The sequence below is a fragment of the Chrysemys picta genome, chromosome 1 (genome assembly GCF_011386835.1).
Source record: "Chrysemys picta bellii isolate R12L10 chromosome 1, ASM1138683v2, whole genome shotgun sequence".
Taxonomy (NCBI): domain Eukaryota; kingdom Metazoa; phylum Chordata; order Testudines; family Emydidae; genus Chrysemys; species Chrysemys picta.
In genome coordinates, this window is record NC_088791.1 from 232,527,008 (window position 1) to 232,648,932 (window position 121,925).

At 42.7% G+C, this 121,925-nt stretch overlaps 4 protein-coding genes across 12 annotated transcripts in view; 1 reads left to right on the forward strand and 3 right to left on the reverse strand.

Annotated features, from left to right (window-relative positions):
* Positions 1 to 36, forward strand: part of GTPBP6 (GTP binding protein 6 (putative)) — a 14,886-nt gene extending 14,850 nt beyond the window's left edge. For both annotated transcript variants that reach the window (XM_005283363.4, XM_065580811.1), the window contains exon 10: positions 1 to 36. This exon is cut by the window's left edge and continues 540 nt beyond it. The gene's annotated coding sequence lies outside the window, so the exon portion shown is untranslated.
* A 2,404-nt stretch (positions 37 to 2,440) lies between these two features.
* Positions 2,441 to 30,771, reverse strand: PLCXD1 (phosphatidylinositol specific phospholipase C X domain containing 1). Of its 5 annotated transcripts, XM_042840850.2 has the most exons (9): positions 30,634 to 30,771; positions 28,093 to 28,172; positions 27,663 to 27,801; positions 25,403 to 25,545; positions 21,108 to 21,244; positions 18,350 to 18,478; positions 17,166 to 17,321; positions 8,903 to 9,086; positions 2,441 to 3,178 (listed from the first exon to the last, which is right to left on the reverse strand). In XM_042840850.2, the coding sequence occupies exons 4-9, from the start codon at positions 25,512 to 25,514 to the stop codon at positions 2,883 to 2,885; spliced, it is 1,014 nt and encodes a 337-aa protein (XP_042696784.2). In that variant the 5' UTR covers positions 25,515 to 25,545; positions 27,663 to 27,801; positions 28,093 to 28,172; positions 30,634 to 30,771; the 3' UTR covers positions 2,441 to 2,882. The 5 variants fall into 5 exon arrangements, with proteins under 5 accessions (XP_042696784.2, XP_023960216.2, XP_023960218.2 ...); XM_024104448.3 differs by lacking the exon at positions 27,663 to 27,801; XM_024104450.3 differs by lacking the exon at positions 30,634 to 30,771 and having other exon boundaries at positions 28,093 to 28,219.
* Positions 30,772 to 53,047: 22,276 nt separating this feature from the next.
* On the reverse strand, positions 53,048 to 92,053 carry LOC101941338 (regucalcin-like). Its single transcript, XM_005283276.4, has 9 exons — positions 91,921 to 92,053; positions 76,931 to 77,256; positions 76,282 to 76,332; positions 67,222 to 67,387; positions 65,222 to 65,404; positions 63,846 to 64,061; positions 62,005 to 62,136; positions 55,855 to 56,009; positions 53,048 to 53,743 (listed from the first exon to the last, which is right to left on the reverse strand). Exons 4-9 carry the CDS (start codon positions 67,382 to 67,384, stop codon positions 53,693 to 53,695), a joined length of 900 nt encoding a protein of 299 aa, XP_005283333.2. The 5' UTR covers positions 67,385 to 67,387; positions 76,282 to 76,332; positions 76,931 to 77,256; positions 91,921 to 92,053; the 3' UTR covers positions 53,048 to 53,692.
* A 5,681-nt stretch (positions 92,054 to 97,734) lies between these two features.
* Positions 97,735 to 120,896, reverse strand: LOC101941613 (regucalcin). Of its 4 annotated transcripts, none has more exons than XM_065580813.1 (8): positions 120,528 to 120,732; positions 118,572 to 118,786; positions 116,205 to 116,370; positions 109,620 to 109,802; positions 108,278 to 108,493; positions 106,500 to 106,631; positions 99,373 to 99,527; positions 97,735 to 98,074 (listed from the first exon to the last, which is right to left on the reverse strand). In XM_065580813.1, the coding sequence occupies exons 3-8, from the start codon at positions 116,365 to 116,367 to the stop codon at positions 98,024 to 98,026; spliced, it is 900 nt and encodes a 299-aa protein (XP_065436885.1). In that variant the 5' UTR covers positions 116,368 to 116,370; positions 118,572 to 118,786; positions 120,528 to 120,732; the 3' UTR covers positions 97,735 to 98,023. The 4 variants fall into 4 exon arrangements, with proteins under 4 accessions (XP_065436885.1, XP_023960220.1, XP_008165632.1 ...); XM_024104452.3 differs by having other exon boundaries at positions 118,572 to 118,657; positions 120,528 to 120,668; XM_008167410.4 differs by lacking the exon at positions 118,572 to 118,786 and having other exon boundaries at positions 120,528 to 120,896.
* Positions 120,897 to 121,925: the final 1,029 nt, after the last annotated feature.

Here is a 121,925-nt window from a genome sequence, read left to right on the forward strand (position 1 = left end):
AACAGGTTTAAGAATAAATATTGTTTATTACTCCTGGTCCTGACCACTTTTATTTCATGATTGGAAATTATAAACTATAGAGGGAAAAGAGAGATTGCTGGCCACCACACAGTTCTTAAACATCTTATAAATAATAGAGGTTGCTGTGTTCATTAAGCATTTTGCTTACTAAAAGGTTAGTACAAACGATTTAGTTAATTATGAGGGTAAAAAGTGCATGTTTCTGTAGAGTTTTAAGCAAGGAAATAGAAAAAACAAACTTTTCTACAACACAAATCTCCAAACAAAATAAGGAACTACTACCTATCCTTCAATACTGTGTTTTTAAAAATTATAGAAGATGTTAAGGGTGAAGTTAAATCTTTCCTGCTTAAGAATTGATATCGCAGTGTGGGCCAGAGCTATTGACAGAACTCATCTGACTGTAAAAATCAATAGGGATTTCTGCGTCAGACCTGATGGCACAATATGTTGTAGGCCTATTATGAGCTAACCACAGGATTCCAGTACAAGGAAGCCAAGGAAATTATATCTCAAATTTAAACTTAGAAGAATGTAATATTTACAAAAAAGGAGAGGAAAAAAAGACTATGAATGAATAGGAAACAGAAAATGTAGCAACACTAGAGAGAACTGTGAGGCAAATAACTCTGTGTGTATCATAGAAGTGAATAAAAGTTTGTTTACTGGGTAAGATAATACTGTGCAGAAAAACATCTAAATACATGTAATACAGCATTTTATGCAAATGACACACTGAAAAAATCTATATACACTTTTATAAATCCAACAAAATACCTCACTGCTATATACTAACAGTAAACAGAGAGAACATGGATAAGAAATGCCATGACAGACTGGCAGAATTGTTTTTAAGCAATGTTGGGGTTTCCATTGACACACCACCCAAAAATCAGTGTGAAGTTTCACAAAGAGGCAATTTCTTTGCCATTTATTTCTGGAACTCAAATATGATTTGGGGTCAAATAACATTTGAGTTCAGTCTCGTCTCTAGTGGATGTTTGTTCATCTTAACCCACCACTGGTATAAAAAGTGTGTTGCTCATCTAAAGAATGAGGTATACTGACAGAGCTGCACAATAAAGCTTATGCTACACAATGAAGTTTATACAACACCTGCCTCCTCTCTTCATGGCTCTTGCCAATGATTGGTCCTCACTTTCATGATCAATAAAAATGCACCTACTTTATCCAAAAACTAAAACAGAAAAATAGTATTAACAATCAGTGCATGGCATAAAACCCATGATTTGCAATGTAGAAGTAACTCCAGCTATCCGGTATCTGCTTTAGTTGCTATTTTGTTAAGTAAGAGGGGGAAAAGTCTGTTTTCAGTTATATAAATATTAATCTAGAGCATAATTTAGGCTGGAAATTGGAAGATTTCTGACCATTAAAGGAGTGAGGTTCTTGAACAGTCTTCAGCTGGGGTAGTGGGGGAAACAACTAGTTTTAAAATGGAGCATGATATGTTTATGAAAGGGTTGCCTACAATAGTAGGGGACTGGACTTGATGACCCAGGTGGTCACGTCCAGTCCTATGAACTTGGAACTCTATTAAAGATACTCTAGATTTACATCAGTGTAAATTAAAGTAGCCTTTAGTCCATAGCATATTCTAGTTTAATTGAAGTGTGAAAAACATTTAAAAAAATCTTGCTTGTCTTTTACTGGGCATTACATAACAGCCCCTTCATTGAAGACATTTCAAGCTCAATGGGCAAAAATCTACTCAGAGGGCCCAGTTGTGCTACCTTGAAGTCAGGATTGGCTTGACTATAAAATGGGGGCAATATCAGGCCTTCGGAATATGTAGTAAACAGTAGTATGTTAGCATAGAGACTGCTGATGAACATTGTAATAATAAACTTACCAGGGTGTAAGACAGACACTAAAGGATCAGTTCAGTACCCTCTTGGGTACAGTATTGCCATTTCCCTCCAAGATGCCAAAATGCCCACCAGATGACCAACTTGACATATTCCAGAATAATGCCAAGATTCTTTAAGAACACTGTCAGTTTTGATAAATTTACTTACAGGCATAGTAATAATGCTTTAGATTATCAAAACAATGTATTCTAAAAATCTAATTTTCTGTTTGCTAATTATGTTGTGTACTTTTAACATTTCACTCACCTTGACCCATGAAAACAAACTACACCTCTACGCTGTCCTCGGAAGCCAAAAAATCGTATCGCGTTATAGGTGAAACCGCATTATATTGAACTTGCTTTGATCCACTGGAGTGCGCAGCCCTGCCCCCCCCCCCCCCGGAGCACTGCTTTACCGCATTATATCCAAATTCGTGTTATATCGGGTCGTGTTATATCGAGGTAGAGGTGTAATCAGTTTCACTGGTGCACATACTGAGATGTTTAGGTTGCAAATGCGCGCACACACACACACACAAACAAATATTTAAATCCATAACTAACATTTTTTTATTGAAATAACGAAACTATTTGCATTAAGAATATATTTAAAGAAAAAAATCAACAGTAAACAAATTTATTTTCTCTGTTTTGCGAAAGATGAGTAAGGTTCTTAGGATATTCTCTAACACCAGTTACTGCAATATTTATGCTCTTCCCAGCTAAATTACACCTACGTGGCAAGGGCTCTAGCGAACTTAAGGAGAAGCCTTCTTGCTCTTCTCCCTCCCCTAGTTATAGGCAGTTTTGCTTGCCATAAGCATTGTGTGTTTTAAAGTCTGATTTTGGTACAAAAGTGTCAACTAATGAATCTTCACAACATACCTGGGAGGAAGAAACATCATTTATGTACACATATGATGTATCTGAACCAGGAAAATTGCCTTTCCTGTGAGAGATGATCAAAAGCTACTCAATCATACCAAGGTTATGAAGCTGAAAGTCTTGAAACATCCTTTAATTCAGTCTCATTACCATAGTAATGTAATGGAGGGATGATTTTTTTGTTAAGTTCTATCACATCATTCACAAAATCATGATTTCCTATGAAGTCTCCAGCAATGATGTTGATACATTCCCTCTTTGGTCCTGGATACTGTTGCTTTATCCAGAGTTTCAAGAATGGAAGGCTAGAAAGGGCCATTTTCTTCAAGGATCCAAATGGATGTTCCAGAATGTACTCTAAGTTTTCAGTAAGGTTAATCCCTGCAACAAAGAAACAGTCTGAAAAAAAAAAAAGAAACATTAAATTGGTATCTGTCATTACTGAGCATTGACTCAGCCCTACATCTAGTGCAGGGGTCGGCAACGTTTGGCATGCAGCTCACCAGGGTAAGCACCCTAGCGGCCGGGCCAGTTTATTTACCTGCTGACGCGGAAGGTTCGGCCGATCGCGGCCCCTACTGGCCGCGGTTCGCCGTCCCGGGCCAATGGAGGCGGCGGGAAGCGGCGCGGGCGGGGGATGTGCTGGCTGCGGCTTCTCGCTGCCCCCATTGGCCCGGGACGGCGAACTGCGGCCAGTGGGGGCCGCGATCGGCTGAACCCGCCACGTCAGCAAGTAAATAAACTGGCCCGGCCCGCTAGGGTGCTTACCCTGGCGAGCCGCGTGCCAAACGTTGCCGACCCCTGATCTAGTGTTTTTTTCTTGAATAATTAGCAGAGGAGCTTCCTCCAGAAAATTAGGTACCTTTCCAGTAACTGGAGTTGTCTCAACAGCTCACTTCCTCTTAGAGTTGTAAGCTATGCTATGTAGATATGGAGCAATTAAAACCAGTGAACCTAACTCAGGGCCACATGCTTCAATATATAGTCACTTAATTTACTCATCCTGTAAGAAAATATTCCCTGCTTGCTAATCTCCGTCAGTCGAGGAGAATTTTCATTATGGTGAAAGCCTGGTCTACACTGGGTGGGGGGGAATCGATCTAAGTTACGCAACTTCAGCTACGTGACTAACATTGCTGAAGTCGATGTACTTAGATCAACTTACCGGGGTGTTTTCACCACGGTGAGTCGACTGCTGCCGCTCCCCTGTCAACTCTGTCTGCACCTCTCGCTGAGCTGGAATACAGGAGTCGATGGGAGAGCGCTCGGGGGTTGATTTATCACATCTAGACTAGATGCGATAAATTGACCCCTGCTGGATCGATCGCTGCCCGCCGATCCAGTGGGTAGTGAAGACATACCCTAGGTCATTTAACAGTAACTGGAGTTCCGTATATAGATATAGGGCCATATTGTGCCTTGATTTGGCAATTTCTTTTTATGAACAGTATTGCACAATATCTGTGGCAAGATCCAGTCATAAGTTTCCCCATAAGCGTTGCCTCAACTTCTACAGGCTAACAAGCAATGGCTTCATTGAGGAGTCCCCTCTAAATATCAGTTGTCTAATATGGCCCATTGTTCCCCCCCAGTCATCACTCACCATCCCTGCATCTCTATTCGAGGAAGAAAATGAAGGGCTGACATGCCTCCTTTTACAGCTGTATCAGTACTGAGGGTGTACAAATTGAGGCATATAACAAGGGTTAACTGTTCTTTAATGGTTAATTGTCCCCATAATATATGGCATAATGCCCAACTCTAAAGGAAAGGTATCCATTTGGAGGCAATTTCCATGAAAGTAGTACATCACTAACAGGGAGGAGAAGCAGATTGATGCAGAAGGTGGGTTGAGGCTTTTAAACCCCATTAATTACATGAAATGCAAAAAGTGAGAAAAGAAAGAATGTGGAAGGCAGTAGGGAGAGGGAAAGAGGGGCAGGTATACAATGGCTCTCTCTCTCCCTTTTACCCCCCTCACAATGCTTTAGATACATCTTAATTTGTAGAGATCAATTGGATAGATAAAACACATTGGGGGAGGGGAGGGATAGCTCAGTGGTTTGAGCATTGGCCTGCTAAACCCAGAGTTGTGAGTTCAATCCTTGAGGAGGCCACTTAGGGATCGGGGGCAAAATCAGTATTTGGTTCTGCTAGTGAAGGCAGGGGGCTGAACTCAATGACCTTTCAAGGTCCCTTCCAGTTCTAGGAGATAGGATATCTCTATTATTTTTTTTTTTATTTAATTTACGTTTCTTGAGGCGGTAGCACTCCTGTGACACACCAAAGCATAAAGTCAAGCTGTAAAGCTTTCACTTTCACAATTCTTCCATCATTGTATGTTAATCACTCATTTATGCTACTCTCACTAATATCAAAGAAAGAGTGTTTAAGCTTCAATATATATTTACTTAATTTACTCACTGCTACACTTACTAACATGAAAGGCCTCTTTCTTTTTGTTAGTGGTAATGCACTGGCTTGCACACACATGTGTGCATCACTGCCTGCTATTTGAAAAATGTTAGACCTGCTGAAGTGCTTACAGGTTTCACTTAACTGTCTGAGTTAGTGGTGCTGGTGCAGGCTTGTGGGTTTGCAGTGAGAAGTGATCAGGAGTTTCAGTGTCACAGGGATGTGGTTAGCTGATGACTATCATGTTTACATGGGGTAACCATGGACAATTACAAAGTGAAATCAACTTCTGAGGGCTAGTTTTGGATGTGAGCTGTGTCTGAGAAAAGATAGTTTACTTTATAATGGATTTCAAAACTCAGTGAAAACCCCTCCTGTCTTTTAATATCAGTCACCCATGTTTCTGTTTTTTCCCTGCCTTAGTTTCCTTCCCAGAATTCAGATTCATGTCACAACTTTAAGCAAATAGCTGATACGTAAAAAAGAAGCAGAGAGCTGATCCATTTTTGGAAACATCATGTGGGAAGATGAACTTCACACTGATCTAACCAGCCACGTAGGATCACACCCATTCAGTATCCTGGACATTTAAAGCAAGGTAACAGCTACTGCATACAGTGTAACAAGTAGGACATTAAGGCCCAGATTTATAACGGGACTTAGGCACTGTGATTCTGGGCTCAGCAACACTCACTTTTAGGCACCTAGAAAATATCAATGGGATCCACAAAGCCTGAGTTATGCACCTAGGGTCCCAATACAATGCATTGGGAGAAATAGGCACCTTACAATGTGATCCAAAAAGCCAGCATGCTACGCAGGGAGCCACCTAAGTGGAGATGCTGATGAAAGGGGTGTGACCTAAGCACCCTCGCGCTGACAGAGATTGGTCCCTCCCTGTAGCCTGGATTTCAGTTTCTCTCTGGTAGCCATCCATGAATGGGAATCCCTCTTGTGGAGCCAGGGGGGCTAGGTGTCTACATTGTTTCTGATGAGACTGAGTTAGGCATGTCCCTCTCTCCACACAGAAGAAGGGGCATCGTCTAACTTCTAGCCTAGTGGTTAGGGTACTCACCTGAGATGTGGGCGACCCAGGTTAAATTCCTCTTCTACGTGCAGGGGCAAAAGAATTTGAACAAGGGCATCCCAAACCTCAGGAGAGGGCTCTAATCACTGAGCTATGGGATTATTCTGATGTGGGGCTCCCTCAGTCTCTCTTGGTGAAGCTGTTCCACTGTGAATAAAGAACGAAAGTGTGATTTCATCTCTGGCCCAATGACTGTTCAGAACCCCACTCCCCATCCCCTATTTAGAACAGTCATTGGGCCAGAGAGAGAGAGACTGGTGGTTAGGGCACCCACCTGGGTGATGGGAGACCCAGGGTTCAATCCCCCTGCTCCTGTCACTCTCACTTTACCCACAGTGGAACAGCTTCAACAGGAGAGATTAAGGGCACCCTTCTTCAGAATATCCCATAGCCCAGTGGTTAGAGCTCCCTGCTGAGACATAGGATTTGAACAGAGGTCTCCTTTCTCCCCCTCTGGCAGAGATGGGGAAATTAAACCTGGGTCTCCCACATCCCAGCTGAGTGTTCTGACCACTGGGTTAAAAGTTATAAGATGCACACCACCACCACTAGCCAGATTTTAAGTGGGACCTGATCCAGTAGGCAGCCTCAGAGCATGCCTGCCAGATCAGGCCTCATATGCAAGATAAGCATCCAGATGCCTAGAGAGAGGCAGCAGGACACATGACCAGAGGCTGAAGTTAAGGCGCCTACAAGGTTCAGCAGGAGTTTTGTGGATCACCATGGAGCCTACAACTGGGACTTAGGCACTTAAGTATCTTTGTGGATCAGGCCCAAATGCATATGTTGGCACTAAGTAGTTTGGGGTTTCTACTCATTTCTTGTTCCTGGGTGTGTTCTTAGTTCCTGTAAGCAGTACCAGGTTTACCATGGTGCCAGGCCCCAAGTCAGAAGCAGCCCCGGACAGCCTGATCCCCTGGACGGCTGAGCCAGCCAGGAAAGCTGCCCCCGCTCCTGCTCCACCCCGACCCCGCCTCTTCTCACCCCTGCTCCGCCCCCACTCCAACCCTCCCCTGAGCTATGCATCCTGGGGGACTGCTGCAGGGGACAGGCCCACCCTGCACTCACCCGGCGACGGGAAGTGGAGCAACCCGGCCCCAGCCCGCTCCGCTCCGCCAGCTCCCAGCCACACCGCCGGTGAGTGCTGGGGAGCAGTTCCCTCCTTCCCCAAAGTCCAGGAGCCAGGGGAGCAGAGCGGAATGGGCTGGGGCTGGTCACTCCACTTTCCGCTGCCCCATGAGTGCAAGGTCAGTCCTGCCCTGCAATCACCGGGCGGCAGGAAGTGGAGCGACCCTGCCCCAACCTGTTCCGCTCCTCCAGTTCGTGCTGGGGGGCAGTTCCCCCCTTCCCCCCAAGCCTGGGGAGGAGATGGAGCGGTGGGGAAGGGGCATGGAATGGGAAAGAGAAGGGGATGGGGGAAGCGGGGGCAGGGGGGAAGCTGAAGCCCAGCATGTGGCGTCTCCTTGGCAGAAGCTGGGGCTCCCCTGTTAAGCAGGCCCATTGAACCCTCACCCTGACAAGCCCCATCTCCCCTGCATCTGTACCACCACAATGAGCCCCCCCAGACACCCTCCCCACTGAGCCCCAACCACCTGCACCTGGACCCCCACCCAAATGAACCTCACCTTCCCTGCACCTAGACCGCCCCCTGCTGAGCCCCAAACACCTTCACCTGGATCCCCTGCAGAGTCCCATTGCCCCTGCACCTGGAGCCCCCCAATGAGCTTCTGTGCATCCAGATCTCCCACTGAGCCACCTGCACCCAGATTGCCCCACAGAGAACTCTCATACCCCCACCTGGATCCCCCCACGCTAAGTCCCTCTGTACGTGGATCCTGCTGCCGGGCTGAGCCTGCTCACCCACACCTGGTGCACCTGGCACAGGGGGGCAGGGCCCCAGGGTGTTTCTGGGGCAGGCCTGGCCCTTGCACTGTGTCAGGGTCGAGTGCAGCCTCACTGCTGAGTCCCTGTCCCAGGGTGGGGTGGGGGGAGGCTGCAGGGTAAACGCCCATCTCCATGCAATCAGTGGCCTGTGCTCCCCACTGCCATGTTGGAGCCTCCACATTTATTTATTGACAAACAAAATTTCCAGAATTTTAAAATATTGTGCACAGAATTTTTAATTTTTTGGTGCACAATTCCCTCAGGAATATGGGGTGCTGTGCAGCTGTGATGGTGGGATTCTGAGGAAGGTGGTGGGCAGGTCTATGGGCGGGGAGCAGCAGGGGAGGTCTCTGGGAGGGGTGGGAGCTGGGCATAGAGATCTGTGGTGGAGGTCTCTGGGCGAGGGGGCACTGAGCATAAGGGTGAGACACTGTGCAGGGGGGCGGTGTGGTGTGGGCCCGCCCTCAAGGGGAAGGGGCATGCTGGCAGCACAGGGCTGGGCAGGCCAGTGTGTGTCTGGCAGCTGCAGGTTTGTAAACAGTGCCCTCCTGCTGGGCTGCACAGAGCGGGGCTGCTCCCGCCGTGCTGTGCCTCATTGCCCCCAGCCCACCCTTCGCTCTGGAGACTGACCATCCTGCCCCCCTGCATTTTGTCCCATGGGGGCCCACAAATATGTTTGGCACCAGGCCCACAAAAAGTTAATCCGGCCCTGCCTGTAAGTGAGATGTGGTAGGTACCTGGGCGCCCATTCTTTTTCATAGATTCCAGATACTGGATAAGATCTTGGGTTGCAGTCTTGTTTCCCCACCAATATGGAATTGCAGGCCATAGTTCACGGTGCTTCATTACTTCATTCACATCCTCATAGGAGATGATAACCTGGTACCCATATGTCCACATGTTCCGTAGCGTTGGAACCACCTGAAAGGAATGACAGTTCTACTGTTAAAATTGACAGGAGCTGAATGACTAGCTCCTGGGCAACTCTAAAAAAATCAAATGCTAAGACATGAACTTGCTCTAAAATGAAATAGATGCAGGCTCAATTCAGACAATGCTGCTAAACCTGCCAACAAAAAGGGCTGGCACCAGGTGAATTAGAAACTGCTTTGGGCTGAGAGAGCTCTGTGATGTAATAATAACTCGAGATCCTTGGGGAATCAGGAAGTCTCCATCTCTTTGGCAGTTCTATTTAGGGCACACATTACACGTTCTCCTTCCTCCTCTCTAACAGGAAACCAACCACAGTTCCCCTAATGCCTTCCACAAACACACACCAGCTCTAGACAAGGGTGCTAGTAGTACTGCAAGAGTGGGGGGGTAGGGTTGGCAAGCAACGAAAACATCTCCCTCCCAGAGCCTTCAAGGAAGCACCCCCTCGCCAGACTGACTCTCCTGGACCTGTCAAGGGAGAACCCTAGTCACCAGCCTGACCCTCTTCTTCCCCTCTCTCACAGTCCCCATCATCCCGATCTCCAGTGCCTATGAGTCGGAACCAGTTCACCTATCCTTAAGAACAAGATGATTTGCGGGATGCTTCAGGCGAGAAGGGATGTAATTTGAAACCTAAAAGTCACATTTACTTAGAGATCGTTTCAGTGTATTGGCCCTCTCTCTGATAGACTAGATGTGATCCATCCATGTTCTTTAAGTAACGTTTACCTAATTTCTTATTCCCAAAGGCTATTTAGCCTGTGTCCGTTTCATGGCTCTACTGCACATGCACCTCAGACTGCTATGCTAAGAACCCTGAATGCTTAGAGAGTGTCATTCTTCTACCCTCGCCCTGATTTGCCAGTGTTTGCAACTTAATCCATTCCTGCTCTTCCCTGAAGCAACTTCAGTGTGGTGGGGCAGATGGGCAGAGCAAGGAAAACACCTTCCTATCTCCATACTTCTCTCCCCAGCTCTCCACAAAGAAAGGGAATACCTCCCCGCTGCCCCGTCATTGAAATGGGAAGGGGGAGAGAATCCATTTGGGGGGGGAGAGGGGGACTAAAGAAATGTGTAATTTTAAAGCAGGTGGAGATCAAACGCCGCACCTGCTATAATTACCTTGGTCACTCATCCCAATCCTGGCACCACAGTCCAGATTTTTGAAGTCTTACTCTCCAGTAGAACTAAAAGGAGTTTTATACCATTTTACCAGAACTAAGGGCTGGCAACATGTCAGGTTCAACAGCATAAGTGGTAGAAGCAAGAATCCGGCACTGAAAGCTACAGCATGGTATGATAGCCCCTTCACGATCTTAGTCCCTTTATTATTTTGTATCAAAAATTCCTTTTGTGGTGAGGGCAGTTTAATTCATCCCATTCTGGCTGACCATTCTGAATACAAGTAATCTATTCCATTACCGTCTCTAATATTGGTTCTGTTAATCCAGACATTATGTCAAAGAGTGCTGTGAGGAAACAATAAAACAGTGTCACTCACGTCTTCAGTTGAGGCCTTGAATATTCAGGATCATCTAATTTCCCCCAGAATTGTTCTATTTTAACTCTGCTGCACAAACCTCTTTGAAATGGATGGTTTCTTGGATGGATACCATACTACATATGGTAACTTCAAAGACTTAATTCAAATAGTAAACAGAGTCATCATTGGCCTATAGCCCTCCAGTCTCCAGAGAAATCTGACTGTTCATGTGCCTCTTTGAAATGTTAATTGTTTAACTGCTCAAAGCTCTTGTACCTTGTAGCTGGCTTAAAAAAACCTTGAAAATTGTAACTCTTAGAATTTAATCATTAAATAATCTCTGATTATTAAATCAAGCCCTTTCTGGAGGGCTGGTGGGTTCAGCCTAAGTTCAATAGAGAAAGTCATTACCACCTGCTGGCTGTTGTGTGAAGTCAGTAGGTGGTCCCAGTCCAGTCCCTAGTGGAGAAGCCCACATCACAAAAAGCACTAGCACTAATTAATGCCTTGTTGGCAGTTGTAGCAGAGAGGTCCAGGATCAAAAAGACAGACCAGACTACTGTCTCATTCCCTAACTACTGTCCCTCTGGAACACAGCTGACATACATTGGAGGAGCAGTGTGAGGAAGCCTGTACTGGTGCTGCTACCATTATGTATCAATTCTATCAGAGAACTTTAGGGCCAGAGTTGTCAGGAGAGCACTAGCACCAAAAGTACACTAAAAAAACCACCTCCACAGACATTCCCAGTACTACCTTAGAAGTGCATTTAACATCATCACTCTGACTAGGCACGCTAGGGGAGTGAATTATTTTGAATGCCATCAGTGGAATCTGGTGTGAATCAATCTATCAGGTGCCAATATAATTCACAGGTGCAATTACAAAGTTCACCTAATTACCAAACATCTTATGTACCCTTTACTGGACTGCAGAACAAGAGATTTTACATGGGGCCATTTTAGGCATGAAGGGAGGGGAGAGGAAAAGAAGTATATATTTTTAAATCTGTATTTATATACTATATGGCCTTGTCCACATTAGCAAACTTTTAGCCATAGCAAAATGCAGCTCTGCTAATGGTAGCAATGGTGGAGAATTATAGGTATAATGTTTGCTAGTATAGATGCAGTCTATTTTCCATTTTGCAAAAAATTCTAGTGAACTGAACTAGGAGGAAACCACAAAAGAGTCCGCCAGAAATTTATCTAACCTACAGAAAGTAACAGAGAATGATATACTCTTTATAGTGTTTCTAAGCCATCCTATCAAATGTAAGGGTATGTCTACACTGCCCATGTTACAGCGCGGCCGCAGCAGCACCGTGACGTGGGCAGTGTAGTCACGTTTTATCACCAGCTCTCCCGGTGATAAAAAATAACCACCCCAAACAAGGGGTGGTAGCTTTATCGCCAAGAGCGTGGCTCCCGGTGATAAAGCGCTGTCTATACTGGCGCTTTTCAGCGCTAAAACTTTTGGCGCTCAGGGGGGTGTTTTTTCACACCCCTGAACGACTAAAGTTTTAGCACTGAAAGTGGCAGAGTATACACAGCCTTACAAGATTTCTGTGCCTGCTATGAAATCTAATAGTGTCTTAAAAATTAAAAATGTTAAATTCTATTAGGGTTTTAAATTAATATCTAGACAAGAATCCCATTTAATTTCTGTGGCCCAGATTGTGAGCGCCTTCCTCATGGTGGTAAGTAGTTACTCATACAAATAATCCCATTGCCTTCAATGGAATTGTAACAGATATTGCAACCCCATGCAATATCTATGTGTGATTGTATTTTACACCATGGGGGAGGGTTACCACAGCTCCTCTAGGAACTAAAAGCAGCAGGGGGTGATTACCCTGAGGATTGTAAACAACTCTAGAGAAGCACCACCCCAAGGAGTGTTTGCATATGCTGGTTTAAAATGAGTTTTCCCGAGACTCAAATAAAGAAAGGGCTTTTGGTATAAAATGCTCAGCTTGAACTGACACAGGTCACACAGGGCCTTCATTTTTATTCAGCAACCAGATAGAGCCCTCTGTCCACTGGGAGCCCCAACCCTTGTGCAAGGTGTGACGTTATTCATATAATCTGGGACCATATAGATCATTGTTGCAACCATGGTCCTGTAGTGGTACCAAATCGTGTATAAAGGGGGTCAAATGAGGTGTCTAAGACAAGGTTATGGTTTGCTGGTTATGATTATGCTGTCTATATGTGTGTATCAATTTTGTAGTTGAAGTTATGAATATTGGCTCTATACTGTCTGTATTTCAAACTTATGCTATGCTTCTGGGTGACATCCCGGACAAGTTGGTGTTAGCTCTGCCTAGCATGCTTGATGGCCCATTAAGGACCATCAGCTATACAATGGACCCATTGAGAGAAGGCAAATACACCTGGCAACTCAGCAAAGTATGCAGGGACTGGCCCATGTGACTCCAGACTCCATTTTGCTGTAATTTTCCACAGTAAGGACAAAGAGTTGTTCTTACACCTGGAAAAGACTATAAAGGGCCGATGCCTCATCTCCATCTTGTCTTCAATCCTGCTTCATACCTCTGGAGGGACTTTGCTACAAACTGAAGCTCTGAACAAAGGACTGAGGACCCATCCCAGCTGGAGATGTATTCCAGAGACTTGATTTTGAACCTGCAGTTTATTTCATCACTGCTACAAGCCTGAACCAAGAACTTTGCCATTACTGTATGTAATTGATTCGAATTAAACAATTCTAGCTCTCATCTATAGCTTTTTCCATTTATGAATAAACCTTTCGATTTTAGATTCTAAAGGATTGGCAACAGCGTGATTTGTGGATAAAATCTGATTTGTATATTGACCTGGGTCTGGGGCTTGGTCCTATGGGATCAGGAGAACCTTTTTTCTTTTACTGGGGTATTGGTTTTCATAACCATTTGTCCCCATAACGAGTGGCACTGGTGGTGATACTGGGAAACTGGAGTGTCTAAGGGAATTGCTTGTGTGACTTATGGTTAGCCAGTGGGGTGAGACCAAAGTCCTCTTAGTCTGGCTGGTTTGGTTTGCCTTAGAGGTGGAAAAACCCCAGCCTTGGGCTGTAACTGCCCTGTTTAAGCAATTTGTCCTGAATTGGCACTCTCAGTTGGGTCCCGCCAGAACCAGCATCGTTACACCAGGGTGGGAAACACTTTGGCTTACCAGGGCCCTGTAAGACTGATGGATGGTGATCTCTGATAAGCTTTTAGCATGCATGCAGGAACTGTATGTTCTCTCTGTAGTGCTTTTAGCTCAAGAATAAATGTATTTTGCTTTCAGAGTGGTAGCCGTGGTAGCCACAAGTACTCCTTGTATTATGCTTTGTGAAGGCTGGTTGATACTGGTATGTACTGATATAGCTAGGGCAGCAGTTCTCAACGCGCAGCCCGTGGGTCGCATACAGCCCAACTAGCACACAGCTGAGGCCCACCTGTGTGCTAGAGGCCGCAGGGGTCTGGAGCTACTGGGACTGCCCTGCCCTGCACGGCGAGGTCCGGAGCCAGCCGGCGCAGCAGGGTCCGGAGCCGCTGAGGCTGTACTGCCCTGCCTTGCCCTACCCTGCCTCGCACTGCAGGGTCCAGAGCTGACCCGTCCCAGGCGGCGGAGTCCGGGGCCACCAGGGCTGACCTGTCCCAGGCGGTGTGGTCCAGGGCTGCCAGAGCTCTGCTGCCTTGCCGCACGGTGGCATCTGGGGCTGCCCTGCCACCCAGCCCTGCAGTGGGGTCCACTCCTGGCCCCACTCTGCAGAGGGGGCTCTGGGCAGGAACTGGGCATAGGGGTCTTGGGGGGGGGAGGGGTGCACAGTGGTTCTCAACCTGTGGCCCAGGTATCATGTAGTGGGCCACATATGTGGCCCACAATGATAAGTAGGTTGAGAACCACTGAGCTAGGATGACCACCTTTTTAAAAGGCGGAAGTGGGACACAACGGTCCCTTCTGGCCCAGGGAAACCTATGAGCAAGGAGGAGGCTGAGAATGCCCCCAGCTCGCAGGGTCTCTAAACGTTCCCAGGCTCTGAGTACTTCGCCCTCCGGGGGGAACCCAAGGGCCAGGAGGGCAGAGCCAGGCTCTCCCAGGGAGCAGGTGAGGATCTCCATGGAGATCAGGGCCGGCTCCCTGCATTGGCACAGTGCCACCGGGTCGCCGCGCCCAGCCAGCTGTCTGCTCCTTGCTCCGCCGCAGGCTCCCACTGACCGTCCTGGGCGGCACCCCTCGCTGCGGGGGCAGGTTTGTTATGGAGGCCTCACTCCCTGCCCTGCCCCGCTCAGCTGACTCTCGTGACACCGGACACCGCTTTTTGGCATCCCCAAATCTTGGCGCCCTAAGCAGCCGCCTAGTTGGCCTAGTGGTTACACCGGCCCTGACAGCAGCCATTACTCTCCAGCCCAGCATGTGGCAGAACCTGCCACCCCTTGGGAGTTAAATGATCTCCTCTCATCTGATTCTCATTCTCCACCCTTCCTGATCTCTATGCTGCTTTTCATGCTGTCAACTATGACATCCGTCCCAACTTCCTGGGACTGACTGCTGGAGTCTCAGAGAACAGGCCACCTTGGTTTTGTTCCCATCTATCAGAGTCCTCTTTTTTTTGCCGCATGCAGCAGAGCGAGAGGCTGGTCTGCTGGATAGGGAGCTAGCCCTGAGGGACCTGTGATCTACTCCCCCGCCCACCATGGACTTCCTGTCTGACCTCAGGCCGGTGTTGTACAGACAGAATTTCAAAACCTTTTAGGGACCCAAAGATGCAGCTTGGCATCTAGTGGGGTTTACAAAGTATCAAACCTTCGAGGCACTTTTGAAAATCCCACTAGGTGACTAAATACCTTTGAAAATCTGGCCTCTGGTCTGTGTGTGCCTCATGGCCCCATCTGTACAATGGGGATAACAGCACTGCTCTACCTCACGGAGGGGCTGTGAGGAGAAATAGTTTAGACCTTGTGAGGCACTCAGATACTACGGTGACGGGACCACATAAGTACCACAGGTAGAGTGGGAACCTCTCTATATCACTGCTAGCCCTTCCCTTGGTTTTGGCCCCTTCTTTTCACCTATGCCCCCAAATCTCCCCCTTGGCTCAGAGGGCTTGGCTGTATTTTTTCTGAGTCCCCTATGTTTTCTCTAAAACCACACACACTCACACATACTCACACACACTCCTGTTTTACAGGCTAGACTTCCAGATACTTAATTTAATCACCAGCCCTTTCTTATCTTAATCACCCTGCCTCTGTTTGTAAACAAAATACTGACTCCCTGCCCCAGGGACACCTCTCCTCCATAGAACTTACATTTCACACTGCTGTGCTGTAGTTAAGAGCTCCACCTAGGAGCTCCCACACCTTCTGTATGAAACTCGCCCCCCTCTGCTGCCCTCAAATGGTGCCCCTGATCTGAGCATGCTTACCAGATGGAGCCCTGGATTGTGGATCGCCTGGGGTTTAGGCAGGAGACAGGCATCCGGACACCTGGCATGTGCACTGCAGCCCCATGCCCACAGGCAGAAACAGTGCCATGGGAATTTTTGCAGAGGAAATGTAGGTGTGGAGTGAGACTTGAATTAAGGCACCTATTGGGTTAGATTGGACCTGAGTGGGAGCTTTGTAGATCACACTGGATCCTAAATCTGGGACTTAAGCTCCTAAATCTGGGGGTTAGGTGCCTGAGTACTTTTGTGGATCTGGGCCCAAGTGACTTGCCACACAGGAAATCTGTAGCTCAGCAAGAAATTGAACCCAGGTCTCCCAAGCCTCCAGACTATCCTAAACCTGTCGCTAATTCTTGCCTCAGTTTCCCCTTCTTGGGCTTTTCAGTAACTGTCCCCCCCAGCTCTCATTCAAGTCAAATAAACACCCCTTCTTGGGTTCTGGTTTATTAAGACAGCACATTTAAATGTCAAATTAAATCAAAACAAGTCTTTCCCCAACTCTGTAGTTTCTTCAGCGCCTTGCTGGACTCAACAGTATTTCCCCACAAACCCAGGTCCTGCTGCCCAGCATATCCTCAAAAGCCTCTTCCACTTAAGGCTTCTATCCTCACGCCAGGTAGTTCCAGTCAAGTCTTTCCATCTAGATGATATGGAAAGGCCCTTCCCAGTCCTCTCTGGCCATGTGTCAGGAGCTTCCCCACCGTTTCTCTTTTCAGTTACCCTTGTGTCAAGGCTGCAAGCCACAGCGCTCTCTCAGCTTGCCCTTCAACTCTCGGCTTCTTTAGAGTATTCCCCTGGTCTTCCCCTCTCTGACAGAGCAGGCTCATTCTTATAGGAAGCCCTGCTTCTGGGATACCATCATGTGATGCCTGGTCACCTGACCCAATCACAAGCCCAAGTCCAAACCCATTACTTGGGATTGGATGACACAGCACAGATGGAGTTGAGTCAGTTCCCTTAGAGGGCCACTCCACACTATGACATCACTTATGTGATAACACTCTAATAACTGACTCACACTTATGTTGTTTATAATAGAACAGGTGCGTGTTTCTATAGCTTTAAAGAACATAATGATAACGTAAAGCATATAACAAATCAAAGAACTACTGTATCGTTCTAAAAGAAATTATGTCTGCACTTACATCTTTTGGACACAGTTTAGAATGAAAAATCATTTTTATGCAGGAGATAAGATGATGATGAAGTTCCTTGGTCAATCCATCAAAATTCCTGCAGGCAAGGATAACGACCTCCTGAGGATGGGCCTGCAACCACTTTAAAATTTCCCACAGAATATCCTACAAAAGTAAAGTCAAATCAACTTAGAAAAGCCTGTCTGATGGTAAGGGAGAATTAAATAAATCATAAACTAATGATTTATGATAGGCCAGACCCTCATCTGGTGCAAATCAGCATAGCTTTATCATGAATGACAATATGGGACATTCTGCAAGAAGTTTCATAGTGGCTGGAAAGCCATCCTTTGGATTTTAATTCAGTGGAGCTATGCTGATTTCAACACCTGTGGCTCTCCACCTTATATACCAATGCATATAAGGTATATAGTGGCTTTGCATCTTCAGTGTCTTTCATCCGAGGATCTCAAAGGTGGAAAGTAGAATCCCCATTTTTCTGGACTAGTTCAAGGTCAAAGAGTGAGTCAGTGGTAAAACCAGGGATAGAACCCAGGTCTCCTGACTCCGATGGTCTTGACAAGCCTTTATTATCCCATTAGTTGCTGACACTTACATCTCATTGAAGTCATATGCAACTAACAGCATGGCCAGGTCCTATGCATGCCAGTACAGGAATACCCCAATCAACATGTGACATTTTAAGACCAAAAGACTGAGTCATGATCTTTTCATTAAATACATTTTCCTTGAAAAATATTGTACCTGTATTAAATCCCATCTTATTTTTCTGTCACTTATTCCTCAAAGCAGTCACTTTGTGCCCACATCACAGAATGATGGGCTGGCGCAAGATGAGATACTGGGACCATCACAAAACACACCCTGGAAAACGGCAATCATTTGTTTGCAGAGAACAGTGGAAGAGAATTCCAACTCACAGGTGGCTGCATGGAGGTTAAGCCTCATTGACAACTGTAGAAATTAATTTCAGTTCCGACAATCAACATTGCAGTATATTTAATTCCTTATTTTGAAGTTCCCAAGTTACTGAAGAAAGAATAACCTGTTCAGAAAATCTTAGGGTCAGTGTTCCCCCCCAAAGCAGTTCTTACTCAGAAATAGTTGTTGGTTCTTTTAAAAAAAAATTAAGCAGCACTCCTTCCTGAATGCTCCAGATTTAAGAACAGTACCTCTACTACAGCCGTTGTGTATACCATGTGCACAAAGTACAAATTCACAGAAGAGTCATTAGGCTTGTGAGCAATCCTAAAATCCAAATATCTAATCCCGGCATCCAGTTGTTCTGACACATTTAGTACCTGAATGGTTAAAAACAACAAAAGAATCCTAAATTTTTTCAAGGGACATGTGTTCCTTTATTTTAAGAAATCTAAAGAAACTTATAAAATTGTCCAGTCTTATTTATCATATTTTTAGGATTACCAAATCTATTACATCTTTCACCTCAAAAATGATGCTGAAAGATTTGTGTGTGGTGCTGACAGTTTGCTCTGAAGTTACAGAAACATCTGACATGAAGGGTTTTTATTTCCTTATGAAGTGGACACTAAACACAGATTAGTTTAAGATCTTTTAAAAAGGACTTTAAATTGTCTACATAATAAAAGCTTAGGAGCCAACCCAAGTTCAACCCCTACACATGAGCAGTTCTGATTCATACTGAGTTCTGAGTTCAATAATACTCCTATTGAAGTCATCTGGACTGCTGGTATGAGAAAAGGTTGCAGGATCAGCAACTTAAAATGTCTGCATTCATTTTCCTCAGATCAAAGACTTTACAGAGATTTTCTTTAGGGAGCTCCCTGATCGTGTTCCCACAACAGAAATAATAATCCCATGGATACTGGATTTTTATTTTATGTATTTATTTATAATATTAAAGTCTTTAAGAAGGCTGAATCAGTTTCTGAATCCCTACAAACGGAGACCTCATCTACTCTTTCCCATAGCCTTGTTCTAATTACTCTGCTAGGACAGTTGGTGAATGTGGCTTTCTGGGGTGAAAGGCCTAAAAAAACACATATATTTTGATCTAGATCAGGGATTGGCGTGGGCCGAGGGATCTGCTGGCCACCACTTCCCGCAGCCCCCATTGGCCTGGAACAGCGAACCGCAGTCAGTGGGAGCTGCAATCAGCCGAACCTGCGGACACTGCAGGTACACAAACCGTCCAGGTCCGCCAGCGGATTTCCCTGACGGGCTGCGTGCCAAAGGTTGCCGATCCCTGATCTAGATAGAGGCCTTACTTATAATAAAAGTTGTACCTATCTAACTAAGCAGTCATGGGATAAGACGGAAGGTCTTCTCATGGATCAGTAAATGGTAAAAAGGCAGAAAACAAAGGCTAGGAATACATGGGTCATTTTTCAGAACAGAGAGATGTAAATAGTGGTGTCCTGCAGGGGTCTGTGCTGGGACCAGTGCTATTCAACATATTCCTAAATGATCTTGAAAAACAGGTAAACAGGGAGGTGGCAAAATTTGAAGACGGTACAAAATTATTCAAGATAGTTAAGTCCAGAGCGGACTGCAAAGAGTTACAAAGGGATCTCACAAAACTCGGTGACTGGGCAATAAAATGGCAGTTGAAATTCAATGTTGATTAATGCAAAGTAACGTACATTGGAAAACATAATCCCAACTATACAACATAATGGGGCCTAAATTAGCTGTTCCCTCTCAAGAAAGAGATCTTGGAGTCATTGTGGATAGTTCTCTGAAAACATCTGCCCAATGTGCAGCCCCAGTCAAAAAGCTAACAGAATATTAGGAACCATTAGAAAAGGGATAGCTAACAAGACAGAAAATATCATAATGCCACTCTATAAATCCCTTGTATGCCCACACCTTGAATACTGCATGCAATTCTGGTTGTCCCATCTCAAAAAAGATATATTAAAATTGGAAAAGGTACAGAGAAGGGCAACAAAATTGGTTAGGGGTGTGGAACAGCTTGCATATGAGGAGAGATTGAAAAGACTGGGACTATTCAGCTTGGAAAAGAGACAAGAGGGAATATGATATAAGTCTATAAAATTATAACTGGTGTAGAGAAAGTGAATAAGGAAGTGTTATTTACTCCTTCACATAATGCAAGAACCAGGAGTTACACGATGAAATTAATAAGCAGCAGGTTTAAAACAAACAAAAGGAAGTACTTCTTCACACAACATACAGTCAACCTGTGGAACTCATTGCCAGGGGATGTTGTGAAAAGTATAACTGGGTTCAAAAAAGAATTAGATAAATTCATGGAGGATAGATCCATCAGTGGCTATTAGTCAAGACTGTCAGAACCTGTGGACCCCAGTGCTAGGGGATGTTGTGAAGGCCAAAACTATAACGTGGTTCTAAAAAGAACTAGATAAGTTCCTGGAGGATAAGTCTATCAATAGCTATTAGGCAAGATGGTCAGGGATGCAACCATATGCTCTGATTGCCAGAAGCTGTGATTGGATTACAGGGATTGATCACTTGGTGATTGCCTGTTCTATTCATTCCTTCTGAAGCACCTGGCATTGGCCACTGTTGGAAGATAAGATACTGGGCTAGATGGGCCATTGTTCTGACACAGTATGGTCATTCTTACATTCTTAACTAATTCAGATTAAAAAGCAGTATGTGGGGGTTTTTAGTTAACAGTGTCCCTTTAACTATTGTCTGTATTTAGGAATCCTCTATCCCTAAAATATCAGCCTCTCCCACCAAAAATATCTTCCCCATAAACAGAAACTTGGTACATACACCATCTTTTTGTCTTACTTCTCTACCTATGATATTTAGAATTTGCCCAAAAATGTTATTCACATATCTAGGCACCAATGTATTCCTTAATTGAATTGAAAAAAGTATGAACATTCAATACTATGTAACAAACTTCAAACAAGACAATTAATTCAAGTTTGAGAACGTTAGATAATTGGTTACCTGTGTTATAGACCACTTCATAATAATAGGATGTATGATGCAGGGCATACATTTATCTATCACCTGCAACAGCTTTGATTCATTGACACTTATAGCAGAGTTTTTATCCAAACAGTAAGTCATAGTGTCATGGCTCCCTGTAGAATAAAAACAAAGGTTAAGTTTATTTCAATCATTTGTTAGTACCTCAAATAAGATTTTCCTTTGTATTACACAATAGAAAACAATATCACTTATGCACACCTAACCTTCTAATTCCCAACCTACCCCCAAAACATAAGTGTGTATTGGCAAAAGACATATGTCTTCACTGCAAAACAGATGTGTTTTTACACCAAGATAGCTAATTTGAGATCACTATCTCAATGTACAATCCTAATGGAGAAAAGGCACTGTCATTTTTGTCTTGAAGTAGCTAGTCAAGGCAAACCCTATTACCAAAATAGTTAAATCGGTGCAACTCCTAGTGTGGACTTAGTCATGCGGTGTTAGTACAAGTTCAGAGATTTCAAGGCCAGAAGGGACCATTGTGATCATCTAGTCTGATCCCCTGTCTAACACAGGCCATCGAATTTCCCTAAAATAATTCCTAGAGCAGATCTTTTAGAAAAACATCCCATCCTGATTTAAAAATTGTCAATGATGTAGAATCCAATAACACCCTGGGTAAAATGTTCCAATGGTGAATGACTCTCACAGTTAAAAATTTATGCCTTATTTCCAGTCTGAGTTTGTCTAGCTTCAACTTCCAGCCAATGGACTGTATTATACCTTTTTCTGCTCCATTGAAGAGCCCATTATTAAATATTTATTCCCCATGTAGATACTTATGGACTGTAATCAAGTCACCCCTTAACCTTCTTACACCATCACTGGCAAACCAGCATCAATACAAAATATACTGAAATGTCTTCACTGACCATGAAGTATAACCACCTCTCTGGTAAAAAGTTGCAATTCTTAAACTGTTGTGTAATGTTGCTGAGTGCAGTTAATGGCATCAGTGAAGCATACTATATCCAAATGAAATGTAGAAGGACTGTATTGCCAACTCTCATCATGAGTCTCATGATATTTGATGTTTTTCTTAAAGTTTCAGCTCCTGGAGTTCCGTGATTATTTGAGAATTTTAACTTTTGTTTACAAAAAAAAATGTTTAGCCATCATGGTCATGAAGAAAAACTTGAAAAATGTGACCCTTAAAGCTCAAAAACCGAAAGGCTAATAAAAATATCCCAATTTTATTATTTTGTAAATCTCATGATTTGGGGGCCTGATTCATGATTTTTAAATGCTGGGGACTGGCAATACTGGGAGAATGTGTCAAGGTTACAAGGCTAGCTGAACCTGTCCCCCTTAATGGTCTCTGTGAGAGCAGCCCTTCAGGAGCCTGGCTTTATGCGTTTACCTCTCTTGGGGTGGAATTCCACCATTCTTCCAGTCTTATTGAGCTCTGGGATATAGCACCCTGTATATCAGTGTTGCTTTCCCAGAAAGTCTGAGTGGGTTCGTCACCTGCTCAGATGAACTTTCAGCATGCAGTGCCATGCAGTGATCAGACAGCTTTTTTAAAACCAATGTATTGTTTATTTTAACAGTGGGAACAAAAGATTTAAAGAAAAGGGATTTGAAAACAAACAGACTACAGCATGTCTATCTTACTTAATGGCTGTCCATCCCCAAGGGTAACCTAGGCAGGGTATCGTGTGGCTCAGACACCCCCAGCAGGATATCGTGTGACTCAGTCTGGTTCTCCCAAACAACTTCCCTCTTCTCAAAAGACAGAGAGCATGCTTTTTAAACTTGCCACAATTCTTTTGAGCTCCTGTGTTCATAGGCCTTTTCCTGTCTTGCCTCAAACCAGTTTTGTAGGTTAGCTGGAGAGGAGGCAAAATCTTCAAAGCTAATAGCTCTGGCATTGTCCCGTAACAGCCCACCAGTGTTTGCTGAGAGGCAGCTAGTCTTGAGTCTTTCTTTGCCTTCCTGCATATTTTTTCAAACTATTGCCTGTTGGGCTAAGCCAATATAGTGATATAAAATACATCCTAATAAGGGAAGCAGTGTGGCCTAGTGGATAGATCACTGTACTGGGACTCAGGAAAGCTGGATTCTATTCCCAGCTCCGCCACTGGCCTGCTGGGTGAGTTTGAGCAAGTCATCTCACCTGCCTCAGTTTCTCCATCTGTAAAACGGGGATGATACTGCCCTCCTTTGAAATCTACTGAAAAGTGTTATATAATAGCTACTTATTATTACTGGAACAAACTAATAAATTAAAGAGTAATAAGTCACCAGGACCAGGTGGTATTCACCCAAGAGTTCTGAAGGAATTAAAATATGAAATTGCAGAACTACTAACTGTGGTGTGTAACCTATCACTTAAATCAGCTTCAGATGACTGGAGGATAGTTAATGTGACACCAATTTTTAAAAAAGTCTACAGAGGCAATCCCGGCAATTACAGGCCAGTAAGCCTAACTTCAGTGCAAGGCAAATTGGTTGAAACTATAAAAAAGAAAAGAATTATCAGACACTTAGATGAACACAATATATTGGGGAAGAGTCAACATGGCTTTTGTAAAGGGAAATCATGCTTCACCAATCTACTAGAATTCTTTGAGGGGGTCAAGAAACATGTGGATAAGGGTAATCCAATGGATATAGTGCATTTGGACTTAGAATCATAGAACCATCAGGGTTAGAAGGGACTGCAATGGTCATCTAGTCTAACCACCGCCAAGATGCAGGATTTGTTGTGTCCAAGACCATCCAGCCTCCTTTTGAAAGCCTCCTGTGAAGGAGCTTCCACAATCTACTTAGGCAGTCTGTTCCATTGTCCTACTGTTCTTACAGTTAGGAAGTTTTTCCTGAGATTTAATCTAAATCTGCTATGCTGTAGTTTGAACCCCTTGCCTCTTGTCCTGCCCTTTGTGGATCTGTACTGGCACAAGTGCTGCTCAACAAATTCATAAATTATCTGGAAAAAGGGATGAGGTTGCAAGTTGTAGATTATACAAACTACTCAAGATAGTTAAGTCCAAAGCAGACTGCAAAGATCAAAGGGATCTAACAAAACTGGGTGACTGGGCAATAAAATGGCAGATGAAATTAAATATTGATAAATGCAAAGTAATGTATACTGGAAAACATAATCCCAACTATACATACAAAATGATGGGTTCTAAATTAATTGTTCCCACTCAAAAAAGATCTTGGAGTCATCGTGAATAGTTCTTTGAAAACATCTCCTCAATGTGCAGTGGCAGTAAAAAAAGCTTAAGAAAGGGATAGATAATAGTGAAATAGGGATAGAAAATATCATAATGCTACTGTATAAATCCATCATACACCCACACCTTGAATACTGTGTGCAGTTCTGGTCTTCCCATCTCAAAAAAGAGATTAGAATTGGAAAAAATACAGAAAAGGGCAACAAAAATGATTAGGGATCTGGAACAGCTTCCATATGAGGAGAGATTAAAAAGACTGGGACTATTCAGCTTGGAAAAGAGGCGACTAAGAGGGGATATGATAAAGATCTATAAAATCATGAATGGTATGGAGAAAGTGAATAAGGAAGTATTATTTACTCCTTCACATAATACAAGAACCAGGGGTCACCCAATGAAATTAATAGGCAGCAGGTGTAAAACAAACTAAAGGAAGTACTTCTTCACACAACATACAGTCAACCTGTGGAACTCATTGTCAGGGGATGTTGTGAAAAGTATAACTGTGTTCAAAAAAGAGTTAGATAAATTCATGGAGGATAGGTCCATCAGTAGCTATTAGTCAGGACTGTCAGTGATGCAATCCCATGTCCTGGCTGCCAGAGGCTGGGCCTGGACAACCGGGGATGGATCACTTGATGATTGCCTGTTCTGTTTATTCCTTTTGAAGCCTCTGCCATTGGCCACTGTCAGAAGACACGATACTGGGCTAGCTGGACCATTGGTCTGACCCAGTATGGCCATTCTTACGTAATCAGACTAATAAATCTGTCCCAGAGAGTAATCCCTCCCACTGTAATTCACCAGCACAGCAGGACTACCTTGGTGACTCTTACAAAAAGAGTCGTGCAATTATTTATAATCATAAGTGATCAGGATCTTGGTTTACATCTGATCCAACAGATAGCACCTTCAGTTACTCCCACTCAATCTATTTAGACTATTAGCTCCTTGGAAAATAAATAGTATTTTCTTCTATCACACAAGCGCTGACCACTCTATTGGTACTCCAAAGAAATGTTTTTACAACAAGATCAGTATCTAGAGGAGAAAGTTAATATTTACCTGGAAGGGATAAGTAATGGAGAGGAACATCCCAGAGATTTTCTGGCAGCTGTGACATCCAATCACCATTTTCATAGCACAGATGAATGGACCTTTTCGAAGTGGCTTCCATTAGTTGCAACAGTGTGTTCTCACAGGATGTTCTGAAAAGAGTTGAAGTATTTTGTACATTATAAATAGTTTGAGTGATCCGTGCTCCTATTGTATAACTTACATTTGGTCTGCCTGATGAGCTGCAGTCCTAGGGCCTGATGTCAAGCACACTGAAGTCAGTGGAGAGGCTCTCATTAACTTCAGTGAGCTTTGGTTGAGACCCCATACTCTGGAAAAGGAGCCAATTTACTATTAAGCTGGAGGAGGTGTCTTAATGGTCTCTAAAGTTTAAGTTTGGCATCGTTATCCCCGTGGAACCACATGTTCATAACCCAGCAGGGTCACCTCAGTCTTTCCTTCTGAGGTAAATAATCTAAGCACCATGCAACTTACTGTGTGTGGCCTTTCAGGCAAGGGCACGGGCTTGATATGCTAATTAAAGATCCCACTGCACTATCCCTAGTCACATTTCTTTCCCCTTCACTATTGTTCTGTACATCAGTCAGCTGGTCCCCTCTTCTCCCAGCGTACCTGCATTTCAGTGGTGCTGTGTGTACTGTATATTGAACAAAGTTGCTATGTAAGCTTAAAATAATATTTTTAAATGCTAACCATTTGCAAGAAATTGGATAGTCTCCCTTTCCCTTTCTATACAGCCAGTGGAAGCTCCTAGGTGTGCAGCACTTCTGAATATCAGGCCACTTATGTAGATACCGAAATAATGATTATGGGGCCTAACTTTAGGCACCCGCTTTTGAAAATCTTTGTTTTGGACTCCATACCACTTTTCATAAGGGTTTCTTGGGCTAGTTTTTTCCACACACAAGTCACCCCACAGAGTTGGAGTACAGCCTCTGAACTTGAGGCCATTCTCCAAATGAACCTTATTAGCTAGGTTAACTAATGAAATATGACTGTGCAATTTACATTCAAGATCTTTAGGATGATGCTGTAACATCACCACTCAGTGTTCCTCCCTGACACATGGCTAAAACGCCAAGGGGCAGCTCCTCAGCTGGGGGAAATTGTCAGAGTTCCATTGAAGTTAACAGAGCTATGACAATTTACATGAGCTAAGAATCTAACCCTTGTGTGGCAATGACTCTCCCTACTGCCAAGGAGGACTTGATGCAGCTCTCTCTCAAGCCTGTGAAAGTCAGGCTTGTGATGGAAACTGAGATTTAGCTGCTATAAATAATGCAATGAAATTTTGATTCTAAAAATAACTACAAATATTGATTATATGTTTTCTCTCTTCCCCCCTTCCTCTGTTGCTTGTCTTCTTAGACCACGATCCTGCATTCCTGCATAAGGGTCTAGCAGTACAGAGTCCCACTGAAGTCAGGGGTACTTTGCACAGGTGCAGGAGTTTGTCAGCCCATGAGCAACACATGGCAGAATCAGGGCCCTCCTCCGTTGTAGGAACTTTGAGGCAGAGATTATGTCTTCCTGTAGATTTTAAGGCCAGAAGGGACATTATAATCTAGTCTGCCCTCCTATATAACACAGACCATAGAATCCAACCCAGTAATTTCTGCATTGAGCCCATATGCTCTGTTTGAGCTAGAGCAGGGGTGGCCAACCTGAGCTTGAGAAGGAGCCAGAATTTACCAATGTACATTGCCAAAGAGCCACAGTAATATTCAGCAGTTCCCCCACCAGCTTCCCTACCCTGCTCACCGTGCCTCCCACCCACCAGCAGCCCCACCGATCAGCGCCTCCCGCCTCGCCTCCCGCCTCTCCCTGCGCCTCCTGATCAGCTGTTTCGTGATGTCCAGGAGGCTGGGGGGGGGGGGGCGAGGGCATGGCAGGCTCAGGGGAGGGGGCAGGAAGCATGTCTTTTAAAAAGAGATCCAGTCTTGCTTAAAGACTGGAAAGCCATGGAGAATCCATCACACCACTAGATAAGTTGTTCCAATGGTTAGTTACCCTCACTGATAAAAAATGTCTTATTTCTAGTCTGACAGTAGACAAGCTAGGTGTGGACAGTGCCAAACAATTTGTGGATGTTACCATAATAAAAATAATAAATATTAAACCCAGTGACTAGGTAGTATACAATTGCATAGACATAATGGACAGTTTCATTAATATTTTAATATCTGTATTAAACATCTGTAATAGGCATGATACATTTCCAAAAACATAATAAATAATACAAACTTACCAAAATATAATACAGAGTATTATAATTTTAGCTCGTTGCCTTCTAAATTCAATAGGCCAAAAAAGAGGGTGTGGCAAATCACTGGTGTGGGGTAGTTTATGTTGGAAGTATATATTGTATGTTTCGACCTGTGAAATTCCTGATGAAACAATGAAAGTGAGTTCACCATTCCTCTTAGGAACAAACTAATACTGCAGTGATTGGGGAAAATATGTTTACATAAACTAAGTGAACTGCCACTTAAGAATAAATTGTCTCTGGAACACGCAAGCAAAAGCATCCACATCTAGAAACAGTCTAAATAATTCAGAATCCAACTCACAGATTGCTTTTAAAAGAAGTATATATTCAAATAATTCCAGGTCTTTGATTTAGTTACACTATACTTTTGTTCTCAAGGGGGGGAAGGGATTATTTTAGTTTTACTTACTCTTATGAAATCATTTGGTTTTCATTTCAGCTGTTCATTTCTTCAAAAAGATTTCCGCTTTTCTAGCAGCTAGTCTTCCCCTGTGAAAAGACTGAACTGAATCTCAGAGACTACAGCAGGAAATAAATGCAAACAAGCACAGCACGTTACCTGCTATGGGATTGGTCAAAGTCTGCAGCACACTCTCAGATCAAGTGACACCCAGCTTTATGAGAGGAGGAAGAACAAAAGTTCCTCAGATTCGTGGAGCTGTCTAACATGTAAGAATGAGACACTGTATTGCTTCATGATTAATGTACATGCAAGGAATAGGGAAAGGAAGTCTAGCAGCACACAAAGTAATAATATTTAACAAACTTTTTGCAGCATTTTTACATTTTTACATCTTTACATTTTTAAGATGTAAGGATGAAAAGGACTGTATAAGAGCTAAACTATATTACTTTTTCTATTCATTATTATCACCTTTATCTTCTAACAGCATTTCCATTCTCCATTTCAAGGAGAAGAACTAGATGACCTAGTATTTCTTTTCCCATTTCCAACTTCTACAGTTTCTACATTTAGGATGTAGGTTACCATCATTTATCCAGGTATTTTACAGACATAGAAAGTGAAGGTCCCATGCTCTAAGAGCTTACTATCTAAGTAGACAACCTATATACAGATAGTGGGTGAATGGCATGTACTGACAACTAGTTTGATTCACCAGTAAAATTTAGCAACCACCATGCTAGTTACAAATTTGTTTCTCACCATTCCTAGAGACACTGCAATATCAGCTGCATGCAATGGAGTGAATACATTAGCAAGCTCCCCTGTCAGGGTTCCATCCCCACTCTGAACTTTAGGGTACAGATATGCAGACCCGCAAGAAAGATCCCCTAAGCTTATTTCTACCAGCTTAGGTTAAAAGGTATGCTGCCACCACCAGGCGAGTTAAACAAACATTTAGGGAGAGCCACTTGGAGCTCTGCCTTTCCCCAAATATCTCCCAAGCCCCTACCCACCTTTCCCGGGCAGGCTTGAGAATAATCCCCGCAAGCCCCTACACCCCTTTTCCTGGGAAGGCTTGATAATAATATCCTAACCAATTGGTTACAAAGTGATTAAAGACCCAACCCTTGGGTCTTTGGACAATGGAAAAATCAGTCAGGTTCTTAAAAGAAGGATTTATTAAAAAGAAAAGGTAAATATCAACTCTGTACATTCAGGATGGACAATAACTTTACAGGGTAATCAGATTTAAAGAGCCCAGAGGAACCCCCTCTAGCCTTAGGTTCAAAGTTACAGCAAACAGAGATAAACCCTCTAGCAAAGGAACATTCACAAGTTGAAAAAACAAAAAGAAACTAACACGCCTTGCCTGGCTGTTACTTACAAGTTGAAATATGAGAGACTTGTTCAGAAAGATTTGAAGAACATGGGTTGATATCCGGTCCCTCTTAGTCCCAAGAGCGAACAACACCAAAACAAAACAAAACAAAACAAAAGCCTTCCCCCCCAAGATTTGAAAGTATCTTGTCCCCTTATTTGTCCTTTAGGTCAGATGTCAGCCAGGTTACCTGAGCTCCTTAACCCTTTACAGGTAAAAGGATTTTGGTGCCTTCGGCCAGAAGGAATTTTCTAGTATTGTACACAGGAGGGTTGTTACCCTTCCCTTTATAGTTATGACATCCCCTATTCAAAAAATACATTTAATGTCTAGTCCCCAGATGAAGGAGGTGGTCTTAAGGAGTTATTTAGAGCTTTTGTTATTGTAATTTAGAAGCATATTTCTAAAAGTGCCTCTACTTCACTGTTATAATACAATGAAATTTATTTTTATATAGCTTCCTTTATACAGAGCATTATAAAATGCTCCAGAGACATAGTACTTTTCTAAAGCTGGATAAGGAGACTATCAGCCAGAGGTGAAAGTAGGCCAGTATGGGCCAGTACAGTGGAAGTGGCCGCCAGTACTGGCCCATACGCAGCCAATGTTAAAGCGCTACCACAGCAGCGCTTTAACATTATTGCCCCTTTTGCCCCCCTCCCCGGGCCACCGACAGAACCCCAGGGGGGGAGGAGCGGGGCATGAGCCAGGCAGCATTGATGGGCTGGCTGGGGGAGGCTGACCCTCCCAGCCCCGCCTCTTCTGCCGAGGCCCCGCCCCTTCCAGGGTCCCAGAGCCAGGCCCCCATACCAGTAAGTACTTAATGTTACTATCAGCGGCAGAAAGTGGAAATTAGAAGGGTTGGGGTAGAGTTAAAAAAATAAATGTTTAAAAGCAGTAAAGATACAAGTTACTGTGTGTCACAGTTCTTGGGTTGCTGACGGGCACCTCCTGCTGTCTGAGGCTGCAAAACCCGTAGCCCCCCCCACCCTCAGCCCCCAATCTGCATAAACAGGAGTCTCTGTGATGCAAAATTGAGGCAAACAGTCTAACTGCATTTGAAGGGGATGGGGCTCCTGGCTCCCACTCTCCAAGTCCTTTCAGTACAATCCAAGATACCCCAGGAAGGGGTAGAGGATAGTGGTACCGACTGCTTAACAGCTCACCTGAGGCTTGCTGAACCTATCCGGCCTGTCCAGAATATCAGCATCTGTTGTCTGCTTGTAGATACAGGGAAGATCAGTGGGTGAGCTTCTCGAGGGCAGTTTCTGTGAAGCCTTCCAGGAGCCCCTCTTAGGAGCTGCTGTCTGCTTTCTCCCAGAGCTGCCCAACAACTGTCTGGAACAACCGGCTTTTAAACTGTTATTCCACCCCTGACATGATTGACAGGGCTAGAGAGGCAGGGTCAACCTTGCCCACAGTAGCCCTTTAACCAAATTTGTCACTAGTGGGGGGCTTTATACACCATGTCACAGTATGACAGAAAGCAGATGAACCCAACAATGGGGAGGGTAGTGCAGGGTTCATCGAGCACAAAAGCAAATGGGAATTTTTTTAAAATAAGATTTGAAACTCAGAAATCACTAGGGGAAGAGGAGACAGATGGCAAAGGAGGAGGTGAATGTATAGTGAGCAGAGAGATATGAAGTCAGCAATACAGGGTGAAGTAGAGTCCATGGAGAGTTTTAAAAATCAGGAAGAAAAAGTTAAATTTGATTCAGAGACTTCATAGAAAGGCGAGGTGAAAGGAGAGGCAAGGAGAGCCAAATAACTCTCTTCTCACCCATCCTCCAGGATGGGTGAGAAGAGAGTTATTTGGCTCTCAGACACAACTGTGATGAGTGCATTAAAATAGACAGCTAGGTTCCTGCATGCTAGAGCAAATCTGGCTACAGCTGTCTGGACACTTTCAAATTTAAGAAGTAAAGGGCATGAATTCTCCTCTCTGGAGTGACACTGGTGATGTCAATGAAGATACTCCTATTTAAATTGCTATGAGTGAGATCACAAACTGGCCCTAAGGATTTAGAACAACCATAAAAGAAGGAATAACAGGAAACTAATCAGCAAGTGATTAAGCAATGACAAAGTATTTCAACAGAGCAAGGGTCTGGTATGAATTCTGGTAATATTGCAGAGATCATGATGAGCAGATTTACAGATGAGGAAGCTGTGGGAGGAAAAAAGTCCAGATTCCTGGCTTTGGTTCCAAAAAGTGTCTGAGTTAAAGTGATTAATAGTGGAATTAGAAATACTGGACAAAAAGGAACTCAGGAGGAGTTGGTGACTTTTTGAAGCATTCAATAACAGGAAGTTATGGAGCTGACAAACAAGACAGGGAACTATAAGGGGATCAAAGAGTGCGTTGATGGACACAGAGAGATGCTTCATGTCTGTGTATCTGAGTGAAACGTTTCTATTTTGTTAATTATGTAGGCATCCATCACGGCTCCATAGTTAAAGCTGATTTGAGTTTTGCACTTAGAACAGGGATTCAACCATTTGATTGTGCGTGAAGAATACACTTTATTTTCCTCCCCATTGCACCACTTACTCTTTGAATTATGAATGTATTTTTCTGAAATTTTACATGTAAATCTGTCTGAGTTAAAAGTAATTTAAAAGGGTCCGTTAATAAATTATGCTGCTGTGTGAGACCTTTTTTTGTCCTGAATGGTCTTGTCTCAGACACTGTCAAGCTAAGCGAAAAGTGGCAAAGAAGCAACTCTTTAATAGATGTGGTGCAATGGGTAGGTTTTTTAAAGAAATGTTTAGGATTGATGGTCCTTTTTCCATGCTATAAGGCAAGGTCGCTCAAACTTCATTGCATCACGAGCCCCTTTTGCCAACGATTATTACTACCCAACTCCAGGAAGGAGGAGACCCCAAAGACCGAGCCCCTCCACCCCAGGCAGGGGGACCAAAGCTGAAGCCCGAGCCCCACCCCCTCTTGGGCGGGGGACCAAAGCTGAAGCTTAATGGCTTCATCCCTGCGCAGGTGGAGACTGTAACCTGAGCCCCACTGCCCAAGGCTGAAGCCGTCAGACTTTGGCTACAGTCCTGGGCAGCGGAGCTCAGACTTTTGACTTCATCCCCAGGCCCAAGCAAGTCTAAAGCCAGCCCTGGCGACCCCATTAAAAAAGGGTCATGACCCACTTTGGGGTCCCAACCCACAGTTTGAGAACCGCTGCTATAAGGTATGGAAATGCAATATTAAAAAATCCAAACAGTCTTTAACTGTGAATTTCCGGGTTTTGCAGTGCTTGTGTTAGGCATATGTAATACGCTGTACCTCAGAGAACCACCCTGGAACCCCCATATTTACCACTGGCATATAAGTATGACATGTTTTGTACAAAGTATGCCTTGTGAGGTATCTTTTTAGAAGTCTTGATCTGTTGAACATTAATATCCTGTTGGATTGTCTGTGCTGTCCTTGTATGTGCAGTTATGACATTTTGCAGTGTGTGTTACTGAAATATGTTTGGAGTGTGGAGACTCCCACAGCCAACCTTTTAATTGCAACAAAGGACCAGCCAGACACGCTGATGGCCCATTAAAGGGAATCCACTCTCAAAACAACAGCCATCCCAGAAACTTCTCAGAAAGAGCATGTATACAATGGAGTCTGCTTGACCAGTGAGGACTGCCTGATCCCCACATGACAGCCAAAGATTTTTTCAGCAAACTGGAAGAAAATATAAATGAGGGAAAGTGGCATCATCATTTGGCCTCTCTTCCCCCCCAACTCAACACCTGGAAGAAATGTCTGGAGAACAAACACTTTGAACTGGGGAAGGGTGGGCCCAGCCTGGAAGGCAAGTCCCAGCCCATATATTGAAGATCTGTAAGCTGTTTGTTCCATCTGTCAGGGTGAGACACTGCTTGATTCAAATCCTGCTTCGTTTGTAGAACTTAGACTGTGAATTTATTTTTATTTCTTTAGTAACCAACTTTGATCTCTACGCTTGCGACTTATAATCACTTAAAATCTCTCTGTAGTTAATAAACCTGTTTTATATTTTACCTAAAACAGTGTGTTTTGGTTCAAGTGCTTGGGAAATCTCAGCTCAGTTTACAAAGGCTGGTGCGTTGTCCTCTCCATACTGAGGGAGTGGTGAACGTACACTGGTCATGCTTCTGTATAGTTCTGGTATGCAAGGCTGGGGAGATGGGGGTAACTAGCTGGAGTCTCCCTATTGATAGTTCATGAGTTGCTGGGAGATCATTCATGTAACTCAGTTGGGTGTATCCCTGCCTGTGGATGTCTATGCAAGTGCAGTGCCTGCCAGAGGATTGCAATTTGACAACAGCATCACAGTGTGAGAGGGATACCCCAGGTTTGTGGAACAAAGGGCTCAGTGGTCCCACAGTCCTGGTTGCACCCCAGGTACCCCATCACAATGGCACAGCGAGCAGGGTGAAATGCACAGCTTGTTGATCTGAGTGAGATTTCTTCTTCATATCGTGGTGTAGAGATTCTAAGTGAGACTTTAAGTGTGGTGGCTGAGAACAGTCAAAGAGAAAGTTACCAGTTTGTTATTTTCTGTTTGCTTATTTCGGGAAAGGAAAGTAGGAACAGAAAAAGTGGAAAGATGGGTGAGAGTGATGGAATTGCAAGACTAGAGATGTACAGACTGCAAGTGGCAGAAAAAGAGAAACAACATCAGCGAATCTTGGAGTTAAAGGACCTGGAGATAAAAGAGAAAGAGAAAACTGATGAGTTAGCGCATCAGTGAATCCTAGAACTGCAAGCCTAAGCAGCTGAGCATAGTTTGTTTGTCTGGGGACAAATGAATGGCTTAGTACTTCTGAGGTGAAGCAGTAATCCTAAAATGATAAGAGTACCGGCTCCGATGAGTTTTGAAGGGGGAAGGTTCTGTGGCAGTTGGGAGGGTGATTAGTGAGGAGTGGGTCACAGAGACAGAGTGTCTGGGGGCCCAGGGGAGAGGGTATTTGGAGGTAGTTGTTGGACTGTTTTTTGGGGCCCATCGGTGCTAGAGCTCATTGGGCCCAGCAGTTGAAGCACCTTTAACACTTGCCTCTGAGTTGTAGGTACAGCTGGTGCCCTACCAATTCCAGCACTAGAAAACAGATCGATGACCATTGTCAGCATTTTGCACACTAAATAAAACTTTGTAGCATAGCTCTAATGACTTAAGTATTTGCACATATATTAAAATTAGATAATACATATAATATATATGCATGTTAAATCTAGTGAGCCACAAGATTTTACAGATTACCTCCTCACTTTTTCTCACATGCTCTCTGTTAACTTCATATCGATATCCCTGTTCTGTTCCTGTACAATGGGTTTACTCTAGTGTTCATTACACACAAATCTGTATAGGTTCAACAGACACCACCTGATTCTATCATATTTATTTGCTCCAACAAATAAACTTTCCCAGACACTTGCCTTTTAATTGGACTGATCTGTACAATACAAAGGAGTTTCTGAGCATTCCATCCTTTTCCTGTAGTACCTGGAAGATTTCCTCACTGGACAGATTTCACCACATTCTGATAACAATGTGTATTGTTTATAAATAAATTTAATCCTAGACCATGATTAATATACACATGGTTGAATGATTTCATTTTCTATTCTGGAAAAGCCTGATCACATTTTTCCTGACTTTTGAGTTATACTGGGGAAAGATCATTTGTTCATACATCTACATGTATTCAAAGTGCAAAGTGCCTTGGCAATATTCATTATAAAGTTTTAATTGTCAAAACTAAACGTAAACAATAAGCAAGCAACTGACATAGGCAATAATAATACTGATTTAAATGAACACGTCAGCACGTGTTATGCTTTTATACTGGCACATGTGAGGAGCTACAATAAGGCCAAGCATGACAAGTTGAAGGACAAGTTTTTCTAGTTCCCTGGATATGAATAGAAGATGTGATGATGGCACACCCATGTTTTACTATTTTGCTTATAAAGTTTTTGTGTATAATTAGTCCATTGGAATCAGAGTAGGACTGTAATGTATTTCTCAGCTCAACTAATTAATTGCTCCTAAAAATTCAGTGCTCCCTGTTAATATACTACCACACTTATAGCCAGATCCTGAAGCTCTTACTCATGTGAGGAGAATCACTGACCTCAGTCACTGACTCCATGAGTTTGAGAACTTGATGGGCATCTCAAAAATATATGACTGGTCAGTGGGGAATAGATTCCAGGCATCTTCCAAGTGGGTTCCCTTTTTGCCCCTGTGAGGGTTCAGGGAATGGATTCTCCTCCCAAGAGCACAGGAAGATATTTCTAGTCTCGCCCCAGTATCACTGGGTAGGGTAGGCAATCTGCAGCTCCCACCTGGAATCAGCCCTCCTGGTTTGCTGCCTGGGAAGAGTTAGTAGATTCAAAGACCAGAAGGGACCATCCAGTCTGACCTCCTGTATAACACAGGCCATGGAATATTCCCTAAATAATTCCTGGAGCAGATCTTTTAGAAAAACAGCCAGTCTTTATTTTAAAACGGTTAGTGATGGAGACTCCACCACGACCCTTGGTCTGTTTGGGCCTGTGTCAGTGACAGCACCGTGGAGTCTCACGGAAGGCCTTCTCTGGGGTTGGATTTTGGCAAGGGACCCTCCCAGCAGCCCAGAGATCCTGGAAAGGTGCTGTGCCAAAATGTACCACTGTGTTCACATCCTACCCACTATTCTAATAATCTTTGTGCAAAGTATGCCTTGTGAGATGTCATTTAAAAACTCATAATTTGCTGATCAATAATATCATGGCAAAATGTACATAGCAGCGTTATATGTGGCATTATAAACATAAGCTGAGATCATGACTAAAAGTATAAAGAACAGGAGTACTTGTGGCACCTTAGAGACTAACAAATTTATTAGAGCATAAGCTTTCGTGGACTAGAGCCCACTTCTTCGGATGCAAAGTATGTTTTCAAGAGAAGTCTGGGGAGTGGCCAAACCAGATTCTCAGAGACAAAGAACAAGCTGATGCCTCAGACAGGTGTAAACAAGGCTGATGGACCAGTCTTTGGCAGGAAAGGGGACAGGGGCAAAATATCTACATCTTAGCAAAGAAACAGCATGGAGTTCCCTTCCGCATAGACTGCCTGTTGCCTTGCTCCCAGCTGGAAATGCTTCTCAAAGGGGGGACAAGACAATAAAAAGAAGGGACAGACATCTTAAGGCACTCCCTTCTCCATCTCTCTCTGTCCATCGATTCAATGCACGAGAAGGGACAAAGAAAGCAGCCAGTGACCAGAAGAAGGGGTCCTGGCCTAAGAAGTTTGGCCAGTAAGACTGTTGAGAGCATGTGATGAGAAAAACTTTGCTTTGAATTTAACATGGTTTGTTAAGTTAGGCACTAGTTGTATTTTATCCTTATTTTTCTTGTAACCATTTCTGGGTTTTATGCCTCACTACTTGTGAGGGGAGAGGGACAGCTCAGTGGTTTGAGCACTGGCCTATAAAACCCAGAGTTGTGAGTTCAATCCTTGAGGGGGCCATTTAGGGATCTGGGGCAAAAATCTGTCAGGGACAGTACTTGGTCCTGCTATGAAGACAGGGGACTGGACTCCATGACCTTTCAAGGTCCCTTCCACTCCTATGAGATAGGTATATCTCCATATAATAATACTCACTTAAAATTCCTCTCTTTGTAGCTAATAAACTTGTTTTACTGTTTTATATAATCCAGTGTGTTTAAATCAAAGTGTTTTATCAATTCCATTTGGGGTAACAAGATGCGTGCATAGCATTTCTACCCAGAAAAAAACAGAGAAGAGGAGAAAAGGAGCCGAAGAGGAAAGAAACAAGGGGCTGCTTAATTTTAGATGTGTCACAAAATTCAAATCTTTAAAGTTTGTTTCTCAACAAGAAAGACTGATTATACATAATTCCAGTATGAAAAACCAGAGAGGGAAAAACACAAAAGGAAAAAACAAATCTCAGAATTTCAGTTAAGGAAACAAAACAGAAAGTTCATTAATAGACCATATAAGAATGGAAATGACATTTCAGACAATTCTAGCTACAAACAGAAAGGCATCTATTGCAGAAAGCAAACATCAATTTTTGATTTTATTTCCTATTCAGAATCTTATAGGGTTGGTTAACTGGCTAGTTGATTAGGTATTTTGTTTTGTTTTTTGTTTTGTTTTTGTAACAATCCAAAGAATACATTTTACTGCCAAAAGTGTTATAACTGAAAGAAAACAAACCAAAAACCTTAACAACTGAATCTAGGAAACTCCTCCAAGATCTTTGAAGGAAAAGCATGATAGATTGTTTTGCTTCTGAAATCAGTACCAGTAATGGAATAAGTATTGGAATAAGACCTTGAGAACATGACCTATGAAGGAGGGCTGAAAGAATTGGGTTTGTTTAGTTTGGAAAAGAGAAGACGGAGAGAGGACATGATAGCAGTTTTCAGGTATCTAAAAGGGTGTCATAAGAAGGAGGGAGAAAACTTGTTCACCTTAGCCTCTAAGGATAGAACGAGAAGCAGTGGGCTTAAACTGCAGTAAGGGAGTTTAGGTTGGACATTAGGAAAAAGTTCCTAACTGTCAGGGTGGTTAAACACTGGAATAAATTGCCTAGGGAGGTTGTGGAATCTCCATCTCTGGAGATATTTAAGAGTAGGTTAGATAAATGTCTATCAGGGATGGTCTAGACAGTATTTGGTCCTGCCATGAGGGCAGGGGACTGGACTTGATGACCTCTTGAGGTCCCTTCCAGTCCTAGAATCTATGAATCTATGAATCTATTAATTAAAACAGACTTTGTATAAGTTTGTATTGTCCATGAGAGGAAAGTACAGGACATATATTTCTAGGGGAAAATCTAGGACTGGGGGTGTGTTGGGGTCATCCTACAAGGCTAGTAAGAGCCACGGTGTGGCTGACTGGCTGGCGGCAGCACACACACAGACATAGCTGGGAGTAAGTTACATGCTGGAGACTGTTTGTGAGCAGTCCAGACTGGAACCTACAGCAGCAAAGCACTGTAAAGGGCACCCCAGGTTAGAGAACAGGGGTGACACAGCTACTCTTTAGTCTGGATTGTACCTTGGGTATGTCACAGGGGCATCCCAATCCCAAATCAAACTCCCACCTTAGAGTACAGTACCCTGACTGACTGACAACTGCCGTTTGTAGTGTGGGAGGTGTCACAGGACTCCACCAGCTTCTCCTCCTTTGACCTCCTTTACGGGAGACAGCCCTAGGGTACTCTTGGTCTGTTTAAGGAATCCTGACAAGCCCAGTCTACACACAATAACAACATGGTGCAGTTTGTCCTCCAGATGAGAGAGAGGTTGGAACACATAAGCTGCTTTGCTAGAAGTAACCTGTCACCAGCCCAACAGGCCTAAGTGCAACAGTACAATAAAGGAGTTAGGCCCAGGGAGTTTCAGACTGGGGATCAGATGTTCCTGTCCCAGCTTGGAGACCAAACTCCTAGCTAAGTGTCAGGGCCCATATGAAGTGCTGCAGTGGTTTGGACCTGTAGAGTATGAGATACATTGCCCAGACAAAAGGAAACAAATTTACCATGTCACTTTGCTAAAACTGTGGGGCTGGGGGGGGGGGGGGAGAAGGGAGAGACACAGCAGGGTCTTTTCATTCACCCCAAGGATGATGGGGAGGATCTAGAAACGTGCTGAGGATGTACCTCTGGGGAAGCAGCTTACAAGGACACGCCAAGGGCAAATGGGCACCCTCCTGAGGGCATACAAGGATATGTTCTCCACACAACCAGGGTGAACCTCCCTTGTGGCACACCTGATCAATTTTGAACCAGGGGCCAACCCGGTGAAGAAAGCCTGTCAGATTTTTGAAGGGATGAAGAAGGTACTGGCTCAGAAAGTTGAAGAGATGTTAAGGATGGGGGCAATTGAGGAATCCTATAGACCCTGGTTTAGTCCAGTAGTCCTACTCCCAAATTCCAAGGGGGCCATCTGATTCTGTGTGGACTTCAGGCAGGTAAATGCCATTGCTCGTTTTGACGCCTACCCGATGCCCCAGTTGGATGATTTACTAGACTGCCTTTAGATCGGACCATGGCACACTCCTCCTTCTCCTAACTCCCAGGAAAAACAGCTTTTGCTACCCTGATAGGCTTGTTCCATTTCATAATGATGCACTTTAGGTTATATGGAGCCCTGCCACCTTCAGGAGGTTGATGGACTGGGTATTATACCCTCACCATAGCAATACGCGGTGTATCTAGACCATGTTGTAGTCTACAGCCAAGACTGATTTACTCACCTCTGGAATCTGGTCGTGGGCCTGCAGTCCTTACGAGAGGGCAATCTCACAGTGAACCCTAGAAAGTGCCAGGTAGGCAAGCAAGAAACAAAGCATTGAGGGTATTTAGTGGGGAATGGGAGTGTACAACCCCCTCATTGATGAGGTAGAGGCATTAACCGGTACTCCCACTCCAAGGAACAAAAAACAGGTGTGGTCCTTTTTGGATCTAGCTGGTTATTACAGGTGATTTGTGCCAGATTTCGCTTCACTGGTGTCATGCAGACCTTGTCAAGAAGTCAGCCCCTTGGCAGTTCACCTGCCAGTCTCACAAGGCCTCCCAGGAGGTTAAGCAAATTCTCCATAGAGCGCTTATTTTGCACAATCCAGATTTCACATGTGAGTTAATTGTACAGACTGATGCTTCACACTCACTGCGACGGCCATCCTTTCTCAGGAGCTCTAAGGGCAGGAATGCCCCATTCTCCATAGGGTTCGAAAGCTCCTGGACAGAGAGATGCAGTACTACATCCTTGAAAAACACTGGGCTGTGAGGGCACTAAGGTACTACCTGTTTGCTACTCCATTTGTCCTGGTTACTGCTCATGGTGGCTTCATACAATGAAGGACTCAAATGCCTGTGTCACCCAATAGTGCATAGGATTACAGTGCTTTTGGTTCAGTGTCAAACACCAGCCAAGTAAGGACCATCAAAACTCAGACTTCTGGCGAACGGATGAAGACATTGGGACATCCGGTGAGTGCCCAACAGGTCCACTCAAGATGGGGAGGTATATGAAGGAGTGTACTACCCCTTTAAGGGCCAGTCTGGATCTCACAAACAGAACAGCCTGGGTGAAACTACCTGTTCCACCCTAGTGGCCTATTTAAACAGAAAGAAGAAGTAGAGCAAAGTTGGTCAATATTCAGGGCCTTGCCAGGTTGTTTACATTAGGAGGAGAAATTGATTATAATGAGTCTGGTATTTCTTTGGAGCCTGTTTATTTACAAAGAATGTACACAAAGTCCTGTTTCCTCAAACACAGGAGGAACAAACAACAGCAGGCAGTTTGCTTACTCACAATTTCTAAGCCTGTCTCTCTAGCCTAGTTCTGAGCCCCAAGGAGCTCTGTCTTCGCTCCCACCGAGGGGGCCATGTTCACAACAGCTTTTCTGGCTTTCTGCTAGCTTTGTCCTGCTTTTCCATCTCTGACACACAAAGCCTCAGCACCAGCATTTGCAATCAGTTCCCAGGCAAACCCCTCAGCCCATATTGGCTGCTGATTGGCCCTGCATGCAGCCTAGTACCTTGGGCAGTGGCTTCTATCGTTTCAGATATCTTACTCTCTACAGGAGCTTAATTGCTTCTTCCATTTACCCTGAATGAAGGGTGGCTAGCATACCTATCAATAGGGCCCTACCACATTCACGGTCCATTATGGTCAATTTCACACATCACCTCCATATTGGTGCACATAACAAATTTCATTACGCACATGGATGTAAAAAATTAGAGGGAACATTGGTTCCCAGAGGTGGAGGTGGGTCTGAGCTCCCCCCAACAGTGGCTGTGCAGGGGATGGAAAAGTCCTGTCACTCTCCAGCCCAGCCAGAGCGAGGAACCCCCTGGCTGGGGCACTCCTAGCAGCAGGGGGAGATCAGATTTCATGGAGAAGAGCTTATTTCATGGTCCCGTGATGCATTTTTCCTCAGCCGTGAAATTGGTAGGGCCCTACCTATCAGCTTTAATGAGGTCTGTGATTGCAGATTGATCAAAGATACATTTGATGGCAGCCTTTAACATCTTCCAGCATAACTTTATACATATTGCATCAGCTCCACTTAGCTCACCATCTGATGCACAAAGTTTAAATTGTTTGTTGGACTAATTATAGAAATCCTCTTTAGTGGCATTTCCCATTGTTGAAGTAAATACAGAAAAATAGAAGATAAATTACCCCAAAAAACCCCACCCAAACCTTGTACAGTTATCTGCCATGGTTATATTACTTGACAAATACTGGGGTTTATTTATCAGTCCCAAAGGCAGAATGTAATTATATCATATCAAAATTGCTGTTAAGATGGAACATCAGGGTTAACATAGTTGCTCTTGAAAAAAAAAAATCCCTGGATTCTTTTAATGACCATGAGTGGTGAGGCCCTTAGTTCTATGACGAATCCAAAAGAGAGCACCTCTGGCAGCCCAGAGACCCTATCATGGACTTGGATGTGGGTGGTCATCCCTAATGGTCGGACAATGGCAGCCAGGTCTAGTGGTTGGAGCTTTGGAGTCAGGAACCAGGAGTCCAAGCCAAGGGTCAGAGTCGGGGTCAGGAGCAGGGCAAGAACAGGGCTGGGAACAAAGCAGGCATAGAAGCGATCACAGCTACGGGCATAAGCGTTGAGCAGAGTTGGGCGAGTGCCATTGCTGGGCTTAACAGCAGTCCTGGCAATACCATTCCGACAATCTGGCCAAGTAGGGGTTTCTGCTGCAGTTAGCTAGCTGATCCCAGGCCCAGCTGCAGGCCCACATTCCTGACAGACCCATAGTATCATGCAGGGGGTAATTGGCTCAATACTTTGGCACCTGTTAAGGATTAATTCCAGACCACTCCTCCCACAGTAAATCCACAGACAGAAACCAGGAGGAAGGAAAGTTCCACAAGGTTCTCCTTGCTGAGTTTTTCCTGTTATGTTGGGGGAAGGATGGATTTCCCAGACTGTTCCATTACTGGAAGGTTGCAACATAACACTACTTTATTTCTTAGAATTCAGAATAATGCACAAGAACCCCAAAACAGAGAGAGAGAGAGAAAAACAAAACAAAACAGGCTGCTCCCTAAGTCAGAGCGGCACCATTCACCCACCTTGCTTTAACCTGGCTCTTCCCATACGGTCTGTTTGCTGACTGATTCAGATAACCCAGATGGCTTCTCTCAGAGCCTTCTAGCCTGCAAGCAGAACTAGGAACGCCTGACTCATAAAGTGATAGTTTGTCATTTTTAACCGGTTTCCAATCCAGTCCTCAACACACCATTCCCACAAGAAATGATGGTGCCCAGTTAAGAAACAAATCTATTTCTCATTTACCTCTTCCTTATTGTTGCATTTCTTTAAAAAAAAATCCAGAGGGTTAGTCTAAGGGAAATGGATCCAGCTTCCCTTTAAATAACACACACAAAGATTATAGCTGTCACAGATGAAAATGCTTAATTCATGCCTCATTGTAATCCATTAATTACTTAGTGGTCCAAATTTCTCTAGGGAGTGTCCTAAATCCATATAATGCTCCCAAGAGCTATATTTTGCATTTAGATTTCTGATTTGACTGACAGATGTGAAAAAATGGATGTAGCTACAAGACAGAAAACTCCCACATGATCAGTTTCCATGTGAGCAGATGCCAAAGAGGGTCTCCTATTCCAGCTAAGATTAATTAAATTAAGGTGGATAACATTAATTGAATGCTTTTCATTTTTCTCCTCATCTGCCTTTTTCTGATGCTATAATAATGCCTTAATATGACATTTTTATGATACCATTCACTTTTGGACAGATCCCAGCCTACATGGAGACTCTCCAATGCAAACTTGGATGGTGTGAAATTGGAAATCAGCTCTCTTTGGTAGATAGCAGCATAATGACAAGGCTGAAAATTGCTGCAGAAACTGCTGTTCAGATTCAAAGCTCCACAGTGCAGCTAATAATGGTATCATATATGCTTTTGTGTCAAGGAGAACGAATTCATTCATCCTTGTCCATATAGAGCAGTGGTGGGCAAGTGCGGCCAGTTGGGGTAATCCACTGGCAGGCCGCAAGACAGTGTTTACATTGACCGTCCGCAGGCATGGCCCCCCACAGCTCCCAGTGGCCGCAGTTCGCTGATCCCGGCCAATGGAAGCTGTGGAAGCGGCGCGGGCCACAGGGACGTGCTGGCCACCGCTTCCCGCAGCTCCCATAATTGGCCGGGAATGGCAAACCGCGGTCACTGGGAACTGCAGGGGACCATGACTGAAGACAGTCAATGTAAACCCTGTCTCGCAATCCACCGGCGGATTACCAACAGGCCGCAGGTTGCCCACCACTGATATAGAGCATTTGCTCACCACAAAATTTGGCACATATTTCAGGCTCTCTTCAAAGGAAATCGGGCAATTGAATATCAGAGAGATAACAGGTCAGGATAGTTTTCATAGAGCTGCGGAGAGAGGATCAGTTGATTATGCAGCATCTACCCACAATCAGTCCATTGGCTTCAATAGGACAAGAGCAGCCCAGATTGTGATTCTAGCCAGCCCTCAACTCTGACCCATCTTCTACTTTCAAAAGCACCAAACTCAGACAGTTTAAAAAAAAAAAAAAGCTCCTCTTATCCATCCTTACTATTAGACACAACTTCTCATAGCCATAAAATCAGTGAAAATTGTTTTAAGACATGACAGCCATCCACTCTTGCTGACCTTGTGGATGATAGACTCTTTAAAGGGTGAACTGAAAGATGTTTTGAAAATAAATATAAACATACTTTTAAGATCATAAAGGTGACTGGCAGGTCTATTTAACAAGATCAGGTTTGTTTCCAAATGTTAGGGAAAGATTGGTTTAAAAAAATTCCCTGCAGTCTTTGCAACCCAAATTTTGCAGCATTTTGTAAGTGCATTAGGTCCAGCAAATGAAAGGGACTTCTCTGTTTTTATTTTCCAGAGATAAATGTCAAAGTAAACAAAAAACTCATAGTAGAGATAAAACACCCAATCATTTTTAATAATCTAAGTTATTATTAGTAATATAGGTAAAGAATTTTTTAGAAATGTTATTTAAGCTAAAAGTGTCCCTTTAAATTAATAACAAGAACACATGTGTAGCCTTGAAATTACAAATAAATGCATTTGTTAAAGTAAATCAAGGTTTTTACCTGCCTATCCTGTTGACAGACCTATAGTGACAGGCTGTAGAAGGTAATGGTTCTTTGGTGATGACCTGCTTCCCAAATAAATAAGTTTGAGTATGGTTTGGATTGTGCACTTCTGTGGGCAGGGACCTGTCAGTTGTATTTGTAGTGTATATACCTCTGTGATGCTGTATAAATAATAACAATATAGAGCTTTACTAAGAGGTGGGAACATAAATGGGAGTGTTAGTTACTCCAGCTCACTGTTGTGTAAGCACATGTAAACTGGTCTAATTACACATTGCGCCAGTAAGGTGAGTGGTGGAACAGGAAAAGCAAACTAAGGAGGAGGGAGGGTTTCTACAGGGTCCTACAAGTTGCTTTTTCTGCAGCATCACCCTTTGTGTATCCTTAATATATATGTTACTCCTACCTGTATCCACTTACTGACATGTAATTTACATCACCATTTATGTCACCCTCTCAATTTTGCCCTAACTCTTTAAATGCCATCCACATGTGCTACCAAAATCTAATAGACGTTAGCTGAAATCTTGAAGTATCAGTTCTGGAAGTAGCGTCGTAGAAGAAAGTTTAAATAACAAAGTGACATTTTAAGAGGAAAGATGGTCCTGTGGTTAAGACACTGGAATGGGACTCAGCAGATCTGGATTCATCTCCCAGGTCTCCCACACATTTTCTGTGTGGTTTTACGCAGGTCACTTAATCCCTATTTGCCTCTGTTCTCTATGGGTAAAACGGGAATAATGATACTTCCTTTCTTCCACCCATTATCTATCTTCCCTACTTAGCTCTTTGGGGCAGAAACTGTCTCTTATTATGTGTTTGTACAGTGCCTTGCACACTGCGGCCCCGATGTTGGGTGAAGCTTCTGTGTGCTACTATAATGCAAATCATATTTTGAATGCCAGCAATAGCAGTGATAACTACTAATCAGTAAGAAAAGAAACTGAAATCAATAAAGAAAGTTAACCAGGTGGATTTTAATGATGAGTTACAGTGTCATACGGCTAGAAGGACTTGTTTGCCAGTGACGTAAGAGCAGGATAGATTCTTCTTTTGGATGGAGCTTACAGAAAGCTATCTGATGTCAGGAAGAGTCAAGAGAACCCACAGTGTTGCTATCATTTTTTAATACAGTATTCCAACTGTCAAAGCCAGACAAATTCAAATCAGAAATAGGAGACACATTTTTAACAGGATGATTAACTATTAAAACAAACTATCCAGGGAAATGGTGAATTCTCCATCTCTTGATGTCTTCAGATCAAGACTGGATGCCTTTCTGGAAGATATGCTTTAGTCAAACAAACAATTGGGCTCAATAGAGGAGGGTAACTGGGTGAAATTCTCTGGCCCGTGTGATACAGTAGATCAGACTAAATAATCTAATGGTCCCATCTGGCCCTAAAAATCTATGAATCTATAAATAATGTACCTGTAAGTATTATTGTTTTCTTTTCTATAGTTCATCTGATGTATAAAACTGTTTTTCCCTCTAAAATGAAAAATGAAAAGATTTTTTTGAAAGAAAGAAAACTTCTGTTACATCGAAAAGAAATCCAGAGTTATAATAATGCTAAAAAATTTTGGAAGCAATATTACACCTTATGCTTCACAGCTTAAGCCAATTTCTGACTACCTTCCTCTGATTAGGGCTCTTGAGTACTATGGTAATATAAATCAAAATAATGATTGGACTAGCTGGACCATAGGTCTGATCCAGTCTGGCAATTTCTATGTATGTTCCTAAAAAAACTCCAAAATTTTACTATTTCCAGGCCTGTGACAGTATAGGGACATATGAATAACTCTAGTGACAAAATGAGAGTTAACTATGACTTTAAGCTGTATTAGCTGAATTTGATGTAATCTTGAGACTAGAGTCTCAACTGGTTTTAATAAGGACATATATAAACAAGTCTTTCAGTAATGACAATAAAAGGTTTTAGACTGTCTTGAAAGAAATAAGGAGCATAACTGAGCAGAGTGTTCCTTTCCCACAAAAAAAACACAACAAAGGAAACTTGTTAAAAGCCCTCTCTCTGTTATGAATAACAATACTTTGTGGAAAAGAAAGATGAGGTAGTTCTGAGCAAGCGTGAGGTGATATACGTTCAGTAACTGGAACAGGGAAGTAGCTTCAAAAAGATACTTAGACTGAAAGCTTCAGCTGGAATGAAAGATTCTCCTTAGGCCATGTTCAGCAGAAGCTAATGACTGACAACAGTACATTAACAAGAGGCAAAATGACTCCTTAGCTCAAAGAAGGGCAACTCTGTAGATTAAGGGAGTAATTTAGACATCTGAGAGTGTCCACCAGTTCCTGCAGATCCAGGACCAAACTCAGAGGAGGAGAGGTATGCACCCACTACCTGAGATGAGTCTATGAAGAACAGAATCAAGCAACATTGTGCAAGTGGAAGATGCCACCCTACATCTCCAACCATGTGCCTCGTCTAGACAGACACTGTTACCTCATATTGAAAAGCCTAGTGGGAGTAGCATCTAAGACTTTCCACCTTAATATCTAGCTAAGAATCCATGTCTGCCTGCTTTTCCTGATACACACCTTTTTCTTCAAAGACCAGGCCTACATAGAATACAGTGTACATAGAATAACTAACAGCCAATTCTTTCTTGTTCATATAGGTAACAGTTACAAGAGGTCAAAGTTCCTTTTCCTGGGAAAACATCTATAGTGTCATTTAGTCATATAAATAAACATCACTTTGATAATTTGGTGATTTCAGATCAACTCATTTCCCTTGTGCATACGAAACCCTTAAATAAATTAGTCTTTATCTACTTTTCTTGCTCAGGAAATGTTGTATTTCACTGATTATTGATTACTATGTACAGTGCCTTAACTCACTTCATTTTGCAAAATTACACTTTACTCACAGGATGAAAACTAGGAACTAAGGCCTGGATCCACAAAACGACTTAGGCGTTGCAATGTTGAGTGTTGCGGCACCTAAAAAAAAAAAAAATCACAGGAACAACACTGCAATCCACAAGGCCTAAGTTAGGTCCCCTGGCTCCTATATGATGCGGGGAGAGAGACAGGCACATTAGACTGTGATCCACAAAAGCCAGCACATTAGACAGGGAGCTGCCTAAACTAGCCAATGGGAGATGCTGACAAAAGGGGGGTGTCCTAAGCCTCACCCCTCTAACAGAGATAGGCACCTAAATCCAGGCTGCAGGGTCATGACCGGGCTGCTATCCTTGCTTAGCGATCCATGAATGTGAACCCCTGTCCTAGAGTCAGGAGGCTTAGGCACCTAAGTAGTTTCTTATGGGAATGAGTTAGGCGCCTGCCTCACTCCATACAAGATAGCTAGTGGTAGTGATTGCTGGTGCCCATCTTATAACTTTTAGCTTAGCAGTCAGAGCGCTGACCTGAGTTCAGTTCCACCCTCTGCCATGGGGGTAAAGGATTTGAACAGGGGTCTCCCATGTCTCAGGAGAGTACTCTAACCACTGCACAATTCTGATGTGGGGCTCCCTCAATCTGTCCTGTTGAAGCTGTTCCACTATGGATAACTAATGAAAGAGTGATAGGAGACCCAGGAGACAGTCCCCCTGCTCCTACTTCCTAGGTGGGTGCTATAATCACCAGGCTACAGAGTCATTCCTACACTTGCTCACTCTTTTTGGCCTAAGACTATTTAAGTATTTATCCACAGGAGAAGGGCTTCAACAGGACAGACTGAGAAAGCCCCACATCAGAATATCCCATATCTCAGAGGTAAGAGCACTTAACTATGTGTCAAGCAGAAGGGGGAAATAAACCTGGGTCTCACACACCTCAGGTGAGTGCGCTAATCACAAGGATTGATACGGTCTCCCACAGTATTCTTGCCAGCAAGTTAAAGAAGTATGGATTGGATGAATGGACAGTAAGGTGGATAGAAAGTTGGCTAGATCGTTGGGTTCAACAGGTAGTGATCAACTGCGCAAAGTCTAGTTGGCAGCCAATATCAAGTGGAGTGCCTCAGGGGTCAATCGTAGGGCTGATTTTGTTCAACATCTTCATTAATGATCTGGATGATGGGATGGATTGCACTCTTAGCAAGTTCATGGATAACACTAAGCTGGGGGGAGAGGTAGATACGCTGGAAGGTAGGGATAGGGTCCAGAGTGACCTAGACAAATTGGAGGATTGGGCCAAAAGAAATCTGATTAAGTTCAACAAGGATAAGTGCAGAATCCTGCACTTAGGACGGAAGAATCCCATACACCGCTACAGGCTGGGGACCGACTGGCTAAGCAGCAGTTCTGCAGAAAAAAACCTGGCCATTACAGTGGATGAAAAGCTGGATATGAGTCAGCAGTGTGCCCTTGTTGCCAAGAAAGCTAACGGCATATTGGGCTGCATTAGTAGGAGCATTGGCAACAGATCAAGGGAAGTGATTATTCCCCTCTATTCAGCACTGGTGAGACCACATCTGGAGTGTTGCATCCAGTTTTGGGCCCCCCACTACAGAAAGGATGTGGACAAATTGGAGAGAGTTCAGTGGAGGGCAACGAAAATTATTAGGGGGCTGGGGCACATGACTTACGAGGAGAGGCTGAGGGAACTGGGGTTATTTAGTCTGCAGAAGAGAAGAGTGAGGGGGGATTTGATAGCAGTCTTCAACTACCCGAAGGGGGGTTCCAAGGAGGATGGAGCTAAGCTGTTCTCAGTGGTGGCAGATGATAGAACAAGGAGCAATGGTCTCAAGTTGCAATGGGGGAGGTCTAGGTTGGATAATAGAAAAAACTATTTCACTAGGAGGGTGGTGAAGCACTGGAATGGGTTACCTAGGGAGGTGGTGGAATCTCCATCCTTAGAGATTTTTAAGGCCCGGCTTGACAAAGCCCTGGTTGGGATGATTTAGTTGGGGTTGGTCCTGCTTTGAGCAGGGGGTTGGACTAGATGACCTCCTGAGGTCTCTTCCAACCCTAATCTTCTATGATTCTGTGATTAAATTTACAAAATGGGCCAGATTTTGAATAGGACCTGGTGTGCCTGCCAGATTGGGTCCCACATGCAACTTAGGTGGACAAATGCCTATCTTTCCCTGATTCATGAATTGTGCTTAGGCTTAGGCAGGAGAAAGGCATCAGGACACTGGCCCTAGAATGAGGTGGAACTATGCATGCCCAGAGGCAGAAACATAGGTGCTGAGGGAACTTTTACACTGAGAACATGGGTGCCGAGTGAGTTACAATGTTCAGCAGGAGTTTTCTGTATTGCCGGGGAGCCTAAGTACCTTTGTGGATCCCACCCCCACTGCTTGATTCAACTGGATCACAACAGAGTTGGGGAGGAAACTCTATGTTACAAAACAAGAAACAAGGGGTGGAGCAAGGCTCCAGCCCATAATACTCTGTGTAACTAAGTCAATCCTATCATGACCATTTTACTAAACATCACACCAATTTTTGTTTTAAATTGAGGATGACAGACACTGACTGGCCTCTGAATGCCCTGCCCTAGCAGTCTTTTTCAAACTAGGTAAGTAGGAAGCCTTGCATAATTTTCAATGCACTTTATTGCATCTTGGCATATGCCCTATGCCACAAGGCATTTGACACTTTAGCTTCATTAGTATTCCCAGCAGATTTCTTAACATTGGAATTATTGCTGGACAGAACACCAACCACCTTGCTGACCAAACGTTATGAAGGGGCTGAAGATTTTATTTCTCAACTGCGGTTACATAAAGTATTTTGACATATGCTGGCCCTTGCATAGATACACAAACTGGGGAGGGTGCAAACAGCTATATCCTTGGGCAGAATGATGGTCTATGTCCCAACATCCCCTGTACCAGCGATCAGACCAATTAGTAGTAGAGGCAAGCGCTTGCTGCTGCCCTTAAGGGGTGGTGTAGTGGCAAGTTTTCCTTGTGTGCCAGATACCTCTTCAAATAGCAGCTGGCGCTTCCCCTGAGACCATAGCTCTACACTGCCCCCTACTGTGGGCCAGAGCCCAATGGGCACAATCTGGTCCAAAATTATTAGTACATATAAAAAATGATGACTAGCAGGCACAGGTGGTCTTTACTTAACTTTTTTTTTTTTTTTTATGGCATTGTATTTCCTGTACCATGGCGGTATGACTAGATCCTGCATCCAGGAGAGTGGACTGTTGTGTAACTGTGGGAGAGAGGGATAGGGTCTTCTCTTGGATGGAGCATATAAAAAGCCATCTGATGTCAGGAAGGGCCAAGAGAATCCCCTGGGTTGCTATCATTTGTGTTACAGTATTCCAGCCACCAGAATTTTCCTAGGTGCATTTCACCAGCCTGACACTCCTGGGCTGCAATTCACAATTTATGGAATCTTGGGAGCCCTCGGCTAATGCTACACCATTGCAGTGCCTGGGGAAACAATCAACATTCTTTCACAATGAGTAAGACCTGCTGAGAACAAGAAATGGTGTCATCCAGTAATGGCTTTGTATTAATGAGTGAGTATAGATTATTGTACCATGGTGCTTTGATATGCATGAGAGGGCCTTGAAATAGCTCATGACAAAAAGTCAGTCAACTTGATAGCGATAGAGAGCGCTTTATTTTTACATCATACTTTAAACATCACTTCAATATCTGTGCCATGTATAATGAATTATTATAACGTGACATTTTGATGCACATTTGGGAATGGAAAAGTGATACAATAGCACAATCAAGTGTTTGTAATTCATCCAAGCCCAGGTCGGGACACCAGGCAGCTAGGCTGGTGAGCGGACTGATTTTCTTCAGGTGTCTGATGAATGTGCACTAGTTCCCCATTCCCTCCCTTTGTATGGTGCCCAGTTACATAATAGATTCCTCACAGTGACATTTAATTAAACAAGGTTCTTGTCTCAAGGATCTTACAACCTACAATTAAGACGTAACATAACAAGTGAGGGTGAGAACAAACAACAGTGGGCTAGGAGCCAGTCGGACAGCATTAAATAAATAAGATTATGCCATGACTCAGGTACCTGAAGCAGACTTCATACAGACAGGTTTCAGAGTAGCAGCCGTGTTAGTCTGTATCCGCAAAAAGAAGAACAGGAGTACTTGTGGCACCTTAGAGACTAACAAATTTATTAGAGCATAAGCTTTCGTGGACTACAGCCCACTTATGCATCTAAGGTGCCACAAGTACTCCTGTTCTTCTTTTTCATACAGACAATTATTCTTCTCTCCTCCTTTTTCCTTATGCCTTGTGGAAGGGGCAAGATTTTAGGAGGGATTTTAATGAGGTCAGATTCTGGGAGAGCATTCCAGGCGTAGGTGGTGGAATGGAATAAGGCACAGTGATGTTTGTGTGGGAGAAACAGGGAGAAATCAGTCAACTTTAAGAGAGTGAAGAGGCTGGGGTAGTGCAGTGAGAGACCTGGGCAGAGATATAGAGCCTTGTAAACAAGGACAAGAACTTCAAACTCGATATACAATGTGATGAGGATCCTTTAAAGAGACAGAGGAATTGTAAAAGAGCAAAATTAGTGGAATGGAGAGAGAAAAGGAGGGAGGAAGAGAATATGGCACAAAAGAAAGAAAGAAAGAAAGAAAGAAAGAAAGAAAGAAAGAAAGAAAGAAAGAAAATGGAATATGGGGGATGAAGGAACAGATACTAAGCAGTGGAGGAAAAGAGGTGCCACATCTGCAATAGGAGTGAAGGGAGGGAAAGAAGGTATAGCAAAAGCAAAGAAGAGTGTGTGTGTGTGTGTGTGTGTGTGTGTGTGTGTGTGTGTGTGTGTGTGTGTCTGTCTGTCTGTCTGTCTGTCTGTCGCCATCCATGGATGTGGAAAAATTGGAAACAGTCCAGCGGAGGACAACAAAAATTATTAGGGGGCTGAAGCACATGACTTATGAGGAGAGGCTGAGGGAACTGGGATTATTTAGTCTGCAGAAGAGAAGAATGAGGGGGGATTTGATAGCTGCTTTCAACTACCTGAAGGGGGGTTCCAAGGAGGATGGAGCTAGGCTGTTCTCAGTGGCCGCAGATGACAGAACAAGGAGTAATGGTCTCAAGTTGCAGTGGGGGAGATCTAGGTTGGATATTAGGAAACACTATTTCACTAGGAGGGTGGTGAAGCACCGGAATGGGTTACCTAGGGAGGTGGTGGAATCTCCTTCCTTAGAGATTTATAAGGCCTGGCTTGACAAAGCCCTGGCTGGGATGATTTAGTTGGGGATTGGTCCTGCTTTGAGCAGGGTTTGGACTAGACGACCTCCTGAGGTCCCTTCCAACCCTGATATTCTATGATTCTATCCTCCTTCCCTCTCTCTCTACCAGAGAGATTATATAGAGCATCAGACAGCAATATAATAGGTTAAGCCTATATCTCAAGGCCTGAGTGTATGCTGACTGTGTGTTCACATTCATACAGTGTTCCCAGGATCATTTTTGTTTCAAAAGAACTTTTTCAAAACACACTTTGTAACATGATCACAGTTTATTTTCAACTGCACAGAATTTGGCCTCAACTAAAAAGACAAGACTGAAATAAAGACAGTGAAAGGACAAAAGGTTCAGTGGGGCAAAATAAATAACTAAAAATGGAGAAGTAGGACTGCCAAAAATAGACCCTTATGGGAAATCCAAAAGCAGAAGAACCGTCAGGTTCAAGTCAGCACGTTTGAAAAAGTAATGTAAATCGGAGCATATCTCACTACAATTACATCTTTGTAACATGAAAACATAAATCAAATTCTGCCTTCAGAACTACATAAGTAGGCCAGGGCAGAACTGGCCATAAGAATTTTTTTTTTTTAAACTAGGAATGCTGGAGTAAATAATAAAGAAGGCTTATGCAAGATCATAAGAAATTTTACAAGCCTACACATTCTGAAAATCTGTTTTCACTTCTAGGGTTACCTCATTTATCTGCTTCTGCTAAAATTCCACTCTGGTACCATGCTGTAGAGCCAAACATGGAGAAGAAAAAATTAGTTCTAAGCTCCAAAAGGTGCATAGAAAAATATTCAGATAGATAGTTTTGCAATTCAGTGAACGGTTCCTGTTCAAAACTGCTCCTGCATGGGCCATACATTTATTTTGTTTGCTATAAATAGTTAATATTTAAGCAACATATGAATATTGTGGGATTCCTTTCACACCCAGGCCCGTTATCTGTTTAAAAAGAAAAAGAAAAAAGGTCAATCTCTAATTGATTGCTTTGGAAGCATTCATATCTCACGCAATCAGAACACACATTATAATTTATTAACCTGCCCACATCCCTAAAAAACTCTATCCCCAAGTAGAGCTCACTATAATCTGAAAAAGGAGAAGAGCCACGTGACTCCATTAAGTTCAGGAGGGACTTTACAATTGCTAATAGTGATTGGCAGCAGTACAAAACCCTAAGGTTGATTCCAGATCATAGAACACAACTCAGTAATTCTCCTGTTCTACAAACTATCTGTGTTAGGGTTTATATAGCCCCCATTACCATAGGGTCTGAGTGCCTCACAGTCTTTTTACTGTAATTATTCTCACAACACCCCTGTGAGGTAGAAAAGTACCATCTCAGTTTTACAGTTGGAGAACTGAGGCACAGAGAGGCTAAGTGACTTGCTCCAAATCACACAGGAAAGTTGTGGTAGGGCAGGGAATTGAATCTGGGTTTCTGGTACCCCAGACTCGTGTCCTAACCACTGGACTATCCTTCCAAAGTGTCTCTAGACTGATGATGTACTTGTATTTTACCCACTGTAGCACAGTAACTACCCTTTCATTTCATGCTATTGTCGTTGTGGTGGTGCGTAAAGTACAGACACTGCGTCCCCACCTAGCATGGGTATACATAGCAGTGTAGATGGTGAGGCACTGCTTAGGTGAGCACAGTACAGACACGCCTGAATAGTAGGGTAAATATCCTACACAGCTCTCTACACACCCAAGCTGTGCCTCCCCATCTACACTGCTATTGTTAGCAGTGTAGTGTCCCACTGCCAAAGACTTTCCTCTCCACAGTGAAAGGCTCTGACAGCGGAAGACAGGGCTGACCTTATGGGTGGGTGACATTGGGGACTGTCCAGCGTGCTGTGATTGGGGGGGGAGGCACAGTGATCAAGAGGCATGGAACAGGGCAGGAGAAGAGTCTGGGGTGCGAGCCCGTGGAAGGGAGCTCTGGGAAATGGTGGGGGAGGCAGTAGAGCCTGGGGACGATGAGAGGGAGCCGGGGAAGCAGCAGGAGCCAGGAGTAATGAGGTTGCCTGGTGGGGAGCCCAGTGAGGCAGCAGGGGCTAGAGGGGATGGATGGGGAGCGTGAGGAGGCAGCAGGGGCTAGAGGGGATGGGTCAGGAGCCGGGGGAGGCAGCAGGGGCCAGAGGGTATGGATGGGGAGCACCAGGAGGCAGCAGGGGCCAGAGGGGATGAGTCAGGAGCTGGGGGAGGCAGCAGGGGCCAGAGGGGATGGATGGGGAGCGCGAGGAGGCAGCAGGGGCCAGAGGGGATGGGTCAGGAGCCGGGGGAGGCAGCGTGGGCCAGGGGCAATGGAAGAATGGATGGGGAGGCAGCGGGGGCCGGGACACCAAAATACAAGTTCGCCCAGGGTGCCATTTTCCCTTAGGTTGGCCCTAGCAGAAGGCTTTCCCTGCTGCCTTTCAGAGCCTTTCACTGCCATGTGTAGCTACACATCTCAGTGAATTTGGATGCAGCCTACCTTTTACTGTGGCACGTAGCTACATGTAACCTACATGCCACTGCAAGCATTGGCAAGGTCTAAGTGTTGACTCTGACTGCAATCTGTGAATTGTGTTCTATTCTCCCAGCAAATATTTTTTCAATACACCCGAAGATGAAACAAAATGACCAACAAAGAGAGAGTAGTTTTGAATTCACTAGCTATAGCTAGAAATGTAATAATTAATTAGCTGAAACATGTCACTCACTTGTAAGGGAGTAAACAAACATTTCTTAATTTTGCCCTGCTGTCATTGGGTTTTAATAAAAAAGTTTTAGTTGTCTTATAAAAATGTAGCTACCCTGGGACTATTCAAAATGAGAGAACATACATAATTTATGACAGTACAATAGAAAAAAAGAGTGATGTTTGCAAAACTGATACAACATACAAAAAGAAATAAGGGCCAAACAACTATAAAGGACATAAAAGTCCAGAACCATGAGGATCACAGCTGCATTTAAATCTGGGGGCTGAGGTGCCAGATTTGAACCAGCACTAACAGACCTAGAATGTTTAAATCTTTTTACTGAAAGAAACAAAATCCAATCACCTTGAAAATCTCCCCTGCCTGAGGTTCCTTTGCCAAAGCTGCCTTGTCTAGCCCATCATATGCAGAAGTCACATACATTTCTGAATAATCTTTTCCACCAAAGCAGCAGGAGGTGATCCTTGAAGCAGGCAGTTTCACAGTCTGGATTCTTTTCCCTAGAGGAAAATATATTTACTTACTTTAAACTTTCTGGGGAAAATGTAACATGTAATTTGTTGTTAACCAACTGGACAGCCAGTACTGTGATTGTCAGACTGAGCCTTTTACAATATGAATATAGTGTTTCCCCATCAGAAAGAAGCAGTTTCCGTAAGGACAGTCTATGGGGAAATGTGCTCAATTGATTTGAAGGCACCATCTCTTACATTTTACTTTTAGCAAAGCTTCTGTCTTCTGTCTCCACACTGCTCCATTTCCTTTTTCACATGCAGGCAATACTACGGTGTGTGAGGCAGTGAGGTCAGAAACAGGCAGGCCATGTGTTGACTGAAGCACTAGTCTTGAAACTGCATGTCATGAAGGTGTTTCAGCACTGAAGAGACTCTTAAATCAATTGCAAGTTTAAAAAGCAAACATAAGGGACTGTACCATACAGTACCCAACCCTAGATACTTTGGGTCAAATTCAGAGGGGGAATAAATGGGAAGTGGATGTTACACATCAGTAAATCAGCATGAGTGAGTGAGTGTAACTTAATTGCCCTTCCAACCCTGATATTCTAAGTGACCAAGGGTATGTCTACACAGGGATAAAAAGCTCGCAGTGTGGCCGTGGCTGCCCCAGGTCAGCTGACTTGGGCTCCAGAGCTAAAAATTGCTGTGTAGCCTGGAATCTGAGCCATGGGACCCTCCACCCTTGTAAGGTCCCAGAGCTTGGGCTGCAGGCCAAGCCCGGATGTCTAAACAGCAGTTTTTCAGCCCAAGCCCCACAAAGGCAAGTCAGCTGCCCTGGACCAGCTATGGGGTTTTTATCCCTGTGTAGACATGCCCATAGAGAAAGAGAGTTATATGGCAAGTAACACTGGTCTACAATTTTTGAGAAGTCGTCTGCTTCAGAGATAAAATGTGCTATTTATTATGTATTTTGATGTGCTGAATTCAAATATGACAATTAAAACAACTGATTGGCTACTGTTTCTAAGATATTTAAGTTTTTACATTTTATGTCTGTGTAGATAGAGTTTTAATCATAAATTGTAAACCTAGGTCTTTTCATGTGTTTATGGTTGCTTTACATGATAATATTTCACCTGTCCTGTTTATGGAACACTTTAAAAATCAGCAAAAGGGTTATATAAATAAAATTTATTATGAAACAAAAGGCAAAAAACTATTACGTACATAGTTTAGTCCTATTCAGTGTCTACTCGGCGCTTCTTGGCTTGTCTCTTGTATTCATTAAATGGAGCATCTCTTGTCACTGTCCAGCAATAGTCTGCAAGCATTGATGGGCTCCATTTGCCCTGATAGCGTTTCTCCATTGTTACAATGTCCTGGTGAAATCACTCACCGTGCTCGTCGCTCACTGCTCCGCAGTTCGGTGGAAAAAAATCTAGATGAGAGTGCAAAAAATGTATCTTTAGTGACATGTTGCAACCAAGGCTTTTGTATGCCTTGAGGAGGTTTTCCACCAACAACCTGTAGTTGTCTGCCTTGTTGTTTCCGAGAAAATTTATTGCCACTAACTGCAAGCCTTTCCATGCCGTCTTTTCCTTGCCACGCAGTGCATGGTCAAATGCATCATCTCGAAGAAGTTCACGAATCTGAGGACCAACAAAGACACCTTCCTTTATCTTAGCTTCACTTAACCTTGGAAATTTTCCACAGAGGTACTGGAAAGCTGCTTGTGTTTTGTCAATGGCCTTGACAAAGTTCTTCATCAGACCCAGCTTGATGTGTAAGGGTGGTAACAAAATCTTCCTTGATTCAACAAGTGGTGGATGCTGAACACTTTTCCTCCCAGGCTCCAATGACTGTCAGAGTGGCCAATCTTTCTTGATGTAGTGGGAATCTCTTGCACGACTATCCCATTCTCAGAGAAAACAGCAGTACTTTGTGTATCCAGTCTGCAGACCAAGCAAGAGAGCAACAACCTTCAAATCGCCACAAAGCTGCCACTGATGTTGGTCATAGTTTATGCACCTCAAAAGTTGTTTCATGTTGTCATAGGTTTCCTTCATATAGACTGCATGACCAACTGGAATTGATGACAAAACATTGCCATTATGCAGTAAAACAGCTTTAAGACTCGTCTTTGATGAATCAATGAACAGTCTCCACTCATCTGGATCGTGAACGATGTTGAGGGCTGCCATCACACCACTGATGTTGTTGCAGGCTACAAGATCACCTTCCATGAAGAAGAATGGGACAAGATCCTTTTGACGGTCACAGGACATGGAAACCCTAACATCACCTGCCAGGAGATTCCACTGCTGTAGTCTGGAGTCCAACAGCTCTGCCTTACTCTTGGGTAGTTCCAAACCCCTGACAAGGTCATTCAGTTCACCTTGTGTTATGAGGTGTGGTTCAGAGGAGGAGGATGGGAGAAAATGTGGGTCCTGTGACACTGATGGTTCAGGACCAGAAGTTTTATCCTCTTCCTCTTCCTCGTCTGACTCAAGTGAGAACGATTCTGGTACATCAGGAACCGGCAGTCCTTCTCCGTGGGGTACTGGGCGTATAGCTGATGGAATGTTTGGATAATGCACAGTCCACTTTTTCTTCTTTGACACACCTTTCCCAACTGGAGGCACCATGCAGAAGTAACAATTGCTGGTATGATCTGTTGGCTCTCTCCAAATCATTGGCACTGCAAAAGACATAGATTTCCTTTTCCTGTTCAACCACTGGCGAAGATTTGTTGCACAAGTGTTGCAGCATATGTGTGGGGCCCACCTCTTGTCCTGATCTCCAATTTTGCAGCCAAAATAAAGGTGATAGGCTTTCTTAACCATAGTGGTTATACTGCACTTTTGTGATGCAAAAGTCACTTCACCACAAACATTGCAGAAGTTATCTGCACTGTTCACACAAGTACGAGGCATGCTCACTTTGGCTAAACAGAAATGTGTCCCTTTGCAAAGTCAAACACTGACAAATAAGAGAGCACGACACTGTATGATTTCTAGAGCTGATCTAGGGCAATTTGTTCAGCAGAGTGATGCAAGCTTTGTTATGATTGCATCATCCATGACTTCTAGGAATAACATGATGCAATTCATATCATGTATGACGCAATACCAGCTTCAGATTGCATCATTTATTGTTTTGCCTAAAAAGCAAGTACTGTCCAAACCCAGTCATAGATTTATTCATAGATCCAGTCAAAGATGTATTTTAGTCATTTCTGGTTTAAATTGAGATCCCTTCCCTTTATAACTCACTTATCCTCTGCCATTCCCAAGTCAAGGGTCGTATATACTGACCCAATAGCATATCTTGAAAACTAGAGCCAATCAACAATTTTAAGCATCATTTTCGTTCTCAGTGACCCAGAATTAGTAAAGTTTGACTACATTTATTTCAGAAGCATTTTGGCTGTAGAGCAGTGTAATCAAACACATATGGAATCAGAATTCTCAGCTGGTGTAAATCAATATAGCTCCCAGAAGTCAATGGAGCTGTGCCAATTTACACCAGCTGAGGGCTTGATCCCACAATGTTTAACTCATAGTTAAAGCCTCAGTGTCCAATTAGCAGTGATAGTACCTCTACCCCGATATAACACGGGTTCGCATATAACGCTGTAAAGCAGCGCTCCAGCTTCCAGCCGGGGCGCTCTGCTTCCCGCTGCCGGTGAGTGCGGGGAGGATGGGGAAAGGATGCCCCCCGGTACCCACCAGCGGCAGGAAGCAGAGCGCCGCAGCTGGGAGCTGGCGGAGTGGAGCGGGCTGGGGCCGGGCTGCTCCGCTTCCCGCTGCTGAGTGCCTGTCAGGGGGTAGGGGGTGTGGATAGGGGCCAGGGGAGCAGAGGGGTTGGGTAAGGGGGTGGGGTCCTGGGGGTGATTAGGGACGGGGGTCTCTGGAGGGGGCGGTCAGGGGACAAGGAGCAAGTTCGATATAACACAGTCTCACCTATAGCACAGTAAGATTTTTTGACTCCGGAGGACCGTGTTATATCGGGGTAGATGTGTACTATTATTTATTAAGTGCTGGCAATGTTCTTAGCTCTTGACAATGCACAAGGGCCCAGATCCACATAGGTATTTAGATTCCTAAAGTCCAGTGATGTCCAAGATGGCTACAGTCCCCCTAGTACCTTCAACAGTTTACCATCTAATAAGCAGAAGGAAGACAGGATTGTTCAGGCCTGGAAAAAGTGTAACTTAAACTTTTTTATTTAAGGTTTGATTTTATTCCCTTCCTGGGAGTTTTTAGGAGGGACTTGGAATGTGAGGAGACAGGAGAGTGGTGGATTGTGCCAGAGTAACAAACAGTAATTGTGCGTGACAGAAAGGAAGCATTCATCCCAAACTTCAGTTCATGCAGATGATCTCTTCAAACCCCTTGGGTGCAGCAACACCAAGCATTCCAAACTCTTCAGAATATCCCACCAACCTCAGCTTCTCAATTCTAAACTTGTCTTTCATGGAGCCAAGCTTCGTTTTTACCTTTTCAACCTGCTTCATGATTTCAGCATTTTCTCATGGTCTTTGGACACCATCACAAAACCTTTGAGCCATTATCCAGATAATGAAGGTTCAATTTCCAAAATTTCTCATTTAAAGCAAAATTTTACAAACTCCAATTGCTTTGGTCCTAATTCAACAAGGTACTTAAGTACATACTTAACTTGAAGCACATACATGAGAGCTTTGCTAATTCATGGCCTTTATCCAGTTCCCCATCTTCTTCTGCAATCACACCCAACATTCATTGTTTGCAAACTGAAAATACAGCATTGTATCCATGGCACGACTGAACTTGGGCTGGAAGGACTACCATTGAATGATTCCACATTTTACTTGTTATTATTCATTCTTACTATTCATTATTTGTATTATCATAGCATCTAGAAGCCCCAGTCATGGACCAGGACCCCATTGTACTAGGTGCTGTACAAATACAGAACAATCCCTCCCACAAAAAGCTTACATCAATATAAGAACTTAAGAATGGCCGCACTGGTTCGGATCAATTGTCCATCTAGCCTACTATCCTGTCTTCTGACGGTGGCCAGTGCCAGATGCTTCAGAGGGAATGAACAGAACAGGGCCTGTCATCCCATCTTCTGGCAGTCAGGTTTAGGGGCCCCCTTAGCATGGGGTTGTATCCCTGACCATCTGGATTAATAGCCACTGATGGGTCTATCTTCCAAGAACGTATCTAATTCTTTTTGAACCTAGTTATACTTTTGGCCTTCACAACATCCCCTGGCAATGAGTTCCACAGGTTGATGTGCGTTGAGTGAAGAAATACTTCCTTTTGTTTGTTTTAAACCTGATGCCTATTAATTTCATCAGGTGACTCCTGTTCTGGTGCTATATGAAGGGATAAATAACACTTCCATATTCACTTTCTCCAAACCATTAATGATTTTATAGACCTCTCTCCTATCCCCTCTCAGTCTTCTCTTTTCCAAGCTGAAAGGTCCCAGTCTTTTTAATGTCTCCTCCAATGGAAGCGGTTCCATACCCCTAATAATTTTTTTTGCCCTTCTCTGAACCTCTTCTAATTCAAATATATCTTTTTTGAGATGAGGTAACCAGAACTCCATGTAGTATAAGACAAGAGACAACAGATGGAGACAAACAGAGCTGGGAGTACAAGGAAACAATGAGACACTATTGGTCAGCATGATAGGCTATGGACTCAGCACTTCAGCAGTCTAACTGTTGCCAATTTTTTTTGTAGGCATTATGGCAAAGGAGAATTTTAAGGAGGGATTCGACGGAGGATAATGAGTTAGATTTGTGGATGTTGACAGGTTGATTATGAGTTTATGGTTGTTGCCATTTTCTTGTGCCTACTCCCCAGGGGAAGTGATCTGTTATCAGACTAGGCCACAAACAGAACACTTAATACAAAATAAGCCAACCCCAATAGAACAGAGGGAGCCTGCCTCAAGCAATGCATGTGGCACAGGTGATTCCCATCCTGAAATTGGGTTATTTAATACAGAATTCCAGCTCACCTTTGTGAGGGCTTACCTGTCTCAGGATCTATACGGATCACTCTCCCTCCATCGATACAGGCCACCCAAAGTTTCCCTTCTGCGTCAATACACATTCCATCAGGCATTTGTTCCTCCTTTTCTAATTGGTACAAAACTTTACAGCAGGCTGTGGAAGGAATTATGAAGTCAACACTGAATGTGATAGGTTAGCTATACCACTGTGATAGCTTCACTGTACCATATGCTAATTTAACAAATTCATTTAACATCTTCCACAGTCTCCTAAATGCTCTTACAAACAAATCAATTCATTTTTGTGATGAAGGCAGACATCAAAATTTGATTTGCACATGTGCCTAGAGATGGCTGATGGGGCACAGTTAGTCTGATAAAAATAAACAGCCATTAGAACTGTTGTCTGAGGCTATACTGAATTCAGATGCCTGTGCTTTTACCAAGCATGGAGTACAGATCTTGGGCTGTTGAAGAATTTGTTCTATCCATATTGCTCAACGTATGAGCCCTAGGCCAGTTTATGACTATCACAAGCACAATGACTTTATTTTAGGTACTCACCACTGATCTCTGCCTGTGTGTTTTTTTTCATATGCAAACCACAGAACTACTTAATTTAAATGTAGTTAATACATAATCTCTCCCAGACAAAGACCAAGAAGCCACTTTAATACAAAGAGAGACTGGCTTCTTGTTCACCAGCTATAAACTCATTATTTAATTGGGCTTTGGACACCAAGGACATGATGGTCAAACTAGACACAGAGACTTACATGCTTAAACCATAATCCAGTGTGGTGTTCTGTGCAGACTGCTATGCCTACATGGAGTCCCATTGACCTAGTGAAGTCATTGGGGCTCTTCCCAGGTGCAGCAGTACACCTGTTTGGATTATAATGTAAGATCAGGACCCTAGTTTGCAGCCATAATGGAGATTTTCCGGTATAAAACCAGGGTGAAAGGAGATTCAGACTCACAGTGCTTTCATAGTTTGGAAAGATACCGGTAGGTGTCATGAAAAAATCTTCTCACCAGAAATTTATAAAAATAGGCAGAGGAAATCTACCTAGTTGTATTCCACTTCTAAATACTTCATTTATACATGCATAAAGTCTGCACAGACTAGTGTACAAAGGGAACCAATTCAGTCATTTGAATCACAATTGACATGACAATAATTAGTCTCAGTTGAATTGCTGCTCTGTGAGATGGGCCAAAAAAAAGTTTCACTGAACGTTTGTTCAAGTTTTTAAGTGAATTTGGGTCAGTTGTACTCACACTCCAGTCTCCTTTCTGCAAAGACTGTAGTAAGCAAGGAATATTTGCCCAAGCCATGGATTTTACATGAATGCTACAGAACATTTGTGGAGAACTGTAAATTTATATTTGTGAGCATTCCTACTGGAAACCTGATTTTAAAAATATGCTTCTGTAATCAGGGAAGAGAAACATATGGTATGATCTTTTATGAGAGTTAATAGAAAGTGTACCAGTAGATGGCACTCAAGAATATGTAGCATTGTTTATGGGTTTTGTAGGATCGATACAATTCATTGTGATTGTACACTGCAAACAGCTTCCTTTGTGCAACTCTTAACATCAGCTCTTAACTTGACCTAGCTGTCCAATCAAAACAGATTCTGAATTCTCACAATGAACTGTCCATGAACAAGCTAGAATCCAAGAAATGTTCACCAAATAATTGTGTCATAGATTGTGAATTTCTTTTTCTATTGACAATTTGTGAACAGAAAAATTTATAATTTGTCATCTACTTCACTGACAATTACACACCCAGCTCTTGCTGAAGGAAATCAAACTACATTGATTTAAAAACTGATTTAAGAAAAGCATCTATACCGATTTTTCCTGTGTGCACATCATAGTCAAAAGCATGGACAGCATACGCCAGACTATCAATATGAAAGAAGGTTCTGTGATCCAGTGACCAATCCAATCCATTAGAGATGTCCACCTGGTCTAACTGCTTCACTACAGAATAATCAGGAAAGAGCGTGTAGAGGGCACCTTGGCATCTCGCTCGCACACCAGGTTCTGTCTCCTCAGCCATGGTACCTAAAAGGATAATGGGATCAATCATTGGAAAGTACAGCAGCCTGGAGAATCTTTACACCCTGGTAACTACAATAATGACCTCCTCATGTTCTCCTTGGGGTATATACTTTTATTACTTAAAGGGACTCTGAACTTAAAATGCATATACTGTAAACGTATTGTTACCTAGGTTATTAATAAAGACTTAGAACAACAGAAGTTAAAGATTTTTATAAATCCAATTTACATGTCACCATTAAAGCTCTTTCACTTGTTTACTTTTTGCATGTCTCTACTGGAAAAATGAAAGTGAAGCCAGTTTCACTGTTTGCTTGAGGTTTTGGTGGTGGTGTTGCTGTGGATTTTTTTTTTTTTACAGTCACTTTCAAATTGCTGCAATAATTGAGTTTTTAATGCCCATGGGGAATATTTAAGTTTTGATTTTAATTTGTGGAAATCCTTCTATTGGTCTTAAATTTTATAAAAGCTTGTTTTACAATATTTGAGCCAACTTTTAAGTTGGGATTGTCCACTCATCACATACAGATATGAACAGCATATATAGAAAAATAATATTTCTCTTTCATTTTTCTAACTTTAGGCTGCTGCAAGACTAGGAAATAAGAATAAAGTTAACACCACATCAACCCTTAATATAGTAAACTCCAGTCTGAAATTAGAATAACTATTGTTGGTAAATATTGAATAATAAACTGACAGACTATAGTTGACATAACACATTTGGACCTGTTTCTGGAACCACTGCCAAGCATAGAAATTACTGTCACGACTCTGTGGATCTGCTCCCAGTAGTAATTGCTGTGTTTGGTAGCAAGTGTTTGTAGAATCAGGCCTTTAATTTGAATCTATAATGTAAATCTGAGCGTGTGTGTGTGGGGGCGGGAGGGGTGAATGCATGAAATCCTGTCTGCCCCTGCTACATCCAGGCCAGTCTCACTTTAGACTGAGTCCCTCCTCCTGACCTGTCTCACAATCAGAGGCATCCAAACACCACTTTCTGAGTTCATGCTTCTGCAGTAATAGAAGTACCAATTCTCACACACTTCACCTATTGCTGAGTGAAGCTCAGCTGAAGAATCAAGTTCCCAGAGAATAAAAGTACAATACACATTAGAAATAGTCCTACTTCATTGAGAGTGAAAATCCTGTCAGAAACATACCAGCAAAAAATCTCCCCTTTGGATCCACTTTCCCATCATTGAACCTGTTGTTTGGTTTATCCTGTTCAAGTTCTGCAATAGTGGTTACTGACTCCATTTCCCAGTTTAAAAAGGCAAATCTGGTTCCCAAGGCAATGACATAACCCCCGCACTTTCGAAGGGCCACCGAGCCAACGCGAGCATCTGCAAACAAGAGAGAGAGGGGGAACGGGAGAAATTCAGTGGGTGTCAGATCATGTTATATCATAGGCTCTATATCCAATTTGACATCACCTTCTTACTAGATGTACAGTACCATTTCTTAGCTCTCTAATGGCATGGCTGAGATCAGTAACTGGATGGAGAAAAACTGGTTGAAGCTGAATCCAGGAAAGACTGAGATAATGTGAGTAGGAGAAGTGAGGCACTCTGAAGAACTTGCCACATCTATAACATTACCTTCCATTCAGATCATTAACATAGCTTGTAGTCTTAGTGTTCTCCTAGGCTCCTCACTACTTCTAAACACTCAAGCACCCAGAGCCAAGAAAAAAATCCAATTCATCTACCACTTCCGGGAAAACTGTGCCCTTTCCTGTTGACTTTGGACTTAGACACAGTGATCCATGCATTTCGAACCGCCACCTTGATAACTATAATTCTCTGTCTTGTTGACTTGGGCCACCTCTTACTAAACAATTGATTGTAGGAATGCAGTTCACTTGTCCCAATAGAAAGTAAAAGGATGGCATGAAATACTATAAACTACTTGTGGCTCTGTATAGGAAGAAAGATCACCATATGTATAGTAAGATATCACCACTGATGTAGCATCACTGTTGCACAATTTCGATAAATCTTATGCAAAGTATGCCTTGTAAGGTATCATTGGAAAGGTTGTGATTTGTTGAACAAAGTTATCCTGTTTATATTTATTATCATCGTGTATGAAATTATGGATCTTTGCTGTGTGTTTGTATCTTGAACATGTTGTGTTCCTAGGTAACACCCACAGGACAGATTTACATCAAGACCAGCCAGCCATGGTTGATGGGCCATTAAAAAGAATCAACTCTTCCAGTGGGCCCCTCCTGAGGATGCCTCCAAGAGCATGTAGACAATGGATGCCTCATGACTCAGCAAGGGCACATAGAACATGTGATCCCTGACTCCATGTTTGAGACAGGAACTTTCCATACCCATGGGTTGGAGGGGGGGAGGAGGCTGTCAATGGGAGAGTGTGACATCATCCCCTTGCTTCTTTCCTGCTCCACATCTCTGAATTATGATTTCTAACAAAGAAGAGCTTTGAACAATGGACTGAGGACCCCAATATTTGAGATGAAACAGAGATTTATTACAAACTGACAGATTTAACATCACTGCTATTATCCTGATCTACAAACTCTGAAATCAACTGTAATGGATATGATTCATTACAACCTCTTAATAACGCTCTTCCTTTTTATATATATATACACCTTTAGTTTTTAGTAACTAAAGGATTGGCTACCAGCATGGTTTGGGGGTAAGATCTGAAGTATATTTTGACCTGGGAGTGTGTCTGGTTCCTTGGAATGAGAAGAATCTAATACATGTGATTCTGATTTTAATAATCATTTATCATAGAACTCTGGTTTGTCTGGATGGTGCATGAGGGGCGAGAGGGCCTGAATGGGCCTGTCTGTGGCTACATAACAACTAGTATAGCAGTTTGGAAGTACACATGTGTTACTGGCTTGGTGAAACCTTATGATAGACTATACTGCCAGTTTGGGGAACATGCCCTGTTTTATGGCAGTCTGACCTGAGATTGGCGTTCTTAGCTGTGTACCATACTAGGCAGCATGACACTACTAACTGACAAACTACTAACCTGGGACCGACATGGCTACAGCTCCACTGCATACAAACGACTATCACTAGAGATAGATCAACTATAACACAGGGGAAAAAACAACCTAAAAAAACAGAAACAAAGTAGCAAACAAGTTTTAAGACTTAGCGTGGCACTGTCTTACCCACAGACACACTGTGCACCTCGTTGGTGACTGAGTTCCAGCGGCAAACTTTCTGTGAATTAATATCCACATATACAAGTGCATTTTCCCTTTCTTCCCATACTGGGCACTCTCCCATCCTGTTCTTCTCCTTCACAACAGACTCAATCTTAATAGAACACATGGCCTGAGAGGAGGAGAGCAAAAGATGAACCACATGAAAAATTCATTTTAACAAAAGAAGGCTTATTGTATTGAATTTTTATAGAAACATCATATTTAGAGCAGGAATTAGGGAACTATATGGTCCCATGGATGCCACATAGGATTAGTGAATATTTGGGGAATCCAGTACATCTAGTCTCCGGTACTTATATGGGTCCCATTATTATCTGATCTAGCACCTCACAATCAAATATTGAGACTTACAGTGTGAGGATCCCAGATTTATAAAACTGGACAAATTACCTTACGCTAAAACTAGGGACCGAATGGCTAGGTAGCAGTTCTGCAGAAAAGGACCTAGGAGTCACAGTGGACGAGAAGCTGGATATGAGTCAACAGTGTGCTCTTGTTGCCAAGAAGGCTAACGGCATTTTGGGCTGTATAAGTAGGGGCATTGCCAGCAGATCGAGGAACATGATCGTTCCCCTTTATTCGACATTGGTGAGGCTTCATCTGGAATACTGTGTCCAGTTTTGGGCCCCACACTACAAGAAGGATGTGGAAAAATTGGAAAGAGTCCAGCGGAGGGCAACAAAAATGATGAGGGGTCTGGAGCACATGACTTATGAGGAGAGGCTGAGGGAACTGGGATTGTTTAGTCTCCAGAAGAGAAGAATGAGGGGGGATTTGATAGCAGCCTTCAACTACCTGAAGGGGGGTTCCAAAGAGGATGGAGCTCAGCTGTTCTCAGTGGTGGCAGATGACAGAACAAGGAGCAATGGTCTCAAGTTGCAGTGGGGGAGGTCCATGTTGGATATTAGGAAACACTATTTCACTAGGAGGGTGGTGAAGCACTGGAATGTGTTACCTAGGGAGGTGGTGGAGTCTCCTTCCTTGGAGGTTTTTAAGGCCCAGCTTGACAAAGCCCTGGCTGCGATGATTTAGTTGGGAATTGGTCCTGCTTTGAGCAGGGGGTTGGACTAGATGACCTCTTGAGGTCCCTTCCAACCCTGAAATTCTATGATTCTATGAAAACTTGATAAAAACTCAAGGTGATATTTTCAAGCCTCGTATTTGCTAAGCAGGCTTCTGGAAAGAGAAAGGGAAAATAGGGAATAAACAAAAAAAAAGGGGGGGGGGGGAGCCAAACATGAAAAAGAACTAAACTTTATAGTTAGACTAGGTGGGTGAGGCAATATCTTTTACTGGACCAACATATGTTGGAGAGAGAGAGACAAGTTTTTGACCTTACACAGAGCTCGAAAACTTGTCTCTCTCACCAACAGAAGTTGGTCCAGTAAAATATGTTACCTCACCCATCTTGTCTCTCTAATATCCTGGGACCAACATAACTACAGCTACACTGCATACAAACTTTATCATTAACATTCATTTTTCTACATGTATTTTCTGATGTTTCCCTGGAATAATCCCTCCTTCCCCCAAATTCTAGGACATGGGTTTAATATTTTTGTAGTGTTGCCAAGTGTTAATTCATACCGGGAATGTAATTGTAGTGTAGGAGTCGGGGGAGCGGTGTTTAAAAGGTAATAGGTAAAAATAGTATTTCAAGAACATAAGATCCCTCTCATTAATATGTGTGTGTGTGTGTGTGTGTGTGTGTGTGTGTGTGTGTGTGTGTGTGTGTGTGTGTATATATATATTAATGAGAGGGATCTTATGTATGCACCCACCTTATAGTAGCTCCATCTATCCACCAGTAGCTGAAAGCCTGTGCTACTACATAGGTGTAATATGTAAAGTCATGTGGTAAAAAAGCCAAAAATGGCTAAGAACTTAAAAGAGGGCTGGTAGCAGACTGTGAAACCCAGCGATGATTCAACCTGGTGATATTCTGAACAAACAGAGCTCTCAACCATGCTTATAGCTGTTTCCCTTGTGTCACACTGACACAACAGACATCTAGGCTTCAGAGTGATGTTTGGGGTTATTGTGTGTGCTGGATGTGTGGGTAGTTGTGTTGATTTGGGTCTAGGAAGGTTGTGCTGGGAGATTTGTTTTGATTTGTGCAGGTGGCAAATGAGAGTTGTGCACTACCGTGAGGGGTTCTATGTGTTTGGAGTTATTGTGTATGCTGGTTGTGTTGTTGTGGGGGGCTTGTGTTAGGCAGGGAGAGTTGTGTGGATTTCCATGGGTGACAAATGAGGGGTTTATAGTGAGGTGAGGCGCTGTGTGTGTTTGGGGTTATTGTGTATGCTGGTTGTGTTGCTGTCTGGGTGATTGTGTTGATTTGTGTCTGGGGTGGTTGGTTGTGCTGGGAGATTGTGTGGGTGGCAAATGAGAGGAGTGTATTGTGGTGAGGGGCTGTGTGTGTTTGGCATTATTATGTATGCTGATTGTGTTGATTCGTTTCTAGAGGGAGTTGTGCTGGGAGATTTCTGTTTATTTGTGTAGGTGGTGAATAAGGGGTGTGTGCTGCGGTGAGAGGCTGTGTGTGTTTGGGGTTATTGTGTGTGCTGGTTGTGTGGTTTGGAAGAACTATGGCAGTGGGGCCAAGTAATCCGCCATTTTTGTAGTCTCCCTCATACAACCAATTAAATTGTTGCATGCAAATTAGCTACAGAGTAAGGATGGTGATTGGCTGAGTAACCTCTGATCCCACAGTGGTCTAGGCTTTTGGCATGGCACAGATACATGCCTTGATGTTGCACAGGTGCAATTTGTAAAGCTGAAAATTTTAAAATTGGACAGTAACAGACTGTGAAACCCAGTGATGACTGAACCTGGTGATATTCTGAACAAAAAGAACTCTCAAGTATGCTTGTAGCTGTTGCTATCACTTCACACTGACACAACAGACATTCCAGGCTTCAGAGTGACATGCAGTGCTTGACTTTGCAACCTGAATAAGGTTCTTGTAACATATTTTGTGTCTGTAATTTCCTAGCTTTTTAAAAAAGCACACAGAAAAAAATGAAGCTCCATTGTGTGGTATCACAGTGACTAGAGCTGGGCAGGGAATGTTTTGCAGTGGATTTTGAAACTTGGTCTTGTTCCAATTCAGAAAAGTTTGACATTCTCTGTGAAAATGGAATTACTGTTCTCCTCCCAGCTCTACTGGGAGCCTGGACTCTGGGGCAGTTTGTAAGCCACAAGAGCCTCAACTCTGAGAGAGCCCACTTGGCAGACTGTCCTGGAGCTGCGGATCCTGGAGGCCTGTGCTGCCAAGAAGCCTCGAGCCTGGGAGCTAGGGCTCTCAGGGCTTCCAGGCTCTCGGCTCCCCTTCAGCCCACCTGATGGCCTGATGAGGCACTGGGAACTTGAAAGCCGGGGTGCTCCAGCAGTTTGCCAGGCAGGCTGCCGTGTCAGGGGGGAGAGCTGGCAGGAAACCAGGCAGGATTCTTCTGTCAGAAGCCTGCTCAGTTTCCAGTGTAATTTCATCAAAATCAACATGGTCTCACAGAACATTTTGATTGTGACCAATCAGCAAAACCCAATGAAAAAATGTTTCATCAAAAACAAATGTGACCAGCTCTAATACTAACACCCACATAATTCATCAGCCGGGTTTGAACCTTTAGATCCACTGCCCAGACCTCTGCCACTTCAGCTAACAGGTTAAGCGAAAGTAGTTGTAGGTTGTCACCCTCTATGTGGACCTGCAGTAGAGGGGAATGGGACACTTTGCCAGTGTTTTCACAGATATTTGCTGACAGCAGAGGAATGGGGGCCCTCAGGGATCTTGGGTTCCATTACAAGCTCTGGAGGGGAGTACTGTCTAAGGGGCTCTTTTGTCTATTCCCACCCAGGCTGGGCCACGGGGAAGAGGATGAGTGGGAGCAGGGCCTCAGGGCTTAGCACAGGAAGGGCCCTGGCTCAGGCACTCTTTCGGTGGCAGTGATCCAAAAGCAGCAGACTGGCACACCTCCAAAGGGAGGTGCATCGCATCCTGTTTGGGGAGGCGTAGCCTCTTATACCTGCCACCCACGCTCCCAACTCTTTGTTCCCAGTCTCTTTGCCCAGCCACTTCAGTTCCCCCCTCCTGGCTCTTCATCCCATGTCTCTCCTCCCACACTAGCTCCCAGTCCTAGTCTCTCACCCTGGGCTGCTCATCCAATATCAGTCTCCCCACTCAAACTCTCCCAGGCTCTTTGACCCCAGCTCCCCTTTCCCTGGCCCTTGTTCCAGTCTCTTGGCCTAACCAATCCCAGATTTTCCTCCCTCCTGGGCTGCAATTCCATTCTCCCTGCTGAACCAGTCCCAGCCTCCTCTAACTCCTGACTCCTATTCCCAGTCTCCACTCTCTCCCAGTCCCAGTCTCCTTGCCCAGCCAATCCCAGTTTCCATCACCCACACCAAGATTTTTCCAAGGCTTATAAACTTGGTCACACTGGAGTGTTTTCTCACAGGGATAGCATCCCGGACACAAAACCCACCACTGCTCCAACAGCTAAAGCTAGTTTAAAAAAGATCACCAACATTTTTTCATATGGACACAACTTATTTTTCCCTAACCTCATTCTAAGAAATGGCTGAACCGTTTTGACAGAAATTTTTCAACAAAGTTCCACCTGAAGCAAACATTCAGTATGGAAAATTTCAGCCTGAATGGTTGAAGTTGGCAAAGTTGTAAGCAACTGAAAATAGGGTGGGAAGTGTCAGGGAAACTGTTCTGCAGGGTTCCAGCGACTTCTGAAACAGAAAACAGTGAATGCCACTAAAGGTCTCACAAACTAAAAGGATACTTCCCAATTCCTATACACTACACTCTTCTAGCAGGTATTTCCAATCTCCCCCACCCATTGGCCTACTATGATCCTCTCCTTTTATAATAAAAGGTGGAGACTCAGTGCTCCCATCCCACTGTGACAAACAAACTGACTTTTTGCTCCAGCTGACAAAACCTTCCTGAACTCCCTTGCCTCCCAGTAGTGACAAGCTCATCCCCAGCTCTGCTACCTGTGCTGTGGTAGTCTGGTTGGGTTCATCTACACAGCCCGTGGAAGCAAATCTGCCAGCCTGGGTCAACAGACTCGGGTTCATGCTACCACACTAAAAATAGTTGTGTAGATGTTCTGGTGCAGGCTGTACTTGGGTTCTGAAGCCTATGGAGAGGGGTGGGCTTCAGAGCCCAAGCTCCAGTTAAAGCCACAACTTCAAAGCGCTGTCTACACAGCTATTTTTAGAGCACTAGCACAAGCCCAATCTGTCAACCGCAGCTGGGAGGCTTGCTGCAGTAGGCTGTGTAGACCTAGAGGTCTCCACACATCTAATTTTCCAAAGCGTTTCACATTTAACATGCCTAGTCTTAGTTTGTAAGATCTATGGGCAGGAATTATGCGGGAGATTCTCAAAAGCACAAACGGCAATTAGGTGCCTAATGATAATTGAAAGTCATTTGTGTTTTTGAAAGTCTCCCCCTTTATGTCTTCCTCTGTGTTTTGTACAGCATGCCACAGACATTATTTACTAAATCCCTCATATGGATCACGCCTGAGGTGAATGATAAGGAAAGTTAACATTCCAAAGAGAAACCAGTGAACCCTAACATACTTTCATGAAAATAACAACATCTGGTTCACTTTTTATGAAGGCATTATACATAATTATATGGACATTTTAGTCTCTTGACATCATGCTTCAGCCACTTTCAGAGCAGACGTGGCCAACATGTATCATCAAAATCCTTTGCATATTGAAACATCTTGAACTTACCATTGCTTTGAGGAGGCAAGAAGTATATCTGATTAGGAACTAAAAGCCAAATGATATCAAAACATCCATTCTGATGTAAAAAAGAAACTGTATAATTAAAAATCTCTTTCCAAGAGTTCTCTTAAAATAGTATTTCTGAATTTTAAATATTGTGTGTCTTTAAAAATCATTGTTGTAGCAAAATTTGTGGCTTCAGTGTGTATTAGATATATCCAAAGAATCTACTATTAACCACTGGCTACTAAGTGTGCTTTTTCCATCTCTCTTTCTCACACACACACTCTCAATTTCAACTTCAGATTGAAATCTTGAACAAGGCAACAGCTGACACTAAGTTTCTGTCCAATTGAACCATAGTCTGTGAAAGATAAGTAATTTTGGGAACACACACAATTTAAATAACACTGCAATTTTAACACAGACAAAAAGGCAGAATAGTCAAACCAAGCTATGGGGCACAAAGAGGAAATGTGATACTATTCATCTAATAAGAACTAATTAAAGAACACAGCTCCGGCAGATGAACCCAAGGACTGGGTTGGTGTCTTCTTTCCTATGCTGACCCAGTAAAACTGTCAGCAATTTCAGAGATTAAAAATGTGTAATAGTTGATGTTATCTATACATAGCAGTTAACTGTTTACATTTTCTGTGCAGTCAGCAGTCACATGCATGATGAGGCATGAAACAAAGCCCTGAAAATGGTCTGTTTCATATTGCCAGCAGCAGCAGGACAACCTGAGAGGTAGAAAAGTCTTGCTCAACATTTTTCTCTGAGTTGTCATTGGGAGCAGAGGAGGAAAATCCAGATATTTCACCATTCACGTTCCCCAATGACTAGCCCAGACTTTTTAAATTTAGAGACAAATGACTAGAGGGAAAAAATGAGGGGAAAAGGGATTTTGTAGTACAATGTCACGTGAGATCTCAAGGAAGGATAGTTTTGTGCTTAAGATACTGGGTTCTTTAAAATGGTGGTTAAAAAGCCATGTCTACACTATAAACACTTAGCCAGCACAGCTATACTGGCAGACCCCCTTGTGTAACATATGTCAACAGAAGGAGTTTGTCTGTCAGCATAACACTGTGAATGTTATATATGTTCCATATGTTTTATGGAAATATGCTTATGAGTGTGAATATGATGTAACTGGAATATGCTTTATGCAAAAGATCTCTTGTAAGGTATCATAACAAAGGTTATAACCTACTGAATATATTCCTCCTATTTGTATGCATGTATCATTCTTGTATCTGAAACTAGAAATACGAAGTATAACTCTGAGGTCCTATTGTAATTATGCAAAGTGTGGGCCATTAATGATGGTTTAGAATCTTGATGGCTCCACTGACTAGGACAATTGGTTGTAAATGGTTTATTTACGTGCAAACTTTCTTGTGTATGTGTGGGCCAGCCCAGGAAGAATGGAGACTAGGAGTCTAACAGCGACATGTGACCATATCACATGATACTGGAATCCATCTTAATCCTTGTACTTTTCCATTGATGAGGCGGGGTGGGGATAGGGACAGACAAAATATTCCCACCTTGTGCTAAAACTATAAAAGGGGGTGGACCAGGGCAAAGGGGGCTGCCAATCATGAGAAAACTCCTGCTTACCACCTGAGATGTCTGCTGGATCTAACAAAGATTGTACCAGGGGAAAAGATTGGGCCCAGACTAGGAAGGAGTCTAGTCTGTGAAAGAAGCTAATTGGAACATCTCAGCGGGTGAGATATTACCTGTAATCAGTTTCTTAATGTATTCGGCTTAGACTTGCATGTTTTTGCTTTACATTTTGCTTGGTGATTTACTTTGTTCTGTCTGTTATTACTTGAAACCACTTAAATCCTACTTTTTATACTTAATAAAATCACTTTTGTTTATTAATAAACCCAGAGTAAGTGATTAATACCTGGGGGAGCAAACAGCTGTGCATAACTCTCTATCGGTGATATAGAGGGTGAACAATTTATGAATTTACCCTGTATAAGCTTTATACAGAGTAAAACTGGGTGTCTGATTGCTGGAGGCAGGTAACTTGCTGAACTGTTTTCAGTTAAGTCTGCAGTTAAGTCTGTGTTGCAGCAGGCTAGCGTGTCTGGCTCAACAAGACAGGGTTCTGGAAGTCCCAAGGTGGCAGGGAAAACGGGCTCAGAGATAATTTCAGCACATCAGGTGACAGTCCCAACGGGATCTCTGTGACTGAACCCGTCAAACACCACCACCTCCCCTAATGACATAAGCTAAATCAGTGTTTCCCAACCTGTGTGCCATGGTACACTGTTTTGTCATCAGGCCCAAACAGGTGTGTTGCAGAATTTTTGTGTTTGTGTGTTTCACGAGCGTTTGTGCCAGGCTCAATTTCACAGCATGGAGCCTACCGGCCTTTCTTTCTTACAGCAAGCTGACTGAAAAATTTTCACCAAAGTGTTTTACTATTTTAAAAAATGCCTTTTTGACTAAATGGAAATTTTGGGGGGAAAAAATTCTGTTTTCATCAAAAAAATGAAAACCAAAAGAATTTGTTCATTTTTCTTGGTCAAAAACTGAAAAATTGTCATATTTTAAATAAAAGCCTCCAAAAATCCATTTTCATCAAGAAATTTTCATCAAGAAAACACATTTCCCAACCAGCACTACTTTTCTGTTGCCAAGATTATGTGGCCATAAAGCTTAATACCATAGTGCCAACATGAAATGAAGCAATGCAAAGAAGTGAAGTAATAATCATAACAACAGAAATGAACGCACTGTTTTCTCACAGAGCAATCTGTATGCAATATAGTCAGTCAGTCATCCCAGCTGGGAGGCAGCTATGAAAACAGCATCACAATGAAAAATTACAAGTCACATAGAGCTAGATGTAAATGCTCTGTGAACGTGCAAACATGGGGGAAGGAGGCTGTGAAAAACTCATCTTCACCCTGCCCAACAGCCAAGCACAATTGCTGTCCCTGTGCTCCACAAAGCACATGAAGTGCTTCTGCCCTGTGCCCCTTGAGGTGCAAGACACCCCAAGCAGGGCCCAGGCTTGCCAGTCATATGCACTGGCCAGCAAAGGTAACCCAGCATGCAGTGAGATGCATGTTTTACCCATTAAATCTCAGAAATTCTCCCAGAGTAGTGCACCTCTGCATCCCCCATCCCCACCAAAACAGGACCATATCTATAAAAACATGATTAACCCACAATTAGCACGTGTGTGTGCACGCGCACACACACAGAGTAAAAGTTTACCTCAACTTTTCCGTCTTTATCTTCAGTTAATTTGCTTCTTGTCCTATTGTTCTGTGAAATAGAAAAATTCTCTATTGAAATTGTCAACCTAATGGTATTCATAGATCATGATTATATCCCTCTGCAACACCACCTGTGGGTTCCCTGTTCCCTGATAGTATTTCCCCCCGCCCCCAACACCAACATTACACACACATACAGATCCTTTTTTCTCTCCTGATATCTTACCCTCCAAATCCTTATGCAATTGCTGTTGGGTTCTTTTACTTCTAGTTTTCCTAAACTGAATGTGATAGTTAAGACACTGAATTCATATACTAAGGCACTATGACTTCTTGGCATGAGAGTCATATACTATTATAAATACACACACATTTTATTTACATATTACACACACCAGAGAGTTTGTCAATATGGCATTACAAATATTTACTAATTCTCTCTCTAGCTCTCTCCTTTCCTCTTAACTGCCCCACTTCTTCCCTCTAGGTATCCAACTTTACACCCACTAGAATCTCCTCTCTTTGGATGTAACCTGCATTTTGCAGTTTGACTCCTCTGTATTTGCCATTCTCCCCCCTTTCAGCGTCAACAACAAACTTGTTTGAATTTATACTGTTAATAAACAGGCATAAATGCCACTACTGACCTCTGCGGTATCCTACTTGGCAATGTTCTCTAAAAGTCAACTGAAGGGTTATCTTCATGTAACTTCCTTCTCTTTCGAAGAATCCCTCTTGAATGAAACTTGGATCAGGAAGATTTTGGATCCCAAGGCAGTAATTACTTTATTGCTTATTTCAATAGAAACTATTTCTCAGGTAAAGGAATATTTTGATTTTCCCAGGTCGGTTGGAAATAAATACACTCACCCGTGACTATAGATTTAGATCACGAGTGAAAAAACCTTCAGGGCACAGCAGCTGCTCCTCCTGATATGGCTTTTCCTGTTGTTGAGTTCTTGCCCAACCCTACCTGAAATCAATGCAAGTAAGTCTCTGTTCAGGACATAGCAACATAAAAAAAAACACATGCATTAAAACAAAAGTGAAGAAATTCCACTAAACTGGATGAATGGCAGCAGGGTAGGAAACATCAGGGGGAGGTGACTGCTGTTCTTTCTTTCAAATATGAATTGAAAAACATCTGTATGAAGAAGTTGAGAAGTTCCATTTAAGGGATGGGTATTCACCATACCTCATGCATAAAAATCTACCAGGCAGCTATTCCCCACTGGACAAGGTTTGGGAGCTGAAATGAAAGAAGCAGCCAGGTCCTCTGGGTGGGATTTGAGGTTGAGGTCATACAGCATTCCCACAGCACCTTACACCTGGCAAGTGGATGTGTTTTTTAGCAAATGATTCATCATTTTCCAACAAATGATTCATCATTTTCCACAGATTCCTTCACTGAAGTTCATCTGGTCCACCATATTTTAATAATGTTGAACACAGGCAAGTCCCCATGCTCGTTTCTATTAACTTGCCAATATTAATACCAAGTAGCAGTGCTCACCTTTGTGAACCTTGGGCCTGCAGGCCCAGGGTCTAGCAGGCTTTGGGCATAGAAGCTGTTTAGGGCTTTATATCAGGGCATCTGGAAGTATTTGTTTGAGGGCACAGCTCCTTCCCATCACCATGGCATTGTGGCCAGGACAAAACAGCTGGAAGCAATCTTTGAAGAAATCAAATATACTAACATGTTGAAGTGCAAATATGTATTCTTTTATGTATATAGGCACCTGCTCCCATGTCGTGCACCCTATCCGGGAGCTTTACTAGCAACTATGGCGTACCACAGAGCGCAGGATGGAGAACGTGCTGCGTGTGGATGCACTGCACAAGTTTACAGAAACCAGGATGGTTAATATGGACACATAGTACCACTGGAGGAGCAAAGAGAGCTAGACAGACTTCTAATAGTCGGACACTAGGAAAAGAATTAATTAGCCAAGTTCGCATACAGTGGGTTGGGCATCTATAGAGTGTGTTTTGAATAGATCAAAGCCAAGTCTCAGAGCAAAATCACCGACAGCTCTTTTAGAGAAGCCAAAAAAAGCCAAAGCCATAGGCACACATAACAATTATCACAGTTGTGACAGATACGTCAATTTCATAGATTCTAAGGTCAGAAGGGACCATTAGGATCATTTAGTTTGATCTCCTGTGTAACACAGGCCATAGAACTTCCCAAAAATAATTCCTAGAGCATGTATTTTAGAAAAACATCCAATCTTGATTTAAAAATGGTCAGTGATGGAGAATCCACTACAACCCCTTGGTAAATTGTTCCAGTGGTGAACTATTTTTACCATTAAAATGTACATCTTATTTCCAGTGTGAATTTGTCTAACTTCAAGTTGCAGCCACTGGATTGTGTTATACCTTTCTCTACTTGTGGCTCTTCTCTGAACCCTCTCCAGTTTATCAACATCCTTTTAGAATTGTCACTGGAACTGGGCACAGTATTCCAACAGTGCCAAAAACACAGGTAAAATAACCTCTCTACTTCTACTCAAGATTCCTCTGTTTATGCATCTCAGAATTGCGTTTGTTCTTTTGGCTTGAGTTTCACACTGGGAACTCATGTGCAGCTGATACACTGGTCTAAAATTTTTGAGAAGTCGTCTGCTTCAGAAATAAAATGTGCAATTTATTATGTATTTTGATGTGCTGAATTCAAATATGACAATTAAAACAACTGATTGGCTACTGTTTCTAAGATATTTAAGTTTTTACATTTTATGTCTATGTATATTGTGTAGATAGTAAAGTTTTAATCATAAATTGTAAACCTAGGTCTTTTCATGTGTTTATGGTTGCTTTACATGATAATATTTCACCTGTCCTGTTTATGGAACACTTTAAAAATGAGCAAAAGGGTTATATAAATAAAATTTATTATGAAACAAAAGGCAAAAAACTATTATGTACATAGTTTAGTCCTATTCAGTGTCTACTCGGTGCTTCTTGGCTTCTCTCTTGTATTCATTAAATGGAGCATCTCTTGTCACTATCCAGCAATAGTCTGCGAGCATTGATGGGCTCCATTTGCCCTGATAGCGTTTCTCCATTGTTGCAATGTCTTGGTGAAATTGCTCGCCGTGCTCGTCGCTCACTGGTCTGCAGTTCGGTGGAAAAAAATCTAGATGAGAATGCAAAAAATGTATCTTTAGTGACATGTTGCAACCAAGGCTTTTGTATGCCTTGAGGAGGTTTTCCACCAACAACCTGTAGTTGTCTGCCTTGTTGTTTCCGAGAAAATTTATTGCCACTAACTGCAAGCCTTTCCATGCCGTCTTTTCCTTGCCACGCAGTGCACGGTCAAATGCATCATCTCGAAGAAGTTCACAAATCTGAGGACCAACAAAGACACCTTCCTTTATCTCAGCTTCACTTAACCTTGGAAATTTTCCACAGAGGTACTTGAAAGCTGCTTGTGTTTTGTCAATGGCCTTGACAAAGTTCTTCATCAGACCCAGCTTGATGTGTAAGGGTGGTAACAAAATCTTCCTTGATTCAACAAGTGGTGGATGCTGAACACTTTTCCTCCCAGGCTCCAATGACTGTCGGAGTGGCCAATCTTTCTTGATGTAGTGGGAATCTCTTGCACGACTATCCCATGTGCAGAGAAAACAGCAGTACTTTGTGTAACCAGCCTGCAGACCAAGCAGGAGAGCAACAACCTTCAAATCGCCACAAAGCTGCCACTGATGTTGGTCATAGTTTATACACCTCAAAAGTTGTTTCATGTTGTCATAGGTTTCCTTCATATGGACTGCATGACCAACCGGAATTGATGGCAAAACATTGCCATTATGCAGTAAAACAGCTTTAAGACTCGTCTTTGATGAATCAATGAACAGTCTCCACTCATCTGGATCGTGAACGATGTTGAGGGCTGCCATCACACCATCGATGTTGTTGCAGGCTACAAGATCACCTTCCATGAAGAAGAATGGGACAAGATCCTTTTGACGGTCACGGAACATGGAAACCCTAACATCACCTGCCAGGAGATTCCACTGCTGTAGTCTGGAGCCCCACAGCTCTGCCTTACTCTTGGGTAGTTCCAAACCCCTGACAAGGTCATTCAGTTCACCTTGTGTTATGAGGTGTGGTTCAGAGGAGGAGGATGGGAGAAAATGTGGGTCCTGTGACATTGATGGTTCAGGACCAGAAGTTTCATCCTCTTCCTCGTCTGACTCAAGTGAGAACGATTCTGGTGCATCAGGAACCGGCAGTCCTTCTCCGTGGGGTACTGGGCGTATAGCTGATGGAATGTTTGGATAATGCACAGTCCACTTTTTCTTCTTTGACACACCTTTCCCAACTGGAGGCACCATGCAGAAGTAACAATTGCTGGTATGATCTGTTGGCTCTCTCCAAATCATTGGCACCGCAAAAGGCATAGATTTTCTTTTCCTGTTCAACCGCTGGCGAAGATTTGTTGCACAAGTGTTGCAGCATATGTGTGGGGCCCATCTCTTGTCCTGATCTCCAATTTTGCAGCCAAAATAAAGGTGATAGGCTTTCTTAATCATAGTGGTTATACTGCGCTTTTGTGATGCAAAATCACTTCACCAGAAACATAGCAGAAGTTATCTGCACTGTTCACACAAGTACGAGGCATCTCTGCTCACTTTGGCTAAACAGAAATGTATCCCTTTGCAAAATCAAACACTGACAAATAAGAGAGCACAACACTGTATGATTTCTAGAGCTGATCTAGGGCAATTTGTTCAGCAGAGTGATGTAAGCTTTGTTATGATTGCATCATCCATGACTTCTAGGAATAACATGATGCAATTCATATCATGTATGACGCAATACCAGCTTCAGATTGCATCATTCATTGTTTTGCCTAAAAAGCAAGTACTGTCCAAACCCAGTCATAGATTTATTCATAGATCCAGTCAAAGATGTATTTTAGTCATTTCTGGTTTAAATTGAGATCCCTTCCCTTTATAACTCACGTATCCTCTGCCATTCCCAAGTCAAGGGTCGTATATACTGACCCAATGGCATATCTTGAAAACTAGAACCAATCAACAATTTTAAGCATCATTTTCGTTCTCAGTGACCCAGAATTAGTAAAGTTTGACTACATTTATTTCAGAAGCATTTTGGCTGTAGAGCAGTGTTATCCATCAAAGCCCTCAAATCATTTTCAGTCATCGCTTCCCAGGATAGCATTTCCCATCCTGTAAGTGTAGCCTACATTCTGTGTTTCTAGATGTATACATTTACCTTTAGCATATTGCTTGCTTGCACACAGTTTACCTAGCAATTTAGATTGTGTTGAATCAGTGACCAGTACTCTTCATTGTTTACCACTGCCCCAATTTTTGTGGCATTTGCAAACTTTACCAGTGATAATTTCATGTTCTCTTCCAGGTCATTGATAAAAATGTTAAATAGTATAAATAGTATAAGTAACTGATCCCTGCAGGACCCCACTGATGATTCCCTGTTTATAGTAACAGTTTGAGACCTATCAGTTAGGCAGTTTTTAATCTATTTAATGTGCACCATGTTATGTTCATTTATATCGTTCTAATTTTTTAATCAAAATATCATGTGGCACCAAGTCAAATATCTTACAGAACTCTAAATATATTACATCAACACTATCACCTTTATCACCCAAATTTGTAATCTAAAAAAATAAAATAATAATAATAAAAGATATCCACAGTTTGACAGGATCTATTTTCCATAAGCTCATGTTCATTTGCATTAATTACATTACCCTCCTCTAGTTCTTTATTAATCAAGTGTCATATCAGCCACTCCATTATCTTGCCCAGGATTGATGTCAGATCATCCTATTTATCTTTATAAAAATTGGCAAAAAGTTAGCTTTCTTCCAGTCTTCTTGAATTTGCACCAAAACTTATTGAAAATCAACATTAATAGTCCAGCACGTTCCTCAGCCAGCTCTTTTAAAACTCTTGGATGCAAGCTATCTGAACCTGCTCATTTAAAAATCTGTAACTTTAGTAATTTCTGTTTAACATGCTCCAAAGAGATTAGTGGAATGGAAAGAGTGTTATCTTCACCATATGATCAGACTATATCATTTGTTTTTTCCTCCAAATACAGAACAAAAATATTTATTGAACTCTTCTGCCTTTTCTGCATTTTTATTAATAAATCTACCATTTCCTTCTAGTAATGGACCAATACCATTGTTACGATTCTTTTTGTTCCTAATATATTTTTAAAAGTCCTTTTATTGTCGTTAACTCTGTTGGCCCTATATTTCTCCTTGTATCTGCTGGCTTCCTTTATCAATTTTTTGTAATTCTTAACTTCTGATCTATATTCATTACTATCAACTTTCACCTCTTCTATTTGTTATATTTTATTTTTTACAGCTGCTTTCACTTCCCATCTAAACCAGGTGTTCTTTTTTTTTTTTTTTTTTTTAATTCTTCCTCAATTGTGACATTGTTGCTTTAGGGTATCAAGTAAAGTATTCTTAAATGATTCCCCATTATCATTCACATTTTTCTAATTGAATTCTTCCTCCCATCTGATTTTTCTCATAATTGTTTTCGGTTTTGTGAAATTGGCCCTATTAAAGCACCAAGTACATATATTACTGGTCTGGACTTCATTCAGCTTCCACATTACAAGTGTGGTCAAATTATGGTCATTTGTACCTAAGCTACCATTAATTTTTAGTTCTGTGATCAGTTCCTCTTTATCTGTCAGGCCAAGGTTTAAAATGGAATTTCTAAACATAATAGATGACAATTTCCTAACTCAAAAAGTGTTGCAGCTAGCACAGAAGAATTCTAAGGATGTTTTAGTACTGTCAGCATGAGACCTCCAGCAATATCCTTGAAAGAAACCTTACTGAACTAAGTTTAAGTATCTTTGGAGTCCATTGAATTAAATGCAAAGGTTATGTATTATCGTGGATTGGGATTGAATATAATCTCTCTAGAGGGGAGATATGATGTGAACCCTGAGAAATGTTCTGAACTTCAGAGGACTGTATTGAAGAACGTGCCAGGCAAGAATGGACTTTTGGGACAAACAGCATAAATAGTTTGCTTGGGGAATCTCTAGGCTGTGAATGCAAATTCTCTTCTTCCCCCCTCTTATACAAAAACCCAGCCATGTGTAGCTACATCTTAAACAGGAGACCATTGTCTGTTGATTACCTATTCCCAGAGTCTCAAGATCAAAGGCCAAGTTGAATAGAGAAATGGATGAACTGCCCAGCTGGTTATTTTGGTTCTGAGCTAAGGCTGTTAAACCTGTGACCACAGAAAAACCCCTTGGCAGGGTTTGAAGGACTGACTCCTACCAGAGCCCTAGTTGGAGTTGTGGGTGATCTCTGGTAATCTTATTAGCATGCAAGTAGGTTCTTTTATTGTTTTTAGTATGTTTTCTCTGTAGTATTTTCACCTTAAGAATAAATGTGCTTGCTTACAAAGAACTATATGGTAACTCACGAGTGCTGATCATTACTTTGTTCATAGCCTTCAAAAAGAAAGCCTGTTTAGGCAGTCTGGCTTTCTGGCGATATCACAGTGTAGGGAACTGTGTAACCTCGAAAAATTCCAATAAGAAGGGAGAGAGATGTGACAGCTGAAGAGCCGGGAGCCTAGAGTGGGTGTCTTTGGCGGACTTCAGAGGGGGAATACAGGTGCCGTTGCCCTGAACTGTACCAATAGTTACCATCTAAAGCTGGCAGCATTAAGAATAGAACCTAGGACTTCTGGTTTCAGAAACAAAAGTCCTCATTACTTGAGCTAAAATGAGTATCTCCATTAGCTGAAAATAGCAATAAGGATTTTACCCTTTGTACACTGACTACTGAGAACAACAGTGCACAGTCAAGACAATGGATATGCTAAACCAATCACACTTGGAATGTATTTTTGGATTATTTATTTTTAAAAATTAGCATACATGTAATTTCAATTGCCCTGTAGCCATATGATAATATAGGGTGGTAAAATGTGTGTTTAGTTTGTGGATGTTGTGACGTTGCACCCCATAATGCTTTATAGAAATATACTTATGAAGGTAAATATGACATAACTGGAATATGTTTTATGCTACATATGCCATGTAACATATCTTTGCAAAGGTTATGTTCTACTGAATGTATTCATCCTATTTGTATGCATGTATCATTTTTATATCTGAAGTTATGAGCGTTGGCGCTATGCTTGTATTTAAAGTATTTGCTGTACGAAGCACATAAAACAGATTTGGTCAACATAGTGTGAAGGGGTTATTCAAGTAATTGAGAGTACTTAACTAACAATGAACATTGAAAGACGCCAATCCACATCTGAGCTTTCCTGGAAACATTCAAACTAACATGTGAGCAATGGCATCTGCCTGTGGAGAACTGAGACCTGCCCATGTGACTGCAAAACTCCATCTTGTAGCTGTGATTCTACACAGGGGGAGAGAGCAGTTTCCACCAACAAGAGAGAGACTACATAAGCCCCTGGAAACCCCTCCATTTTGTCTTCAGCTGGCTCAAGAGATAGCCTTTCCACCCCAAAGAGATGCCTGAAAGAAACTGGAATAAAGGACAGTAACTACAGGGGTGTGAGTGATTGCTGCACCCAGACTAGGAAGGAGTCTAGTCTGTAAAAGAAGCTTATTGGAACATCTCCGAGGGTGAGATTTACCTGCATTTAGTTTCTTACTGTATTAGGCTTAGACTTACGTGTTTTATTTTATTTTGCTTGGTAATTCACTTTGTTCTGTCTATTACTTGGAACCACTTAAATCCTACTTTTTATATTTAATAAAATCGCTTTTTATTTAATTAACCCAGAGCAAGCAATTAATTCCTGGGGGAGCAAACAGCTGTGCATCTCTCTCTATCAGTGTTATAGAGGATGAACAATTTATGAGTTTACCCTGTATAAGCTTTATACAGAGTAAAATGGATTTATTTGGGGTTTGGACCCCATTGGGAACTGGGTATCTGGGTGTTGGAGACAGGAGCACTTCTTAAGCTGTTTTAGTTAAGCTTGCAGCTTCTGGGGGATGTTGGTCAGACCTGGTTCTGTTTTGTAGCAGGCTAGAGTGTCTGGCACAACCAGGCAAGGTACTGAAGTCCCAAGCTGCCAGGGAAAATGAGCTCAGAGGTAGTCCCAGCACATCGGGTGGCAGTCCCAAAGGGGTTTCTGTGACCAAACCCATCATATATGTATTTACTGAATTTACACTCAAAGATACTGTTGTGAGAAACAAATATGACAATAGTAGTTCCATCGCTATGGCAACCATGATACATGGTTATTTCTAATAGACAATATAACTAATAAGACTACAACTATTAACTCACTGAACTTTCATTCGCTGCTAGACCCTCCCGCTGCAGGTTCTGCCACAGAAGAAATTATCTGGTTAGCAGAAGAACAACAGGATGAAGAAATGATTGGCACAGTTCCCTGTTTCTCTTCAAGAGTACTCATGAAGTGCTCTAGACCAGGGGTAGGCAACCTATGGCACGCGTGCCAAAGGCAGCATGCAAGCTGATTTTCAATGGCACTCTCACTGCCCGGGTCCTGGCCACCGGTCTGGGGGGGACTCTGCATTTTAATTTAATTTTAAATGAAGCTTCTTAAAAACATTTTTAAAACCTTATTTACTTTACATACAACAATAATTTAGTTATATATTATAGACTTATAGAAAGAGACCTTCTAAAAACGTTAAAATGTATTACTGGTATGCGAAACCTTAAGCTAGAGTCAATAAATGAAGACTTGGCACACCACTGCTGAAAGGTTGCTGACCCCTGCTCTAGACTGACCTGCAGTCTATAGAGCAAACAGAGGTGTGGATGAGTGTGACGTTATTGATATAATCTGGGACCACATAGATCATTGTTGCAACCAAGGTCCTGGAGTGGCACCCAAATCTTGTATAAAGGGGGTCAAATGGGGTGTCTAAGACAAGGTTATGGTTTACTGGTTATGATTATGCTATCTATATGTGTGTATCTATTTAGTTGAAGTTATGAATATTGGCTCTATACTGTCTGTATTTCAAACTTATGCTATGCTTCTGGGTGACATCCCAGACAAGCTGGTGTTAGCTCTGCCTAGCATGCTTGATGGCCCATTAAGGACCATCAGCTATACAATGGACCCATTGAGAGAAGGCAAATATGCCTTGAGACTCAGCAAAGTACGCAGGGACTGGCCCATGTGACTCCAGACTCCATTTTCCTGTAATTTTCACAGTAAGAACAAAGAGGTGTTCTTACACCTGGAAAAGATTATATAAGGCTGATGCCTCCTCTCCATTTTGTCTTCAATCCTGCTTCTTACCTCTGGAGGGACTTTGCTACAAATGGAATCTCTACACAAAGGACTGATGACCCATCCCAGCTGGGGATGTATTTCAGAGACTTGATTTGAATCTGCAGTTTATTCTATCGCGGCTGCAAGCCTGAACCAAGAACTTTGCCATTACTGTATGTAATTGATTCCATTTAACCAGTTCTAACTCTCATCTATATCTTTTCCTTTTATGAATAAACCTTTAGATTTTAGAGTCTAAAGGATTGACAACAGCGTGATTTGTGGGTAAGATCTGATTTGTATATTGACCTGGATCTGGGGCTTGGTCCTATGGGATCAGGAGAACCTTTTTTCTTTTATTGGGGTATTGGTTTTCATAACCATTTGACCCCATAACGAGTGGCACTGGTGGTGATACTGGGAAACTGGAGTGTCCAAGTGAATTGCTTGTGTGACTTGTGGTTAGCCAGTGGGGTGAGACTGAAGTCCTCTTAGTCTGGCTGGTTTGGTTTGCCTTGCCTTGGAGGCGGAAAAACCCCAGCCTTGGGCTGTAACTGCTCTGTTTTTAGCAATTTGTCCTGAATTGGCACTCTCAGTTGGGTCCCGCCAGAACCACATCGTCACAATGAGACTCAAGAGAAGTAAGGGTTACTTGCATCACCCAAAATGTGGATCAACAGCAGACTCTGCACGACTGCACCAAAGTGTTACTGTGCTATAAAAGGTGTCAGAGTAGCAGCCGTGTTAGTCTGTATCCGCAAAAAGAGCAGGAGTACTTGTGGCACCTTAGAGACTAACAAATTTATTTTAGCATAAGCTTTCGTGGGCTACAGCCCACTTCATCTGATGCATGTAGTGGAAAATACAGTAGGAAGATAGATAGATACACACACACACACACACACACAGAACATGAAACAATGGGTGTTACCATACACACTATAATGATCTTGGGAGACAGGCCAATCCTTGCTTATAGACAGCCCCCAAACCTGAAGCAAATACTCACCAGCAACCACACACCACACAACAAAAACATTATCCCAGGAACCTATCCTTGCAACAAAGCCCGTTGCCAACTCTGTCCATATATCTATTCAAGGGACACCATCATAGGACCTATTCACATCAGCCACACTATCAGAGACTCGTTCACCTGCACATCTACCAATGTGATATATGCCATCACGTGCCAGCAATGCCCCTCTGCCATGTACATTGGCCAAACTGGACAGTCTCTATGTAAAAGAATAAATGGACACAAATCAGACGTCAAGAATTATAACATTCAAAAACCAGTTGGAGAACACTTCAATCTCCCTGGCCACTCGACTACAGACCTAAAAGTCACAATATTACAACAAAAAACTTCAAAAACAGACTCCAACAAGAGACTGCTGAATTGGAATTAATTTGCAAATTGGACACCATTAAATTAGGCTTTAATAAAGACTGGGAGTGGATGGGCCATTACACAAAGTAAAACTATTTCCCCATGCTTATTTTCCCCTCACACCTACAGTTCCTCATATCTCCTTCTCAATTGCTGGAAATGGGCCATTTTCATTACCAGTACAAACAGTTCTTTTTCTCTCCTGCTGATAAAAGCTCACCTTAACTGATTACTCTCCTTATAGTAACACCCATTGTTTCATGCTCTCTGTGTGTGTGTATATATATATATATATCTTCCTACTGTATTTACTACTACATGCATCAGATGAAGTGGGCTGTAGCCCATGAAAGCTTATGCTCAAATAAATTTGTTAGTCTCTAAGGTGCCACAAGTACTCCTGTTCTTTTTATAAAAGGTTTGTTAATAAAATACTCATATCCAGAGTGTCTGCATTTGAACAACACAAAGAGGTATGTTTGCCAAGGAGTAAGTGGGATTTTATTTTGTTTTCATTTACACACTAGATATTTGCATATCGTAGCATGGGGGGGAGGGGAAATATACATGCCAATGCTTTCATTTTCTCCAGTCTATTAGCTTCTTTGACTACTTTCCTACTAGCCACATGCAACCAGTAGAGATACTTTCTAAATCACTCACACCATTCAACTTCCCAAGTTCTATCCATGCCTGATTGTACACGTTTTCTTTTCTGTGTTGGAAAAGAAATTATCTGCCCCCTTCAATTTGCTGATTTATATTTATATATCCAGGACTTTTTGGCAATGCGCTGTTGAAATCAAAAATAGCAGAATCCCAAACAGGAACACAGTACTGATGAGATGTTTAACACCTCACCTCACCAAAAAAATATATTATTGATGTGACATCATGGTCAATTCAGCTGGCATTTCTGCATTCCTAGCTCCAGCACAAACCAGAGAAGTCTTGTATCAGGTGAGAGAGAGGAGTGTTGTTGCTATGCAGTGATGAAGCACAGCGCAACACTAACCCCATTTGGCATCCTCTCCCTCTTGCGCTCAAGATCTGCATTACTTTTTCAGCTAATTTTTGAATCCACCTCAGATATATGACAGAGTAAGACAGGACAGAGGGCAGGAGCAGGTGGGAGAAAAGAGGCTACTGAACAGAAGTGTTGAGACAAAGGAAAGAACAGACAAAGGAAGAGATACTAACAAAGAGATGGAGAAGAAACAGCTACAAAAAGGTAGAGGAAAGAAGAGGGAAAAGTAATGAGAAAGATGGGAGAATAGAGGAACCGACAAAGGCCTGGTCTGCATTAGTAGGAGCATTGCCAGAAGATCGAGGGAAGCGATTATTCCCCTCTATTCGGCACAGGTGAGGCCACATCTGGAGTATCGAGTCCAATTTGGGCCCCCCCACTACAGAAAGGATGTGAACAAATTGGAGAGTGTCCAGTGGAGGGCAATGAAAATGATTAGGGGGCTGGGGCACATGACTTTTGAGGAGAGGCTGAGGGAACTGGGCTTATTTAGTCGCAGAAGAGAAGATTGAGGGAGAATTTGATAACAGTCTTCAATTACCTGAAGAGGGGGGGTTCCAAAGAGGATGGAGCTCGGCTGTTCTCAGTAGTGGAAGATGACAGAACAAGGAGCAATGGTCTCAAGTTGCAGTGTGGGAGGTCTAGGTTGGATATTAGGAAAAACTATTTCACTAAGAGGGGATCGTTAGATACATTAGAGACCTTTTCCCCTTGGCTTATCCAGAACAGCTTGTCCAGTTCTGGGAGATCACTTCAGCCAGTTCTCTGGGATTCAAAATACTCAGTTTGACTCCAGATTTCATCACTCAGGTTCCTTTATTTGGCATACAGCAAAGCTATGTTGGTTTGATCAGAGTCAAATGTAGGGGGTAGGTATAGGGCATACCACACATCCAAAGTTACACAGAAAACAGTTTTCTTTATATACATTACATTACACACTTTCAGATTGGATTGGTTACTTTGCGGGAACCAATCCTTGTACAGCATACTCTGTCCATATGGAACCTGATCTTTACATTCCAGGTTTATCTTGTCCATTGTCCTTAACATCCAGGTGTTGCTACTTATCTTAGCAAGCACAGACATCCTGACTCCAGCATACTGCTTGCAAAGCCCCTATTTACAACTTAATCTTCCATTTATCTTCTCAATCATACCCATGAGGATTGAGAAAATGAGGCAAGTTTCTTATGTCAAGCCAGGCCTACAATGGATACAATGATTTACAGTACTGGTCAAATTCTGTACTTCAGTTCCTAATTGTTCAACCAAATTTGGTGTGGCATGACATCAAGGTTTTATTGTCCTGAGTTTGGGATGGCCACATGGTTCATAAGTCATCCCAAAGAAGTGCTGATAAAAAACGGTTAGACCATCCGACACCATCAGGTTAATCCATATATGCTACATCAATGGTTTTCAACCTGGGGTCTGCAGACTACATCTAAGGGATCTGCAAAAGGTTGTTGTTATCATAGAACAGTGGTTTTAACCATAGTCCATGGACTATGTCTACAATTTCCAAAGGGGTCCACACCTCCATTCCAAATATTTTAGGGATTCATAAATGAAAAAGGTTGAAAACCACTATGCTGCATGTTACCAAAAAGCAATTTTAGACAGAGTTAAAGATATGTATATTGGGGTACTATAATTTGTAATCTCCACCTGTAAGACCAGATTCCTTAGTTAGCATGAGACCAAATGTACAGGTTCTAAGTGGAAAATAACACAAACAAATTAAACCATTTTCAACACCCTTTCAGGAGGACTCACTGCTGACAGCCATGGTTAGTGACAGGAACATTTCCTATTGTACTTCTAATCCAGTATTAAAACTGTATTTTAAGAAATATAAACCCTAGTCGTGTGTGCATAGCAAATATGGAGGTAACAAATACACAGAGCAAGGTGTCACCTTACCCAACCAATAGCCTCATCTGACTAACTCCAGTGCCCTCTGCTGGGATAAAGACTCCTAAAGAGCTAACAGTGGATTTTTTAAAAGAATATACTCAATTGAAAAAAGTGACAGGGATAAAATGAGACAGGAGACAAAAACCTGGATTAAACCAACCTGGAGCATTAAGATTTCAAATACATCATTCTTAGTCTATGCAAATATGCTTTTAGGACCAGAGTGCTGACTTGTACATATACATAAGTTAACATGCTGGCCAAATTCAGAAGGTTAGATGAAAAAAATGTAAACTAAATCCAAGCTAGATTTTTTTTGTTGGTTGGTTCGTTTATGGGGTTTTGGGGGGAGGGAGGGAGACTTGGTGGGGACGGTTGTTAAAAACAGTAGAGATCCTGTACTATGTAAGAATTAGATCACATAAAACCTGTCTACACTAGGAAATTACTTGTCCATTTTATGGGCAAAGGGTGAGCTGCATCAATATTATCAATAGTCCACGTGTAACACACACACACACACACACACACACACACCTTGCAAGACTTGCTATTGAAAATTTCAATTCTTGAACGTGGGAAAGAAGATTGAAGACACAAGCACGTAATCCTTTCACAAGCATGCGTCATCACCAACAATTAACTTTGACAAAATAGACAAGCAAAAGCATAAAACAACAAAGCAGAAGGCAAAGCTGAAAAACAACAAAAATGTAAAATGAAAAATATATTTGAAAATCAAAATACAAAAATTAATTCCAAAAACTAAAATCAACAATTAGCAACATATCAATTATTAGTCTCCAGTCAGGTATTTCAATGGGGCAAAATGCTTGCCCTGTGTTCATACTGGCAGCAAAGAAACACTATTCTGTTCCCAACACATCTAAATGAGCTATTATGCAAAAACAGCAGTTATAAATACAGCAGCAAACCAAGAACATTAAGCACAGGACACAAAAACCTTAATTTTGTGCTGTAATGTAACACTATTATCAAGATTACCCAGACTTTGCTGAAGGGTTCCCCGTCAAATCCAACTCATTCGGCAATTGGCTGCATCCTGAATCTTTGCATTTATCAGACAGAAAAATAGCTTAATGTCAACCTATTATCACCAGCTCCTGCACAAACAAATGTTGCAAAGCATCTTTCACAACACAGCACCAATCTTCTGCCACAAAAGCATTCAAGTTCCTGACTAACTTTGTCAAATCATCTGTCACATAATGTGAATGCTGACACTCTTCCTTCTGCTTTTGGCTAGGATCAGCAAAAACAAAATGCTTTGTTACGAGGGATCATAAACTCAATTGTTATTTTTGAAAGGAAAGCATAAATTTTGATGAACATTCCTTCTCTTTTAATAATTCACTTGGTATTAGAAAAACTGCAAATTTGCTGCTGAATTTTAATTTTATTTTAAAAAAAATGAATTAGGGAGTGAAGTAACTTTTCACATTTGCACACTTTAAAGCAGGAAGAAACATGTATGCTGTGCCAAAAATGGAGTACTTTTTTATAATGAAGACTGTCACGGCCTGTTCTGTACTATGTAACAGAATGGATACATCACACTAGAGGGGCAGACTGGATGGCAGAACTTACCCACCGAGGTCATCACTGCATGCTAACCATTGGTTAGTCAATCTAAGCAGTAGCCTCACCTATTGCAGCACAACCATTGTCAGAATAAACACATCACCATTGTATTTGAGGATGATAAGCAATACAACTATCCGGGCACATAGTCCCAAGGTTCAAAGCAACAACTCACTGTGTCACCCTGTGCTCATGTTCACAGGGTGCTGAGAGGCAACTCATCTGCCCATTCTAAGGATTGTGGGAGGAAATGATCTGGGGCCAGGAAATCCATTTTCTGGCAGACCCTGTGGTATTGTGTGATATGCAGAAGATAACGGATCCTGCTCACTCTAATAACCGACAGCTACTGTTTTTTATGGAGAAGTTTTTTCATGCCTCTGCAGAAGTTGCTGCCAAGAGATAGTGGTGTGTATTTCAGAGGCTGCTTTTAGCCTGGAGAAGATAGAGTCAGGGGATTACAAACAGAAGCACAAGAACAGAAGGGGACCATGGGGAGATGGAGGCACGGACCGAACGGATGTTTTTCTGTGGCAGATCTTTCCTATGCAGACCACTGCTTCTGGACCAAGGACCACGAGCACACACTGGTGGAACCATGTTGTGCTGGAAACATGGGATGATAAACAGTGGGTCCAGAACTTTTGTGTGGAAAGCCAGGGTCCACCTGGAGCTGAGGGGAGTTTATCTTAGGTCTTGAGTAGCAAAACACCTGAGGAGAGAGCTCATAACCACTCTAGAAGCATGGTGCATAGCACTGTGGAAGCTCACAACCCCAGACTGTTACCAACCTGTTGGTAATCAATTCATGGTAGGCAAATCCATGATTGGCACAGTGGCCATGGAGGTTTGTGAAGCAATTAATGCTGGACTGTCTTCCAAGGTTTTAAAAATTGGACAAATTTATTTAATAATTGTGGGGTTTGAATGGATGGGGTTCCTGAACTATGCAGATGTGATCAATGGCACACACATACCCATCCTATGCAGCCATTTCAAGCAAGCAAGCACATTCACAGGAAAGGATACTATTCCAGGTCCTTGTAGAGTACCATGGCATATTCATCATGGATACCTATATTGGATGTAAAAGCAGGGTGCATGATGCTCGAGTTTTCTGGAGATCTGGCCTATTTCAGCATGGGCAAGTGTGTGTGAGTGGGGTGTGCTCTTCCTGGGGAGACCAGGCTGGGATGGAACAGAGACAGAGGACCGGCTGGAGTGTCTGAAAGCAGCTGGGCCCAGAGAATGCTTGCCTTAGGAAAAGATAAGCAAACAAACAGCCTGTTCATTGTTTTCTCTGAAATGTTTTGGTTCTAAAATAATACTTTGCTTTAAGAAGGCTGCCTGGGCACTGTATTAACCACTAGTCATGGCTCCCGGAAGGAGCAGCACTGCATGTATAGAGTCTTAGTGAGGCCTGGCTGAGGTAATCACAGTTCATGCACAGAAGACTGCAGCCCACAGCTTGGTCTGAAAGCAGAATTGTGTGATCCCACTTAGAGAGGTGATAGGCCCGAGGCCTGAGAGAGGGTGTACTCAAGGAGAACCGGAGGGGTCAGAGGTGCAGTTAGCCCAGAGTTAACAGGAAAAACTAGACTGACACCTCCTCAAGTTAGGGTTGCCACCTGGGCAGTTTTCATTCTGTCTGGCTAACTAAAAGATATAATGTGACAGTTTTTTCCCCCCCTGCTTGGGAGGGGACATGTTAGAGCACTCTGATACACATCTCCATAATCCAGACTGCGACACTGGCTTAGGCTAAGGTAAGAAAAATGATGATAAAGGTACACATATTGTAGGGCTTTTTTTGTGTCATGGTTCTCAACCATTTTAGTAATAAGTAGCTGTAGTCGGCACTAAGACCCTTTTTGTTGGTGGGGGAATGGCTTATGGCTGGTTTTTTTGCAACTCAAGAGATGACAATCCTATCTCAGACACTAGGAGTTGGTTCAGTTCTGTCGCTGTAATTTAAGAGGAAAACTCATCCAATTTAGCTTGTACTGAAGTGTAAGATTAGATGAGACTAAATATACATGCATGCGGTTGCTTTGAAATCCTCTCTAACGCTTTACTCCAACTACTAAATAAAAATGCTTTGTTTTAAGAAGGCTGTTGGTCACTTTATTATTGGTCACAGGTTCCTAAAGGAAAAAAGTGCAGATGCTCAAACCCAGTCTAGTCTGCAGGCTGCTACGTGGTTGGTATATATACAAGTAGCATACTCAGGTCCCACACAAAGGGCTGGTCCACACTAACCCCCCAGTTCGAACTAAGATATGCAACTTCAGCTACGTGAATAACGTAGCTGAAGTCGAAGTACCTTAGTTCGAACTTAAAGGTACTTACCAAAGGTCCACACGCGGCAGGCAGGCTCCCCCATCGACGCCGCATACTCCTCTCGCGGAGGAGGAGTACCAGCGTCGACGGCGAGCACTTCCGGGATCGATCTATCGCATCTAGACAAGATACCGGAGGTAGGTATAGACGTACCCTAAGAGTTGAAGGATTGCGAGATTCCACCCCAAGTCAGGTAAGGGCAAGAGCCCTGCCTCAGCGCATCCCTTCAGATGATACCAAAAGTGGGACAGATGTGCAGCTAGCCCTATAACTGTGACATATGCATAAGAGCCGCTGTTTTCTGCTAGTTTGTGTTCAGATGTTATATCCTGCATAAGATTAAAAAAAAATAAACCAGTTAACTCTAACAAAAAAAAAAAAAAAACTGACTACAAATTCAAACTGCAGGCATCAATTGTTGTATTGATTGCTGGTAGTTTAATAGATAAGAAACTGAATTGTATCAGCTTTACTGTATTCTCATAACATCTGATTTTGATGTTAAAATCTTCTGTTCTTGTACTTGGTCAGGAGATTGAGAAACTCAAGCATGTAATCCTTTCCGGTAGTTTGGTAGCCCCAAACCATAGCGACTGGCATCCTGTAAATACACAGCTGGTGTGCAATTATCTGGAAAGAGAGACACGCACATTTCATTCTGCCACTTACTAGTTTGGTCAGCCTTGTTCATTGCAAAATATTGTTGTGCTCCTGAAAAGTGAAGCAAGTAATAATTATTGTCCTTTTTCCCGGATCTGAAGCAAGTGATAATTACTGTCCTTCCTCCCTGACTGCCATTAAAGTCTGTAGCCTATCTGGAATAAAACAGATTGCTTCCAAAACAGATGTTGCTGTTAACCCAAATGGGGAAATTTCAATACCCAATCCTGATGGGACACTATGCCAGCAGTTCACCTTTAAAAATCGTGCTCCAAATATTCTAAATTATCCTCTAATCTATCCAGGTTCTTACAGCAATGTCCATTCAACACAGTTTCTCAAATTCCTCCAAGCCTTCTACGGATAAAGTCTCCGTTAGTCTCACATATTTATGAGAAGCTCCCAGTAATCCTGATATAGTCTCAATTTCTGTAACCCAATTGCCCTGGAAAATGCAACATTTTAAGGGGACTTTTATGATCCTTCAGAAGTTGTTGGTCAAAATTGTTTTTGATTAAAAATTGGGTTTTCAACTAAAATTTTTCATGAAAGAAGTGTTGGCTTTCTGGGGAAAAGTTTGATTTTTCATCAAAAGCTAAAAAGCCAAAAAACTAAATATTACAATTTGGAAATGCTGCCGTGGAGCTTCATGGGAGTTTTAGTTTGGTTGCCCCATGTCCTCATTCTCCTCTATAGGCCAGGCTCTTTTGTCAGACTACATCTCCCATGATACACGTTGGCCCGGGACTCTCCAACAGGGAGACCATAGTGCCTCATGGGAGATATAGTCTGACCAAGATGCCCAGCATATAGAGGAGGGGGAAAAAAAAAAAGGATACGAGTCACTGTGGCAGCATTTCCGAACTGAAATTTTACAGTTTTCAGGCAAAGTTTTCCAGTATTTGAATTTTTATTGAAAAACTGAAATTTTCCAGATTTTTTTTTTCTGGTCACCTGTACGTGTAGCACTTAGGAAGAACCATAATCGGTACTGTATAAAAACCTTAAGTGGATAAGATTGTTTTTTCCATTCAACAATTAAATCTAACAAAAACAGATGTTTGCGCAGGTGAACTGTATTAATGCCTCAGAACATAAACAAGGAACTTGAGAGGAAAACAGCTCCTCTCCTCTTTACTGCTCTGAGGAGAAGAAAAGCACAAGCCCTGCACCCCCAATGCTTTTACAGGTGAACTCGCGTGAGATGGATGGACATGGGAGATGTATGAAACCAGGTTCTTGAAGATGAAGAGCTATATTGCCTGGATAGTGCAAGCTAGTTTGCATTGCCCACTGTAGTTACTGGTCCTATTCTGAAGTTACAGGGATGGCTATGTTAGCTAATGCAGTTAGTAGACACCTTTCATAGGCACTAATTTAACCAATAAAAGTCTAAGTTACCTATGAAAACCAACTATATAAAACAAGCTATCTATTTAAAATTAAACATCCTGGGCTAAGTTATATTACAGTAACAAATATTTGCTTTACTGTGAATGTACACTGGATAATGTATGTGAAGTTTTGAAAGCTGGTTTGAGAGAGATAGCAAGCAAATGAATGTAAAAAAATGTTTCATCAGTGACTCAATACGGTATAAGTAAGGCTACGATTATGTCATGGAGGTCACGGAATCTGTGACTTCCACTCACCTCTGTGACATTTTCTACCGCCGGGCTGGAGCTCCCAAACAGCCTTCCTCCCCTCCCCCCCATAGCTCCCAGCCCCTGCACTGGTGGGGGCAACCCTGCAGCTGTCCAGCTGTAGTTGGTGGCAGGCAGATCCTGCAGCTGCCAAGCTGTGGCAGGTGGCTGGGGGACCCTGCAGCTCCCAGCCGTGGCGGGCGACCCCCATTAGAGCCCAGCCACCTCAGGAGTGAGGAGACCCGCAGCCGCCCAGCCCTAGGGGCAGGAGGACCCTGTAGTTCCCACTCCCCACAACAGTGGGGGACCCCGGAGTGCCCACTGACCGTAGCAATGGGGGACCTGGGAGCCCAGCAGCAGTGGATGCTGAACCTGCCTCCCTATTTTGTCAGGGATATTGTTAGTGAAAGTCAGGGACAGGTCACGGGCTGCCATGAATTTTTGTTTATTGCCCACGACCTGTCCATGACTTTTACTAAAAATATCCGACAGAAACTATAAGCTACAAATAGAAAGGGGATGGTAGAGCCAACAATACGAAAAAAATATGTTAAAGGCAAAAAAAGTACCACTGTTCAAGTTATATTCCAAAGTTTATTAAGATGAGAGTGATTTTAGTGTTATAGAAAATTACAGGAGATATTTAAAGTTACACAGGAGTCCAAGAAAATAAAGAATTTTGAAAAAATTTGATGCATTTCAAAAGTTGCCTCATTTATCCATTTCTGCCAGAAGTCTACCCACAGAGCTGTGGTTTCAAATGCAGGAGATGCAGAATTCCAGCTAAAATACGTGTTTTAATATGTTTCTTGCTTAAGCTGTTCCTGCTTTTGGAGGTGTACTTTGGTCTGAAGAGTGAATATTTAACCTGCAAATGAATGCGGTGGGATTCCTTTCACCCCAAGTCCAGTTATCTATTTAAAAATAAGGGAGAGAGAGAGAGAGAGAGAGAAGATAATTGTGATGATTCATGTATCTTTCCACAGAGTAATTTGTTTTAGGACTGCGACCAACTTGATATCCTGCAATTTTCTACATTACAGCCCATCACCAGATATTAATTTCAATCCACTGCTGTTTCCAAAGAACTGTAATATCTAAGCCATGGTCCATTCTCCTGACAACCCTCTTTCAAACACACTTGGGCCTCAATCCTACAACTGATTGTTTACAGCTACAGGGGTGTGCCTGCATGCAGTTAATTGCAGGATCAGGGCTTTAAATCCACAAGGTCTGTGCAACAGGCTGGCCTGCCCCTACAAGAGCCAGGAGGCCTGGGGCTAGCCAACCCTGTTCAATCAGCCCTGCCTGTGCAACAATTAGCTGCCTGCCAGGATAAGGACTAATTGAGTCAGGGGACTAGGCTGAAACACCTGGGACCCATAAAAGGACTGAGAAAATTCAATCTGGGGAAGGAACCACAGGGAGCAAGATGGGCTCCTGTGAAAGGCCCTGAAGTAGGGTCTGGAAGAAACAAGAGATTCAGCCCTCTATCCTAGGGCAGGGAAGAAAGCAGCCTGAGAGTCAGTGCTCTATCCCAGAGCAGAGAGACTTAAAGGTGGTCCAGAAGGGGCTGGGAACTGAGCCCAGAGGATAGGCCGAAGAGGAGCCCAAGCAGGGCAAAAGAACTTTGTTTGGGCTTCCGTTTCGCCAGAAGGGGGCTGAACTCAGAGTGTGAGTCACATGAATCTCTGGGAGAAACAGAAAACTTAGGGGAGAGACAATTGAGGCAGGGGGCACGTGCAGCACCACACTTGGTGAGCAGAGGGCGCTACAAGGCATGTGTGCCCTATGCCAGTCACCAATTAAAAAACAAACTAGCAAACTAAATTATAAATAACTGTTTGGTAGATAACACATTGTCTCCTACGTTGTCACTGATTAAAACAAAAATTCTCTACAAGTTTTTGCCCTGCTAATGTTGGGAATTTTTTTAAAAGTAGAGGGTTTTTGGTACAGAAAATGATGATTGTACAAGACATTAGCTATGTCAGTATTATTACAAGTTTAGAACCAGTCTACCATGTAAACATGAAAAGACTAGCAATTTTCTAAATACAGCAGTAGGGACCAAAAAACTAAAAGTAAAAAAACCAAGAACAATAGTTTTAAGTGATATGGTATGTTCAGACTGACCTCCACTTGACTTCAAATCAAAATGCATAAGAAAATTCTTTCTGGCCTTTTAACAGAAAGGAAATAATTTAATCACCTTGAAAATACCACCAGCCTGTGGTTGCCGTGAAAACGATTCATCATCCATTCCTTGACAGGCAGAAGTCACATACATTTCTGAATAATCCTTTCCACCAAAGCAGCAGGAAGTTGTCTTGTCAACAGGTAGCTTCACAGTCTGGATTCTTTTTCCTGGAGGGGGAAAAAAATAGCTTTTTGTTGGTTTATTTTCTACAAAGAATTTAACAAAATTGCCAGTAACCAGCATAGAATCTATGTTGCACAGAAATACAGGGTTTGGGGTGGAGGGAAAAGGGGGAGACTTGTGTAATTTAGCAGGCTGAGGTTGGGAGGAATTCTGAGTTCCATTCTTGATTCTCTCACTCCCAGTATAGCCTTTGGCAAGTCACTTAATCTTTGTTTCCATAAATGGGGCCTGATCCAAAGCATACTGAAGTCAGTAGGTGTCTTTTTCCATTGTGTTAATAAATATTAGCCTTTCATTATTTTTGTATGTTAAACTCTCATAATTCTGTTATCTGTTACCCAAAATCCTCTTTATATTGTGTGCCTATAAATGCAGTCCCCTGTACCTATGAAGGTGAAAAATTGTATCCTTAAACTGAACTTAGTATGTGAGCAACGCTCAGGAATGTATCTAATTAAATATTGGGATGTACCTAATTATTCACTGAATCTCGCCGTCAGAGAGTCCAGATGACCAGGAAGGTACCCCTCAAAATTAATGAAGGGACCCTACAGAAGTAAATGTTATAATAAATAAGACTGGGTACTTAATTGGATCATAAGCAGCCCTTATCAAGTTCTGTGATTGGTAAGAGGTATTTGTTATTGCAGATGTTTCTGTAATGAATTAAATAATGGCCCCTTGAAAGATGTTTTCAGTTTTAACTCATTAGCAACTACCTGTGGCCACAGCGGTCAGTAATAATGACTGGGTCAAAAGTCCCTTTGGGTTATCAATCAAGACTGAGATACTTATATAATGGTCTTTTTGTGGTAAGAGGTAAACTGAGGATATCAAACTGTACACATTGTGGGAAAGTAATTTTTCACTCCAAAAGGAATTTCTTTTTCTTACACCCTACAAAAGGAAAGATTCTGGGAGTTAGATTGCAAATGAAAACTGCCAGCATTCCACCACTTACAGTGGGGGAGGGAGGGGGAAGAAGAGAACAGAGTGTCAGCTATTCACCATTCACAAAGACTGGTAAAGTAAACTTTGCTTCTGTATTCTGCACAGTGCTGTATTAATCTTTGATAATCTTTAAATAATTCCATCTGAGCCTGTTATTTTGACATCCTGTATTATTATTAAATTCAAACATGCAACAATAGGCTTCAATGGGCTTTGGACCCCCACATAAAACAGGGATGATAATGCTTATCTGAACTTTGTAAAACACTCAGATGTCTATATAAGTATTACAGAGACTCAGGATACTGACATACCAGTGGTCCATTTAGCCCAAGTATACGGTTTCTGGCAGTGGCCAGTACCAGATGCTTCAAAAGAAGTTTAAAAAAACTTCATAACAAACATGTATACAGGGGGAAATTCTTTTTAATTTCAGGCAGTAAGTACTTCTCTTAGGCCCTGAATCATGAGAGTTTATACCCATTACATATTTTATCCTATTTATCATATAGATATTTCATACTTTTCTTGAATTCTGCTAAGGTCTTGTGTTTTCTTTAAATACATTTCCTCTCTCTCTCTCCCCCTCCTTTATGTTAGTAATCCTTGCAGAGAGAAACAATGTAATGATGTATTGAAAGTTTAAAATATAACATTTTATGGTGAAATACTTCAGGAATACTAGCTCCACTGTAGTCAAAAGGAGTTTTGCCATGACTTCACCAGGCCCAAGATTTCACGGTTGTGTTTTAAATAAACAGATAATTTTGTTTACTATTTTAGTTGCCAACAAAGCATTTTTGCCTCACCCCACAAGCTACTCTTATTTCCTTTTCTAAATGAAGTACCAGCACAAACAACAATGGTTACTTGGTCCATGTTTGATAATCAAGTCCTTAAATGAGATTTCAAAAAAGGATGAGTGAGATTTTTCCATGTCTCATTGAAACACTTTGCAAATTTCTTGTCACAAGAGTTAGATGCATTTAAAAAACTACCTTAAAATTAATCCCACAAAGATAAGTCTGCTTCACTAATGGACAAAAAAGATTCCCATGTATATTCTGAATAGTCCACATGGTTTGAGAAGCATCTTGGGCTCCCTGCATCTATATAATAAATAGCATCTTACATTTTTACAATACCTAAAATAAACTGAAAACTGAGGGCATGTCTACACATCCCCACAGTTCAACTATGGGGGTGTGAAATGCAGCACACTCTACTGTGCTGCGCTGTAACTGCAAGTGCAAACTAGAGGTTCCTATTTTGTCTGAACTATGCAAACTAGATATCTTTTGATTTGCGCTTGCATATACTATAATCCCAAGGGCCACCTGACCACTATGTAATCCAGTTATCTCCAAGAATTGCTTAAAAAAAAAGGATGCCAAATAAACAAGTTTCCTCGTCTATCCACCCCCACACCCAATGCTTCCAAATTTCACTGAATAATACCTGAAAATCTCCTTTCTAAAAATGTGTCATCTTCACCTCAGCTGAATTGTTTCATGATTTTTTTCTGCCACTGGCTAAAAATAAAGCCATAGACCTTTTTATCAGCCAGTTTGCAAATAAAAAGCCATCAAGTGGCCATTAACCACCCAAACCATAGAAGCGAAAGACATCTTTGCTTAGTTCAAACTGACAAAGGTGAGAATATTAGTAATCAAAAATAAACTAAGTGATAGGTACAGACTAAATATATCAAGTTAAATCCCTGGACTTTCAAATGTGTAGTCTGAATAAGACAGTAACACCATACTCCTTTCACTGAGAAGGACAAGTAGTGGGGAGCATCTATTCAAATAAAGACAGCAAGAAAACGAAACTCTACAATGGAGTAAAAAACCCTCAGAACAAAAACCCAACCACACACAAACATATTGTCAAGTGTCAAATGTCCAAGCCCACATCAGCCAAGTACATTTTGACTCCAGTTCTCTATTGACCTAAACGCCCTATAACTTTCTCCAGAGAAGAAAAACATAGGAATTGCCACTCTAGATCAGAGTGGCATCTAGTCTGATATCCTACCTCCAGCAATGCACAGCACCGGATACTTCAGAAGAAAGTGCAAGAAACACTATAATGGATAATTGTGGAATAACCTACCAAAAGGAGAAGTTTCTTCCTAAAACCCATCAGTTAGTGGTTTCCTTATGCTCCTACATGTGAGGGTTTATTCTCCTTATCTATATAAATGTTTAATCCATTCTGCTCTTGGACTCAATTCTATCTCATGCCAGTGAGTTCTACAGGTTGTGTTTAGGTAGCTTTTCTCAGCTTTCAAAATGTTACTTTCCATTTTCATTGAAAATTCCTTGTACTTGTGTTATAAGAAAGGGTAAATAGGAGCAGCCAACTTACTTTTTCTATACCAGTCATTGTTTTGTACACCTCTACCATGACCCGTCTTATTCATCCCTTCAGTAAACAACCCCAAACTTTTCAATCTCTTTTAATTGTCAAATACTTTTAATTGTCTTCATCACCCATCACTGAATGGTTTTTACTTCTGCTATTTTTAACAGAAGAGATTACAGTATTTCACATGTGTGCCAATGATTTTTATTAACATTTTCAGTATTATTTTCTATTCTATTTCCTGTGCATTCACATTCTGTTTGCATTTTTGACAGCTATTGTGCATTAGACAGAGAGGTTTTCATGGAGCTGTCCACAGTAATGCTCAGGTCTTCTTCCTAAGTAGTCAGTTAATTCAGAATCAAGCAATATGTATAGACAAATTGTGCAATTAAAATACGTACTACCTTGTCTCTGTCAAAATAGAATTTCATAGGCCTTCATGCTGCCCGTTCACTTAGCTTTGTTAGGTCTCTCTGTAGTTCCTTACAGTCTTTTCTGAGCTTGACTTAACTTAATCATACCTCTCATACCAAGTCCCAAATGTGGGAAGTTACATGTGACAAAGATTCAAAATGAGGGAGGCAAATACCTGACTGTGCACATACGAATTATTCATGCTGGAAAGTTAAAATGCTGTGGGACTCTTTAAAGAACTTTATAACCTCCGTTCCATGATTCTATATTTATGGTATAAGTAATTTAAACAATAAAAGTGAGTGGAACATAGGTAACCTTTGTACATATGTCAAAATGGGGCAGTATCTAAATAAATTTGTGTCATCAGTCATTTTTGTCACTTCACTGCTTACCCCTTCTTCCAGACCATTTACCAATATGGTAACTCCTCACTTAAAGTCATCCTGGTTAACGTTGTTGATCAATTCGAGAACATGCTCATTTAAAGTTGCGCAATGCTCCCTTATAACATTGTTTGGAAGCTGTCTGCTTTGTCCACTGCTTGCAGAAAGAGCAGCCCGTTGGAGCTAGCTGGTGGGGCTTTGGTACCAGGGTGGACTGGCAGCCCCCCATTAGCTCCCCGCTACCCTAAGTTCTCTGTGCAGCAGCCACCCAGCAGGCTATCAATTGCTGGCAGTTCAGCTGTCCCTCCCCCACTGTCATGTGCTGCTCCTGCCCTCTGCCTTGGAGCTGTTCCCGGGAGCCTCCTGCTTGCTGTGCAGGGGGGGGGGGAAGAGGGAGCTAATGTCAGGGTGTCCCCCTCCCCAGCACCCCATCTCCACAGAGCGGGGCTGGGACACAACAGGGCTCAGAACGGAGGGAACCTGCTGGCAGCAGCTGCTGTCTCAACTTGCTGATCTACTTAAAAGGCATTGTACTTACAGTGGGGTCAGCATACTTAAAGGGGCAATGCATCTCTCTCTCTCACACACACACAGTGTGTGTCTCTGTTTCTCGGGAACAAACCATCCTGATGTGCAGAAAGAATAGCAAATACGGCAGGCAACCAGCTTGGCTTAACCGTGAAATCTTTGGTGCGCTTAAACTCAAAAAAGAAGCTTACAAGAAATGGAAATTTGGACAGATGACTAGGGAGGAGTATAAAAATATTGCTAGAGCATTCAGGGGTATAATCAGGAAGGCCAAGGCACAATTGGAGTTTCAGCTAGCAAGGGATGTGAAGGGTGACAAGAAGGGTTTCTACAGGTATGTTAGCAACAAGGTGGTGGTCAGAGAAAGTGTGGGACCCTTACTGAATGGGGGAGGCAGCATAGTGATAGATGATGTGAAAAAGGCGAAGTACTCAATGCTTTTTTTGCCTCAGTCTTCACAGACAAGGGCAGCTCCCGGACTGCTGCACTGGGCAACACAGCATGGGGAGGAGGTGAGCAGCCCTCAGTGGTGAAAGAACAGGTTAAAGACTATTTAGAAAAGCTGGACGTGCACAAGTCCATGGGTCCAGATTTAATGCATCCAAGGGTGCTGAGGAAGTTGGCTGATGTGATTGCAGAGCCACTGGCCATTATCTCTGAAAATTCGTGGCAATCGGGGGAGGTCCCGGATGATTGGAAAAAGGCGAATATTGTGCCCATATTTTAAAAAGGGAAAAAAGAGAACCCGGGGAACTACAGACCAGTCAGCATCACTTCAGTCCCCAGCAAAATCATGGAGCAGCTCCTCAAGGAATCCATTTTGAAGCACTTGGAGGAGAGGAAGGTGATCAGGAACAGTCAACATGGATTCACCAAGGGCAAGTCATGCCTGAGCAACCTGATTGGCTCTGTGGATATGGGGAAAGCGGTGGATGTGATATATCTTGACTTTAGCAAAGCTTTTGATACGGTCTCCCACGTTATTCTTACCAACAAGTTAAAAAAGTATGGATTGGATGAATGGACTATAAGGTGGATAGAAAGCTGGCTAGATTGTCGGGCTCAACGGGTTGTGATCAACGGCTCGATGTTTAGTTGGCAGCCGGTATCAAGTGGAGTGTCCCAGGGGTCAGTCCGGGGGCCGGTTTTGTTCAACATCTTTATTAATGATGATCTGGATGATGGGATTAATTGCACCCTCAGCAAATTCGCAGATGACACTAAACTGGGGAGAGAGGTAGATACGATGGAGGGTAGGGATAGGGTCCAGAGTGACCTAGACAAATTGGAGGATTGGGCCAAAAGAAATCTGATGAAGTTCAACAAGGACAAGTGCAGAGTTCTGCACTTAGGAAGGAAGAATCCCATGCACTGTTACAGACTAGGGACTGACTGGCTAAGCAGCAGTTCTGGAGAAAAGGACCTGGGGATTACAGTTCATCATTTAGCAGCAAGGCATTCCCAGGGAAATATCCCACCCACTTCCACCCTCTGATTTCACCACCTCAACCAAGCTTCACAATCATCATTGCTGTGTACAGCATTAAATTGTTTAAAATTTATACTGTGTGTGTGTGTGTACACACATATACATATACAAAAAACAAAACAAAACAAAACCAGTCGTCTTTTGTCTGGCGAAAAAAATTTCCCTGGAACTTAAACCCCCCCCAGTTTACATTAATTCTTATGGGGAAATTGGATTCGTTTAACATCGTTTCCCTTAAAGTAGCATTTTTCAGGAACGTAACTACAACGTTAAGTGAGGAGTTACTGTGTAGTAAACACTGGTCTCAGACTGAAAAAAATGTAAGACTGCTAATTCAAACAAATGTAATAAATCAACCAAAGGCCAACAAATGTGGGGAATTATAGAAACAGTTCAGCTACACTACCATCTAATGGCCAAGCTGGAAAAATACTTGAGAAGCTTCTATTACTTAATGAATATGTAAAACCCATCTCAAACCCATCAAGTTTGGTTGCTATCAGGACTCTTCAGTGGTTAAACATTTTTATATGTTTAGCAGAAGCTAGCATGCTGATCACAAAGATTACATATCCATGACAAGACTAAACTTTTCATTTAAAGTTCTTCCTCTTAAATCATCCCACATCATTTTTTGTAGCCATTATCAAAGAAGATGTAAATATATTTACAAAATTTGTGTTGGAATGAGCATTTAATATAAGAGCTGTTCATCCACAGTAGATGAGCACAAACACACTTCCAGAAAAACACATTATCCAACTACCCCTTTAGCTTATTTTATGCAAAATTTCAGTTCATCCTCTGTGAGGACTTACCTGTCTCAGGGTCTAGACGGATCACTCTCCCTCCATCATAACAGGCTACCCAGAGTTTGCCTTCTGTATCAATACACATTCCATCAGGGATGCTTTCTTCCTTTTCTAGCTTGTATATACTCCTGCGATTGGCTGCAAAAGGAAATCAACAGGCATCGTACACTAAGTGAGATATTAAGTTATTGTGAGTTAACATTTTCCTAAGTCATACTCCTAGAAATAGCTAAGAAGGATGATTTTCTAATGCTGCACTGAATCCAGCTCCCTGCACTCTTGCAGATGAGAGAGTATATAAGATCAGTTTGTTTCTGCAGATGGTTATTATTCAGCTTGACAGCCTGCAAGTCAGTCTGACTGTCAAAAACACAACAATTATTTTTGGTGCTCTCTTCTGATGTGTCAACCATATTTTTCCCCCTAACTATAAATTAGGGAACTATTGAATATATTATAGGAATTAATAATTTGTGTATTCCAAATTTGACTCTTTTCCATCTGTACAACATTTTATAAGCTGTCTGGGCCATTTCATAAATGGATTTTTTTCAATCAAACTGAGAACTGGAGCCATCTCAATAAAGAGATTCCCAGAACACACCACCAATTGTTCCAACACAAAGCTGACATTCAAAATATATAAATCAACAAAGTTGGGAAAACCATGAACTCAAAGAGACACTGTCAATTTAAAAAAAAAATTGCACTTTATATGAACATTTTACCACCCACTATTATTACAAGATATTAACAAAACAAAATCCAACTGTTCTAGTTTGTTTATTCTGCGTTTTGACAATTGACTGTCAGAGTCTGTTTGTTCGTAGGTTTCCTTTTCCTGCGTGGGGCTTTCTAAAATAGAAAAATGTGATTGTAAACCTCCAATATGGCAATGGGACTTGGGGCAGACATCGTACCTAAAACTACTTTAAACTCAATTTTAAAACTGACCAGATTTCAAACTGATGGCGTCCCTTTAAAGTGAATTATTATGGCTCATGTCACTTTAAATCAAATTGTTAAGAGTCCAAGTTGGTGGAGTTTTTCCATTTACCCATGCGCCTGTGGAAAGACCTTAAGGTTGTGGTGTTGGATTTTTTTTGTTTTTTTTCCCCCATAAATGGGGGAAGATGATGTTTGAGTTACTACTTTTCAGCGGTTGGTTGGCTCTCTAGGATCTTCTTCAGTTAGGGATTTCCATTTTAAAACAATATGAATGCACATACTATAAAAGCGTAGCACGTTTTATACTTTGAAAAAATGCACTACAAACTTCTCTGCTAATTCACCTACTGTTTCATAATAACAGACAGCATAGCCACTGGAGTATAATGAGGCAAAAATGCTTCACACTTGATAAAACAGGAACATTAGAAGTGAATTGTGAGTGTATAATCAATGAATGTACAATTTACAGGCTCAGCATAGATTGCAATGGATAAAGTGAATTTTAACAATTATTCCAGGTCAATTATTTGAACCCCGATATATAATTCAATAATGTCCTAATATGAACCAACCCATCTAATTACTCTGAGCCGGGAACCTTCTTAGATGAGCTGTTTTTTTAAACCCGGTTTCTGCTAACTTGTCTTAAACAGAGTTTTGATGTCCAGCATGGCTGAAATCAAACCACATTTAAACTAACTCAAAAAATAATGTTCTAGGACCACCGGCGTAAGTAGGGCCTGGGTCACAATTGATTTTTTGCTTAATAGTTAAAGAAAAAACTGCACAGAAAGTAACTTTAAAATATTTTAGCATAAGAAAAGAATTCGTACAAATTTTTCCTGTTTGCAGGTCATAATCAAAGGCATCCACAGAGTAGGACAGGCTATCAATGTAAAAGAAAGTCTTGTGATCCAGTGACCAATCCAAGCCATTAGAGATGTCCACCTGATCAAAGTGCTTCACTACAGAATGATCAGGGAAGAGTGTATACAGAGCACCTTGGTGTCTCTCTAGCACAGCAGGTCGAATCTCCTCAGCCATGGTACCTACAGGAATGAGAGGGTCATTCATTAGAAAGCACAGCTCCACAGAAATCAAATGCACTCCTTATACCACATCGCTCGCCCGCACCGCTTCCTGCCGCCCCCATTGGCACAGGACGGTGAACCACGGCCAGTGGGGGCCACGATCGGCCGAACCTGCCGCATCAGCAGGTAAATAAACTGGCCCAGCCCGCTAGGGTGCTTACCCTGGCGAGCCACGTGCCAAAACGTTGCTGACCCCTGCCTTATACAGTGGCAATGACTGCCTCTGACATAAAACTTCCCTCTAACTTTGACTAGGTTTTCTCCTTAAAACATTCAAAAAAGAGATTTAGTTAAAACCAAAAGGGAGAAGGCAAATTTGATTGTGTGCATTTAACAAAAGATGACAAATAAAATTAAAGATTTTTTTTTAATTGCGGTTGCAAAGGATTTGAAGGCAATCGTGCTAGCACTGTTAATTATCTAGTGTTTTCAAACATTAAGATGGTCATCACAATTTAATGCCCTTCCCCCCTTAAAAACCCACAAACATAGGAAAAAATTGCACTAACTTTAGAATCAGGGCTTCAGAAGTCTTAAAATCTTAAATGACAAGTTATGCCACAAATATAGAGATAATTTGGGGGGGGTTCGGTAAGAGAAAATTAATATACATTTGAAATTTCAAGGTTTAACTTCAGATACACTCTCCCTGTTTTGAAAACACTTTGCTGTATGCTTACATTGTTTTTACAAATATCTATATTCAGTGTATGGGAAACAAACAATAACTTGGCATGGCAAGTTTTCCACTGTAAACATATTTGCATTGGTATTTTCCAAGTGCATTCAAAACAAGTCATGCATGCCAACATCTGAGACAAGAGAATAATTTTTATACTATCCGAGTTTTAAATAAGAACTTCCCTTAAAAAAAAAAAAAAGAATAGTGCTCTGGGGTGATACATTTTTAAAAGTGGATTAAATCAACATTGCATTTTAGAATTAGATTTGGTGTGGTTTGGAAGTAAGAAGACTTCCACGACTTGAACAGACACTTCGTGCATCTGCCAGGGTTCTTTACAAATTGTCCCTAAAATCTTAGGAAAAAATTACTGAAGAGGAATGGGAATTATGTCCACCGTACCTGCAAAAAACCTCCCTGCAGGGTCCACTTTCCCATCATTGAATCTGTTGTTTGGTTTATCCTTGTCAACGTGAACAATGGTGGTTACTGACTGGTCTTTCCATTTTAAAGCAGCAAACCTGGTTCCTAGGGTAACAACATAATCCCCAGATTTCCGAAGGGCTACGCTGCTAACAGGAGCATCTAGAGACAACATAAGAAAACGGGGGTGAGGGGAGAAGTAAAATACTATAACTGTAGATAAAAGCAATCAGCCACCTGTAACCAACATATGATTGCTCATCACATTCATAACCAAGGTTAACAAATATTTCATTCATATCCAGATGCTATTTTTCTATTTGTAATGTTTTTGGCCAAGTACTGCTCAAGCACAAGCACGAATAATAATTGATAATTAATCTCACTTTAATTAATCTGGGCCTTCCTGGATGACATGGTCCATCTATCATTCACGAGCCAAGCAGCATTTGTCACGACACACAAGAAGCTTGTATTGTATGTACATGCTTGTGCACACTTATGGAATTCTATTAGTGAGAACTATGAACTAATATTGCACACCCAAAAGTATTCAAATTATATATTGAATTAATTTATAGACTGCAAGCTCCTTGGGGAAGGTATCATATTGTCCTGTATAGATATAGAAGTACCTAGCAAGGAAGGATAATTCAATGGTTAGGGCACTAGCCCCGGTCTTGAGTAACCTGGGTTCAACTCCCTGCCCTGGCACAGACTTCCTGTGTGACCTGAGCAAGTCATCCCCTCTCTCTGTGCCTCAGTTCTGTACGGTGCTGTACAATGGGGATAATAGTACTTATCTCACCAGGGTGTTGTGAAGATAAATGCATTACAGATTGTAGTGCTAAGAATCTACAGTAACGATAAACTAGCCGGGCCTTTGGGGGCTACTGCAATACTGCTAATAATATTGTTATTATTGTTTATTTATATTACAGTAGACCCTAGAAGCCCCAGTCCTGAACAGGACCCCATTCTGCTAGGCACAGAACAAAAAGCTTATATGGAAAACGAAGAGTTGATCAGATATGCTATAACAGGGATTGGCAACGTTTGGCACATGGCTCGCCAGGGTAAGCCCCCTGGCGGGCCGGGCCAGTTTGTTTACCTGCCGCGTCCACAGGTTCGGCCAGTCGCGGCTCCCACTGGCCAGTTCGCTGCTCCAGGCCAATGAGGGTGGCGGGAAGTGGAGGACAGCACATCCCTCAGCCCGCGCCGCTTCCCGCCACCTCCATTGGCCTGGAGAGGCGAACCGCGACCAATGGGAGCCATGATTGGCTGAACCTGTGGATGCAGCGGGTAAACAAACCGGCCTGGCCCGCCAAGGGGCTTACCCTGGCGGGCCACGTGCCAAACATTGTTTATTTATAGCACAGGGATTGGCAAACAGGATGCATAAAAATCAATTTTTTAAAATTATCTTTTTATTTCAATTAAAAAGATTTCTCTTTTAAAAATAAAACCTGTTTAAAATTATGTTTGAAATTATAACAAACTATAATCTACTAAAATCACGTAAATTAATTATAAAAATATAATAATCAAGAAGTACATATTCTCTGCTGAAGTTTTAAAAGAAAGTCAAACCACTGAACTAGTGAAAGTGGCTGACAGAGCACCTGGAACTAGAGTTCGCTGAAGTGCTAAACCAGCTTTTGAGAGCAGTAGCCTCTTTTGCAGGTGCACAGAGAATATTTTCTTAATTTCAAATTTACTCAACTAGTTCAGCTCAATGACTAGCTCAGTCAAAGTTGAGAAACCGACCGGGAATTGAAATTTTCTTTAAAAAGCAAAAATGCTTGTTTTCCTCTTCCAATCTATGAATAAAAATCAGGTGTGAAAGAATGAAATCTACTAATTCTAAAATCTTGGAAGAACGTGGTGGTGACCAGGAACAGTCGCTTGAATTCAATAACTACAGATAATACTTTCTTTCTTTAATATAATGAGCTAGTTTTAAATGCAAAACATGTTTCGATAAACTTATTTTTTTATGTAAGTATCCAGTACATGTAAGGTAGTTTTATTTAACTAAAAACATTTAAAAATGCTGTTTTTGTGCACTTAACTGAATTCCAATTTCTATACCAGGAGTCTGCAACATTCGGCACGCGGCTCGCCAGGGTAAGCACCCTGGCGGGCCGGGCCAGTTTATTTATCTGCTGACGCGGCAGGTTCGGCCGATCGCGGCCCCCACTTGCCGCGGTTCGCCGTCCCAGGCCAATGGGGGGGGCGGGAAGCCACGGCCAGCACATCCCTCGGCCCGCGCTGCTTCTCGCCGCCCCCATTGGCCCGGGACGGCGAACCGCGGCAAGTGGGGGCCGCGATCGGCCGAACCTGCCGCGTCAGCAGGTAAATAAACTGGCCCGGCCCGCCAGGGTGCTTACCCTGGCGAGCCGCGTGCCGAACGTTGCCGACCCCTGTTCTATACAAATACAGCTTGACACAAATCATCAGTTGAAAAAAATCTAAGTAAATAAGAAATGAGCCATTCATCATTTTTTAACAATAAAAAAAAAAAAAAGGTAAAAATTAAGACTGTGAATAAATGTATGTTAAGCTATAGAAATGCTTAAATAAAGTGTGTCCATAGATAGTGTATCCTACTGATTGGCAAAAAGTACCAAATTATATCAACCACTGAGAATCATCCTTTCTTTAGGAACATAGCTAAAAAGTATAAATGCAAAACAAGATTAAAATCGATTATTTAAATAAGATTTCCCGGTTGTTGATTTTAAATCAGGGTTAAAATCGTGATTTAAATTGCTTTGATTTAATGCAATCTACCATATTTACAGTAGTGTGAAACTGAGTTTACCAGAATAATAATTAAAAAAATAAATGTGCAAGGTTAAGATATGTACTGAGTTTTCATTTACATTCTATAGCTAGTTGCTACTAAACTGATGGGCATGTTTAGATAGGTAAACATAATACAGTACATAAAAATAGATACACAAAATGAGAAGGCAAGGCAATTCAGATGCTCATTTTAAGAACTATTTCTGTAAGAAGTTGGAAGCTAACTGTGTGTGAGAACATCCAAATACTGTTACTATATTTAACTAAACTTAATATGATTTTTTGCCCATATTACTCCATATTATGCCCCTACCCCAGAGCACCCGCGGCGCCCCCAGACCGCTCTCTGCCCCAGAGCGCCCAAGATTTAGTCAGGGGTATATAGTACAAGTCATGGACAGGTCACGCCAAGGCTGGGAATTTTTGTTCACTGCCCGTGACCTGTCCATGACTTTTACTAAAAATACCCATGACTGAAACGTAGCCTTAATCGTGACACGGGATGACAGTTTAAGCTGTAAGTAAGCCTAAACTCACTGCTCCAATTTAATTGTACAAAAGAGAACACTTCATTATTATAAAACAGCAACTTGTGTTCACATGGCCTGAAACGGCTACAAACACAGATTAAAGACAACTGGAGAAATTGTGTCACAAGCCTACCCTAGGAAGCTGGGGAAAAGAATGAGCTACTTACATAAAGAGAAATGTGGAACACAGACAGAAGCCAAAACGGGCCTGCAGCACAAAAAAAGCTCTCAAAAAACTTTAGAAAAACTAAGACAGCAAAAGGGATTCTCACCTCATTAGGCTATTCAACTGACATGATCTCCAGGACAACATGGAGCTTACAGCTAAACTCCACTAACTGTAACTAAGATGTTTTTTAAAATAGGTCAGGCTTAAAGATCTTAAGGCTGTTAGGGTTCTAATAAAGAGTCAGAGGTAATAACCATAGAGTTCCTGTAAAATACTTGAAGTGGAAAAATGACTAGATGTATAAAAAGGAGTTGCTATTGTGATGTTGCACTCCATATATTTTATGGAAATATGCTAATGAGTGTGAATATAATGTAACTGGGATATGCTTCATGCAAAAGGTTTCTTGTAAGGTATCATTACAAAGCTTATAATCTACTGAGTGTGTTTGTCCTATTTGTATGCATGTATCATTCTTGTATCTGAAATTAGGAATATGAAATATAACTCAGATCTTATTGTAATTATGCAAAGTGTGGGGCACTCTTTTGATGGCTCCCATTGACTATGATGCCTCAGTTTACCTGCAAGCCTCCACTGCACACGTGCAGGCCAGTCCTGAAAGAATGGAGGGGGGCTCACAGGACATGTGAACATGTCACATGATACTGGAATCCATCTTTAACCTGGTGCTTTTCCATTTAGAAGGAGGGGTGGGAACCCAGAGAGAGACAAAGGATTCCCACCTTGTGCCAAAGATATAAAAGATGCTGGAACAGAACAAACTCGGTCCCAGTCATGAGAACACCCCTGCTTTTCACCTAAGATGTCTGCTGGAACTAACAAGGGCTGTACCAGGGGAAAGGACTGGGCCCAAACTAGGAAGGAGTCTAGTCTGTGAAAGAAGCTTATTGGAACATCTCTGAAGGTGAGATTTACCTGTATTCAGTTTCTTAATGTATTAGGCTTAGACTCATGTGTTTTGTTTAATTTTGCTTGGTAACTTACTTTGTTCTGTCTGTTATTACTTGGAACCACTTAAATCCTACTTTTTATACTTAATAAAATCACTTTTGTTTATTATTTAACCCAGAGTAAGTGATTAATACCTGGGGGAGCAAACAGCTGTGCATCTCTCTCTATCAGTGTTATAGAGGGCAGACAATTAAGTTGTTAACCAAGACGCAAAAACTGAATATAAAGTAACTAAGATAACTGCTGTACATAGAAATCTAAGCTTCATTCTCTCCATTAGATATTGTACCATTAGAACACAGAAAATATTAATGGAGTTTAGTAATATTGTAAAAAAATAAATAAATTAAAATAAAATTAGTAGTTGGCAGAGCTTTCCAGGGATTTAAGTAGAGCAGAGAATTAGCAAATGATCCCTGGTTATTTTACGCTCAACTGACCTATTAGGTACAATTACGGGTGATTAACAAGGAATTAACAAAAACAGAAAAGAAAATTTTAGTAGAAATATCTTGTTTCTATAAAAGCCTACTATCTAGAAACAAAGTAAGGAAGAATAACCTCAACTGGTTATAGCCAGTAAAAGATGGGATAAATATCGGACAAGAACTGGGAAGAAGCATAGAAACTAATCACCAAAAGGTCTTTTTATAGGTTGTAAGAGAAATGCAATATAACATTTTGCACAAATTATTTCACAGTATAAATGAAATGCATGGGACTCAGGCATACGACTGGGCTGGCAGAGATGTGGAAACAGAAGCATAGATGCACACATTCTAATCCAGGGGTTGGCAACATTAGGCATGCGGCTCGCCACAGTAAGCATCCTGGCGGGCCAGGCCAGTTTTATTTACCTGCTGACGCGGCAGGTTCGGCCGATCGCGGCCCCCCACTGGCCGCGGTTCGCTGTCCCGGGCCAACGGGGGCAGCGAGAAGCGGTGCAGGCGAGCGATGTGCTGGCCGCGGCTTCTCGCCGCCCCCATTGGCCCGGGATGGCGAACTGCGGCCAGTGGGGGCCACGATCGCCTGAACCTGCCGTGTCAGCAGGTAAATAAAACTGGCCCGGCCCGCCAGGGTGCTTACCCTGGTGAGCCGCGTGCCAAACGTTGCTGACCCCTGTTCTAATCATTCTCTGCTAGGAAAGTATATGGAAAAAATATCCAACATGTCCAACAAGCATAGACATTATCAAGGAACTCTATACTAGTATAAAATAATTAGAAATGTCAGCAAAGGAGAACTCTATAACCTGCAAGATGCCAATTACTGCCTTTTGTCCAGTCCTCAAACCAGAAGTCTGAAGGAAGACACGACTACCTTCAAGTTTAAATTAAGTAACTACTAAATTTACTGCTGATGGACAGACTAAGTTAACCAAACCTTCATGAACTGGAATCACTTTCTTACAATACAGATTCATGATTAATAAAAAAAAATTGTACAAAAAGGAAATCCTATTACTTAGAATTTTAAATTATCTATTCAAGTATGTTTTCATTCATACTAGACAGGTTAGATGATCTAAGTTTTATGCATGATGTTCACAAGTATATTACCTTGTTTTCACAATAATGAATGCTAGTGGCTTTTTGGAATGAATGTAAAGTTTATTAGATCTTGCAATTTAATGGTGCAGGATCAGAACCTATGTGGATACCATTTATGGTCTAAATATATGGCCAAGGAAAATGGATTACAACTGGTACTATAAAATTCAAAAGACAGGAACAATTATATGTAACCAAATAGCAAAAACTTAAATATTAAATGAAACAAAACAGAAAAAAAAATAATGCTTAGGACTGGGTCCAGCCAATCATGAGTTTACTGGTCTTCAAGATACACTGCAAAGCCCACTCCTTTTCTCCAAAGGAGCGTGGGCATGAATTGTAGTGAATATTCTTTCTTCCCCTAACACTAAATGACATGGAATTATTCAGTATTTATGCACTTCTAATTTCTTTATGCACATGAGTCTGAGCTTTATGGAAAGGCATATTTTATCAATCCAAAGAAAAAAATATACTACAAAATTTACATTTTAGCAATCCACGGCATCTTTTAAAAGCACCTTCTTACCCACAGAAACACTTTGCACTTGCTTGGTGAATGAATTCCATCGGCAAATCTTTTTACCACTTATATCCACATATATAAGTGAGCTTTCCTTTTCTTCCCAGACCGGAGATTCTCCAATTTTGCAATTCTCATTGACAACACATTCAATCTTAATGGATGACATTTCCTGAGAGAAAAAGAATTCAAAATCAGCAAAGCAAAACATTAATGTGTAAAAGGAAATCAGCTTGAAATCCAATTTAAAGCTGAAATGAAATTGAATGAAAAACAATATAAATGTTAATTTTTTTCCCTTCATGCTGTGAACATGGCAGTGTAGGCTGCTCTCTAAAGAGAACCTTATCTACCTATTTTGGAGATTATCAAGTTGCTGCTATTCTTCCCTCATAGTAAGCAAATGAAGTAGACAGTGACTTCTGATGCAGGGGAAAAAAAAAAAAAAATCAACTTAACCCTGATTTTAGGTACTGAAGTCTCATAGAAGAGGTTTACCCTCAGGAAAATAGGACAGTTGCTGAAAAAGCAAATTAACTGGTAAAAGTGTGACTCTACTGAGGGTACAATCTGAAGAATAGGTAGCTGCGTCCCCTCAATTCCCCAACCTGGGGTGCTTTTTGATTTTCACTCCTTTGCTGTGAGAGCGACCACTTCTGGTCTGCTCTCACACAGCCTCCTACACGTAAATCACTCGTAAATCACTCCCAATGGTAGGGTATGAGTGCTATATCCAGCCACTCCTGAATTACACTTCAGGGCAACACCAGCAAACTCCCAGTCCCAGACTTCCCCCAGAAATGTGCATCTTGTACAGTCCAGCCCCCTCCTGGACAATACAAGCTCATATAAAGTCTATCATTTCTTAATAGAAAATTATATTCATAAATCTTATCCCAAGTGGAGTTTCCAAAACACTTCAATCCAAACACACTCATTTAGATAAAACAACAACACACATTATCTACAGAAAGACAGATTTTAAGTAACTACCCCTCTACCCTGATATAACGCTGTCCTCGGGAGCCAAAAAATCTTACCGCATTATAGGTGAAACCGTGTTATATCGAACTTGCTTTGATCCACCAGAGTGCGCAGCCCCACCCCCCTGGAGTGCCGCTTTACCGCGTTATATCCGAATTCATTTTATAGCATGTTCCGTTATATCGGGGTAGAGGTGTACAAGTAATGAGGCACATTACATCAGAATTAGTTACAAGGAAATAAAAGGTAAAACACAACTAACTTAACAAGCTAGATCAGTGATCCCCAAACTTTTCAGGGTCACTTGCCCCTTACACCTGTCCGTGCTCCCCCTCCCTGAGCTGGGAGCAGGGCTGTGGCTCCTGGGGAGGGGAGGTGGGCAGGGGTTAGGGGGCCGAGGCTGGGAGTGGAGCCACTGTTGGGAGCAGGGCCAGGAGCGAGGCCAGAGAAGAGCTGGGGGGCGAAGCAGGGCTCGGTGGCACTTCCTCCCTTCCCCCTGTGGGGGCTGACCCAGACCTGCCACCCACCCCAAATGTTCCTCCCTGCCCCCCTAAAAGGGCACGCCCCACAGTTAGGGGACCTCAGAGCTAGATGAACGCAAAGGAAAGGTCTCTCTCCCTAGATCAAGGGTGGGCAAACTTTTTGGCCTGAGGGCCGCATTGTGTTTCAGAAATTGTATGGAGGGCTGGTTAGGGGAAGCTGTGCCTTCCCAAACAGCCAGGCATGGCCTGGCCCCCAGCCCCATCCGACCCCCTGCTTCTCACCCCCTGACGCCCCCACCCCCCAGGACCCCTGCCCCATCCATCCCCCCCACTCTGTCCCCTGACCCCCCACCGCCCCATCCAACCCCCTCCCTCCTTCCTGACTGTCCCCCCAGGACCCCTACCCCATCCAACCACCCTTTCGCCTTGTTCCCTGACCACCCCCGGAACCCCCACACTGACTACCCCCTGCTGCCCCATCCAACCCCTCCTCTCATTCCTGACTGCCACCCCCACCCCAGCACCCCTGCCCCATCCAACCACCCCTTCTCCCTAACCACCCACGGAAACCCCGCTCCCCCCTGTTCCCTGCCCCCTGACCATTCCCACCCCATCCACACCCCCAGCCCCTGACCACCCCCAAACCCCCTGCTCTCTATCCAACTCCCCTCCCCCCCTCCACAGCACGAGAGGCAGCTGCGCCCCATGCAGCACAGAGCACCGCGTCAGGCCAGGCTCTGCAGCTGCGCTGCCCCAGGAGCTCACAGCCCCGCTGCCCAGGCAGTGAGCTGAGGCTGCGGGGGAGGGAGGACAGCAGGGGAGGGGCTGGGGGCGAGCCTCCCGGGGCAGGAGCTCAGGGGCCGGGCAGAACGGTTCCGTGGGCCAGATCGGGCCCTAGTTTGCCCACCTCTGTCCTAGATGTTCCAGCGGTCTTACTGGCTGAAACTCTTTTAGTCAGGATCTCTCCACCAGTCTAATGTTGCTTCTTTTCTTCTGCAGGGGGTTGATGATGATATGCGTAGAAAACAAGGGAGAGAAATGATTTGGGGGCATCTGCCCTCTCCTCTTATAGCCCTTTCTCTTGCACAAGAATCTCCAGCTGATGTTCCAGAGACAGAAAACCTGTGTGTCCAGAAACCTTAAACTGCTTCATTGTCAAAATGTAGATTTTTGTCACACCCTCTCCTGCCAAAGAGTAGTCACTTAATCAGTAAAAAGCAACAGAGGGTCCTGTGGCACCTTTAAGACTAACTTAATCAGGTGATGGTCCATTTGATTTCACTGACACCTGGCTGAGGTGTTGGCTAGCCTTTTGCCAATGAGGAACTTATTTGTGTGACTGCTCTCCAGAACATGTCTTTGATAACATAGAGAATTTTTCACTTGACCAGAGCTCAAAGAGCCGGGAAGCTATCTTTACATACAATGTTGCCACACACATTTTCACCAGGACAACTATCAGCAAATCATGAGTTTTCAAATGATACCTTACATGATATGCTCTGAACAAAATTTAACAGTCTTGTAAAACAGGTGAACATAGGAGTACAGACTGTCGATGAGTACCTAAGACAGATTCAGAAGCATGGTAAAAGCCTAAATGACTGACTCAGCTGAGGACTCCATTATTATGTTCTTCCCACACAATTGAAAAGTTTTCATTTTGGACAATTTAGGCCTTTTAGTCTGAGTTACTCATATACCGTGCTTTGATTTTACTTTCCCCCCATGGGGGTTTTCTTTTAAGCTTACACTTGATAGCGTAGTCAGGCCCCAAGGAGTTCATGATGTTTAATATGAACTTTAGTCCTCTAAATCCCACTGGTCACCTACACACTTGATGTATTGTGTTTTCAGAATTACTGATACTACTAATATAACTAGTGATAAGCACACATGCAAGTGTTTGCAGGATCAGATTGCTACACATATACAAAAAGAACAGGAGTACTCGTGGCACCTATATATAAATACAGAACATCTGTGCAATACAGTAATTTCGGAATTTATTTATGGGCATGAATTTTTCCTTTGTTCATCTAATTGTACACAATTCACGGCAACTCTTCTCCCCCTCATGGCAAAAACCACCCTTATGTAAATATGTTAGGTACTATACGTGGTGCCTACATAAATAAATATCAGCAGTTGGCTTGTTGACAGTAGCCATGGAGTCGTTTTGCTTCATATCGAAGTGGGTTATATCTTTCATGAATTCGAAAAACAAGATTCCGGAGTGAGCACCGTATTTCTGGCATTTAAGCCACTACCTGAGATCGTGAGACCAGCTGGCTCATTTTCTCTACATAGCTATGTAAATGTCTAGACATACGTTTATCTTTTGAAATTATGTCTGAGCCACAGCAGGAGAACCTGTAGTACAATATTTGCATAAGATAAGTCTTCCATGTCTCAAGGTCTCAAAAGTTGCCAAGGCAAATCAGACAAGAGAGAAGCTGCAGCTGGCAAAGGAAAATACTAAGTTTCAAACATGTTTCAGAGAGGCAACGTTTTATGTCCTAACTCTGAATGCAACATCTAATACCTTTCCAAATCACTGCTAGGCAAAACACTGCAAACAGTCACCGCATCCCGGCAGCACACGGCTAGCTTCCCCGTTCACCTTTCCATTTACTACACTCCCAGCATCTGATGCACTTGTAAGATTAACTTCCACCCACGGCTCGCATGTTAACCCCGGTCCCGCGAAACAACAGCCCGTTAAAAAGAAGTCCCTTGGGGAAACACGCACACGAATGCGGTCGCGCTGCCTTGGCCAAGCACGCTGCCAGCTGCACTCAAACCCCCCGTCTGAAGGAGCCCTGGGCTAGGGATCGGCCCCTTTCCAGACCCCTCCCGGTACCTGCTTCGGAGGAAGACACAAGAACTGGGTGGGTTTCTTTGCTCCGGCGCTGGCTGCAGCCTCAGCGAGGACTAAGCACTTATAGCCCCTGACTCTGTTACTGGTTAACGCAGATCACTCGCTGCATTTTTCTACTCCCCGCCCTGGGGTCAGCGGGCCGGCTCAGCACTTGTCCCAGGCCTGTGCAGGGCAGAGCCGGCCGGCCACTGGCCGGTCCGCGCCCTGCAGGCGGGGGTGGGGTGAGGTGAGTCTGGGCGCCGCCCCCAGCCAAAGTCCCCCAGCAGCAGCCTCAGACCCTGCAAGCGCCTCTCACGGGCGCGTGCTCCTCACGAGACTTCTCCACCCACGCCAGTGCCGGGACCGAGAGGCGCGCGCGTGCCCCCCCGGGATGGTCCCTAGTGCGTGCGCGTGGGGCCGCGCGGAGCCCGGGTACAGGGGCGCTGGGCAGTTGTCTCGCGGCGGGGCTGAGCCAGCCCCGGCCCAGGCAGCGCCTCTGCTGTGGCTGCGGCGCCGCCGCGTCTGTGCTGCTTGCGGGGAGACTCTAAGGCGAGGCCGGGCCTTGCAGCGGCTGAGAGCCGCTCTAGTTCCTCTGCAGCCAGAGGTGGAAGCCCGCAACTGGGGCTCGATAAAGAGGAGCCACGGGGGCAGTTCAGTGATTAGGGAGCCCGCCTGGCATTCTCCAAGGCATGATTCCAGCCCGGTGTAAGGGCAGCTTCTCTCTTCCCACCTTCTTCACCCCTTTGCTCCCAGCCGGGTTGGTCTCTTCCTCCTCACCTGCTTTTTTGCCCTTCCCTGTTTGGGGCTCTTGGCCGTGTGGCAGCAAGGAGAGGTTACTCCTCACCTCACGCTAACTTGAGTTCTTCCAGACGGTTTGGACCTAGGGATGCCGGGCCGAGGACAGACATGCCCATGGGCAAAGTGGCATCTGCAGGCCTGCACAGAGCAGCATCCCATGCCTACAAAAAGGGCATGTAAGGAGGCCCGGACACACCTCCACTCCATTCCTCCCTGACTGCAAAGCAGAGCCTCCAGAGCCCAGGGGAAGGAGGGCAGGAGATAAAGCCAGGGGTACCCTAAGGAGGAGGTGGGAGACAGAGAGTGCCAAAGCCCTTAGCCCTCTCACCTCACTCCCACCACATTCAGTAACATGTGTCCCCTGGCTAGTAGTGCTACTCCAGCCTCAGAGGTAGAGTGTTGCCGAGCTGACAGATCTCCCCCTGCCCATAAAGAAAGTGCAGCAACAGAGGAGCTCAGGGTGTTAGTGGTGCCAGCTGGCAGGGGCAGCACTGCCTCAGCGGTGGGGCTCCCCATATGCTGCCTGTAGGGGAGATGCTAATTTAGGATGTGGAGCTGGCTGTGTGGGAGGAGTGATGCTGAGGAGCTGGCTGTATAGGTGCT

What these genes read in the sequence shown, in the direction of transcription:
- PLCXD1 (XM_024104448.3), bottom strand. Translation starts at nt 25,514, where the DNA reads ATGGAAGCCACTTCGAAAAGGTCCATTCATCTGTGCTATGAAAATGGT. An exon ending in TGAAGTGGTCTATAACACAG is followed by an intron (nt 18,479 to 21,107) that starts GTAACCAATTAT and finishes TTAACCATTCAG; the next exon opens with GTACTAAATGTGTCAGAACA. An exon ending in CTAAACTGTGTCCAAAAGAT is followed by an intron (nt 9,087 to 17,165) that starts GTAAGTGCAGAC and finishes CATTCCTTTCAG; the next exon opens with GTGGTTCCAACGCTACGGAA.
- LOC101941613 (XM_008167410.4), bottom strand. Translation starts at nt 116,367, where the DNA reads ATGTCATCCATTAAGATTGAATGTGTTGTCAATGAGAATTGCAAAATT. An exon ending in AGTGCAAAGTGTTTCTGTGG is followed by an intron (nt 109,803 to 116,204) that starts GTAAGAAGGTGC and finishes TGTTGTCTCTAG; the next exon opens with ATGCTCCTGTTAGCAGCGTA. An exon ending in CCTGCAAACAGGAAAAATTT is followed by an intron (nt 106,632 to 108,277) that starts GTACGAATTCTT and finishes TTCCTTTTGCAG; the next exon opens with CCAATCGCAGGAGTATATAC.
- LOC101941338 (XM_005283276.4), bottom strand. Translation starts at nt 67,384, where the DNA reads ATGTGTTCTATTAAGATTGAGTCTGTTGTGAAGGAGAAGAACAGGATG. An exon ending in AAAGGGGAGATTTTTTGCTG is followed by an intron (nt 64,062 to 65,221) that starts GTATGTTTCTGA and finishes TTATCCTTTTAG; the next exon opens with GTACCATGGCTGAGGAGACA. An exon ending in AGGCAGGGGAGATTTTCAAG is followed by an intron (nt 53,744 to 55,854) that starts GTGATTGGATTT and finishes CTTTTTAAACAG; the next exon opens with ATAACGGGCCTGGGTGTGAA.